This window comes from Taudactylus pleione, unplaced genomic scaffold, assembly GCF_031769625.1.
Source record: "Taudactylus pleione unplaced genomic scaffold, aTauple2 ptg000150l, whole genome shotgun sequence".
Taxonomy (NCBI): domain Eukaryota; kingdom Metazoa; phylum Chordata; class Amphibia; order Anura; family Myobatrachidae; genus Taudactylus; species Taudactylus pleione.
In genome coordinates this window covers 11,832-156,010 of record NW_028284552.1, presented here as the reverse complement: position 1 = coordinate 156,010, position 144,179 = coordinate 11,832, and the positions used below count along the sequence as shown (strand labels likewise).

The 144,179-nt window shown below is 42.9% G+C and overlaps 1 protein-coding gene across 1 annotated transcript; it reads right to left on the bottom strand.

Moving 5' to 3' along the window:
- Window positions 1-54,135: 54,135 nt before the first annotated feature.
- On the bottom strand, window positions 54,136-142,716 carry LOC148522216 (contactin-associated protein-like 2; the record flags this gene model as incomplete). The annotated part of the gene is made up of 4 exons (XM_088474264.1): window positions 54,136-56,235; window positions 63,250-63,324; window positions 88,675-88,902; window positions 142,573-142,716. Coding segments are annotated over 4 exons (647 nt in total), but the record flags the coding sequence as incomplete, so codon positions are not given.
- Window positions 142,717-144,179: the final 1,463 nt, after the last annotated feature.

The window sequence follows — 144,179 nt, the reverse complement described above, 5'->3', positions numbered from 1 at the left end:
GAAGGAATTTCTGTTTCATCTCTTCGCTTTGTGTATGGAAGGTATCGTCCTCTGTGCAATTCCTTTTAACTCTGCGGAATTGTCCTCCTGGAATGTTATTAAGTCATTGTTTGTGATGGTTGCTATTGTATGCCAGCATTGTGTTTCCATTAACTTTTTTGATAGGTGTTTTTGTTTGGATATTACTGTTTTTAAAGTATATTGCAAAGTCGAGGAAAATTACTTTTTCTGCACTGTATGTCGAGGTGAATTCCAAGTTGAGCATGTTGTTATTCATATGTCCAAAAAATTCTTCAAGTTCTGTGATTGAACCATTCCAGATGAAGAAAAGGTCGTCGATGTATCTGTTCCAACTTATGATTTTGTCTGACTGTGGGTTGTTGTGCCAAATATTTTTCTCCTACCACCAAGCTACAAATAGAGTAGCATAGCTTGGTGCAAAGGATGTTCCCGTGGCTGTTCCACGTTCTTGAAGGAAAAGTTTCCCGTCATACCAGAAGTAGTTGTGGTGGAGAATAAAGTCTATGTTATCCATTATAAAGTTGATTTGGGCATTAGATATGTCTGTTAATGTAGATAGAAAATGTCATGAAGCTTCACATCCTACTGTATGCTCGATTACAGTATAAAGTGATTTGATGTCACTTGTGCATAGTATGTAAGTATCTATTATGTTACATTCATGATCTGGAGAATGCTCATTGTATCCTTCAGGAAACTTCTTTGTTTTGATACCAGGGGTTGTAAGAAGAAGTCAATATATTTTGAGAGATTCGATGTTATGGAACCTATTCCCGAGACTACTTCCTTTATTTCTATTCTTTTTACCCTAATATTTTATGGCATCCCCCATCCCTCACTCCCCTTTCCTATAGTGCTCAAGAAAACCTCCATCTCATGTCCTGGCATGTGATCGCTTTGTGTATGTAGACGCCCACCAGCCTGTGCAAAGATGCCCACTTGCGCATGTCATCTCCAGGAAGTGTATGAAACCATTGGTACATCGGGTACCATCAGAAGCGAACGCATCGCTTAAGGTTGACTATACCCTACCACAAGCACTGTGAGCACATCAGTCTGAAACACTACCCGGTCACATGTACTAAGACGCTGCCTGTTAATTATGCATGCCTCTGAACCAGCAATAAGATGCTCAGGTATCAAGATACAGAAGAATAACCAAGCGCCGAAAAGGAGTGTGTACCAACTACTGTAGGATTAAATAGGTGAAATTAAAATTAAATAGATACAGCTGCCTACCACCTGGGAGTATGCCACCACTCCCAATGAGCACAAGGGTGCCCAAAAATGCAAAGAATAAAAGAAGGTGGGATGGCGCTGGTGTCACATATAAAACATAAAATAAATGTAATTGTATAAAATGTTTATTATAAGTAAATATACAGTACTATAAAACGGTTAGAACAAAAATATCAACATGTAAAAATAGAATGATTAATTCTATTTTTACATGTTGATATTTTTGTTCTAATTGTTTTATAGTACTGTATATTTACTTATAATAAACATTTTATACAATTACATTTATTTTATGTTTTATAAGATGCTCAGGTATGCCTGAATTCGCACCTCCACTCCCCCGTTTCTACTGGTCTGCCCATGTTACCACCCACAAACTCACTCTGTTGGGCAGTCTATGCACAGCGAGCGACCGCTTCCTGATCTCTCACAATGGTTCGCACACGCGCACTGCGATGCATACGCATGCGCAGAAAGCAAAAATTGGCCAATAAATAAGTAATAAATAGCTCAGCATGGGGTTTGGGGTATGTATTTTGTTTATTATTTTTCTTACAGGTGGACTACAGGTGCCAACAAGTTCTTGATGTACGGGCATGCTGGCACTTGTGGTTCTCCTAGTGCCATCATGCCCTGGCAGCCTTGCTGGGACCAGCAGTTCATCTGTAAAGAACAATATTATTTCTATTATTATTTTATTAATAATAATTAGCTATACACTCCACACCAGGAGTATGGAGGAGAACCCAAGGGCTGTCAGCACAAAGCTGGTTGTCCTTAGAGAGACGACACCTCATTTTTTTAGAGTTCCCTACTGATTCCAACCCTCTACTGACAGTATGACAGGAGGGCCCCACCCTATGTGTCTCCTGCTGTAGTGTCACCAGTCTTGGCTGGTACCGCCTAATGCTTGTTAGTGAAAACTAGGGTGCATCCAGTGCAGATTTCCCTCCCTACTTTTCTCTATCAGCCTAGGCTTAAAGGTCTAGGGCTAGTTATGCATTTGGGGGGATGCCATTTTTTTTTTTTAATGTTACCATTTTTTTTATTAATTATAAATATTACATATTTATTATATCTATATCTATATAAATAACAACCAGAGCAAGCAGGCAATCAATTGAAACATAGGTCCAACGTGCCTGGGTGCCTCCAAACAAAATCTTGTATGTAGAAAGCAATATAGTGGCACTCTATATAAAGTCCTGTGAGTGCCACAATATTGCTTTCTACATATGTATTTACTGTATGTATATACTGTATATGTATATTTATAGGATGTATATGTATTGTGTACAATATATATGTATATATGTATATAGTATATATGTATGTGTATATATATATATATATATATATATATACACGCACAGTCATAAAATTACATACATGTAATTGCTGCCAAAGGTGCATCAACAAAGTATTGAGCAAGGGTTGTGAATACTTAGGTACGTGTGATTTCTTAGTGTTTTTTTAAATTCTATTTGCAAAAATCTCAAAAAAACTTTTTACCCGTTGTTATTATGTGGTATTGTGTGTAGAAATTTGAGGACAAAAATAAATTTATTCCATTTTGGAATAAGGCTGTAACATAACAATATCTGGAAAAAGTGAAGCGTTGTGAATACTTTCCGGATGCACTGTATATATATATATATATATATATATATTTTGCTTGTGTTTATATGTTTTACTGAGCGCTCCAGGGAGGCAGCCGGTACGGCGTCCGTAGGTTGCCCAGCAACGCTGAGGCTATGTGGGGTAGTGACGTGACTACAGCTCTGGTTGCCATGGCAACGGCATGATGTCACTGAGAGGCGCCCCGCTGACGCCGACTGGAACACGGGTCACTGCATGCAGGAAGAAGTTTGACTTAGGTGTTTATAAGGTGGGGTAAGTCACTTTTCTCATTGTTGTAAATGTCATTGTGTTTGTGTAGCACGCTGATTATGCATGTATCATCTTGAAGATGGTGCTGAGAGCACCGAAACGTTATGGCATAGCATGAATTATTAATACAACTTTATCTGCTTTTTGGAAATCCTCTGAGTGCCGTCCTTATTTGTGAATCTATTGTTGCGGTAATACCGCATTGGAGTAGACATCGGGGTATCACGTTTATCACGTTTAATTGAGTGCCGGACAACTGAACATTAAATATATATATAATATAGCTGCAGTAAATGGTTGCACTTAGCGTCTCCAGTGAAAGAAGTTACTGTTTATTACTGACTTTTCAGGTGTCCAACCGTTATCACGGATAATGCCTGGAACGTCGGTAATTAAGAGTAACTTCTTTCACTCCCCATAGCCTAACCCTAACCCTTCCCTGGGGGTGCCTATCCCTAATCTCACCCTGGGGGTACCTAAACCTAACCCCCCATCCCGGGGAAACTAACATACTTACCCGGGTCTGGACATTCAGGAGTCCGGCTTTCAGGATGCCAACGTCGGTAATCTGATCTCCTTCAGGATATCGGCGTCGGCACTATGCCAAGCGGCGTGATTCCAGCGTCGGTATATCGACGGCCGGCATCCCGTCTGCTGGCAATATAACTACATCTGCGTATAAACACTTAGATTGCTATCTGCTAGGGGACACCAGTCAAAATTTTGCCTAGGGCACCAAATTGGCTAGGGCTGGCTCTGCATGCATTATAAGTATTTACTATTTATACAGTATATTTATAAAAGGGCCAGGAACATGCACTCTCTGTGGTGGCTGGCCACAACCCCCTCTGATGGCTGACTATACTCCTTGAACATGGGTCCCTACCACTGCATTCCCCCGGTGTGCCTTTCATGCCCCTGTCCAACACTGGTGACCAGTGCTGTGTGGGCATGGCCAGTGTTATGTGAGCCCTAATGTCTCCCTAAACACGTTTTATTTTTGTGAGGAAAATTTAAATATAATTGTAATACTTAATATTTATAGCAAACCATGTGGACAGCTGAGAGGCTGTTTTATCTTCATGCTGTTGTGATGATGTACTGACTTTTATGTAGAAGCCTTTGGCTGTAGTCCCATCCATTGATAATCTGGCCCTGCTGAAGACATGTGTAGACCATACTTGCTGACTTTCTAACTGCCCCTTCCAGAAGGGGGCAACCAAGTCGGCACAGTGGGGAGCTGGGGGCATGATGACATGATTGCAATCATCATGGCCCCACCCCTGCTATACAAATATGATATTACCAGCATTGTAAAGTGAGGCTATGATGATGTGATTCAGCAAGAATCGTATCATTGGCGATTAATGCAGGGGTAAACAGTTGCACTTGTCATGTAGCAGCCAATTAGTAGTATACCGGTCCAGGGCCTTGGTAGAAGAATCCACAGACATTTTTTATTAGCAGCACACATATATAAAAAATATAAACGTAAATTCTGGCCTGTCTGGCTCTAACTAAACCAAATGATTCCCTCTCTCAGAGTGAGGGGACTTAGTGTCCCTCTCACAAAACAGATGTCTTTAGCACAGCACTTACATTCAGTAATCAGTGTCTCCCAACAGGCCTCTGACATAATTCCCAGGCAGTGGTTGACTGACTACAGAGACTGACACACCCTTTATCAGCCTCTCACAGATGGTCTGGCAATCAAGGCTGTTAATCAACTTCTGTCTATCAGATCCCTCACTCCCGTTTTGACCTGTTGGGCAGAACACCTGTAGCCCTTAAGCAAAAAACATAGGCAAAGCATCTGCATTGGCCAGTTGGCTTCCCGGCCTATGCTCTACTGAAAACGTAAAAATTTGCAATGTCAAGAATACCTACTTAATCTCCCATTGGTGTCTTTATTCCCAGCCATCCGCTTCAATGGAGCATGATCCATAATCAATATAACTTTTCTCCCCAAAAGGTAGTACCTTAGTGTTACTAATGCCCACTTATACCCTTTTCAGACTTAAGCCTAACACGTGTGTTTTTGCCCATGAAACGACCATCAACCCTCCTCTGGCATAAGTTTGAACGGTGCGACCTGGGTTGTCAACCCGGGTCCATGATCCTATTCACTAGAAGGGTTTTCCCGGGACTTGCAACTTGGGTTGACGACCCGGCTCAAGTGTGAAAGGTGCAACACGAGTCTTGATGACCCGAGCCACGCCTAAAACAATCTGATTGGCCTGGGACAGTAGTGCTTGGAGATAAGATCATCTCCAAGCGCCTACTGAATGCTGGAAGACCCAGGTCACTGCAAGACCTGGGTCTTGTGTAAAGGGTGACGACCCGGGAATAACCTGGGTCGTCCCTCTAAGGCTGAAAGGGTTAGCCAGCACAAAATAATTTTTTAAATCATGTGTCAACAAAACTGGTTGCCTTCAACAACTGAAAAGCCTTTTCTACCTCAGGATTCCAATTAACCATATCTGACTGTTTAGCCATGATAAGGTCAGTCAAAGGGACAACAATAATGGCAAAATTGGTTATAAATCTCCTATAATACCCTGTGATTTCTAATAAAGCTCTTACCTGCTTCTAATTTAGGGGTCATGGCCAATATTGCATTTCCTAAATTTTATTATGTTGGGGCTTTATTAAACCTCTGCCTATGGTGTATACAAGATAATTCATCATCCTCTGAAAGGTTGATAGGTGCGCCATGTAACCCAAATGGCAACATCTAATATTGGAACAGACCCTTCAGTACAGAAAAATATGTCTTTTGCCTTGTCTGTCAAGCTCAGTTTCCAGTACCCTTAGGTTATGCCTAGACTGGTTAACAAGTTCACCAGGGGTAAAACACAAGGGGTGTTTTAAGAGTGGACCCCCTCCTCTCCAGCAGCACAGTAGTCCCTGGCTTTGTGCAGGAAGTACAGAAGTCAGATACATCTTTATGGACCCTTGGCCAGAAAAAAAATGCTGAAAAAATCCTTCAGAGGTTTTCACCACCCATAGATGTCCTGCATGTGACCATGAGCCAGGTCTAACACCGCATAGAGGGTGCCCCCCTCCCAACCATTCCCGATTTCAGGGGTACAGTCCTGTTTTTTGGGCACTGCCCCACTGTTGGGCACCTCCACTGCCGCAGCTGTGCAGCAGTGCCGGCTCGGAGAAGAGGAATGGATGCCGCTCGCATGCGCGGCATCCAGTGCAAGGAAGAGGGCTGACGTTAACTGGAGGCATGCCGTATGGGCAGGCCCCCAAATAACGTAATTAAAGGGGCGTGGTCTATGGTAATTAGGCCACTTCATTTAGGGGACGTGGTCTATGGTAATTAGGCCACGCCGCCATTTTAATGCTTGTCCTGCACAGGGTGTGGCTCCCCCTGGAACCGGCCCTGACATCAGCCTCTGGGAACATTCCCACTGCTACTGTATTAATAACATTATCAGACAGGTCTGGGTAATTTACTTCTGTAACCAATTGGGTTTCCCACAGCTTCCAGAAGTGGGGAAAGTCACTCACGAATATAGCATCAACATCAAATAAGGAACTAATCCCACAGTGACACAGTGAAAGCAAAGCTTTGCACAGCTTGGTGTCTGTGGGCAACATCATCTTCAGATGACATTGCCCAATAGAAGCCTATGGGCTACATTCGCAAACTGCTGCGAGAGGGATCCCATCCCTCCTAGCACGCCCCATGTTGCGTACGTCATACGATTCATGCGCAGAGGGACTCCCGGGTCATAAACACAGAAGTCCTTCTATCACAAAGGACAGCTCTTATAGAGATTTTCTTTATGCATTCTGGTGTTATTAAGGCTGGCACGCATGCGATAAGTGGTGGCATGTATCGCATGCAAAATACGATGCTTGATGCATGCTGCCCTATATAACAAGAAAGTGGCTAGAGAGAGAAACCTATGTTGCTGAATAGAAAAACGTCAAGTACGCTCCATTGGCTGAGCTGCATAAAATAATTTTACCTCAGCTTCACATGAAATTGGGCCTAATGAAGAATTTTGTGAAATCTCTGGATAAAGAAGGCCATGCTTTTAGTTATTTCAAGGAAAAGTTTCCAAAGTTAAGCAAAGCAAAGCTAGAAGAAGGCATATTTTTTAGCCCCCAAATAAGGAAACTGGTTACGTATTAAATATTTAACGCTAAATTGATGGAAATTGAGTCTGCTGCTTGGTCCTCCTTCAATAAAAGAGTATAGCTACTATATACGGAGTCAGGCGCTGATGCGAGTAGTTATACTAAGCTGCTGTAATAGGAGATGGTCAATCTCCAACATAAATCACCAGAATATTATAAAATAATTATAGCACTATAACAATCAGTGATATGGAACAAAAATGTAATAGAACTCATCATTTAATTATGCATATACATAGAGACATAAAAGTATATATTCAATAGTAATATTAAAATTAGATAAAATGTAAGTTAATTCACAGGTCAGACACGGCTGTGCAAATTTAGGAGTAAGCATTGAAACAGCTCCCATAGGTGGAAACCATGAGGGCAACTCATAAAAGACACCTTTGTAGTCTGGCTGTAAGTGGTATTTACCAACTTGGTGAAGATAGTCAATGGGTCCAATTAGCGATGGTCTGGAATCTGCTAGGGTCCAATGCACAGAAGTATGGTGTTCCAATCCCACAATACAAATAAGCCGGGAGCAACACCTTGCAACAGTCCAGCGTGTGTCATCTGACACGTTTCACTGTCAATCTGCAGCTTTACCAAAGGTGTTGATTCCATCCAAAAATCCCCTGTTTATATGCTTGATGATAGGGAAGGGAAGGAAAGAGAAGGGAAGGGAAGGAAGGAAGTCCCCCCTCTCAGTGCCCTTGTTCGACAGTGCCATAAATACTGGGATACTGTAGCATGTGATCAGTGACATTTAAAGCAATCCCCTGACTCAGAGTCTGCTAAGTGTTTTCTGTAAGGAGAAGTGTAGGTTCTGTTTAACCTGCCAAACTGAATGACCTTGAAGGAAGCCACCATGTTGCCCAATTTTGACTTCATTCGTGGGAATGCACTTGAGTAACCTTGCAGTTCACACCACTGAAGTCAATGGGGGAGCACTCATAGACTGAGAGGCGGATTCTCACCTCTATCAGCCAATGAACGTTCAGCAATGCATTTCTATGGGATATGCAGCAGCTGGAGCATCATTTGCAGTACCATCCTTAGAGGACGCCTGATTCAGACCCGCTCACGAGCGCATAACGCGGGTCTATTAGAGCAGGAAGTTCACTGGGGCTTGAGGTGGACGAGACCCTACCACAAGGGTCTTGTTGCAAGCCCGATGGTCACGATAATCGGGTGATGCTCAGTGATCTACAGACTGTCTGTGCTCCCATGGCATACCTCAAGATGCATTTATACAAAATCATTCTTATTTCAGAATCTATCTCATCATGGTAATAGGCTGTAAATTTATGATCAGCCAGTAATGGCTCAGCTCTAGACACCTCATAATAAGCATTATAGAAAATCACTTTTATAACTAAAATAAACAACAGATACAAGAATGGCAGTTAACTCTGTTATCATTATAGAATACAATTAAACTAATGGAGGCAAACAAATGCCCCAACAGAACTGCCATGGGCGGAATGTAATAGGGTGCAAATAGTAAAATAATGCGAGTTTAGCGCTACACTCACTTTTTATTTACAACTGTCACATGTAATAAGTTGCGAGAACATGCAAACTCACATGTTTCTAGAATTCCTGCAACTCGCAATGGCCAAACTCGCATCCAGATGTTTTCCCATGGAAAACATACAACTCGACCAATGTAATAGAGTGCAAGTTTTTAACTTGCACAGAATTACTTACCTAAAACTCGCAAAATAATAGACCTGCTTCAGGCTAGCGAGTTCAGCCTGAGCAGGTGCGAGTTAGACAGAATCCTTCACAGATCAGTGAAGACTTCTGTGTGTAAAAGCTATAAAAGTGCTAAAATAAAAAGAAATTACGTGGTGGTCCCCCCTTAAAGATACATCCAGCATGGGGTTGTTTGAACCGGTCTTGGTTGTGAAAATACAAGTGAAAATATATGTATTTTCAACAACCAGAACCACGCTCAGTGAACCAGTCCTGATTGTGAAAATATGGGGGACAAAGGAGTTCATTCAGACCCGCTCGCTAAGATGCAAACACTCGCTGCTGCCGATTGTATGCAGTGTGTTTGCATTGTACGCATGCTTATGGAACGCAGTGCATGTGCGCATACCTTAGCGAAAGTTCACAATGCGTTCGCTCGCTGCGCATAGACAGCCCACCAGAGTGAGAGACAGGGGAAGCCGTTTATAGGTGGTAACAGGGGCTGGCATCATAGTACATGTCACCTGGCTTGTTTTTACATTGAAGTGCTCGCAGGGTAAGGTCAACCTCAAGCGCTGCGATCGCATCCAATGTTACCAGATGTAACGATGGTTGCATACACTTCCTGGACATGACGTGCACAAGTGGGAGTCTTAAGATAGGCTGGTGGGTGTCTGCATACACTATGTGAGAAATACTGGGTGTGCTAATGCATTGCTGTGCGATTGCACTACCTACGCAATTTGCATACACATCGTGCGAGCGATAGCATCTAGCAAGCAGCTCTGAATCAGCTTTAAAATGAGTAGGGTATTTTCCACAGCCAGCACCAGCTCTTTCTAGCGAGGGTGTAATGCTGCAGCCTTGGGACCCTCTTCACAAGGTCCCTAGCCAAAGCATTCTACACCCCACGCTAGTCAACCAAGGCCAGGGATCCCTAGGGAGGTGGGGACCCCGCAATAAAGGGGTCCCCCTCTCCAGGGCACAACAGGCCTGGGATTATAGCCCGGGGATATCCCTGTAACCGCTGGGCGTTTGTGTGCCGAGTTCATAGTGTAAAAGAGAGTTCAAACAATATTGCCCTTCACAGGTGAAATAGAGGTCCAGCATGTGGGGCATTAAGGGCCCATTGGGTACCTTTAGTACACCTGCAAAAGAGATATTTAAAAAAAAGATAAGACTCACACAAGGTGGTAATATTTTATTACACATACACTCATCATTCACTCACTAACACTACATACATGTCCTCTTCTCCAGTAGAATCCAGATTGATACCTGTAAAAAAAAAAAACATAATCATGTACCCTATGGTTCCATTCCTCTTAGTTCCCTATAGGAATCCACAGTCTTCTTAAAATAAAAAAAAGTACACTGATCCACCGGACATGGGTCTTGATTCAGAGGCGCTCGCTATTTGCGAGCGCTCGCTCTGAATCAGGACGGATTTTTTTTTAGCTTGTGCGGGTGGATTTTTTTATTCTGATGCTCAGTGATCTACAACTTATACATTGGTATGAACCCAGACATCTTTAGCTTCTGGGTGAGGTCATGAAAACAGTCTCTGAAAAAAGTGGAACATTGGTAGGTATTTACAGTCACTGGTAAACGTCCAGTTTCAGTTTTCACCTTTCAAACCACAAAGACATATGGAGTTTCCAATCTCTTAAATAAAATACATTTTCTTATTTAATAGATAAGAAAAAACAGTAGACTTTGAAAAGGCAGAACATTACAGTACAAGAAGGCTGAACTGTATCACGACAGTTTAATATAATGGTAGTTTAGCGCCATCTACTGGACTTCAACGCACATTACAAACATGACTTTTATGTTTTTTTTTTAAATCTGTATGCTATGGATGTGATGGGTATAGGATGCCGGCGCTCGCAGACACCTTTTGGTCAGCATTCCAACCCTCCCCCTTTCCCTACCCTAACCCTCCCTCCCTAGTGCCTGACTCTAACCCCCTCTAGTGCCTAAAACTAACCCCTCCCCGCACCCTAAACCTAACCCTCCACCCTTAGTACCTAACCCTAACACTCCCCCTAATGCCTAACCCTAAAGCTAACCCTCCTCCCAACCATGCTACTTACCTTTGAGAATTTGGCGGTTGGGGTGCCAGCGCTGGGATTCTGGCAAGTGTCAGGATTCCGGTGCTGGCATTCTGAGCATCAGAATACCCATGGTCGGGATATTGATCGCTCCCACTATGGATACCTAACAAAAGAAGGCATGACACAGAAATAACAGGTTCTTTACAATTACATACTGTATAGCAAATAGGTGACAGGAATCAAATTACACTTATTTGCGCCTGCTCGTTCAGAAAAAGGGGCCGGCTATTTAAACTGAGCGCTCGCTCTTTGCGGCCTGTTGACACCTCTATGTCTGAGCGAGCGAACGAAACATGCGCTCGCTATTTTGTAAAGACGCCCCCTGGCCGCTCGCATCATACGTCATCTCTGCTATTTATTTGATTAATCGAGTACATCGAAAGGCATCTGAACTGCTCGCAGTGCTTGTGGTAGGTTTATCCTACCGCAATCATGCGAACAGTTCAGGCTAAGAAACAACCAAGTGACGTGGTCGATGACGCTGCTTTGTTAATTATGCACACCCGTAAAACGCCCGTTTTGACCGTTTGGCACGCCTGCGTTCGGATCACCACTCCCCGTTTTCAAGCACCTTCCCCTGTTACCACCCACAAACGCCTCATCCGGTCACTCAAATTAGCAGGCACTCGCTATTTTGCGAGCGCTCGATTTCCGACCGCAATGACTGGTTGGCGCATGCGCATTATGACCCATACGCATGCGCAGATGTGCGAACATCGCTCAGAGCGAACGAGCGGCCGCTTACGAGCGGCTCTGAATCAGGCCCTAAGACATTATCACCAATAGAAGACAAACCGAATGACTGAATAAGAATAAGGTAGTTTAAACCTTTAGGATTGGGGCTGCATGATAGCCGATCACTTTGTGGGCAGCCGGCGGAAGGAGCTGAATGGGCGGAGGGATCTGTTGTTTTTGCTGTGCACCTGGGACATTAATTACAAGGAGGTTTGTGCCTATGTTCCTATGTATATATAGTGACAAAAACACTGGAAAGGTTGTCAAGGGAAGATATATATGCCTCAGGTTTGTAGCTTCTGTCTGGTAGACAGAAGCTAATTAGCAGCCTTGCTTGCCAAACCACCTGTGAAAGACTGATAAAGGGTGTGTCAGTCTATGAAATCAGCCTCTCACTGCCTGGGAACACATCAGAGGTATGTTGAGAGACCTTCTGTCTCTCCAGCAAGCTCTGCAGTGTCTCTCCAGCATCTGCCCCCTTATCCTTTCACCTCCAGTCCACAGACACTTTGGCTATTAATTATGTGCCATTGAAGTGGATGGCTGAAAATAAAAAGACCATTGGGAGAATAACTAGTTGGTTCTTGGCATTGCAAAATTTAAAGTTTTCAGTTGGGACATTTTATATCATTTGTAAAAATGTTTGCACCTGATATACATTATGTGATCAGTAGTGGGGTATATATTGAGTACCCTGCTCATTTCTCTTCACACCTTTACAAACAAACTCTACCAAAAAGTGTTGGCTATTGACCTGTCTTGACTGCCTTGATCGTGTGTACATCTTGAGTTTCCAGCTTGCCTTTTTCTGGTTTACGGGTGTGGGAAAAGTGATGTTCTTGGGTCCTTATCCAGCCCTATTCGTGTAATTCATTTATATCAAAAGTCATTTTAGGACTATTTATGGAAAGATATGTTTTATGGAATTGTATTATGCGATATATATTGTTTTTATGTAAATATGTGGCGCAAGTCTGTGAGCATCTGAATAAATTAATGGTAATGCACTATTGCTGTGCATATCTACTTTTCTATCTTTTGAGGTTACCGCTCTGATCTCTGCTTTTGGAGTGAAGTACTTATATATTAAATCTGAAGAGCGTAGAGAATTCACTTTCTGTTTTAATGAGAACTGAACTGTGAAGCTGTATAAAATTTTTCAGGAATCCAACCTGTCCGCATGTACTGGGTGGAATTATACATTTAAATTTGCATATGTTTGGACCTACCTATTTATGTTTGTTGTATAGAACTTATAGGTTGGATGACCTTTCTTTGGTTGAACCACTCCTGCAGTAGTGGGTTAACACAGGTTACCACACATTGTTTTTTTGTTTTTATGTAATAGGCTGGGAAGTCAACTGGCCAATGCAGATGCTTTGTCCCGTGTTTTTTGCTTAGGGGCTACAGGTGTTCCGCTGTACAGGTCGAAACAGGAGGGGGAACACTTGTGACAAAAACACTAGAGAAGATTGTCAGGGGCATAAGTTCTTGCCAGGTGTCCTGAGGCACAATGGATAGTGGTGCCCCCCCTCCAGTGGTTGGGCTTCCTCCAGCCCCCCAGGATCTCTACAGCCCTCCAAAATTTCTCCATCTCCAGCCACCAACCTTCTGTCACTCCAGCCACCCAGTGTCTCTTTAGATCAAGCAAGCCCCCTTCTGTCTCTCCAGCCAGTCCCCTTTTGCCTCTCTAGTCCCCCCCAGTGTCTCTCCAGCCAGCTTTTCCTGTCTCTACAGCCCTCCCAGTGTCTCTCCAGCCAGCTCCCTTCTGTCTCTTCAGCCCCCCAGCATATCTCCAGCTCTAGCCAGCACCCTTCTGTTTTTCCAGCCTTCAGTGTCTCTCTAGTTCCAGCCAGCTACCATCTGATTCTTCACCCCCCTTGTGTCCCTCCAACCAGCCCCCTTCTGTCTAAACAGCCCTGCAGTGTCTCTCCAGCCAGCCCCTTTGTGCCTCTCCAGCCCCCCCAGTGTCTCTACAGCCAGCCCCCTTCTTTCTCTTCAGCCCCCAGTCTCTCTAGCCACCCCTTCTGTCTCTAAAGCCACCCCCTTTCTGTCTCTCCAGCCACCTTCTGTGTCTCTCCATCTCTCTAGCTCCCCATTGTATCTCCAACCCTTCTGTCTCTTCAGCCCCCAACATTCTCCATCTCCAGCAAGCCCTCTTCTGTCTCTAAAGCCACCCCTTTCTGTCTCTCCAACCCCCCAGTGTATCTCCAGTCAGCCCCCTTCTGTCTATCTAGCCGCCCCAGTGTCTCTGCAACCAATCCCTTCTGTCTCTCCAGCCTCCCCAGTGTCTCTGCAGCCAACCTACTCCTCCCTCTCCAACCCCTCAGTATCTCTTCAGTCCCCTTCTGTCTCTCTGGCACCAGCCCTCATAGTGTTTCTCCAGCCAGCCCAATTTTGTCTCTCCTGCCCCCCAGTGTCTCTCCAGACAGCACCCATCTGTCTCTCCAACCAGCCGTATCTGTCTCTCTAGCCCCCTTTCTGTCTCTCCAGCCCCCTTCTTTCTCTACAGATCCAGCCCCTTCTCTCTCCAGCCAGCCTCCTTCTGTCTCTCCAGCCCCCAGTGTCTATCCAGTCCCCTTTTGTTTTTCCAGATAGCCTGCCCCAGTGTCTCTCCAGATAGCCCACCAGTATTTCTCAGGCAAGTCTCACAGTGTCTTCCAAGCCAGCCTCCCTCTGTCTCTCCAGCCCCCCAGTGTCTCTCCAGCCACCCCCTGTGTCTCTCCATCTCTCTAGCTCCCTATTGTATCTCCAACCCTTCTGTCTCTTCAGCCAGCCCTCTTCTGTCTCTCCAGCCAGCCCCCTTCTGTCTCTCCAGCCCTCCCAGAGTCTCTCCAGCCAGCCCCCTTCTGTCTCTTCAGCCCCCAGCATTCTCCAGCTCCAGCAAGTCCCCTTCTGTCTCTCTAGCCACCTCAGTGTCTCTGAAACCAATCCCTTCTGTCTCTCCAGCCCCCCAGTGCCTCTCCAGCTAACCTTTTCCTCCCTCTGCAACTCTTCAGTATCTCTTCAGTCCCCTTCCATCTCTCTGTCACCAGCCATCCTAGTGTTTCTCCAGCCAGCCCCCCAGTGTCTTTCCAGCCAGCCCCCATCTGTCTCTCCAGCTCCCTGTGTTTCTTCAGCCCCCTTCTGTTTCTCCAGCCCCCTTCTTTCTTCCCAGCTCCAGACCCTTCTCTATCCATCCAAACCCCTTCTCTCTCCAGCCCCCAGTCTCTCAATAGCCCTCTTCTGTATCTCCAGCTCCAGCCCCATCTGTCTTTCCAGCCAGCCTGCCCCAGTTTCTCTCTGGCCAGCCCCCAGTATTTCTGAGACCATCCCCCCAGTATTTCTGAGGATAGTCCCCCAGTGTCTTTTAAGCCAGCCTCCTTCTATCTCTCTAGCCCCCAGTGTCTCTCTAGCCACCCCCTGTGTTTACCAAGCTAGTCCTCTTCTGTTTCTCTAGCTCCCCATTATCTCTCCAGCCCTTCTAGCTCTTCAGCCAGCCCTCTTCTATCTCTCCAGCCAGACCCTCAGTGTCTCCTCAACCAGCCCCCCCCAGTGTTTCTCCAGTGTCTTCCCAAGCAGCCCCCAGTGTCACTCCAGTCAGGCCCCAAAGTGTCTCTCCAGTGAGCTTCTGTCTGTCTTTCCAGTCAGCCCCTTTCTGTCTCTTTGGCCAGCCCCCATCTATGTCTCCAGCCAGCCCTTCTGTGTCTTCAGATAACCCCTTCTTGTCTCCAGCCAGCCCCATAGTGTCTCTCGAGTAACTGCCCCTGCATCCCTTCACCTCCAGTCCACAGACAAGCATTGCAAATCTTCTGGGCCAGTGGTTGGTGCAATAAAGTTTTTATTGTTTATTGTGACTTAAAATTAACAAAAAAACGTTATTGAACTTTTTCTGCCAGCAATATCTGCTGCCTGTGCCTCTGCAGTGATCAGCATGGTGCAGACAGGAGTTATAGATGGATTTAGCTGTGTGTCCCTTGTATCCCCCACCCTGTCCACAGGTCTGCTCCCTGGTGCCCTCTCACAACTGGCACTCACTGCTTCCAGGGCATCTGCCACTGTATACTGTATGCTTCAGATTTTTAGCTTCTGTCTGGTAGAAGAAAGCTGAATAGCAACTTTAATTGCCAGACCACCTGTGAGATGCTGATAAAGGGTGTGTCAACCCCTGTAGTCAGTCTCTCACTGCCTTGGGAACAAGTCAGAGGCCTGTTGAAAGACACTGTGATTACTAAATTAAAGTGCTATGCTAAAAACTTGTGAGGGGGACATTAGATCTCTCCACTCTGAGGGGTATACTTACTAAGTGCAGGTTTTTAAAAGTGGAGTTGTTGCCTATAGCAACCAATCAGATACTTATCATTTATCTAGCACCTTCCAGAAGATAATAGCTAGAATCTGATTGGTTGCTATGGGCAACAACTCCACGTTAGACATACAAGGATTTACTTTCATGTTTTGTTTATTTTTATGCTTCTAATAAAACTAGCTGCAGTCACTTGTACCAATACCCGGGACTGGTGTGCTACTACTTGGCTGCTGCATGACAAGTGCAACTGTTTACCCCAGGAGAAGGGACCCATACTACATACTACATACAAGCTTGCCACTATATATATATTAGCAATGTGCAGTTTGGCTTCCCTGGAAACCAAACTCACCCGAACTTAGGGGTTCCGAGTTGAACCTAGCTGGGGCTCGAGTCTTCCCACCAGGTTGGATCCCAAAATGAGGCAAAATGTAATCTTCCCAGCACTGGATCTTGCATGTTTTGTATTGCATATTAAAGTCCCTCCCTCATGATCGGGCACCATTTTACACTAGAGACCGGAGGGCAAAATGATTAGGAGCACCATTGTATTAAGGCAGGGGCACTGTGTACTGTGAGCTGGCTGCAGCACTCTGTGAGACACAAAAAAAACTCATAGGAGTGGACTGCAGCACTGTGTTGTTGTTACTAAAATTAGGAGCACTGTGTTAAAGGGTCACTGTAGAGGCACTGGCCCTGATTCAGAGCAGGACGCTCTGACAGAGCGCTCGCTCTGAATCAGGGCCGTCCCTCCTCCTTTTTGGAGCGGCCTCCTGGCCGCTCGCTTAGCTGTGGGTGACCACCCACAGCTATAGCGAGCGGCCAAAATGATGGTCGCGATGGTCAAGACCATCGCGGCCATCGGGCTTGCAACGAGACCCTGTGGTAGGGTCTCGCTGCCACAAGCCCTGGAGTGCTTTTGGCTCTATCAGAGCCAAAAGCACTCCCACTGATATCACTAGTGATATCAGTGGGGCCGGCCCCAGACGGTAGGCATTCCCATCCCTGTAACACCGCTATGCTAGCGGTGTTACAGGGATATAATCCCGGAGCCAATTCATGTGCATGAGGTCTACACCTGTTTTTTACTAACCCGTTCATTAATGGTGGTTATAATTACAACTTGCAGTGTCTATTGACATCAACTGATAACTTTGTTGTAGCTTACTGAAAGTGTGTGACAATCCAGTTGCCAACCAAGGCATTTTTTCATATTTGGGTTACAGGTTGATTTTATAAGTCAATTTCAGCAAGCTACTATACGATTTTATTGTATCATCAATTTGATGGTTTCAAGCCATTAGATGTTCATTACTATATTATATTACTGCAATCGATGTGTATTTAATTTTATTTGGTTTTTATTTTTATTTCTGTATGTTTATTTAATTATCTGTGGTTTTTAATATTTCTCTTCATAAAAGTTTTTTATAATTTGCTCATGGTATTGTCCATCTATTACCAGCTCATTCCTATTTATTGTGTTATCTTAAACATCGATAGTAGATATTATTACACTGTTTAAATAATATAAAACTTGTCATACTTGCCTACTTTTGAAAAAGAATTTCAGGGAGATTGTGAAAGCACCACCTATGAGCACGGTGGTAAAGTGGGCGTGTACTGCTACAGCTGAGATGCGTGTCATAAACCTGACTTACACCCAAATGTAAGCGAGCCCCAAACCATTTAGTAAGATCTACTTGTTGATGAAAACACACTGATACTTTTCAGAAAATGCATGTAGCCATAGGGATCATTGGCCCTGATTCAGAGCCGTTCGTTAGAGGCAGTACGCTCGTTGCGTTCTGATGTTGAGTAACCGCGCATGCGTCGGTGTTACACTGCGCATGTGCGTACGGCAGATTGCGAGTTTTTTTTGTCTCATTCGTCAAATAGCGTACAGGAAGTGACATGTCAAATGTGATTGACAGAACAGGCCGTTTTTGGGCGTTGACAGGGGTGGAGATGGAAAAACGCAGGCGTGGCGAGGCGTTTTTTGGGCGTACATACATTAACAAATGCGAACGTCAAATGTGTTCGTACCAACTCATACGTCACTGGATGATCCTCTTTCCCCTCAAAATGCTCGCACAGCTTAGGGGCTGGATAACTCGACCACAGTGGCGATGGCCTTCTCCTCCGTCCCAACACTCCACGATGTTGCATCGATTAATCACGGCTTGTCAGAAACTCAATTAGTGTTGGATTGAAAACCGGCTTGGTATGTGTTTAGAGAAGCAGTTTTTTTGGATAGCACAAAACCGAACGCAGGTGGAAATCATAGCTGCTAATGTCTGGATTACACAATCAATTAGCGTACATTTGTGGGGGTGTATTTTGGCCGCAATGTGTTCGTTTTTGGACTATTGTAACAATAATGTCATCATGTTTAGGTTTGGTCCCTCATTTTGTCCACCAAAAAAAAAATACACATATTGAACTCCAACATTTTTGTCATTGTTCCACAATATTTATTAATTGTGCAAACAATAATTTTTGGGTAAACGTAAATGCAAAAATTAAAAACAATTCACAAGAAAGGAGAGGGAAGTTTTGGCCAGAAAGGAATATGAGGCAAGCACAGAAGGAGTGTGGGAAAAGTAGCCAATGGTATCACCGTTTTTTCGCCCGTTTGGCTGGGGGAGGGAGGGCGCCAGACCGGGTCCGGGATGTCATCGGGCTGGCCTGTCCAGAGGCAGATGTTGTGGCCTCTGGACTAGGCACAGGGCTAGGCACATTTGGAGGATTGGCTGATGTTGTGCCAGAGGTGGAGGATCCTGATGTTCCGGCAGGAAGGGAGGTCGGCTCCACCATGTGCTGGCGAACGAGCTGCTCCAGGGCAGTGGCGATGCGGATGTTGGCCCTGGTATTTTCCGCCAGGGCCTGACCAATGGTCACGTTGGCCGCAGCATTTTGCTCCAGGGCCTCAGCCACCCGTACCAGACTGGCGTCCATCCTCTGCAGAATCTCCGTATGGAAATCCGATTTAAAATTGAGTTCTGTGAGGAGGGACACTGCCTGCGAGGGGGATTGCCCTGGACTGGCTTCTGCAGGGTCCTCAGCCGGATGTACTGGTTCCTCCCCTGCAGAGCCAGCAGAAATTCTGCGGCCAAGGCTCCCCTCTGGAGCAGACTCATCCGCCTGTGTCTCTGTTGGAAAATTGTGAAAAAACTCACATTACAATCTACATATTGGCACAATAACATTTCACAGTTGGTGACATCACAACATTTACCTGGGACAACATGAGGAGCCGCAAAGTCTGGCATGTCCGTATCCATGTTGGACACGCCAAACACCTCCACAGGCTGCACACACCCCTGTGCCAGCTCTTCTAAATCAGTAAACTCCAATGACACAGGGGTGGGACCTCCACCTGTCCCCATTGCATGCCTAGCCCTGTCTGCCATTTTTTGTTTCAGGCGATATTTGAAGTCTTGCCATCTGTGGGTTAAATTGGAACCATTACTTTTTATTTGATTTGGTTTTTGGTTTTAGGGTGGTCAAGTGTTTACTTACCGCCGTTTGACATCCCGGGCTAGACGGACATAATCACCCACCCTATTGACATCCATGGCTACCTCTTCCCACATTCTCCACTTCTGGCTTGCACTAATATTCCTGTCTGCCTGTGGCAGGATGTCCACACACTTCTGAATCAAAACCTCCATCTCCTTTCTTGTGAATTGTGGCTGCCTTTTCTTTTTGGCAGCTTTGCCCGGAATACTGGGCCCAGCAGCCTCTTCCATGTCATCCTCCTCACCTATTTGGGTAAATTTGCAGAATTCTCATCTTCACAACTTGCACAATATTATGTTTCTAATTAATCATTGAGTCAAAATGCATGAAATACTTACCGCCTGACTGTTGTCCATTGTTTCCCTGGTCTGTAGCCATGTGTGATGTTCAAACTAGAAATACACCAGAATTGTGTTTTTGACTCGTGACGTATTTATTCATGCGTCCTTATTTTGCGGCCGCATCATTGATTGTGCGTTCCTCTGATCCTTCCTTAATTTGTGCGGGAAACGAAACACTATTTATGGCTTGGGGCGTCTCGACTCGAGGTGGCGTTTATTGAATGTTGGAGGTTACGTTGGTTGGAGTTGATTGTTGGCTGGTGTCGGAGATTGCGTTTTTTGTGGTTTTATTTATTTTTTGGGTTTTTCTTTGTTTTCCGTTCCTTTTTTTTCCATTTTGAAATTTTTGGTCGTTTCCAGTTTTGGTAAGTTTGGGGAAGTCTAACTTTGGGTCAATTTGTCTCTCATTCTGGTGTCGATTTTTCTAATTAGTTTTTCCCGTCATTTCATCTCTCTTAGGTTTTATTTTGGCTCTGCCCCAAAGACATTTTGGTCCGGTTTCTTATATATTATCTCTTGGTAAGTTCATTTGTTAAACTGTTTAGGAAATGTTCTTGTTTGTCTGTACGCAACTTTGGTTGGCCTTCCACATGTAACGTTGTTTTTAGCAAATTGGAACTCTGTGTTTTTTTAACATTATTTATGCGGCGTTATTGTGCCATGTATTTGCGAACTAATTAGCGCATTTTTACTTCTTCCTATTGTGCCTTGTATTTGCGAAATAATTAGCGCATTTTTACTACTTCCTATTGTGCCTTGTATTTGCGAAATAATTAGCGCATTTTTACTTCTTCCTATTGTGCCTTGTATTTGCGAAATAATTAGCGCATTTTTACTACTTCCTATTGTGCCTTGTATTTGCGAAATTATTAGCGCATTTTTACTACTTCCTATTGTGCCTTGTATTTGCGAAATAATTAGCGCATTTTTACTTCTTCCTATTGTGCCTTGTATTTGCAAAATAATTAGCGCATTTTTACTACTTCCTATTGTGCCTTGTATTTGCGAAATTATTAGCGCATTTTTACTACTTCCTATTGTGACTTGTATTTGCGAAATAATTAGTGCATTTTTACTACTTCCTATTGTGCCTTGTATTTGCAAAATAATTAGCGCATTTTTACTTCTTCCTATTGTGCCTTGTATTTGTGAAATAATTTGCTCATTTTTACTACTTCCTATTGTGCCTTGTATTTGCGAAATAATTAGCGCATTTTTACTACTTCCTATTGTGCCTTGTATTTGCAAAATAATTAGCGCTTTGTGAAATGTGTATTCATCCCTTAAAAATGTTTTTTTTTTGCTGGAGCATTGGTTGCTTACATTTGGCCTCAATTTGACGTAGTGTGCGCAACGTCGTTTTGCTCTTTGCCCAAATGTGTGTGTGTCCCCTTTTATGTTTTGTCTTGCTTAAATTTGTGATAATGACATGGCCAGCATAAAATGATGTATATTTTTGATGTTATTATTTGCAGTTACAACATATCATGACAATACCCCGGCATGTAAGCATCAATGGATGGTATTTTCAAGCAAAGTTACATGTATTTTTAATGGGTGGGGTAAAAAGGCTGACATTCCAATGTTGTAATTTCAGGTTGATATGGGTCGGATTGTTCTGGCCCTGCTCCCGGAAGCCGACCAACCTCAATCTCGTCCCAGGCATAGGCATCGTAGGCGTGCAAGGCCCCAGATATTTTGAACACGTGTCACCCTTTTTGGAATGCCAGATGATGAGGTTTTAAGATGATACCGTCTTCCTCCAAAAATCATCATTAATAGAGAGTGATCTTGAGCGGCAAATTGACAGTCCTACAGCAATTCCACCACTTACGCAATTTATGGCGGTGTTACATTTCTGTGCCTCAGGATCGTTCCAAACAACGGTGGGAATAGTGGCGGGCATCTCACAATCCTCCTTTTCCCGGATCCTGAGGGCAGTGATGGAGGCACTTTTCAAGCACCTCCATCATTTTATTCAAATGCCTTTGGATATGGGTGCCCTTAGTGTGGCCAAGGCCAATTTTTACCAAATAGCTGGCTTCCCACACATCATAGGGGTTGTGGATGGTACTCACATACCACTTCAGCCTCCAGCACGGCTGGAGGCAATATTTAGAAACCGGAAACACTATCACTCCCTCAATGTAATGGTGGTATGTGATGCCTCCCTCCAGATCCTGTCCCTGAATGCAAAATTACCAGGAAGTGCACATGACTCCTTCGTCATCCGGCAATCAGGGATATGGCACAAATTAACCAACCTACAAGCTGGTGATGCGTGGCTTCTGGGTAAGTGGAGACCTTTAGTACATAACAATGTTAAGCTTCATACAGAGTGAGCCTGATGTTGACTTTTCGTTTTCACAGGAGACAGTGGCTACCCTTGCACGCCCTGGCTGCTCACTCCTTATTTGGCTCCCACACCAGGGCCACAAAGTGAGTATAATTCCGCACTTACAGCCACCAGGCAAGTGGTGGAGCGCTGTATCAGCCTTTTAAAAGGCCGATTCAGATGCCTCCACCGCTCTGGTGGCGAACTCATGTATTTGCCGGATATGGTTTCGAAAATTGTGGTCCTGTGTGGGATATTTCACAACATCGCCATAAGGAGTGGGGTCCCAATGCAGCCAGAGGATGCCTTACCTGAGGATGGCCCCCCCGAGGTTGGTCGGAGGTCAGTATGTGGGGGGGCCATACGCGATGATGTGGTGGCCAGATTTTTTAGGTAATTATTTGAAAAAAAACAGTGTTGATACCTAATGTGGTTGGGTTTGTATGAGAACATCTAATTTTTGGCTAATTTTTTTCTCCATCTTCTGTTTTTTTACATAATCTTTGGCACTCCAACGATGACTACTTCCTGCTACCCTTACAAAACCTGTATGTGGATATTTTGGGGATATATTCTGGAACCCTTATTGCCACACCATATATGTGGAATCATGTTGGCATGGTCCTTTGACAACCAGTTCTTGATTTTGTTTTTGTGATGTGGTTTTTTTGGTATGTGTTGTATTTGAGATTATCACTGTGTGTTTTGTTTGTGAGTGACCACTTTGATTTTTCAGTTATGTTGATAATAAATGTTTTGAGAGTGAAATGTTGTCCCTTTTTTGGAACGTTACCACCAAGTGTAACCAGGTTCACACACGTTACATTTGACTAAGGGGTAATCCAGTACTGACGCCATTTGAGCAAAAATGTTTTCTTTATTCAGGGTCCAAACCAACACCAAAAGGAAGCCTGTACAATCCTTTTGCTTCGTAATATTGCCCTAAGCTGCTTGCACACCAACTAGGAACCTGTAAAATGTAGAAATATCTAATTGTGACTACACCAAAAAAGGGAAATCAGATTTGTACTGTTAGGTGTTTCTTGTGGCTGTTTGACATAAAAATACAACACACACTCTTATTGACAAAAATTTGAAATCCTTGCAGGAACACTCTACTTATGTCAGGGTAAACATATGTGGTTTTGAAAAAATGAATGAGCCAGAACGTAACTTCAAACAAAACAATTTATTTACAGAATGGGCCAAAAATCAAAAACTACTCCCTAAGGAGGACCGACATACGGTCAAGGACCACCAGCACCCCGATGATATTGCTGTGCATCTGGGCCACACAGGCGGATAAATTGGCCCGAAGCCTCTGTTCCTCTGTGGGTGAGAAAAGTGTGGGGATTAATACAACAATAGTGAAACCACATTTAAAAAAAAAAAAAAAAAACTGCATTAAAACTAGGGGTGTGCACCGGCCACTTTTCGTGTTTTGTGTTTTGGTTTTGGATCTGGATCTTTCTTCGTGTTTTGGATCTGGATTGGTTTTGCCAAAACCACCCTTCCGTGTTTTGGGTTCTGGGTTTTGTGTTTTGGATCTGTATTTTTTTGAAAAAAAGCATAAAAACAGCTAAAATCACAGAATTTGTAGGTTTTTCTGCTCCTATGCTATTATTAACCTCAATAACCTTAATTTCCACTCATTTCCAGTCTATTCTGAATACCTCACACCTCACAATAGTGTTTTTATGTCCAAAAGGTTGCACCGAGGTAGCTGGATGACTATGCTAAGCGACACGAGTGGGCGGCACAAACACGTGACCCATCTAGGCGTGAAACTGCAGTGGCAGACAGGATGGCATTGAAAAACTAGGCCCCAAACTGTACATAATGCAAAGAAAAAAAAGAGGTGCAAGATGGAATTGTCCTTGGGCCCTCCCACCCACCCTTATGTTGTATAAACAGGACATGCACACTTTAACAAACCAATCATTTCAGCGCCAGGGTCTGCCACACAACTGTGGCTGAAATGATTGGTTCGTTTGGGCCCCCACAAAACAAGCTGGCAATTAATCTGTCCCTGCACAAACTGGCTCTACGGAGGCAAGAAGTCGTCCTCATCCTCCTCATCCACAGATTCCTCACCCTCTTCTGTGTTATGTACATCCTCATCCTCACAGAGTATTAATTCGTCCCTGCTGGAACCACAGGTCCCTCTGTACGTTCTGGAGGCTGGTCTCCCTGGAAGAGTTGATCATTCATTTTATGAACATCATCTTCTCCACATTTTGTGGAAGCAACCTCCTACGCCTTTCGCTAACAAGGTTCCCGGCTGCACTAAACACTCTTTCGGAGTACACACTGGAGGGGGGGCAACTCAGGTAAAATAGAGCCAGTTTGTACAGGGACCTCCAAATTGCTTCTTTTTCCTGCCAGTACAGGTACGGACTGTCTGACATGCCTACTTGGATGCTGTCACCGATGTAATCCTTTAACAGACAGACGCACGCTTGTCGCTGCTGCTTTGAGGATTCAAGTGCGGCTACAGCCCACACAATTCACAAAGACAGAAAAAAAAAAAGAATATTTTTATTGTTTGTGGAGCACACTTTGAGGGTTACACCACCCTCTAACAGACAGACGCACGCTTGTCGCTGCTGCTTTGAGGATGCAAGTGCGGCTACAGCCCACACAATTCACAAAGACAGAAAAAAGAAGAAGAATATTTTTATTCTTTGTGTAGCACACTTTGAGGGTGTCACCACCCTTTAACAGACAGACGCACGCTTGTCGCTGCTGCTTTAAGGATGCAGGTGCGGCTACAGCCCACACATTTCACAAAGACCGAAAAAAAAAGAACAATATTTTAATTGTTTGTGTAGCACACTTTGAGGGTGTCACCACCCTTTAACAGACAGACACACGCTTGTCGCTGCTGCTTTAAGGATGCAGGTGCGGCTACAGCCCACACAATTCACAAAGACAGAAAAAAGAAGAATATTTTTATTGTTTGTGTAGCACACTTTGAGGGTGTCACCACCCTTTAACAGACAGACGCACGCTTGTCGCTGCTGCTTTGAGGATGCAAGTGCGGCTACATCGCACACAAGTCACAAACACATAAAAAAAATAGTTTTTTATTTTTTGGAGCACTTTGAGAGTTACACCACCCTTTAACAGACAGACGCACGCTTGTCGCTGCTGCTTTAAGGATGCAGGTGCGGCTACAGCCCACACATTTCACAAAGACCGAAAAAAAAGAACAATATTTTAATTGTTTGTGTAGAACACTTTGAGGGTGTCACCACCCTTTAACAGACAGACGCACGCTTGTCGCTGCTGCTTTAAGGATGCAGGTGCGGCTACAGCCCACACAATTCACATAGACAGATAAAAGATGAAGAATATTTTTATTGTTTGTGTAGCACACTTTGAGGGTGTCACCACCCTTTAACAGACAGACGCATGCTTGTCGCTGCTGCTTTAAGGATGCAGGTGCGGCTACAGCCCACACATTTCACAAAGACCGAAAAAAAAAGAACAATATTTTAATTGTTTGTGTAGCACACTTTGAGGGTGTCACCACCCTTTAACAGACAGACACACGCTTGTCGCAGCTGCTTTAAGGATGCAGGTGCGGCTACAGCCCACACAATTCACAAAGACAGAAAAAAGAACAATATTTTAATTGTTTGTGTAGCACACTTTGAGGGTGTCACCACCCTTTAACAGACAGACGCACGCTTGTCGCTGCTGCTTTAAGGATGCAGGTGCGGCTACAGCCCACACAATTCACAAAGACAGAAAAAAGAAGAATATTTTTATTGTTTGTGTAGCACACTTTGAGGGTGTCACCACCCTTTAACAGACAGACGCACGCTTGTCGCTGCTGCTTTGAGGATGCAAGTGTGGCTACATCGCACACAAGTCACAAACACATTAAAAAAATAGTTTTTTATTTTTTGGAGCACTTTGAGAGTTACACCACCCTTTAACAGACAGACGCACGCTTGTCGCTGCTGCTTTAAGGATGCAGGTGCGGCTACAGCCCACACATTTCACAAAGACCGAAAAAAAAAGAAGAAGATTTTTATTGTTTGTGTAGCACACTTTGAGGGTGTCACCACCCTTTAACAGACAGACGCACGCTTGTCGCTGCTGCTTTAAGGATGCAGGTGCGGCTACAGCCCACACATTTCACAAAGACAGAAAAAAAAAGAACAATATTTTAATTGTTTGTGTAGCACACTTTGAGGGTGTCACCACCCTTTAACAGACAGACGCACGCTTGTCGCTGCTGCTTTGAGGATGCAGGTGGAATCTAGACGGGATTTGGAACCGAGGACACACTACCTCCATCAATTGTCTAAATCCCACTGCACTAATGTCGGATACCGGACGCACGTCTAACACCAACATAGCAGTCAAGGCCTCAGTTATACGTTTTGCTTCAGGATGACTGCTGTCGTACTTCATCCTCATCGCTAGGGACTGTTGGAGGGTCAATTGTTTAGTAAAAGTAGTGATGTTCCTACTTCCTCTCTGGGATGATGAACAACTCCCAGCAGCAGCAACAGCACTAGTAGGAAGTGGTTCTTGATCTTTCCCTATTTTATTTTTATCAGAGAAAGTTTGGTCCTCCATTTATGTTATATTGATATATATACGTGCGGCTAAAGCGCACACAAACACAGAAAATATTTTTTTATTTTTGCTGGAGAGTAGTGCACTTTGTGGGTTACACCACCCTTTAAGAAATGAGCCAGCCGGCTCTTTACTTATGGGACACAGGCGCACGCTTGGCGCTGCTCCTTTGTTGATGCACGTGCAGCCACAGTGCACACAAGTCACAAACACAGAAAATATATATTTTTTTGGTTTGGAGTGTACTTTGGGGGTTACAGAACCCTTTAACGGTCAAGCCAGCCGGCCCTTTACTTATGACACAGGCGCACGTTTGGCACTACTTTGTTGATGCACGTGCGGCTACTGCGCACACAATTCACAAACACAGAAAATAATTTTTTTTTTGGTTTGGACTGGAGTGTACTTTCGGGGGTTACAGCACCCTTTAACGGTCAAGCCAGCCGGCCCTTTACTTATGACACAGGCGCACACTTGGCACTACTTTGTTGATGCACGTGCGGCTACTGCGCACACAATTCACAAACACAGAAAATATTTTTTTTTCGGTTTGGACTGGAGTGTACCTTGGGGGTTACAGCACCCTTTAACGGTCAAGCCAGCCGGCCCTTTACTTATGACACAGGCGCACGCTTGGCACTACTTTGTTGATGCACGTGCGGCTACTGCGCACACAATTCACAAACACAGAAAATAATTTTTTTTTTGGTTTGGACTGGAGTGTACTTTCGGGGGTTACAGCACCCTTTAACAGTCAAGCCAGCCGGCCCTTTACTTATGACACAGGCGCACGCTTGGCACTACTTTGTTGATGCACGTGCGGCTACTGCGCACACAATTCACAAACACAGAAAATACATTTTTTTTTGGTTTGGACTGGAGTGTACTTTGGGGGTTACAGCACCCTTTAACGGTCAAGCCAGCTGGCCCTTTACTTATGACACAGGCGCACGCTTGGCACTACTTTGTTGATGCACATGCGGCTACTGCGCACACAATTCACAAACACAGAAAATTATTTTTTTTTTGGTTTGGACTGGAGTGTACTTTGGGGGTTACAGCACCCTTTAACGGTCAAGCCAGCCGGCCCTTTACTTATGACACAGGCGCACGCTTGGCACTACTTTGTTGATGCACGTGCGGCTACTGCGCACACAATTCACAAACACAGAAAATAATTTTTTTTTTGGTTTGGACTGGAGTGTACTTTCGGGGGTTACAGCACCCTTAACGGTCAAGCCAGCCGGCCCTTTACTTATGACACAGGCGCACGCTTGGCACTACTTTGTTGATGCACGTGCGGCTACTGCGCACACAATTCACAAACACAGAAAATAATTTTTTTTTTGGTTTGGACTGGAGTGTACTTTCGGGGGTTACAGCACCCTTAACGGTCAAGCCAGCCGGCCCTTTACTTATGACACAGGCGCACGCTTGGCACTACTTTGTTGATGCACGTGCGGCTACTGCGCACACAATTCACAAACACAGAAAATAATTTTTTTTTTGGTTTGGACTGGAGTGTACTTTCGGGGGTTACAGCACCCTTAACGGTCAAGCCAGCCGGCCCTTTACTTATGACACAGGCGCACGCTTGGCACTACTTTGTTGATGCACGTGCGGCTACTGCGCACACAATTCACAAACACAGAAAATAATTTTTTTTTGGTTTGGACTGGAGTGTACTTTCGGGGGTTACAGCACCCTTTAATGGTCAAGCCAGCCGGCCCTTTACTTATGACACAGGCGCACGCTTGGCACTACTTTGTTGATGCACGTGCGGCTACTGCGCACACAATTCACAAACACAGAAAATATATTATTTTTTTAGCACTTGGGGGGAGCACCCCTGATGGACAGAGCACCCCCTGGACAACACTACAGCACCTCTTTAGGACTGGGACACTGCACAGGACTTTGGAGTGGACACAGCCCCTATGGAGAACTGACTGCACAACACAGTCCAGCCAGCCCCTATGGACTTTGAAGTAGTGGACACAGCCCCTATTAACAACAGCAGCACAGCACAACACAGCCAGACCCTATGGACTTTGAAGTAGTGGACAACAGCAGCACTACACTACACTACACTACACAGCCCTAACTCCCACCCTCCCTCTTCACTGTCCACAGCCGAGTGAGAAAATGGCGCCGACGTGGGTACCTTATATAGGATCCAAAACCCGCGAGACTCGGAAGGCGGGATGATGACGTTTTGCCTCGATTTCAGATCCGAGTCAGGCGGGAAAAGTCGAGCCTGATTCGGATCGGACTCGGATCGGGGGGGCTCGGGGGGGTTCGGATTTCAGAAATCCGAACCCGCTCACCCCTAATTAAAACTCATCAAACTAAAATGGTGTAGGGCAAAAATACAAGGCCTATGTCCAAATTCCGACAGGTGTGCTATGTGTATGTTGAAAACAGCAGTAACAGGTTACGGCAATCGCCCAAAACCACAAAATTTTGGAAAATAAACCCCCAAGAAAAAACCATGATTACATACAAACAGTTTGTGACGATAAAAAACTGCCAAAAAAAACATACCAGAAGACCCAACGCCAGCTACAGAAGGCCCTCCATCGTCCTCCTCGGAGGTGGGTCCATTCCCCAAAGATCGGGGCGGGGTAATGACCGACTCCGGGGAGGGGGTCATTCTAAGAGGGGTGGTTGGAGGCGAGGGGGAATTGGGACGGAGGGGAAGGAGGCCAGAAAAATCTGGCTGAGGGTGTAGGAAGGCTGGGGAGGAGTGGGGAATAGGGGAAGGAGTGGAGTTGGAGTGTTGGCTGGGGGTTGGGGAGAGTGGCCGTGATCGACGTCTGGCCGGACGCTGACGGCGTAGTCTTCGCTGGGCCCCTAAAAGATGGGAAACAAATTGGGGTTAGTTCCAACACAAATCCGCGGCCAAAAACAATTTCAAATGCACCCCCAAAAACAAAACAAAAAATGATATGAGGATAATGAATAAATATGAAATACAGGGAAAACATGGCCATGCAGATATGAGGATAATGAATAAATATGAAATACAGGGAAAACAGGGCCATGCAGATATGAGGAGAATGAATAAATATGAAATACAGGGAAAACAGGGCCTTTGCAGATATGCGGAGAATGAATAAATATGAAATACAGGGAAAACAGGGCCATGCAGATATGAGGAGAATGAATAAATATGAAATACAGGGAAAACAGGGCCATGCAGATATGAGGATAATGAATAAATATGAAATACAGGGAAAACAGGGCCATGCAGATATGAGGAGAATGAATAAATATGAAATACAGGGAAAACAGGGCCATGCAGATATGAGGAGAATGAATAAATATGAAATACAGGGAAAACAGGGCCATGCAGATATGAGGAGAATGAATAAATATGAAATACAGGGAAAACAGGGCCATGCAGATATGAGGAGAATGAATAAATATGAAATACAGGGAAAACAGGGCCATGCAGATATGAGTAGAATGAATAAATATGAAATACAAGGAAAACAGGGCCATGCAGATATGAGGAGAATGAATAAATATGAAATACAGGGAAAACAGGGCCATGCAGTTAGGGCCACAAAGACAAACATGAAAACCACAATCCATTAAACTTACTTTCAGCTATCTGCATGCGAAAGCATGCCAGCAAGCGGGGCGTCCGCCGTTGCAGGTCCGACCACCTGCGCTCCAGCTGCCCGATATGCGGATCGCTTCTCGCGGTTGGTGATGGGTGGAGGCTGGCTGGTGATCCGCCTATCCATCACCTCCGTAAGCACCAGCAGCTCGCGCCTGGTGAATGCGGAGGCTCTCATGATGGCAATGGAGTTTTTCCTAAAAATCATTTTTGATAAAGTGCTCACAAATTTTATGATTGGCTAATGTATTTAGGAAATTAACAGGAGCAATTCTATTGGTTAGTGTATGAGTCATGTGTTCGACAGGGCCAGAAATCTGTGGAGACTTATGATAGGCTTGATGCAGTGACATGCGTAAGCAAATTTACATAAAGAAATGAACTCCAGGAAATATGCGGGTATAAAAAGAAATAGAACAATTATTTAATAGGGGCTAACATGTATTTTGACAAATAAAAGCGAATGTTTAAGCCGTACGTATTCTGCGGGTAAACACAAACACGGACATAAATAAAGGTTATTGCATTGTGTAAAAAAAACAAAAAAAACAATTAAGCTAATTGATACATTGATTGGCATGATACGATTGAGGGAGGTAGGCAGAATAAACGAGCAGTTAATCGAAATGTGACAGTCCAACTTCCAGGTAGTACTAGTGCGTGCGTTCCCTTCAAACCACTTCGGGGATGTACGCTCGCTATTTGGCACGCTCGTTAGTTAGAGGAGGGGTCGCCTGAGTTTGGGGAGGATGTTTTGATGCGTACGAAAATACGAGCGTGTGTCTGAATTTAAATATTTTTTTACGTTCGCCCAATGTACGAATGGCCACTTGCGTCCGGGTCTGAATGAGGGCCATTGTGCCTTATTACCAGTGCAGGGAAATGGCACTAATGATCCCATTTGAATGTAAAAGGTGCAATCAGGGAGGCTGCTAGACTCTTCAGAGAGTCAGAGAGATTGCTACTATTTCAGGGAGTCTCTCTGACAATCGGGGAGAGTTGGCAAGTATGAAACTTGTGTGTTAAAAAATATAACGTCATTAGGGTGTCATCGTTACTAGGGGCGATGTGAGACAGTTTGTTGTGTGTTCAGGCTCATTTAAAACATTTTAATATAAAACTTGTGTGTTAAAAAATATAACATCATTATTAGGGGCCACCTTGCTTATACTAGGGGCGCTGTGAGGCAGTTTGTTGTATGTTCAGGCACTGTTACAATTTTTAATAATATAAAAACTTGTGTGTTAAAAAATATAGCAACATTATTAGGGTGTCACCCGGTTTATACTAGGGATGCTGTGAGGCAGTTTGTTGTGTGTTCAGGGGGCACTGGGCCTGATTCAGACCCGCTCGCGAGCGCTATGTGCTCGGGAGTGGGTTGATGTTTGGCCACTGCACATGCGCACGCTGGAGCCGGCTCCGACGAGTGCATGCGCAAGACCTGGCTAGCGACGGGCGCTCCATCGCTCCGGGTCTCGCACCAAAAGGGGGCGGCTGTCGATTTTGATTGACAGCTCGCACCGTTTTGGATGCAGGCAGGGGGGGTGGCTGGCAAACGGAGGCGTTCCCGACGGAACGCTTGCCGTATGGGGGTGGCCCCACTGACATCACGAGTGATGTCAGTGGTGAGCTTCCGGCTCTATTAAGAGCCAGATGCTCACTGGGGCTTGCGGGAACGAGACCCTACCGCAAGGGTCTCGTCGCAAGCCCCGATGGTCGTGATGGTCTTGACCATCGTGACCATCACCTGGCCGCTCACAATAGCTGTGGGTGCCCTTTCAGAGTGTCCGGCTATGAATCAGGCCCACTGTTAAAAAGTTTTAATAATATAAAATTTGTGTTTTAAAAAATATAACGTCATTATTAGGGTGCCACCCGGATTATACTAGGGGTGGTGTGAGGCAGTTTGTTGTGTGTTTAGGGCCTTCATGGACTGTTAAAATTTTTTAATAATTGAAAACCTGTGTGTTAAAAAATATAATGTCATAAATAGGGTGACATCCAGCTTATACTGGGGGTGCTGTGAGGCAGGTTGTCATGTGTTCAGGCACTGTTTAAATAATATAAAACTTGTGTGCTAAAAATATGACGTCATTAGGGTGTCATCATTACTAGGGGCGCTGTGAGACGCTGTGTTGTGTGTTCAGGCACTGTTATCAAAAATGAAAATGATAAAACTTGTGTGCTAAAAGAGTAACATCATTAGGGTGCCTCCCTTATACTAGGAGCACTGTGAGTCGATATGAATCAGTCAATAGAAGAGCAGGAGCAGCAACCCAGTACCAGCTGCCAGCAGTCATAATAATACTTCAACATCTACAAAAGGTGGTCCAGGGGAAATAAAATTTAATTTGAAGCGTATGTATAATCCACCTGTATATCCTGAAGAGGTGTAGAGGTTATTGGTATCTCCTACCGCCTGGCCAATGGACAAGGTTATCCTCTGACGGGGAAATCTTTATTCTTTTTTAATTGATATGTTGCTTCAATGATATAAAGATATATTGTGATTATTTATCTATGTGCATTTGAGTTTTCAAGACACCAAGTGAAGAGTTGATTTTATTTTTTTGTTTCAAAATGGTTTTACATGTGTTAAGAATGACAATCAGAACATTGGCATCATGTGGAGACTGATTAAATAACATTGCATCCTATCAGGAAAAAGGAAGCTGTATATAAGGGGGGAGAATATACTTTATCCCATTTATGTTCTTTGATAAAGCTTCATGTAGTGGAAGCGAAACTAGTTAGAGGATTTTCATCAAGTGACACAGTCGTTTTGCTGACCCTGGACACCCGCTTATTTCCACGGAGAGCCATAAGCGCTATATATATTGCGGTGACGGTGCCCGCTGGCTGGATTCAGGACGGTGAGAGAAAATCAGGCGGTCATGTGTTGACCATATTACAGCCTCAGGATTTCCCCGTCAGAGTATAACCTTGTCCATTGGCCAGGCGGTAGGAGATACCAATAACCGCTACACCTCTTCAGGATATTCAAGTGGATTATACATACGCTTCAAATTAGCATGAAGTCCATGTTTCCTAAATAACTGTTTACATCTTTGGAAATCATTTCAGCGGTACCCCTTGTTTAAAACCCGGAGGTAGAATCAAGGGGATATTAGGACTCTCACATGTGGACTTTGATCGGGTGAGAACTGTCAGATCAAGATTGGTCACATTATATATGAAATATACAATTTTTATATATATATTTTTTCTGTTTTTTGCTTCCTTTAGTAAACTTGCCAGTTATGCAGGTTTTTATTAGGAACTAAGAAGTTCCATGGTAATGCATTATAGTCTTTATAGACTTTTACAATATTAAGATGATTGTTATATGTCATTTGTATACCACTATTGACATGCTTATTGTGTGTTTACTAAATATATGTTAGATTTATTTGGTGTCTTGAATTAATTTCTGCCACGTTAAGTATTTATTTGTAATTACAAGTCCAATTAGCGCAACTCCACCAGTGTAATATTTATGTTTGGGATCATCATTAGGTGATCTTTTATTGGGTTTACACACACCCATAGGAGTTTGCAGCTGTGGTCTATTCGTTAATTGTAGTTTATTAGCGCCAGGCTGTCATTTGGTGGGACATAGTGATTTCCAGGTGTTCTGTTTGGAGGAAACCAGGCACCGCTCATCACCAGTCCAATACCATCCCTACAGTGAAGCATGGTGGTGGCAGCATCATGCTGTGGGGATGTTTTTCAGCAGCAGGAACTGGGAGACTAGTCAGGATAGGGGGAAAGATGAATGCAGCAATGTACAGAGATATCCTGGATGAAAACCTGCTTCAGAGCGCTCTTGACCTCAGACTGGGGCGACGGTTAATCTTTCAGCAGGACAACGTCCCTTAGCACACAGCCAAGATATCAAAGGAGTGGCTTCAAGACAGCTATGTGAATGTCCTTGAGTGGCCCAGCCAGAGTCCCGACTTGAATCTGATTGAACATCTCTGGAGAGATCTGAAAATGGCTGTGCAACCTGATGGAGCTTGAGAGGTGTTGCAAAGAGGAATGAGCGAAACTGCCCAAAGATAGGTGTGCCAAGCTTGTGGCATCCTATTCAAAAAGACTTGAGGCTGTAATTGCTGCCAAAAGTGCATCAACAAAGTATTGCGCAAAGGCTGTGAATACTTATATACATGTGATTTCTTAGGTTTTTTTTTTAATTAAATTTGCAAAAACTTCAAAAAAACTTTTTACACGTTGTCATTATGGGGTATTGTGTGTAGAATTTTGAGGAGAAAAATTAATTTATTCCATTTTGGAATAAGGCTGTAACATAACAAAATGTGGAAAATGTGACACGCTGTGAATACTACCCATGTATTGTGGTAGTCCCTTGCTGAAGTGCTTGGTTTATTAAACTGTCCATATCATTTTTAATATACAGCATAAGGGTGGGTGAGAGGGGCCTAGGACCATTCCATCAAAGCTTTTCTTTTCATTATGGGCTGTTTGGGGCATTGGTGATAGTCTTTTTTACATAGACAAACATTTTTATTGGTTATTATTACTCTAACACAACTAATTTGCAACACATTTTAAACCAGAAATAATGTGGTGCCTTACAAAATATAAAACAAATTAACAGAATTATGGAGCATATTTAGTATTATTTTGTAATATGAACAACAAGCCTTTGGGCAATATTGTGAGCTGTAAGGTGGTCAAAATTGACTGGAAATTATTGTAATGAGAATAATAATACTGCAGGAACACAAACCAAAAGCTTGATGATGAATTGGAACCAAAACCAAAACATGGGGGACCGCTAACATCTCTAATATAAAATATATTATATATACAAGGCTATGTCTCAATTTAAATTATTTTAATTAATCAATCACTCATTCTTTTTTACCTGCCTTCCACTACATACTCCACCTCCATTTCCCTGTACTGCCCTTGGGTCTCAGAGCTAGTTCCTTTCATACTCAGACTCTCTGGTGCACCTCATAAATGTACTACAAGGGTTTATTACTCAATTAGTAAGGATAGAGGAGGTGGGGTAGTATGGCCAGCTTGTCTTGTAACCTTTGTCAGGAATCTTGTGCTATTAACACTGTATTCATTTATGACCTTTTCTATTATTAGTAGCTGCAAAACAGCTCTCACAAGGCCATGTCATAATTTTTTTAAATGATTTTCTTTATTGAAGCGTAAGAGTGATACAATAGCATTATCCAATTATGGACAAGACAATGTACTGTGTAAACAGAAATATCAGAATTCATAACAACATCAACATGTCTCAATTTTACTTGTTTTAATCAATCATTCATTATTTTCTACCTACCTTCCACTACATACTCCACCTCAATTTCCCTATACTGCCCTGAGGCCTCTGTCTGATCTGTTTGATTAATGAAAACATTATTTTCATGGGGTTGTATAGTTTATTAAATTGCAATCCTGTCTGCTACTGCTGTGCCGCAATGTTTCATAGTTGTTCTATATTATAAATAACCGTGTGTTTGTGCCTCTGCCATGTTGCTTAGTTTAGCCAGCCAGCTCGCTGCAGCCTTTGGCCAATATTGGTGAACAATATTGTGACCTGGGAGGTGTTGAGAATATACTGGAAATTAATGTAATGAGGGAAATAATACCGCAGGAACACAAACCAAAAGCTTGAGGATGAATTGGAACCAAAACCAGAATACGGGGGACCACGCACATCTCTAATATAAAATCTATTATATATATATATATATATATATACCTGTATATGCAGATTTTCTTACTACCGCTGCAACGGCATTTGCGACTATCTCTGAATCAGGCCCAGTGTGCCTTTTTCTGTCTCTAAACCATGATTACATATTCTGAGTGAAATAGCAAAATAGCAGACACTCAGAACTGTGATAATCTTTTATGTAGCGATAATTAAAAAAAATCAGTATGTCTCAAAATATTTTTTTTTTCAAATTTTAGACATGCATTTCAATGTTTTCCCTAGAAAATGTTGTATATAGGTCTCTGCAATTTGCACCTTTCCTTTTTCTTATACAGATGACTGCCTTCCCAAGCACCTGTGTTTGTGCTGTAGTATGTGAATAAAATGGAGAAGATGAGAGGTGTTCATTTAATGTAGTATATAATCTAGTCCAAATGATCATACATACTCTATGTACAACATAGGAAAGTTAAGATGTTGTCTTGTGCCCTGTGTTGATCTACAGTAAATAAGAATAAAGTCACTGAGCACAAAACGACAAGCTGTTCCCTGTAGCTGAAGAAATCCCCCAGAAAACCAACCTCTGTAAGTGGAGCCTACAGGGAGCTTCACAAAAAAACAAGGTCACAAAGTGGATCAAGTATGCAGGGGAGCTGCAGGATGGACGGCTCTGACACGGCTCAACGAAGAAATGGACATCTCAGCGGTGATTGGCTCACTGTTCAGCCATAATGCTGAAAGGTCACCTAGAAGCCTCAATATAAAAGATGCTCCATGGTCCTCATGTCAAAACCCATGAGTCGCCTGGTAACACTTCACAATGAGCATAGGAGCAGCAAACAGGTTACAGTCCCCAAAGAAGCGTGTTGCATAAATGCCTGTATAGTCCTTATATTCCTGAAGCAAACAGAAGCGACTGACATGCAGCGGCCCTGCCACTGATAAATCAGATCCACTATGCAAATCAGATCCACTATGCAGGAGGTAGACCACAACTGCAAATGTGTCGTGGCACCATAACCACAGCTGAGGATTCAATACCACCGCATAGATTACTGTAAAGAACCCTGACTTAGCCCCCTCCACACCAACAAAGGAGAAACACTCCCAAAGCAAGGTAATTAAATGATTGTCAATATATTAGTGACACAGCTGCACTGCAGCTAGTGGCCCTGTCACCCAGGAAACCCCTCAAAGTTAACTAGAGCCCCCCAATGCCCCCTCCATCCCACATCCCACCCTAAATAAAATAATAAAAATACAATAAATGGGAGCTTCATTGTTAAAAGGAGGCTCACAGATTTATTAAAATTAAAACCTATTCAAATTCAATTGACTCATATTTAAAGTCTATGAGCCTATATGGGAGCCTCTGGCAATAGGAGACTCCCATATAGGCAGGGCTATGGAAACTCTAAAAAATAATAGTATTATTGATACCAAAAACCTTAATTTCAGGATGGGCCGTTACAGTACTTATGGGTCAGTGCTCTGGATTTGCCCCCCAGGCTAAAAGTTGCTAGCCCGCCTCTGATGACAAGGCCCAACATCTTTGAAAAAGTCTTGATCCTAGGCAAAACGTGTCAGTAGTAAAGGAGAGGAGAACTGCTGATCAAAGCTGACTGCCAAATAACAATTAATGGAGCAAAAAGAAGTATTGAGTAGAAGTCTGGACCTCAGCTCTTGATTTTGCAAGTACAACCTAGCGTTTAAACATCAGACATTGGGCCTGATTCAGAACCGCTCGCTAGATGCGGCTGCTCGCTCCCAGCGTATGGAAATTTTGCTAAGTGACATCATGGCAGCCGCTCGCTCGGCAAGGCATAAGCACGCCCACTATGTCTTGGCGAGCAATCACTTTGTGTTTACAGACGCCCACCAGCCTGTCTTTAGCCGCCCACTAGCGTACGTCATCTCCAGGAAGAATATTCAACCATCGGTACATCGAGTTACATCGGATCTGACCGCAGCGCTCGCGGTTGACTGTACCCTACTGCAAGCACTGCGAGCACTTCAGTGTATTATTCAACCAGGTGACATGTACTATGATGCTGCTTGTTAATTAGGCACACCCCAGAAACGGCGTGGAAACACTCTGGCACGCCTGCGTCCACAACTCAACTCCCCCGTTACTACTGCCCTGCTCCTGTTACCACCCACAAACGGCCTCTCCTGTCACTCATTCCACTGGGCTGTCTTTGCAGGGCGAGCGAGCAAAATCCGATCGCTCGTACTAGTTTGCACACGCGCACTGCAAACTACATGCATGCGCACATTAGCGAACATCGACTGCAAAGAGCGGCTGCTTGCTAGCGAGCAGGTCTGAATCAGGTCCATTGTCTGTTTATTTATTGATAATACTTGCAATAATCTTACCCCTAGCTTTGCGAAAAATCGGTTTTGCTGTCTGAATACCGCTAAGTGGAATAAACACCACAGATTGAATTATATTTGCAATGGATGTCCAATCCGTCGTCCATGACGGCCAAACATCGCCTAGTCCCATATGCTGTCCTGCACATCAGATGGGACGATGCAATGAACGTCGCAGTGCAGTTACATGCAGCATGTAACGACATACTGTGCCGTCGTACATCGGGTGGTGCAGTGTATGGTGCACACAGTGTAACGTTACGTAGCATCACACGTCGCTGGGTCGTACATCGTATAGTGTGTTCCCAGCTAAAAAATGACATGACAGTATAATTATTCAAACAGCAGCAGTATTACTGATTTATTATACTCCCAATTTAGCTGTATATGTTTTACTTCTCTGAATGTCTGAATAATTAATAATTACATCCAATAAGTAGAATCATTTTTCATAGCCAACTTAATGAGAGTATGCTAAACAGTAGACTTTTAAACAGCACTGTCTGTTTTGGAAACATGATGCTAAATAAGGGAGGTGGAAATTGGCTGGACTGTTTTACACTTTCCACACTGCACAGTCACCTGAATATGTAATCCTGGAAATGACACTCAGAGCATATTGTCAGGGGTAGTTTCAGAAAGTAAAATGCTGACATCCAATTATGCCTGCGAAAGGCGCCTTACAGAGAAGTGCACTTATGTAAAATGAAGTGTGCTGTGTGGCCGCATTCATAGATTTCTCCATCCAGCAACAACATGTTCTGTTCAGCACTCTTAGTTTTAAACAAAAATTAAGGGGTTCCCCTATCAGAGAACGGGTTGCAGGACCTTCACCTTTCCCCATCGACAGCACAGATAGATCTCCTTAAACATCTTCAGTGTGTTAAATTAAGTTACAAAAGATACTTTAGTATAAAAAGCATATGTTACAGAGAACATATCACCTTGTTGAGGATTACTGTTTGATTTATTATCCTGTGCATTTCTCATAACTTTAGTAATCCTGATACATAATGTACAAAGTGGCCTCATGCATAAAAAGTGTCACAAAAAAGGATGTACTCACAACCCAGGGGATGTGACTAGCACTTCTGTATTGCTAGGCCACCCCTTAAACTCCCCTACACCCTGTAACACCTACAGTTCCATAATCCACACATACCAGTGAGTATAGTTGCCAATTACACTTATATCAAGAAAAATTTTACTTACTATTTTCCTATTCACATTTTTTCTGACCTGCCGCAGGTTCGTAAGTTTTGGTTTTTTAATTATTTTTGTGAATTTAAACCTGATTGGAATCGCTTTCACCTTAATGTGAGGATATTGGGTAACCTGGACAACACTGCACCACAATGAGGAGGAGGATCTCCAGGTCCAGCTTGCAGTGAGAGTTTGTGACGGGGAGCAGGCACTGGCAGCAGGATGACCCACAACAGCTACACAACCTCCAGCTGTCAGTCAAACCATGGGCCACGGGTGTCTGCCTCCATCTGCACCCACTGAACCTTCTAGAGGGAATGTCACACTCCCTGAAGTTAGCCCTGGGTAGATTTTCTGCAAAAGCTGTATAATACTGTATACTATATTGTAGCATATTATATATAATGTAGGCAGTCTGCAGAACTCACTCCATGTGACCTTTGTTTTTTTTTAATCAGGTGTCAGACCTGAAAGACAGTATTAGATGTCTATTACGCCTGACATTTTAGGTTTTGCTATAGATCAGTGGTTCTCAAACTTGGTCCACAGGACCCCACACAGATCACGTTTTCCAGGTCACCCAGCAGGTGCACAGGTGTATTCATTACTCACTGACACATTTTAAAAGATCCACAAGTGGATCTAATTATTTCACTTGCGATTCTGTGAGGAGATCTGGAAAATATGTACCGTGTGGGGTCCTGAGGACCGAGTTTGAGAAACTGTGCTATAGATAATCCTGTTCTTCATAGAGAAACTGTTGAACACATGCTTTTCAAATTATTTATATTGCAACAGTGCCACCTGGTGACAACATTTTAATAATTTCAATAAATGACTAATGGCATCCTCTGAAGTACCTGTTTTCTCTTCATTATGAACTTTTGAACACATTCCAGTGTGCTCTGAGTAGGGATACTTTTTTTACAGTCTTGTACATACATGTGTATGTATTGTGTATTCACATAAAGGTTTCCATATATTGTACGAATATTTGCTGTTTTTGAAATTATATTAATTTTAAAGCAAAAACAAAATATGGGAAAGCACTACCGTAATATATAAGGCAGACTTGCTAACTCTCCCTAATTTCAAAAATTGTTTTTGCTAGAGCAAAAAAAGAGAAAGAAAAGATTCCTTTCTGGGGCACTCTTGTTAAACTAGTGTAATATGATGTTAATTTAAAACTTGTGAACAAGCCCATCGGCGAAACGCGCGTTAACAACCTCATTACACCTCTCCCACTGTCGGCCCGGTCAGCTGACCGATGAACATGCTTTCAGCCACACATCGAGTGTAAGCTGATCTCTCACCCAGTGCTGATGTCTGGCTGCACGCTGAACTAGCAACGCGACATAGGAACTACTGGGCTGCTGCTCTGGCTTCCAGCTGCATACGGTCTGTAAGCCGCTTCTCTCATGCTTAGCACTGACTCCCAGCCATACACTGCTATACTGTGTTACATGGGCCTATGAAAGAGGGGCAGTGTTTAACTATAATATACTGGGATGAGATCTCTGTTCCAGCATAGCTGACGTGGGATATTATTATCCGGCAGAATTTGGACATAGGTATATATAGGTCACACGATCATCTACTTACTTTCTTTCATTTCAGGTGGTGGTATTGGCTGGTCTGGGTGAATTTAACCCCTGCAATACCTTTTGGCACCAGAGATTATCTAACTCCCATTTCTAAAAAAGACCTTTAACAAACCACCACTATACCTATATTTCTATAGACACAAGCTTCCCCACTCTCTCATTATCGGTTCAATGCGTAGGAATCGGAATAACAGGTAACAGCAGAAGTGGGGAACACTTTATGTGTCTTACTTATATACTATTCTGTTCTATGAATAATATGACTATATACCTGCTGTGTTACTAAGGATTAGGTGTCTGCCTTTGTGATGTGTCGTATGGTATAATTGATTAAATCATTTCATGTGTCATTGAACCATTCCATATTTAATCACAAAGTAGTATAATTACTATTTCCTATTTGTGAGTACCAAATACTATCTCACCAAAGGGATCCTTACTATGACTCAATTAATGTGACCCTTATCCAAATATGAATATGTGTTATTTTTGAAGCAATAAATTAGAATATAATAATATTGCTTATTAATTGGTATTATATGTTTTATGTATGATGTTTTCTGTTGCCTTATGGGTTTTGTGCAATATCTTTTGATTATACCTATATGAATTAGTGCTATATGGAATATAATTGTCTTCGTTGACCTTTCTGTTGCTTACAGGGAATTGTGCATATAAAATCATCCAGTGCAATTGATATATATTTGGAAACTGTACAATAATTATCTTTATTTCCAACAGGGCAGTGCAATATAAACATATTTTGCACAAACAGCATGGGATCAGTGCAATATATTATGTTTACTGAATATTTACCTTTTCACAGGCAATATGGAAATTGCTGATTAAATGCTGCTAATATATAGTTTCATTGATCTTTCTGTTATTTACAGGGAATTGTGCAATACCCAGTGCAATAAGGGATTTGTGCAATTCATGGAAACTGTGCAATAATTATCTTTATCCCCAACAGAGCAGTGCAATATAAACATACTTTGCACAATTAGCATTTGCTATTTTACAGGCAATGTGCAATTAATAGGATTTCTGTTATATCATTGACCTTTCTGTTGGTTACAGGGAATTGTGCAATATAAGATTATCCAGTGCAATTGATATATATTACTGAACCTCAGCTATAGGGGATGTGTACAATATATGGAAACTGTACAATAATTGTCTTTATCTCCAACAGGATGGTACAATATAAACATACTTTGCACAAACAGCATGGGATCAGTGCAATATATTATGTTTACTGAATATTTACTTTTTCACAGGCAATATGGAAATTGCTGATTAAGTGCTGCTAATATATAGTTTCATTGATCTTTCTGTTGTTTACAGGGAATTGTGCAATACCCAGTGCAATTTATATAATACTGAACTTCGATTATTAGGGATTTGTGCAATTCATGGAAACTGTGCAATAATTATCTTTATCTCCAACAGAGCAGTGCAATATAAACATAATTTGCACAATTAGCATTTGTTATTTTACGGGCAATGTACAATTAATAGGATTCCCGTTATATCATTGCGATTTGGCTAATTCACTGTGGGGACTAGATATTGATATCCCATATACCTTTACCCTATAGACTACCATCATATTTTTCTTATTTACTTCTTTGCATATTATTTATTTATACATGATCCCATGTTATTTGAATATATAGCACTCCTCATACATATTATCTTTTTGCGAATAGGACCGGATAATAATTACTAATATATTATATTTTCGCCATTACTGTCTATTATTACTCTACTTGTGTTTGTTATATCTATTTATTTTAATCAGTAGGTCAATTAAAAGTTAAGTTTTAAATTAATATCAAATTACACTAGTTTAATAAGAGTGCCCCAGAAAGGAATCTTTTCTTTTTCTTTTTTTGCTGTAGCAAAAACAATTTTTGAAATACGCTATTTCATTGATTCCTGGGAGCACCACCAACATAGTGCTACGAATACGGAATTATACCAAGAATCATTTACTGTTGGTTGTATTACATTATTTTCATCTTTATTCTTATTCTTGTGCGGGATCTATTTTTCCATTTCCCCTTTCCCATATGATCATAACTCTCCCTAATTGTCAGGGAGTCTCCCTGAAATAGTTGCAATCTCCCCGACTCCCTGAGAGCCTAGAAATCTTCCTAATCGCACCTTACCCCCATTATGTAGTTGTTATATATATATATATATATATATATATATATATATATATATATAAAAACAGCAATATATACATTCAAATGGGATCATTAGTATAATTTCCCTGCACTGGTTATAAGGCACAGTGATCCCTATGGCTACATGCATTTTCTGAAAAGTATCAGTGTGTTTTCATCAACAAAGAGATCTTACTAACTGCTTTGGGGCTCATTTACATTTGGATGTACAGGTACCATACATCAGCAATCAGAAAACCACAATTGCACAATTTGAAGGTTTTAGGATTTCCAAATCTAGAAATCTGCACCCATATATTACAGCTCTTTTTCAGTGATTTGCAGATCGCTTTTAGCAAATACAGATCTGCCAATCTTAAAAGGCTCATCCTTTTACTAGTAACGGTCTGCAAATCTGCTGATTGTTACCATACACTAGCAATCTACAGCCCCAATCGATCTGTGAAATCCAACATGTTGGACAATCTGATTTACCAATTCCAATCACTTTTTGGTTGAGATCTATCTGTGAACCCCATACATTGCAGACTTTTTCAAACAATCATCTGAAAAACTCAGAACTGCTACAATCGATTGCTGATGTATGGGGGCCTTAAGTAAATTTTATGGCTCGCCTCTCAGATGCAGCAGTACAGGTCCACTTTACCGCACACTCATAGGATCTGCTTTCACAATCTCCATGATTTGCTTTTTCAAAAGTAGGCAAGTATGATTTAAGGTCAATATTTATTTTATAGCATAATGTTTTCCCCTGCTGAAACTGCCGTTGTGGTCATAGAAACATGTCAGGACAAGTGGGACGTTTGATCTACTAATCAGCTTGATGGAGTTGCTGGCATAATCCATTGACACCACATTTAGCGGTGTATACTGTTTGCATAGAGACAAAGGGGTCTATTCATAAAGAACATGAAGTGGCTCACGATAAACACCACTATATATCGCATCACATCGATGCAATATATAGTGTTGTTTAGTAGCCATTCATGTACACTTACCTGTCCGGTCCCTTCGCGATCGATAGACGCAGTGAGAATACAGACATATCGCATACCTCCCAACATGACCCTCTCCAGGAGGGACACAATGCTCTGCTCCTGGGCTTCCCTGGTAATTTATGATTGGTGGCGGCACCAGAGGTGGGGCTGCAGTACAGTCCAAAATTCAAATAGGGGAGTCACACCAACTGCCAGTGAGTCCCAGCCAGTGATGTTGGGCAGTGTGTGAAATGACAGTTGGTGTGGCTCCCCTATTTGAATTTTGAACTGTGCTGCAGCCCCACCTCTTACCAGGGAAGTCCAGGACCAGAGCATTGTGTCCCTAGTGGAGAGGGTCATGTTGGGAGGTATGATATTGGGAGCCCGATATGCCTGTATTTTTACTGTGCATGCACCGGCGTCCGAGAGCAGCACGTCAGGTCAGACCTGTTGCAATGGGTGCTGGGAAAAGGGGGCGGAGCCAGAGGCTGGTGCCTGGCAGACAGCAGGGAAGTATGCTATTTCCCTGCTCTGTTCGACTTGCAGTACAGCCTACGCCATCTTCGGATGGCAAATCTGTACTACAGGAGAGGAGCGGAAAGCTGAGCTTTCCGTTCCGTTATAAATTGCACTCACCATACAAAAGTACACTGACTGCAGGGACCGCTGACAATGACGTCACAACTGGGTGGGCAAATTTAAAAGCCTGCTCAGTTGTGATGTCAGCCCAGACACATCGAGGGGCTGATTAGTAAGTGTCTATAGCTTACCGCTCTGATGGCAAATCGTTCTGCTGACCGATCTGTCGTCAAAGTCTGTAGCCAGCATAACTGTTCTACTAATTGCTTGCATGATCTGATCCTAATTACTGGTCTACGTATATACTATTACTAACTAATATATGACTGACCTGTGGCCATAGGATTGGGGGCCATATTTATCAAGCTCATTTTTCATAATCCACGCTATGTACCAATAGCCAAATGCAGGAGATTTTACAGAAATGTCCTGCAAAAGGCAAATTAGTGCTGCAGACCACAGTCCTGATTATTCTCAATGTGGACTATGGTCTGACTAGGGGTGGCGAGAGTGTGTGTGTGTGTGTGGGGGGGGGGGGGGGCTGGGCTTGTTGGAGTGGTCCTGATCAGCCAGGGTCAGCTGCTGAGGTAATTTTTACATTTTTTTGGAGTGGGCCCAGTACCCAGACCCTTGTCAGCTTTCAATGGCCCTGGGTATGACTAGATTTGAGGTATTTGGCCACTTTAAAAAAAATGCCATCCTCAGATGGCGTTAACAGTTTTATCCCTCTCCTGCAGCCTTCGTGCAGCTCCGGTAACTGACACTGTGCGCAAATGGTGCAATTATTATTACATAGGCCCCTTAATCATTTTGGAATTCCAGGTTTATACATATATCTGTAGGTAGGTAATACATTGTGCTTTTGGCAACATTGATATATTGATTTATACATACAGTACCCATTTTTCTGCAGCTGTTAGATTTAAATTGTTCTTTTTTATTTTTATGTAATTTTTGCAGTTTTTATGGTACAAAATAAATATTGACATTTAAGTTTAAGGTAATGCTTTCCCATATTTTATTTGATTTTAATTTAACATACATTGGCGGTCTTTTCCAGTTTCCCCAGGTGAAAGCAGCAAGCACCAATATTTTTTGGTCTTTGTGACAAAGCCCACTACCTTCTTTTATATTTAGATTATTTTTGGCTATGGCGTTTGACTATTTTTTTTTTTTTCTTTTTACAAACTATTTGTAAATTAATTTGTATGGAAAAATACAAAGTAGCAATCCAGGACTCTGTGAAATAGTAAGTTGTGGCTACAATTCTTAGATTTCTGTCTGTCCACTATGGGCTCAATCCAATTAGCTGGCCATGGCATCGGAACTGGCCACCCTGGTGGCTCTATCTCACCCCGGATTCGTGGATATTTGCACATGTGAACAAAAATCCTCAATCCGATGGTATGGTAAGTGCGACGTTTAGCCGCACTTGCTCACAGAGGCTAGAACATTGTGACTAATAGGATTGGAGCCTATGCAGGGGCGTTTCTAGAGAGGAGGGGGCCCTTGTGCAGTCTCCAACACGGGCCCCCTCCTCTCCGCCCGGTGGCCGGCAGCGCACTGAGCTGTGCGCGGCCAGCGCTGGAGTTATAGACTCTGGGCACTAGAGTGTGCCCATAGTCTATAGTGTATGCACAGGGCACCGGGAAAATGGCCGCGGTGGCCATTTTCCCTGTACTGCACATGCGCAAATGACAGGAAAATGTCCATCGCGGCCATTTTCCAGTCGTTTTACAGTGCCGGACCCCCACGCCGACATGGGACTCCGGAGAGGTAAGTAATATTATGGGTGCAGGTTGCGCGGTGCGGGGCCCTCCTGGACCCAGGGGCCCGTGTTCCCCGCGCATCCTGCACCCATTATAGATATGCCCCCGACCCTATGTGTTTGTGTTACTGGCTCACTAATATGGGGATGTAAGAGTATTGTATAGCTAAGCAAAATTTATTACATTAAAAATACCTACTAAATCTAAATTTTAAATATTAGAAGGATGCAACTCCCCCATTATATTTAGGCCAGTGTATGATACAGGACTCTACTGTCTTGACATATTTGGCCCTGTCCAGGTTTACCAATTAATAAATCCCTGCTGCATTTCTGCAAAGACAATCTGTATGGGTTGGCTACGGGATCCTGGCAGTCGGGATGCCAGTGGTCAGAATACTGACAGCGGCATTCCGACAGTCAGAATCCCGACAGGAGTTGATAAGTATCCTAACCCCTAACCCTCCCCCTAATCCTCACCCACCTTTCCCCGCAGCCTAACCCTCCCTTCCTGCAGCCCAACCTTAACCCTGCCTCCCTGCAGCCTAACCCTCCCCCTTGCAGCCTAACCCTAACCTTTTCCCCCTGCAGCTTAATCCTAACTCTCCCCCTAGTGTCTAACCGCTAACCCTAAACCTAACCCTACCCCTAATACCGATGTTAGCGGTTGGGATTCTGGAGCCAAGATTCTGACTGCTGTCGGGATTCTAGCACCGGTATTCTGACCGCCGGAATACCGACTACATCCCGTCAGTATAGCTGTTGGTCTCTTCCTGCTCCTTTAGTTAGAGCGGTACCTCAAACTCCTTACATGGCAATCTGCTGTGTTAGGGAACTGAACTGTGTTAGGGAACTGAAGTGTTAGGGAACTTGAAAGATATATTTAAGTAATTTATATGCAGTGCATTCTAGTTAAATTATGTATATTACTCAATTGACTAATACACACCATATGATATACAGTATGTTAGTGTAAAATAGTGACTTTATTTTCCTTTTAAACAAAACCTGAATTAATATATTAAAATCTCTAACTGGCATCAGCTAATTATGTGCCAAAGATTTGATACTGTTTGCTATGAAAAAATTATAGTTCTGCCCATATTTATAATAAACATGAATCCACAGCAATCTATTGTCAAGTAAGTCTGTAAGTGCATGTATTGTGGTCATTGTCATTTTTGTAGTCATGTTATTTTCATTGTAGTGATGTGGCTATTTTTAAGTTTCATATTTTAATGTGAAGGATGTATAAGCAGTAGCACATACTGTACATTCATGGGCGTAGCTATAGTGGGTGCAGGAGGTACAGTTGCTATGAGGCCCAGAGGCAGAGCCGGCCCTAGCCAAATTAGTGCGCTATGCAAGATTTTGGGTGGTGCTCCCCTTCCCGTAGGATCCTGAATAAGGGTGTGGCAAGCACAGCACGGTATCAGCACCCACCCTCACCCACCACCCCTATGCCAGCACAGCACCCCTCTCCCAGCAGTAAGCACCACAGCACCCCGGCCCTCTCCCAGTTCCAAATTTACTCAAGGTACAGCAAGCCTCGGGCGGCGGACCCGCTTTTCCCATCTCAGGCTGGCAGGCTGCAGCTGTGTGTGATGATTGCTGGAGGCGGAACCCAGAGCCGTGAGGTGTGACTCGCTACTCCAAGCTCCATAAGGGCCAATGGTGCAGCAGCCCTCACGTGACCACTTTCTTATAGTCCTGAATGAGCCTCTGTCCACGCGCAGAATCTCATTCTGATTGTGTGACGCCTCAGAGCCAGCCTGGCACGAACCACTAGCCACCGTCCAGGTGCTCTGCCCCCGCAAACTTCTGCCGGCTGTTCCGCCGCTGCCTGCTCACTGTTTGCTGCTGCCAGGCCCGATCAGAGCTGTCATTTGAGCTCCGATCATGGATGCTACGCAGCAGAAGTAGCAGCTGCCAGAGTTTCTGCCCAGTTGGCAGCAGGTGCCAGGCTGGCTTTGATGCCCCTAGGCATTCCAAATGCCCTACAACAAATGTTAGAAAAACTACCCAAATCCCGGTGCTATTTAGTTAATTGTTCTATAAAAGGCATTTACCAAACGAGCAGCATGTGTGAGAAGCTAAATGTCATGCTTCAAAAATACACAAGATACAAAAAAATTATACACAGCGCTTGGTTTTAGCCTAATAAAAATATGAATGCGTTAATCTAAAATATTCTTTATATAATTAAATAGAAAATTGACACAATCTAATAACACAATGTGCAAATTTAATATATTCAGTACTTCTCACATGCAAAAAAGATACATGATCAATTCATGAATAATAGCAATATTGCTCAATAAAAGATACAGTGTTTAATAGAAACTTGACAAATAATAATAAAATAAACCAGACAGCTGTCTATAAAAATAGAAATAAAAATAAAACAAGTAAGGTTGATTTAAAATGCATTTCGTAGCAGCCCCTTATATATGAATAATTGAAAAAGTCTTTTTGTGCCTGTGCTGGCGTCCCAGCACAGATACTAGTGGACTGACTTGCAGTTTATATTGCCAATGCTGGCTCTCATCCGGGTGATCCCCGTAAATATATGGACTCAAGGCCGGTTAAAATTAAAGCACCTGCGGCTGAGGGCACACGTTGCTCACCTCTCCTGGTCAGTCCCGGCAGGTCCTGTAAGCAAGCTGCAGACCGGTCCTGGTAGATCACACCTGCGGTCAGCGGCACACTCCTCTCGCTTCTCCTGAAGGTGCCACTAGATCCGGGTTGTGTCCACACCACCCCCATCTCATATAGATGTTTGTGAGCTGGTAGGTATCACAGGATCGCGGCTAAGGGAGTGAGCTGTTCCTAGCTCAGTGGCGTGGCTGATTCCCTCATGTGTATATTGCTATTATTCATGAATTGATCATGTATCTTTTTTGCATGTGAGAAGTACTGAATATATCAAATTTGCACATTGTGTTATTAGATTGTGTCAATTTTCTATTTAATTATACAAAGCATATTTTAGATTAACGCATTCTCTGTCATATTTTTATTAGGCTAAAACCAAGCGCTGTGTATAATTTTTTAGTATTCCAAATGCCCTAGGCATTTGCTTAGTTTGTCTATGCCTAGAGCCAGCTCTGCCCAGAGGCTTAGAGGGCCACATAGCCATATACTGTAGTTGTCTACCAAGATTATAGATCATAAAATTGTCTACCAAGATTATAGATCAAATAGTTGTCTACCATGATTATAGATCATATAGTTGTCTACCATGATTATAGATCATATGGTTGTTTACCAAGATTATAAATCATATAGTTATCTACCAAGATTATAAATCATATAGTTATCTACCAAGATTATAGATCATATAGTTGTCTACCAAGATTATAGATCATGTAGTTGTCTACCAAGATTATAAATTATACAGTTGTTTGCCAAGTTCCCAGAATTGCCCACCAAGCAATTGGGTCCAGACCATTGCCTGCCCTGAAAAGGGAGACTCATCAGTGCTACAGGTGATGTCTCTGTCTCTCTCTCCCTGTAAATCACCACACTGAAGTGATCCATCTCCTTTGCTCCCAATCGACAGTCACAGGCATAGCAGAGACAATTGATGAGCCAAACAATGTTGGAGAGTGGGCTTCTTCTTGAATACAGCCTTTGTGAAGAGAGCTGGGATGTGGGGATTGAGCTGCCAGAGAAGGACTGTCACAGTCATTGGTGTATATATAATGGGTGCAGGATATGAGGTGCACACAGGCCCCAGGGGGAGCTCACACTACACACCATGCACCCATGTTTAATACTTACCTCTCCAAAGACCAGCATCGGCACGGCTTCCATTTTCCGGGTGATCTGCGCATGCGCAGTAGAAATGTCACTGGTAACAAGGAGCGGGCGCCATGTTACCAGAGACCTGCACATGCACAGAAGACTCTAATACAATGCCAGAGTCTACTGCACCACAGAGGGGAGGAGTGGTCTGCACACAGGCCCCCTCCTCTCTTAAACTGCCCCTGGGAACAGTGTTCTAAAATTAATACAATCTCCATTCAAAGTGGAATTTCCTGCATTAGGTGATTCAAAAACTGTCAATAGGGATGGAGCACTTGAAGTGTTGTCATCAGCGAAAACGGTGACATAAAATAACAGGTCAATGAGATATAGGGCTCAATTTACTAAAATCCGCATTGGTAATGCAGATTGTAGTGTGATTGTAGGCAATATCACAGGGATTTACTACAAATCCCTTGCAGGGTCAGAGCTTGCAAGAAAGCTCTGTTCCTGCGAATCCCCTCCGCACACTAGTCACGGTATTTTCGCAAAAAAATACCATGAACAGTGCCCCGCGCATGCGCCGACCGGCCTCCGCTGCTACCCCCCCTGGCGCTAAGCCCCGCCCCCCATGATTGCGGACCCCCTGCTATCCCCCCTCTCTCTTGATTACACTTGCCTGCATGATCCGGCCTCCGATGATGTCTTCTATGTCTTCCGGTTAGCTGATCTCCCATCCTGCATCATGACCCGGTCAGCTGATGACTGGGCCACAGTGCAGCGTGGGAGACCAGCTGACCGGAGGGGAGTTATCACCGGAGCCCCGACCACCGGTCCATGGAGTCAGGTAAGTGAATTTTTTTTTTACTATTTTTTTTTTTGCAGTGTATCAGTGTGTGGTCTGTTTAGACCACACAGCTGATCATTGGGGCCGGCTCCTGGCTCTGCTCTGCCATTCAGAGCAGAGTAGGAGCCCGGTAACCGGGGGAGACCCTGGATAACGCCACCTCAAGGTGGCGTTATTATCTCAGGGCTTTCCCCGGTATTTTTTCACATTTTATTTTTAGTAACTTTGGTCAGATCACATTTCCCATTAAAATGATGGGAAATGCGATCTGATTACTAAAAATAAGTGATACTTAGGGGTTGTAGTAGAATTTTACGAATTCTACTCCAATTGCCCTGTAATAACTATAGGTGATCATAAAATAATGTGAAAAGGGTGTGAAAACACCCTTTTTCACTTTATTTTAGTAAAAATAATGTTAATTAAGGAATCGGTATGTAATACCGCCGGCCGCATGGCCGGCAGTTCGATTCCCGGCAGCGTCAGGCCGACAGTGGAACAGATCCCGGCAGAGGCAGCCCGACAGCGCTGGAAATCCCGATTGTCCCCAGGTAAGTATGAACTAACCTAACCTACCCCCTAACCCTCCCTTAGGGGTGCCTAACCCTAACCTCCCCCCCAGGTGCCTAACCCTAATCCCCCCTCTAAGTGCCTAAACCTAACCCCCCTTTCCCCGCTGCCTAAACCTAAGTCCCCTGGGGGGGTGCCTAACCTTAACCTCCCCCTGGGGGTGCCTAACCCTAACCCTCCCTCCCCCTAGCCTAAGCCAACCCTAACCTCCTGGGGGGGTGCCTAACCCTAAGTCCCCCCCAGGAGCCCTAAACCTAACCCTCCCCCCACCGCGGCTGTCCGCTTGCGGCACCCAGCATCCCTTCGATCGGGATGCGGGTGCCGGTCTCCCGGCGCGGGGAAATGAGCGGCGTCTACATCTAGACGACGGTCATTTTACCCTCGCCGGGATATTACAGTCGGGGAGCCGGCTGTCGGTATAATGTCAGCCGGCTTCCCAATTGCATCCCGTTATAAATAGAGCCCATAATCTCTTACCAGACTTCTATGTAGGATAATGATAAAGCTGCCTAATGGGGTGACATCCCATTTTCAGTGAGTGATGTGTGTATGGGGCCTAAACTAAACTAGGGCACTATAAGGAACAACTGATACAGGGAGAGGTGTCTCTCTAGAAGCATTCGCGTGGGGGTTACTTCAAATATTGCTATGGGGACCACAATGTTGTGGCTACGCCCAGCACACATTTATACATTTCTTTTATTTGTTGAGAGGCCATCTGAATTGGTCCAGAAATTTTACATTCTTCACATTAAAGCTATGCTATGGGGAAGTGTTTCTCAAATCCAGTCCTCATGATACCCTAAAGGTGCGTATCCACTACAAGAGAATGGAACGACTGTACGATTACAACATTGGATTCGTACAATTGTTCATCACTCTGTGCAGTGGATAATGTGCCCATGCTGAACGATGTCATTCAGTGCAGGCACCCTCCCTCATCCCCGAACATGCACAATCTGTCGTTATCAGCAGGTTGGCTGCATGTTCAGGCGATGATAAATGTCGAAAACGACCAGCCGGAGCGCGCATTGCTGGTCATTTTTGACATTTTACTGCACGATTTAAAACGATTAATGAGCGATTGAATGATAACAATGCCGTAATAATTCAATCGCTCATTTTAATCGTCTGGTGGATACGCTCCTTAACAGCGTATGTTTTCTAGACCACCTAGCTGGAGCACAGGTGTGTTAACTGACTAACACAATAGGGGTGGTGCTCATTCTTGAGGATACCTTGAAAACACACATTTTTAGGGTTCCACGAGGGCCAAGTCTGAGAAACACTGGCATAGGAGTACTCTGCAACAGAGGCGGAATATGTATACATTTGTCTATTTTCTCAAATTTAAAATCCTAATCCTGTAGAATGTTAGGATACTCTCTTTATAATAATAGGTCCTATGATATAATGTAATGGTTTGACTAGCGCTCACCTAGTGGGGTGTGCTTGCGCCAGCTGCAGAAAAATTGGAGACGGATACCTATCCCCCTTGGCTGACCTACCAGTTAAGGTGCTATTATATGCCATACAGTATGCCAAATAGTAGCTCTAATATTGTCTATTTTAGTAATGATGTCATTATACTGGCATTATTATTGTACATTTTATCGCATTAATAATAGAATTACTAGGTAAAGAAAAAAAAACAGTACTAATAGGGGAGGTACACAGAGGAATAGATAAATTCATGTACTCACTCACCAGTAATAACCATTAATAATGTTGAGAAAGATGCATCTCAAGATGTGTCCGGTTTAAACACAGGAGCATTTCTGCTAAACGGATTTCATGTATAACAATTATGTATTGATGTTCCATATTCGCAAGAGAAAATATTGATATTTATTAACAAACTAATAAATTGGACTTGTCATTCACCAGGTCAGTAGCCTGAGCCTGCCTCTCCCCCTGGAACTAACAACAGGCAGCGACTCCTGAGTATGAAAGTATGAATATCAGGCGGCACCTGCACAATGAATTTAGCCCCCGGTATCTCTTCCTCGGTACAGCAATTGTTGTCTCCATCGTAATAGTGCGTGGTGTGGACAGCCATTCACAATTATTATATAGATGTGGAAGTTTTATTTTAGCATAAAATTTAATTAAATACAAAACAAAAAATAATAATTTAAACAGTTGTTGCTTTCCCCTTTAATATCAAATAGGAACCTTCTTTCCTGCAGTAGTACAAATGAAAATGCCCATTAAGCAATGTGAATAGATGCCCAGGACTTGATGTAATATAACCACCACACTAATGATTTAAGTATCAGCTGAAGGGTCAATACGCAATCAGCCAGTCATGCTGGTTGTCATCATTATCATCATTGTATGTCACAGCCAGAGCATGCCCAGGTACTTGAGGGCTGGGCCAATGGGGGGGAGTGGCTACACCTTATTGTGGTGTACATTTCCATTGTGTGAGCTGCTGTAAAGCCTCAGTGCGCACAATGGAGGGCATGGCCGCAGCATCATAGGGAGCACTGTTATGCCATCTCTTCACTCCCAGGGCGCTCTTCGTCATGGCACCAGCCCTCCAGTATCATAGTCTGTTTTTGCACAGGTATATCTACACAAAGATAAATGTCTTCTACATTTTTTTTCAATAGCCCCTCTTTTATGTACAATTTATTTTTTATATTATTTATACCCACCTTGCATATTTCACTGGGAATAAACCTAAACTCCCTCCTGCTTTATTATCGCAAAGGTGAAAAGAATAAGCATACAACACATATTATTGCAACTGGATACAATTTGTGTATGCATAATAAGGAACACTGATAAAAGCTTGGCTATATATACACTTGTATTGTGCAGTAAAATATACAGCAATATATATTTCCAACAGTTCTAATGCTAAATTAATTTCCATTGTTTTTTTTATCATGAATATTTTTCCTTCATTTTTCAGTTTAATAAAAACAGTGATGCTTTCCAAGATGCTAAGAACACAAAATAGCTGCATGTCAACTGCAAGTCATTCCTGGGGACAAGGAAACGGCCTCATTATGTTCTGTCAGAAACTGTCCACATAGTCTAAGAAACGTGACATGGCCAATAGAATGGGCCTAGCATGTTACCTCATCAATGTAATGAGACAAAAAAATTAGCAAGCCAATGTATCAGAAAATGGTGCAATATATTAAGTATATTTTTCTTTTGCAACACTCAAATTGTTCTTGATACGTCGAGATTCCCTTTAGATTTAGGGATCGGCAACGTGTGTCACTCCAGCAGCCGTTGACTCCAGGTATGGTCAGCATGGCAAGGACATCAGTTGCCTATCCCTAAACTTGTTAACAGTATAGCAACAAAAAATGGCAGATACATTCTTTATTGGCATGATAATACTCCACCCTTAACCATTCTGAATTACTGCAGTGCTTATGCATGCAATGAAAAGTATTTCATTATATAAAGGAGAAAGGAAGTAGATGAAATTTAGGACAAGTATTTGTGTGTGTTGGATTAAATATAAACACATTTACGGGTTTATATGTAACCAGTTGTGTATGTATGTTGGATTCTTTAAGTTAATATTCTCAGGGCTTATAAAACGTTATAAAACTGGCCCCGTCTCTTGACTTCGTATTTAGATTGCCTCTAAACACACACACAAAATACAGGTATTACTGACAAATCCAAACCAATGCTGAAACTCTAAAAGCTGATATTCTGTTTTTCTTAGGGAAATACAGAAGGCGTAAACCCCAACTGTATAAACGGAAACAAAAAAAAGAACTTTCAATGCCTTTTATCAAAGTTTATGATTTGTAATTTTGTTGGTGTATTGTGTGGCCTTATGGGGCCCACTGGCTGTGCTGATCTTGCGAGGAGAAGTCAGAAGCCCAGAACTGGCGAGACACAGTCCCTCCCAACACACCGGAAACCACTCTCTTGCTTTTAAATTGATTGCTCTTAGATAAGCCATTCCTTTTTACTCTCATCAATGGTCTCAGTGAAGTTAGGGTCGTTGTTTATAATGGCAGCATCAGCATTGTCGGCAGATTCGGCTCCCTTGGCTTCATTTGTGTGGTAGGTTCCCTTGTGGCGGAACATGTAGCGTATCAAAAACACCAAAGTGCAGAGTATAGTGAAGATCACCACTGCAATGATACCTGCATGAAGATAAGCATAATACATAGCATTGGTAAAATGACAAAGCAATAATGTCTTAGAACATATTATATTACATAATTATTGTTATTAGATGATCCTCCCTTCACCTGGAAGAGGGGCAATTATGCAAAGAGGTTTTTCAAGTTTTTTTTAATTTAAAGTAAGTTATACAAATATATAGATTGAGCTAAATGTGGCTACATTTGGCAATTCTTCATGGTATAGTACATCAACCCCAGTTTTCATAGCTCATTATTAGAACTCCTACCTCACTGCAAGGGCTGAATTTCTCAAACAACACCCCAAACACTTATCCAGACCATCCCAACAAACATACATGCACACTAAGAAAATACATTGAAATAAAAATATATATATTTTAATCCAGGCATGTTTTAACGAATTGAATTACCTTGTATCTGTAACATGGTTGTGGTACTAAATGTCAAAATTCAGAATGTCGACACTAAAATGTCGGCATGGTCTGAATGCTGACGTTGGCATGGACATTATGTTGACACGTGAAATGCCATGTTGACATTGTGAAAGTCGACAGTCTGCAGGTCGACAGTGTTTTTAGGGGACTGTAGCCCTAACCCTAACATAACTCCATCCCTAACCACAGCATAACCCTAATATGGACACTCACAATGTTGATATTATGACCATGTGGACATTATGTCCATCTCGACATTTTGATTGTCGACATTTTGTCCACAATCAAAATGTTGAGATGGACATAATGTCCACATGGTCATGTGACATAAGAAATGCATACCTGTAACCTGACGTGTTACTCATTACTTGTGCTGTTTTGGCTACAGATATTTCTTTAGTCTAATTCTGGCACCTGTATAGGTTGTATATGTTGTATTACTGGCTTGTATCTCATTGGTGAATGACAGATGATTCTGACAGGTTATTAATCTATTTAGCAACTAGCAACATATTTCACAGAGGTAAAACAAACATCAGTTACAAAGCTGGAAATAGCGTTAAACAAAATGAGTAATGGTCCTGTTACTAATTTACAATCCAAAGGGGCATACACACGAGATGATATTTTTGAACAATTTGAACGATAATGATATCGCCCAACGATATATTGTTCCGTGTGTATGCAATGCACGACCAACGATGTGCGCTCCCGCTGGAAGATAACGATATCTATGATCGTCTGTACATGCAGGCCAATTTGGACGATATCATCAAGAATTGCCTGTTCAGAGATGTGGCAGGATGACTTCACTGAATGATATCTTTAAAAGATGTCTTTCAGTGTGTACACCCAATATTGTTTGTCCTGCACTACTGAAAGTTCAAGGGAAATCTTTCACCAATATCGTTCATACAGCACATCGTCCCGGGTGTCTGCACCTTAATATGCACTACGGGAATATGGGATATGGTACAAGTGTATACTTTTTAAGGTTTGGATCAGACGTCTTTGGTATAGGAATGACATATTGTATCTGTTCATAATAATATTTTAAAATCATAGGCATAAAAGGATTAATCAGAGCTGTTAATCATTTTTTTTCTTTTTAATTAATCAGACACATCTAAAGGTAATCTCCCACACATTTTTTTTAAGCTTTGTATGTCAAAAAAATGTTGCCTTTAAATGTATTGTGATATGCAAATGATGCTGCTTAAAAAGTGTATATATTATAATTAAATATTCTGATTTAAATTTTTGATCCTAATAAAAAGTACAGACTTGTATAGGGGTGTCAGTATGTTGTTGTTATTAGAAATTATTATTGTCATATATTTATATAGTATAAGAGCACGGTACAACTATTGGGAAATATATTATTTAAAAGTTACAGGAAGAGTCATACCTACATGAAGGCATAACACAGTGCACAAGGGATATTTTTGCTTACAGAGGATAATCAGGGGCGTATTAAGAGAGGAGGGGGCTCGTGTATACTGTCTCCGTCCGGGGCCCCCTTCTCTCTCTCCGGCGGCCGGCAGCACACTGAGCGCGGCGCCACAGCAGTAGGGATGGTCATCGGAAGCCAACAGTTAGCAACAATCGATGTTTCCGATTCAATGGAAGTACTTTTTCCATCGAATACCGGAAATTCGATGGTTGCCAGCCATCGGATGCAGCTTTCCAATGCCCATCCGATGGCTGGCTGTGGAGGGGGAGCTCACACCGCTGCTCTGCATAGCAGACATCGCACGACATGCACAAGACATCTATTCTCAGTGTAGGGAGAGCCTGGGGGGCAGCATCTCGAAGAGTGATGTGGGTGGGGTTGCTGTGATGCTCCTCCTCTTTCCCATAGGCTCTGCCCCTTTTTGGACAGTATTCTACAATCCAATTTTTGTGATGCGATGGCTAGTTGCCATCGCATCGCATGATTTGATGTCCATTCCTACACAGCAGTAAACTCTGGGCACTAGTATGTGCCCAGAGTCTACTGCACGGCGATTTCCCTACTGCACATGTACAAAACTCCAGGAAAATGGCCGCAGCGGCCATTTTCAAGGCGATTTTTACAACGCTGATACCGCCGACGTGGGACTCCAGAAAGTGGATTATTAAAATTATGGGTGCAGAGTGTGCCCCGCACACCCTGCACCCATTATAAATATGCCCCTGAGGATAATGTAGCAAGACAACTTTAAGTAAATCCTCAATTTTATCTGTTGTACTTCCAGATGGTCACTGTTGTTATTGTCAGCAAAATGTTTGTTACTAACCTATAGCAATAAGGCTCATTTTTATTTTTAAAATAAATTGATGGGGATAATATATTATTTCTGTTTATTTTCATACACTTGTTATCAAGCAAATAGTAAATTAGATATATTGGATCAAACCTTGGAGAGAGATAAAGTACTAAACAATCAGCTCCTAACAGCCTTTAAAACTGCAGTTAGAAGCTGATTGGTTGGTACTTTATCTCTCTTCACTTTATCCCTCTTCAAGGCATCTCCCCCAAAGTCTTTTGAATGATTAGTTCTATCCTTGAAACAAAAAAATTCAAATTTCTTAAAATAAAATTGTCACATTGGACAATGGGCCTGATTCAGAGCGCTCGCTCTGAATCAGGGCCCTCCTCCATGAAAATGGAGCGGCCTCCTGGACGCTCGTATAGCTGTGGGTAACCACCCACAGCTATAGCGAGCGTCCATGATGATGGTCGCGATGGTCTTGACCATCGCGACCATCGGGCTTGCGACGGAGACCCTGCGGTAGGGTCTTGCTGCCGCAAGCCCTGGAGTGATTCGGGCTCTATCAGAGCCAAAATCACTCCCACTGACATCACTAGTGATGTCAGTGGGGCCGGCTTGAGACGGAAGGCGTTCCCATGGGAACGCCTCCGTCTGGCAGGCACGCCCCCGGCATGCCCACCAAAGGGGGCGTGCTGTCAATCAACATCGACAGCACGCCCCCTTTGGTGCAAGACCCGGAGGGATGGAAAGCCCGTCGCTCCCCGTGTCTCGCGCATGCGCACGACGGAGCTCCCTCCGTTGTGCGCATGCGCAGTGGGGAACATCGACCCGCTTGCGAGCGTACTGCCGCTCGCGAGCGGGTCTGAATAACCCCCTTTGTTTCAAACTGTCATTAATGTAATAATGCCTTAATTAGAATATAATGTATTTGTGTTAGTGTTATCATACTTTGGCTTTTGTTCTTTAAATTTATACAAATACTTATTATTATTATGACACAATTAATTATTATAACTATACACCCAGGCTGCCGAGTCCGTGTCCAGCCTGCCAGGTGCTGGGATACAGAGCAGCAGCGTCCAGTCCTGCCTTCCTGCTGCTCTAGTGAGAGACTCCGTGGTGTGAGCCCTGATTGGTGGAGCTCAGCACATGTTCATCTGACCCCAGCAGAGGGCGGGACTACAGCAGCATGTCGACCAGGAAGAAGCTGCAGGGTCTACACCAGTAGTTCCCAAACTTTTTTGAAACTATCTCTCATATAACAAAAGTATAATCGAGAATATATCTGTTATGTATGTATATATACCTGCAACATTTATCAAAACAGTTTTTAGAAGCATTATAGTGTTTAAAGTCTAATTTATGTGTATGTTGGTTGCATATAGTGCTACTACATAAGTTAATTAATGAAGAAAGGGAGTGAATATACTAACTGCTAAACCTCCCTCTTTTACCCATTGGGGGATATATTGTTAATGATTAAATATGATCACCACAAGGTAATTATTTCAAACACAATTGCGGAATGTCTAATATATTTATGTGTGCTTATTGATGGGTGACAAATATATATTCTCATAATCAGAGTCATAATAATTCCCAATTTCTCTTAAAGAAGGATCGGATTAAAAGTTATGTTTTACTTATATTCATTTTCTGATATCAACTATATGGTATTTATGGGTGTTTATTGATGGGTGTCTCTGTCATATTTTCATACTCAGAGTCAAATAATCCCCAATCTCCTTAAAGAGGGAACCGATTAAAAGTTATATTGTAATTATGTATATTTCCTGATATCAATTATATCAATTACTTTATTACAAAAGAGTGCCCCACAAAGGAATCACTTGCTGCACATTGGCCGAGGCCAATGGAAGGTTTTTTTCTCAGTACTTGATATTCGATTCCAGGGAGCACCGGCTCCAGCTATATACAAAATTTGGTAACTAATTATTAGAATGTACTAAATTGCTGGTCTATAAATTGAATTACATTTTTGTCCTGTGCAGGATATTATTTGTGTTTCATGTCTATCACCCTCTCTTCTTGTATGTGTGTATGTATATATGTGACACTGCGTGTGTGTGTATGTATGTATGTATGTATGTATGTATCTATGTGTGACCCTGCCTGTATGTATGTATGACCCTGCCATGTATATATATATATATATATATATATACACTGTATAAATATATATATATATATATATATATATATATACTGTATAAATAAAAATAGCGGTTATATTATATAGCACACACTTTGGGGGGAAGAGGGGGGGAAGGGTCGTAGCACGCTCGTGCTCCGGGCACCCTGGCCACATGCTACACCTCTCTATACACCTATCAACAATAACATTAAAACCACCTGCTAATATTGTGTGGGCCTCCTTGTGCCACCAAAACAGCTCTGACCCATTGAGGCATGTACTCCACAAGACCTCTGAAGGTGTCATGTGTTATCTGGAACCAAGATGTTAGTGGCAGATCCTTTAAGCCCTGTAAGTTGCAAGTTGGGGCCTCCATGACTTGGACTTGTTTTTCCAGCACATCCCACAGTTGCTTGATCAGATTAAGTTATGGGGAATTCGGAGGCCAAGTCATCAGCTTGTACTCTTTGTGATGTTTCTCAAACCATTCCTGAACAATGTTTGCAGTGGGGCAGGGCGCATTATTCTGCTGAAAGAGGCCACTGCCATCAGGGAATACCGTTTCCGTGAAGGGGTGTACTTGGTCTACAAGAATGTTTAGGTAGGTGGTACATGTCAAGTACCATCCAAATTAAATCCAGGACCCAAGGTTTCCCAGCAGAACATTGCCCAGAACATCACACTACCTCTGTTATCTTGCCTTCTTCTCACAGTGCATCCTGGTACCATGTCTTCCCCAGCTAAACAACGCACTCACACACAGCTGTTCACAACAAGAAGACATTATTCATCAGACCCAGCCACCTTCCATTGCTCCATTGTTCAGGTGTGATGCTCACACATTGTAGGCACTTGCAGTGGTGGATAAGATTCAGCAGGGTCATAACTAAGTGTGTGCGGGTGGTTCCGCTGCACAGAGAGCAGAGCCCTGTGTGCGGCACCGTGCACACCCACGGTCCCTGCATCTGGCTAGCAGGGTGCATGGAACTACACCCTGCAGCCAGAATCTCTGCAGCAGTGCCACCCAGAACAGCCATAGGAAGCTTCAGACATGTACATCGCTGCCCTTACAACCCTCAGACCTGGGTGTCAGCATGGGCACTGCACTGTGTTTTCTGACACCTTGCTATCATAGCCAACATTATCTTTTCAGCAATTTGTGCTATAATAGCTCTTCTGTAGGATAGGACCAGCGGGTTAGATTTGCTCCCCATGTGCATCAATAAGCCTTTGATGCCCATGACCCTGTCACCGGTTGTCCTTCCTTGGACTACTTTTATGTACTAACCACTGCTTACCGGGGACACCCCACAAAATGCACTGACCCAGTTGTCCAGCCATCACAACTTGTCAAAGTCATTCAGATACTTAAGCTTGCTCATATTTCCTGCTTCACATCAACTTCAAGAACTGAGGGGGTCATTCAGACCCGCTCGCGAGCGCAGGACGCTCGCAAGCGTGTCGATGTTACCCCACTGCGCATGCGCACGACGGAGGGAGCTCCGTCGTGCGCATGCGCGAGACCTAGCTAGCGACGGGGTAGCCGTCACTCCGGGTCTCGCACCAAAGGGGGCGTGCTTTCGATGTTGATTGACAGCACGCCCCCTTTGGTGGGCGTGCCAGGGGCGTGGCTGCCAGACGGAGGCGTTCCCATGGGAACACCTACCGTCTGAAGCCGGCCCCACTGACATCACTAGTGATGTCAGTAGGAGTGATTTTGGCTCTGATAGAGCCAAAATCACTCCAGGGCTTGCGGCAGCGAGCCCCTACCGCAGGGTCTCCGTCGCAAGCCCGATGGTCGCGATGGTCTTGACTATCGCGACCATCATCATGGACGCTCGCATAAGCTGTGGGTGGTCACCCACAGCTATGCGAGCGTCCAGGAGGACGCTCCATTTTCATGTAGGAGGGCCCTGATTCAGAGCGAGCGCTCTGGTCAGAGCCTCCGGCTCTGAATCAGGCCCTGAGTGTTCACTTGCTGCCCATTGACAAGTGCCATTGTAATGAGATAATAAATTTATTCACTTCACCTGGGAGTGGTTTAAATGTTATGGCAGATCGGTGTGTAAGCACTGAATGTTTAGTGGTGGTGTATAAATCAACTACATACACAGAAGCAGAAATAGTTCAAATATATACTTAAATAGAAATAATAATGTTAGTTTACCTCCAATAATTGCAGAATTCCTATTCACCCCATCTTTCATGGCTTGTCCTTCATTGTTTGGGAAATTAGCAGTTTCTGTTGTGAACAAAATTAAGATAATTGTAATCACTGAAGAAAAAAACAACTGACAGCTGTATTTTAGAGTAAAATAGGGTTGTAATTATCAATGGTCAACACACACAATGACTCAATTTAAGCAAATATTACATTTATTGCGTACGCTGCATTCCATGATTCAGACCAATAGCCCTTTAGCTGTTTCTGAACATGTCAATAATTTCTGGAAAGTGATAAAGGAGAGTAATAAACTACTAACCAATCAGATCCTAACTGTCATTTTGGCAAACACAGCCTTTAAGATGAAAGTTAGGAGCTGAGTGGCTGGTAGTTTATCACTTTTCAATTTATCACTTTCCAGAGATTAGTACATCTCCCCCGTCTAACCCCTGTTTAGATGCTTTTTTTCAACAACTACTGTATTTTATGTGTTTTATAGTTTAATAGAAGATAGAAGAGAAGACGTTGACAGTTGTCTAATCTGTGTGTTGCTGCCGGGTACTAAACAGTCTGTAAGTTCTTCTCTATAAAATCATCATTAACTTTAACAAGCTTGGACAAAGTCCTGAATCATCTGCTGCTAACATCTCAAGCTAAATCTGCCAGTTGTATGAAACATATACAGTTCATCAGTTGAAAAATCCATAGAATGGTTGTTGGTGACACACGTTGTAAAAGAGGCATTCTGGTGTATAGTATGAAATAATATACTAGTATTTAAAAAAAATAATTTAAACTAAAAAAGTTTCATAGTACAACTAACAAACTGTTAACTTCTGTAGGATAATCACAAAGTTAAACAAATCACAAAACGTAGAAAGAAAAGCACCAAGGATAGTTATGCTGCCCATCCACTAAACGATTAAGTTGAGCGACTGAGTGATAACGATCATTAGATCGTTTGCAAAAATGTCTAAAACGACCAGCAATGCGCGTGCCCGCTGGTCGTTTAGACATCTATCGTCATGCAAACATGCTGTCAACCTGACGATAATGTCAGGTTCAGCATGTTGCCAGATGATTGATGAGCCTGCACTGAACGACTCCTCGTTCAGTGTAGCTTATCACAGACATAGAAACGACTGCATGATTACAATGTCGTAATCGTGCTGTCGTTTCTATGGTCTGCTAGTGGATGGGCAGCATTAGAAATGCAAAGTTACTGAGCCCTTTTACTATGAAGCCTATTAATCCTTATTCCCAGATATTCAGGAGATGTCTGTTTCTACACGAATAACACACATTTTCGTACTAGGGTATTTAACAAAAGAGATATCCATGTATCGCTGAAAACCGCTGTCCCCATAGTTCTGTATAGAAACAGCCATCTTCTTCATTTTAATATGCTCTGAAAGTTTATCTTTTGGAGCTAGTTACCAATAACTAATATAAGTAGCTCTCAGCAATGGAAGGAGCTCTTTTTTTTTCAGCATTCAATTTTTATTGTTTCAAAAGTTTTTGGGGAAAATTATAGGGTACAGAAAAGAAAGGAAAAGGGGGAGTTAGGGGTACAGTAGTTGCAGTATATAAAACATCTAAGCAATAACATGTTATACTGAATAAAATACATAGCTATAGTACAGACTTTATCAGCTGTATATATTATCTGATAAACAGCATAATTATGTTTAAAGCTTTCATTGGTAAATAAGACTAAGCCTAAACATCCTGGCTACCTATATAGTCCAGTCTAATTATTAGATCTGGATAATCAACTCCTCCCATTACACTTAATGGTAAATATACTCCCCACTGCTCGTCATTCAGCTGCAGCTCACATCTCATTCTCTATCAAATCCTCCTCAAAGTATAAAGGTGCTTTTGAAAGGATTATTTATATACTTATAATAGTAGACAGCATACCAATTACAAAGCCACAGTGAAGGGATGATTAAAATAGTCAAGGGACAATGCAACTTCTGTATCTAAGTAACTAAACGCCTAAAACATTTACACAGTGGAAACAAATACATAGGCAGATATCAGTCTGAAGTTAATGTTTACTAGTCAAAGTAAAGTCAATGCTAATAAATTGTGACATCTATTTTCACTAATACCTTGGAATTTCATTACCTCAAATATTATTTAAGAAAAGAAAAAAAATATTGTGGCAATTTTGTTTTTACTTATATAAAGTGAAAATACATTAATACTGGGAATATGGGATCATTTTTACATTAATACTGGGAATAAGCCAGAAGTGATTAAGTGAAAGAAAAACAAAATGCTATATATATATATATATATATATATATAATATATATAATATATATATATATATATAAATATACACACACGAGTGCTGTTATTATTAACATGTACACGCGAGTGTAGCACCACCCTGGTTAGACTTGTACGCATTTCCAGATAGCATAAGGCTGTTATAAAATGTACATGTTGCTGATGACAGCATCAGCATATATCTTTTCTGTTTTAAGTAAATAATAAAAGAACATGTAGTTCCACAGCAGCTGTAATAGGAAAGAAAATTAAGAGGTAAACAAATGATTAAAGACAATTTTATTTAAATAAAGATCCTCGAAACTGCACTTTCCACCCCCTTTTTAAATAGGTTAAATTTCTTACTAGTTGGACCCCAGCTGGAATTGTTTTCTCTGACACAGCCCAATTGGAAATAAAATATAAACACTAATACAAGCTACGACTTGAAATTATATTGAACTCAACAGAAGGGGAAAGTCATTATCCACTCAGATGTGCGGCTGTCAGAACTAGCCGCATCATATAATGGATTTAATGTTGAATGTATCAAAATACACCTGCAAAACCGCAAATGTTCCAATGCATTATTTGTGTTTACATTCTGTTCGCATTCCACAAAAACCATAAGTTAAGCACCTAATAAGTATTTTGAATCCTTTGAATGGCACCTACATGACTAGCAAATTATATCTGCCTTTACTTACAAATCAAAATAGTTATTTAAGCTAAATCGGAGCTATTCAGTTTTATATATTGCTAAATGACTTCACATTAATTACTTTCTACCACATAAGATGGAAAAAGTAATAAAATGTAATACAATGTATAAACAAAAAAAATGTATTTATAGGCAGTAAATGCTAATTAGTAAAGATCTTAAGAAGGGTAGATAGCTTGATCCCTACTGTAATTTTATTTGGCCTCTTCTATTGGGATTTGCTTTGGTTGGACTGTAAACGCCATATTGTAAAACTGTTTTATAAACATTTTACATTAGTTTAATGGTAAGTTACTGGTTTAATTATATTTAAAAACAAAATAACTAAAAACTTTCTGCACTGGAACCCTTTAAAGTAAACCCAGCTTAGCTAATGACTACTGCAGCGTTTCATGGCATTACTTCATAGGAGATAGGGCCATGATGAAGAAATTCATAGCAAATTGCAGAATTACGCTTCCGTCCATCATGGCTAACACCCCCCTCCCCAAACAACCTCCCAGTACCAGGAGCAGTCTCTGCTTACTCCGTGCCTGATGTGCCACTGCTCTGCTATATAGCATCAAATGTTATTGGAGAGGAGGGGGTTTGCTAGCCCTGATGGCCCACCCCTCCCTGGATCCACCCTGCTTCCACCCACTTCCCTGGAAAAGTGGATGGAATTCTGCCAGGTTGTCTACTCTCCCAGGACTCCTCCAAATGTGGGTGTCTCCAGGACATTCCAAAAGAGTGGGAAAATATTGGACACACTTAACATCCCATAGCCTTAGCTCGGCCAGACAATTTCAAAAGTAATTGACAATCATGGGTCCATGTAGAATTAGACGTATACTGCAACCAAAACACAAGCACAAAAAAGACACAATCATGGAGAACTGCAACATTTATATGCCTGGATAAATAGTAGTATACGCATCAGATTGGACCAGGAGATGTGGATCGACAATGTTTGTAATTATTGCTAAAGTTACATCCACAATTTAGTACTTTAATGAAATGTCATATACATACAACAGTCTGTCTGTGTCTGGTCAGTGTTATTAATCTTATATATAAAACTCTGTTTGTTTATTTGTCTGACCGGTTATTCATTCAGACACCCTTGCACCAATTGGGATGAAATCAACACAAGGTGGTCCAGTTGGATCCTGGCCAAGTTTAAGGGGGGTTGGATCCTGGCCAGATTTAAGGGGGGTTAGGGGTCACGGTCGGACCTCCTGCTGGTGTACGCTGGGCAGAACTTTGACCGGGGGAGCCTGTTCTCGACCTTCCACTGGATGGATTTGTATGACATTACATAATAGAATTTAATAACTTGAAGATTTAAACCACTAGTAATTCAATAAATTAAAGTATAATGAAATAAAGCTGCAAATACAAAAAAAAATCAAATAGATATCTTTTTATAATGATTGCAAATATCAAATCAGAAGCACTGTAGCTGCGGATTGTCACCATAATTAGTTTAAAGCAGGGGTCAAGCACCCACAAGTGATACACCTCCTTTTTTTGTGTGGAATGCTTAAGAATGTTTTTGTGCGCATACACAGTACAAAATAAATTAAAATTGCAGCAAAAAGAATATGCTTATGTCCAACCATACAATAGTCACTCAAAGTACAGTAGGGTGTGTATTGCAGCTGATGGTAAAGTTAAGGAGGTCACTGGTGCATGCTCAGCTTTATCGTGTTATGTTTCAAATTTGCTTCATTTAAAAATATAGATTTATTTACACTGTTCAGTTAATTCAGAGTCAAGTGGTTTTGTTTTATTGACATTTTAATTGCTTTACTCTACTTTATCTTTCTTCATTTCATCTGTACTTAGTAATTGTGAAATCGCTTTCGGCTGTAAAGCAATGAGCATAGACTTATGTGTTGGATGAGCAGCCAAGATTTAACAAGTGGAAAGAGATTGTGAAAGACGTGCTATAGAGTGACAATGAGCAGAGAGCGCTGGTGTTTATGAATTCTCTGTTGTTTAGACTCTGAGCAAAGACAATTAAACTAAGGCACGATTCAAAGCACTAAAATGCATGGAGAAGGTTTATACAATCTTATTTAATGATACAGATGTGTCCAAGTGCATCTTACCACCATACGCTACAAGTCGCTTTAGGCATAACGCTTGAGCGCCCTGCAACTCTGTAGTGCTAAGCGACTTTTCATTCGACTTTTTATCTTCAAATGTGTCTGATTCGCAAAGCAGGTGTATCTTAATGCGCAATACTATATTACATTTACACAGTATAGAAGCAGCAGCAGCACTTTCGGGGCCCTGACTCTACAATGCGGGGGAGAAAGGACTCAGAGGCGGAGTTACACTCCTTCAGCTTGGAGCCCGGGGAACCTCCAATCAACTCCACCCCCGTGGTGTGTACAATGAGTTTAGCCAGTCTTCCCCTCTTGATTCACCCGCATTGTAGCCAGCCTCCCCTCCCCGCAACATGCATTGATCTTGTCAGTCCCCCCCCTGCATCTGGTGCTGCTTTAGCTAGACCCTGCAGTCACAGTGAGTGCTGCCAGCCTCCTCCATTGCAGCCCCATCCCTCTCTCCCCTCCCCTACAGTGTAGACAGCCCTCCCCCACAGCATATGCTGATCTAGTCAGCCTAGCCAACCAAACCGCCCACAGCCTGCGCAGCTGTAGCCAGCCCCCGCAGTCCCATTGAGTGCTGCCAGCCTCCTTTATTGCACCCACTCACAGTGTAACCAGCCTCCTCCCACTCTCCCTACTGCACTGTGTGTCATTGCAGCCAGCCTCCAACTCTACCTCCCCTGTGCTGTTGGAACCGCAGGAGACTTACACTCCCCTGACTCATTCCATAACACCAAGTGAGGTCAATGAGGTTATTACAATGGTCTTCTGCCTATGAAACAGCAGTCTGGAATTAGTTTAAATGAATAACTGTTCCTACAGTGATAAATAACACTGCTCTCCCTACCTGTTTTATATATATATACAGTCAGGTGCATAAATATTGGGACATTGGGCCTGATTCAGAGCTGAACGCTCTGACCAGAGCGCTCGCTCTGAATCAGGGCCCTTCTACCTATTTTAGGAGCGTCCTCATGGACGCTCGCATAGCTGTGGGTTGCCACCCACAGCTTATGCGAGCGTCCATGATGATGGTCGCGATGGTCAAGACCATCGGGCTTGCGACGGAGACCCTGCGGTAGGGTCTCGCTGCCGCAAGCCCTGGAGTGATTTTGGCTCTATCAGAGCCAAAATCACTCCCACTGACATCACTAGTGATGTCAGTGGGGCCGGCTTGAGACGGTAGGCATTCCCATGGGAATGCCTCTGTCTGGGCAGGCACACCCCCGGCACGCCCACCAAAGGGGGCGTGCTGTCAATCAACATCGACAGCACGCCCCCTTTGGTGCGAGACCCGGAGCGATGGAGAGCCCGTCGCTCTCCGGGTCTCACGCATGCGCAGTGGGGGACATCGACCCGCTTGCAAGCGTACTGCCACTCACGAGCGGGTCTGAATGACCCCCTTTGACAGAGATGTGACTGCTGACAAAAGCAGCAGAATAAATTCTGAAGTGTTTTGGGCAATATTATAAGCTCATATTCAGTCAAATGCTTCAGGACTCATTGGACGGTGCTTCACAGTGCAGATGGACAATGACCCGAAGCATACTGCAAAAGCAACCAAAGAGTTTTTTAAGGCTAAAAAGTGGAATGTTATGCAATGACCAAGTCAATCCCCTGACCTGAATCCAATTGAGCATGCATTTCACTTGATGAAGACAAAACTGAAGGGAAAATGCCCCAAGAACAAGCAGGAACTGAAGACATTTGCAGTAGAGGCCTGGCAGAGCATCACCAGAGATGAAACCCAGCGTCTGGTGATGTCTATGCGTTCCAGACTTCAGGTTGTAATTGCCTGCAAAAGATTTGCAACAAAGTATTAAAAAGTGAAAGTTAGATTTAGGATTGTTTAGTTTGTCCCATTACTTTTGGCCCCTTAAAAAGTGGGAGGCACATATAGAAACCGTTGTAATTCCTACACCGTTCACCTGATTTGGATGTAATTACCCTCAAATTAAATCTGAAAGTCTGCAGTTAAAGCACATCTTGTTTGTTTCATTTCAAAGCCATTGTGGTGGTGAATAGAGGCCAAAATATGAAAATTCTGTCAATGTCCCAATATTTATGCACCTGACTGTATATATATATGATTATAGAGCGGCGCACTGGTTCAAGTCTCAAAGTATATTGTGCTTTAGTGCAAAATGTTATTGATGAATGTTTAAAATTCGTTTGGTGCTATCAACGTGACACTTTAATCCTCTTGGTGAAGGTGGCAGCAGTCTTCCCGCATTCCCGAGTAGCAATCAGGAGTGACGTAATCTGGAAATGAGGATTGGAAAATACATGCGCCCGATAGTGTAGTAATTTTTAAGTGAAGTGCACGTGCTCAAGATATAAAATGTGCATACCAAATGAAAAAACTTTTAGGCTTATCTGTAGTGCTTTACAGAGATTCCACGTGGTGGGGTGGACCAGGAGTTCCAAACAGCCGGAAAAGCTTAATGGGAAGGGCTCAACCAGAGCCAGATGAAAACACAAATATAATGTAGTATTCCTTCAAATAGCTATTAGCCTGATTTTAAGTATATTGCGTACCACAACAATACTTGAGTAGCTGCATATAATGCCATGAGTCCTGTTAACTCCTTCAAAATCCCTTTTTGGCCCCAGTAGTGCATGACTCCCACCAGCACTACAACTATACAGAGGGAAGAAAATGCTCCTACACTGCTGTTGCATAGAGCTGACCTGAATCTACTTGCATACATTCTACTGGGGCCAAAAAAGGATTTTGAAGGAGTGAACAGAACATATATATAATATGTAGCGGTGCAGCTTTTTTCATTGAAAGTTTCATTGTGGTTCATATACAGACTCAGGTGCACGTAGATATACAAGTGTCACATATCAAATTACTGGTGCGTTCTAGTCGCATCACATTTCGACTTAGATGCATTTTTGGCGAAAACAGATGAAAAAAAGACGCCCGGTGCTAGCAGAGTCTCACGGGACCTGGCGGCTCACTCACGCCAGCCAAGTCGCTGCATGGCGTATTGAGGTTTGATGTATGAGGACACACACTGCGACACTCTCTGCATTACATGGCGGGCACTACAACACTGCATTAAATGGGGTTCATTGCAAAACTCTGCAATACATGGCGAGCACTGCAACACTACATTATATGGTGGACACTGCGACACTCTGCATTACATGGCGGGCACTGCATGCATCAAATTAGCAGCCCAAAGTCGCATGGATCTGCATCAATGGGTGAACACGAACGGTAAAAGATTAGCAGGAAATGGGCTGCAACTGGATTAGGAGTCACACTAAACAACTAATTTTCAAAGGGATATAAAGGGCTTGTCCTTTTTTTTTTTTACGAAGTTGAAGAGTTGGAATGGGGGGCATATCTTGCCTTCAGGCAACTAGGATGAAGTTACGCCACTGTCCACATGCATAAAACATGACACCAGTTGTGAACACAAGATATTGCCTATTGACCTTGATAGAGATACCTAATCAAGAGATCAACTTCATAATGGCCAACGTGGAATATATATTAAAGCATAACTACTTTTGGAACAAGGAGGAATATTACAAACAGCTGAAAGGGCACATCCTTAGCACCATGTAATGCAAACTTGTTTGTCACTAGATGGGAAGAGAAAACCATTTGGTAAAACAACAGATTTTGAGAAATCATCATATGCTGGCATTTTTATACTAATGTGTTCCTCAAATGGAATGGCTTGAAGAAAGATCTAAAATAATTTATCAAATACATGAATACCAATAAAATAGGCCTGGAGTTCACCACCACCACAAGTCAGGGCTGTAACTAGGGGGGTGCAAACGGTACTATTGCACAGAGCGCAGGTCCCTGGGGGTGGCAACATCGCTACCCCACTGCACCTGCATGTGGGTTGCAGGGTGCCTGGTACAGCAACCTGCAACACCACTGCAGAGCCACCCAGAATGTCCAAGGGATGACCCAGGCAGGTACACTGCAGCTTGTTGAGGTGACCGGAGCATCCTTAGGATTCACTTCCTAGAGCTAGCAGCCCAACCCCTACACATGACATCATGGGTTTAGGGGCATGACCCGCACAGGACGCACTGTACCAAAAAAAAAAATCACTGTTAATAAAGAGTACTTTTAATAAATCCTTCTTATCCCATTATATAACAATGGACACCTTAACAGGAGGTGCCTGCTCTTTTTATTTCTTCTTCCTATAGAGGACTTCCATTTTTAGAAAAACAACATTAAAGTTTTTAAAGTATAAAACGCATCACTATTGGTTAACAAGCCATCCTTGAAAAAGTGGTACAAATGGTACGAAACATGTTGGCTGGCCAGGATAAGAACCGGAGGCCAGCAGCGCCAAAGCAGAAGCAGAGTGACGACCCCATTGGTCACCCACGGCCAGGCGCACTTCCCCGACCAAAGAGAACCAGTGCGAACAACAGCCTCCAGTACACCCGGATCGCCAAAGGTAAAGGTAGGGAAAGTGCAAACAAAGGGTGAGGTGCTATACCTACGTGATCAACTGCAGCTGACACCACAAGGGATTCCTGTTAATCCCCTCAAATGTAAATCAGGAAAAAAGAATGCAGTTTGCAATTATAATAACACATCAAAATAATTAATATATATCCCAAAAAGTGTTACAGTAATAACATTTATTAAACATCACAATAGATTAAAGGTATAAAAGTAGAAGTTAGATTTTGACTGCAGTCATAAACCGTAAAATAACACAAAATCATGTTTGCCAACATTGTTGTTGAACCCATCTGGGAGGGTGCGGCCAGATCGGAATAGTCGGAGAGCGTGGCGCTCCATAAGTGTGCGTGGCGGAGTCGGCATGCCTTATTACGGGCGGAGCGGTGGTCATGACCGTGGGATCGCCTCATCAGGGCCCCGCCCTTGCTACACAATGCCTAGATTATGGCATTGTGAAGCAGGGGGTGGGTCCACGAAGATGAGATTTATTGCGAATTGTGTCATCTGCCCCCTGCTGTCTGGGTGTTTGAGTTATGGTGCGGAGGGGGGTCCGATGATGGCGCGGGGGGGGCAGGCGTGGTAGGTGGTTGGCTGGGAGCGCTTGTCCACCTTTCTGGGTGGCCGGTGTGTCACCTGATTTTGTGACAATTGTTACTGATTCATATACTGTGTGTAACACATTCTGGTTATCTGATTGGCTACAGGTTGATCTATCCCCATCCATTTCATTTTCAATATGGCAACACACTGACAAGAAGGAGAAGATGGATTATAAACAGGCTGTGATATATTAGTTAAACAGAGAGCTGCTGTAGATTTGACGTTTTTCTTAAACTATATATTATTAATCACATCTGTGTTTTTATGGAGGACACAAGTGTCAGAAACAAGCAGGTAGTATGGTTTGTACTGCTACCAAATGAGGAGTTAAAGATTACCCACTTTAACTGCTATATATGAATTTAAAATGGACAAATGAGTATAAATACATTTGGCAATGATAAGATAGTAATCGTGACTGATAAAGTTATTCCAAGCAAATCTATGCAATACAATCTAATCATTCCACGAACTAATAAAGCACAGCAACAAAATATTGTTTCATGAAAGCATCAGTTGAATAGATCATATTATACAACATTTGCTATCAATGAAATCTAATCAAATTCCATCCTCATCCCTCTGTGACCTCTATTTAATTTCAAGATTAGTGCGACTGTAATCAATGTGTGCTTTGGGCTCTACTTCACCGGAGACTGGCATAGCCTCCCTACTTAGGAACGGACATCTATTAATTATATGATGATTATCTCCCAGCACTGCTAAATCTTTCAGCCAGTGCTAGACAAGCAAGAGAAAGCTTGTCTACATTCTTCCACGATCAATAAAGTTTGGTCTTTAAATGAATGTGCATGCAAATACACTCATGTGCTTTAACAAATCATTCATGAGTTATATAATGTGACCCTTAAATCTAGCTGTGTTTTCCATTCAATAGTTCTGCCAAATATTTTACAAGAAAGGGTAAGACATGTTCCTTACACATATCCAGACTAATATCCTGCAGCTATTGGGCCTGATTCAGAGCCGCTCGTAAGCGGCCGCTCGTTCGCTCCGAGCGATGTTTGCCCAACTGCGCATGCGTACGGATCGTTATACGCATGCGCGAACCAGTCAGTGCGGTCGAAATTCATGTGCTCGCAAAATAGCGAATGCCTGATAATTTGAGTGGCAGGAGTAGGCGTATGTGGGTGGTAACAGGGGAAAGTGCTCGAAAACGGGGAGTGGAGATCCGAACGCAGGCGTGCTTAAAGGTCAAAACGGGCGTTTTATGGGTGTGCATAATTAAAACAGCAGCGTCATTGACCACGTCACTGGGTTATTTTATAGCCAGAACTGCTCGCAAAATTGTGGTAGGAAAAACCAACCCCAAGAATAGCGAGCAGTTCATACCCTGGTCGATGTACTCGATTAATCTTATAAATAGAAGACATGACGTAGGATGCGAGCGGCCAGGGGGCGTATTTTTTCAAAAAACGACCGCAAGTTTTGTTCGCTCGTTCAGACCTAGAGGAGTGAACAGACCGCAAAGAGCGAACGGTTCATTTGAATAGCCACCCCTTGTTTTAGAACGAACGACCGCAAATAGCGAGTGGCTCTGAATGAGGGCCATTATACCAACAATGCAGGGTCATGTAAAAAAAATTGCAGGACTACTTCTCCTGTCTTTAGATATAGCTGCAAACAGGGCTGGCAATACTATCAGGCAAACCTAGGTAGTTGCCTAAGGGAGGAACCAATAGTTACTGTAGGTCAAATCATTTCATTCATCCAGTGACTTAAATTGCTCCATGGTGCCCTTACACAGAGAGCGCCAGTGGCTGGCACAAAGGAGAAGCAGCAGCTTCTTACAGTACATGTGAAATGGCTGGCTGTTGACCATTTCTGCCTGTGATGGGTTGGGAGTGTGTCGCATGACATTGATGTCACAGCAAAGTGCTACACTCCCATTTCAACAAGCCAATAATGCCACGCCCAAAGTAAGAAGCTCCTGAATGAAGGGTGTAGGAGGGGGCACCATTTTCAGAGGTAGAGTGTGTGCGGTGGGAGCAGCCTGGTTTTGGGCTTCAAATATCTTTGAAAAAGAGGTGACTGTTGGGGAGTATTTAGTGGGAGCTTTAGTGACTATGAGGTTTATTTGCTAAGCAGTGTTAGGAGACAGAGTGAAAAGTGATAAGAAAGTGATAAGGTGCCAGCCAATCAGCTCCCAACTGTCATTTTTCAAACAGCCTATGAGATGACAGTTGGGAGCTGATTGGCTGGCACCTTATCACTTTCTTATCACTTTTCACTCTGTCGCCTAACACTGCTTAGTAAATAGACCCCTATGTTAGATGAAGTAAAGTGATCTTAGCATGGCATCCAAAGGAGAAACAACATCAGTAAAGAGTGACAGCAGGCAGCAGTGTGTACTCCATGACCGAGATATCTGTGTCCTGATTGGTAGTATAAGATGCGAGCATCCAGCCTAATAAATGCAGTCACAGAGCAGGATATCATACAGTGCATCTTATTTTTCTCATTTTCATTTATCTATAAAGCACCACAAAAATCTACAGCACAGTACAAAAGGAAAATATGTTTAATGATCGGTGCATTTGAGAAGAATCTGTACTGCACATGTGCCAATCACTGACTGCGATGGTAGTCGCAGTCTTCTGTACTACGCAGCACGATTGACATGCTGCGGCTGTTTGGGGATGGAGACGGAGCGGTGACGGACAGCGTTCTTGAAAACGGGGACGTGTTGGTTCCGCTTTCAAGGCACGTTGAGGCCAGGGTCTACGTCTTCTGACACAGATTTCCTGGCCCCGGCAGAGTAAAAAAACTGTCCATCCTGTATACCAGAGGGTTACTCAGATGGTGATGTTTTTCTCAGATGATCTGATGCTGCATCCTCGGATCACAGAAGCTTGCAGGAGGCATCTATTTACACAAAACGCCTTCTGCAGCATTAGCATATTTACACGCAGCAGCTGCCCCAAAGACACAGCTGCTGTGTGTAATGCGTATAACTCTGCATCACGCCCATAGTACATAAGACATAGAGGTCCAATATGCAAAATACAGGAGAAACAAAACCAAGATGTTGAATATTTAAGAAGTATTTAATAAAACCTAAATATTAACCAATAAGCATAACACAGTATTGGTAAAAGGCAAAATACAGAAAAAAACTATACTGTGTAGTACAGGGCTATAACAACAATAAAAGAATGAACAGGTGGATCAGGTGGGAGTGGACAAAAAACTAGAGAAGAAAAGGAATTACTCAGGCAATTGACTACCAAGCAGAGGAGGAAGGTGATAGGGTCAGATGATTCATCCTTCATCATGTTCTCAACAAATGGAGGAGACCCCCAGCCTGAAGAACTCTCAGTCCTGAGTGCTAATTGCTACCTTCTAGTGGAAACATATGTTTGGTCGACCAATGCTTTGATAAACATGACACATGTCAGTAACCATAGCTGAACCTAGTCAAGCAATAATGAGATATTCTTGCCTGAAACAGTGTATTCCAACAACAGTCTGGCATCAGTGACTTTTCTGAACGTTGCTCCTTCACATCTGCACAATTCCAGATATTGGTAAACCGGGATTTGTTTAGGAAGCCGGCGGCCGCAATACCGACCGCCGGCTTCCCGACTCCTCAATCCCAGCTAGGGTTACATGACAGGCGTTTAAAATCTAGACGCCTGTCATTACTACGCTGGGAGACCGGCACCCGGCATCCTGATCGAAGGGATGCTGGACAGCCGCGGGGCGGAGGGAGGGTTAGGTTTAGGCTCCCGGGAAGGTGGGGACTTAGGGTTAGGCACCCCCCGGTGAGGGTTAGGCTAGGGGAAGGGGGAGTTAGGGTTAGGCACCCCCGGGGGGAGGTTAGGGCCGGCGGTATTACATACCGATTCCGGTAGACCTAATGCCAATGCTTATACATGCCGCACTATAAACACCTGGTGACTAAACACCCTATTCATTGGTTTTATCTTTCTTATTGCTTTTATGCGAGTCAGGGCCGGTGCAAGGCTTCCAGGCACCCTTCTGCCTGCGCCCCCCCTCCCTTGCACAGGTGGAGTGCCGTATACATTTTGTGTGGGTTGGGAATCAGAATCCCGACAGTGGCATCCCGACAGTGAGAATCCCGACACCCATAAGGACAAAAGAAAAGTCTAACCCATACTCCTACCCCTCCCTCCCCGGTGCCTAACCCTAACCTCATATATACATACACACACACACACACACACACACACAAACACATAAATACGTATATACAAATCAACATACACACACACATATATATATATATATATACAGTATATATACTGTATAGAGTATATACACAGTATATATATATATACATGCAGAGTATATATATATATATATATATATATATACCTATATGCTTCTAGTTACAAATGGCACCCACTTCACTTGTACAGTTTCCCCAGCACACTTATCTCTGAATTGCAGCCTGTGGTCCACGGACTGTGTTTGGAGACTGAAAAGTCCCCCCGCCCCCCCCGGGGGAGAAGCCATCAGGCTGTAGAGTCTGTGTGGCTTGGGGGTCAGCATCAGCACAGGGAAAATCAACAGGAAACATTGAAGCCGCTGCCCTCTGGAAGATTGGATGTGGAGCAGTAGAGTGGGCCGGACGGTAACACAGTGACGTCGCCGCCTGCCGCAGCCTCTCGCTGTATGCGTTTTTTTTTTTGCCTTCTCTGGGGGTGGGAGGGGGGAAGAGGGTGTAGATGGGTGCCCGCCCTTGGGGTTTCACTGGGTCTCTCAGCCAGCAGGAGTGGCTTCCTATAGAGGGAAGACTATGCCCTCTTTCCAAGGCAGCCACTGCGGGCCGCCCCTCAGGTCCGGCGCCCTTAGGCAGCTGCCTAATGGAAGCGCCGGACCTGGTGGGAGTACTGCACGGTATTGATTTATTGAAAAAAGGCAACACAAAGGATGAAAAAAACTAAGTACAGAGGAAATGTTGTGGGGCACATAGCTAATATAAACAAACAATAGAGATATGAATGCATGTTCATATTTACACCTATGTATGTTCATATAAGTAGCTGTACAAATAATATCATTATTAGTTAAATAAACTTTTCATAGCAAGTAGTAATATACATTGGAAAGGATGATAGTTACATTTAATATATTACATTGCAGCCACTAGGTGGAGTATTTCCTGTATTCTCATAGCAGTGTTGTTCTATGAAAAATAAGTATCTAAATACAGAAACAAGCACCACTTAGTGATTGCTCATCACATTATACAATATGATTACAAAAACAAGTCGGATGTATGAAATCTGCTTTGTATAAGTTTAATTGATGCTATAATATTCCTAAACTAGTTTGACATACTTGCCAACTCTCCCTCATTGTCAGCGAGACTCCCTGAAATAGTAGCAATCTCCCTGAACAGTCTGCCAATCTCCCTGATTGCACCTTACCCCCATTATATAGCTGTTATATTGAAAAAAAACCAGAGCTATATATATTCAAATGGGATCATTAGTATAATTTCCCTGCATTGGTTATAAGGCACAATGATCCCTATGGCTACATGCATTTTCTAAAAAGTATCAGTGTGTTTTCATCAACAAAGAGATCTTCCCAACTGCTTTAGGGCTCGTTTACATGTGGATGTAAGTCAGGTTTATGACACGTGTCTTAGATGTAGCCGTACACGTCCACTTTACCGCCTCGCTCATAGGTGGTGCTTTCACAATCTCCCTGAAATGCTTTTTCAAAAGTAGGCAATTATGACTTTTATCCTGAGTTCACTTTCTTACTGTGAGTGACAGTAATAATCGTCATACTATATATACATATATGTTTGTGTGTATATAAAATCATGTATAATATATATGTACCATATGTCTCTTTTGATCACTGGGAGTGAGAAAAGAAAGTATTTTTGGAGACTTTCATGTGATACAGGGTCCCTCCCGGGGTCTCTCATGTATGCTTTGTATTCAAGGAGAACACATTGTTGACAATAGATCTGTGGGATAGTATTTTCTTTAAGCAGCAGGGGGCTGCTATGAAAGCATTTGTAAAGCTATTTCTTCTTCTGTTATTTTCACACTGGTCCAGCAATTAAATGTGGTGTTTTAATTTGCAAAGTCTACAAAACAAGGAGATACTTGACCTATACATCCTATCTATTGCAGCAGGCTTTTCTAGGTCTATTACAAATCAATGATGGGTAAAATGAACCTCAGATCATACAATTTCCTGGGAAATGGAGAAGCTAATGATAATTCTATCCGTGTGTTTTCCTTGGCTCTCTTTGGCACCACTTTATAATTGACAGCAGTTAGCTATAGACCCTCACACTTCATTTCTAATTGTGTTTAGCCAAAAGTAAAACCAGAATAATGTTCTCTGCTGAATCATGTGATTGTCTGCATAATCTCATGCAGTGATTCTCAAACTCTGTCCTTAAGACAGAATAACAGTCCAGCTTTTAAGGATATCCATGCTTGAGCACAGATGGTTAAATCGAAATGACAAGTATTTATTAAGTCACCTGTACTCGAGCATGGATATCCTTAAAAGCTGGACTGTTATATCCCTTTCAGACATACGACCCGGGAAATTTCCTGCTCAGACCCGGGAATTTCTCCTGTGCAAATTCCCGGGTATTTGATCGAGACCCCCCTTCCACACTACAGCTTCTACCCGGGAAATTCCCAGGTAGACCCTTTCAGACACAAGCAGGGTTTTTTTCGTTTATAATATTACCTGCCTCTCCTCTGCCCTTCCTAGCCTATTCCCTCTCCGGCTGCTGCTGATGATGTTATCATCATGCAGCAGGCAGCTGACCAATCACTGCAGCCATTTTTATTATCATTATTAAATTGTTTAAATCTGCCCTGGTGGTCCAGCGGGACTGCGAGCGGCCCGCTGTGGCAGAGACCCGCCGGCGGGTGTCACCGGCGTCCAGCGTGGGTTCTATGTACACAGCCACTGGCGCAGGGAGTGACGAGCAGCAGCGCTGAGTGTCCTATAGGACGCTCTGCGCTGCCAACTCAAAGCAGCAGCACTGAGCGCCCTATAGGACGCTCTGCACTGCCAACTCAAAGCAGCAGCGCTGTGCGTCCTATAGGATGCTCTGCACTGCCAATTCAATGTAAAAGCTGCTTGGTGCAGCCCGGGAGTAAACTACCGGGTAGCACCATTCAGACATAAGCAAGGTAATATTCGCGGGACTTAAGTACCAGGAAATTCCCTGGTCGATTGAAGGGTCGGTTACCCAGAAATGTGTTCCCGTGTAGGTACCTTTCAGACATACGCGGCAACCCGGGAATTTGGCTGAGGAGGGGTGGATGGTGTGTCCCCCATCCACCCCTCCGCTCACATCCCTGTCCCCCACTTACCTGGCCACTGCAGCCACCTCCGGCTCTGGCTGCTGCTCTGACACTGTGTTGTCCCGGCAGAACAAAGTAAGGTTTAGGGGAAAAAAAAAAAAGATTTTTTTTCTTTTTCTAAACTTCGCTGTGTACTACCAAGAGAACACAGTCTCAGAGCAACAGCCGGACCCAGAGGAGGGACCAGAGAGCGACGGAGTGAGCCGAGGATGACCTGCCAAGCTGACAGCAGGTAAGTGTAACCCGCTGTACGCCACCTCAGAGTGGCATAAAGTAACACCATCAAATTCTGAAAATACATACTGTAATTTTTGGAATTTGATGAATAGCATAATTTCCATATGGGAGTGTGAAAATTAATACAGACGGACTTGACCAGGAGATATCAGTGATATATCCTGTATTAAGTGTCTTCATGAATACTAAAATAACGGTAATTAAGGAAAATGTCCTTAAAAATGTTATTTTAGTGTTGATGAATAAGCCCCACAATCATTTGCACTCTTTTTTTCTGCTGCCTCCTTATTGAATGTTTTTTTTTCAATTTGCCTGCAGCACTAAGGGTTAATGGTTCTGCATAGCACAGCAACGCTGTTATACCAAGGTGGTAAGAAACTAGCAGTATGAGTTGACTGTAATAATGTTGCTTTTTCTATCTATATTCATCAACCCCTGGAAAGGGATGGGTATGGGATGCCAGCGCTCAGGATCCTGGTGATCAAAATCCGATGCCGGCATCCCGACAGGATTAGGATACCAACAGCTGTCGGTAGGTATCCTAACCCTCCCCCTCTCCCTACCATAACCCTCCCTCCCCGGTGCCTGAACCAAACTTCCCCCCAAGTGCCTAAACCTAACCTCCCCCTCCCGAACCCTAAACCTAACCTTCCCCCGCTAGTGCCTAACCCTGACCCTTCCCCTAGTGCCTAACTCTAACCTTCCTCCCAACCCCGCTACTTACCTTCTGGATACAGGCGGTCAGGATGCCGGTGCCGGAATTCTGATAGGTGTCGGGATTCCAGAGCCGGTATTCTAAGCACTGGAATCCCCTTGGAAATATTGCTGACATCACAAAGTGACTTTGACCTACAGTCAGTTCTGCTCTAGTCCAGAGGTCATGTGAGTTTGGATCTAATGTTAGAAGGTATCATCTTTGCTCCTAAGAATGTGACACTATTATCAATAATTTTATTTTCTGAAAAATGAGTGAAATAATCAAACTCACCTAAATTGTAATTTTATTGCTTTCCTTATAATAAATAATTGTCCTGTACATAATTTCATTACTTTTTCCATGACCATGGCGACCATCTTCCTTTTCTTATGCCTATGGCCCTGATTCAGAACCAGACGCTCTGACCAGAGCGCTCGCTCTGAATCAGGGCCCACCTCCATAAATATGGAGCGTCCTCCTGGACGCTCGTATAGCTGTGGGTCACCACCCACAGCCTATAGGGGGCGTGCAGGATGATGGTCGCGATGGTCTTGACCATCGCGACCATCGCCAGTGCGAGCAGAAGCCTGCGGTTGAGTTTCTCAACCGCAAGGCCAGGAGTGATTTTGGATCTATCAGAGCCAAAATCACTCCCACTGACATCACTAGTGATGTCAGTGGGGCCGGCTTCTGACGGTAGGCGTTCCCTTGGGAATGCCTCCGTCTGGCAGGCACGCCCCCGGCATGCCCACCAAAGGGGCCGTGCTGTCAATCAACATTGACAGCACGCCCCCTTTGATCAGACACAACAAGCGAAGGAAAGTCCTTTGCTCATCGCGTCTCGCGCATACGCACGACGGAGCTCCCTCCGTCGTGCGCATGCGCAGTGCACACCATCGACCCACTTGCGAGCGGACAGCCGCTCGTGAGTGGGTCTGAATCAGGCCCTATATCTTCTGGTGCACGGGCTTTGCTAAAAATAATACCTTTTTGATAGAAATTATGGGTTTGTTTAGTGAGAGTAATGTAGGAACAGTTACATCAGATCCATTGTAAATCCTTCACTTATCATGATATCCTAAGATTACAACAAACCACAGTGCCAATGAATTATCATGCTTTAGAATGGTGGCATGGGTGTAATTTCAGGATCATTTCCCAAATCATTCCACTGTTTCTTCCATGTGAGCTTGGAAAGTGTTTGCATAAATCTGCTTGAAGGAGGAAGTCATTCTGAGACAGTTCTTACAACTCAGTCAACCACAGAATATGTAAATGTAATCAGTCTAAGCTAATTTACTGTGTCTAATGAACAAAGAAAAATGACTGTGTTGGCAGAATGCCAAGCAGGAAACATCACGATTGTGGTTGCCAACAGACCATAGAAAAGAAATCTTATTTTTGCTTCTTGAGGGAATAACTGCTATGGATAGCATGTCATGTGAAATGTTATGTGGTATAATTATTTAATCCATGTATTCCTGGAAGTTGTGAAATAAATTGCAGGGCAATACATTGACGACATAAAGTTTATAAACTTGAATTTTGAGCCATAGTTAGAGGTGATTTCCTCAGTACATGTGACAAATTATTTTTTTGTGTACTGTAAACTGATGCCACATAAGCAAAAGTGTAAGAACAAACAAACCCAACTTGGTTACATGCACGCTCAGACTTTAAGCAACATCTTTTTATTTTTTATTTTGCACCACTCTCCATGATTAATCACATTCTACAACTATTTTTTATTATTGCTTAATTTTAATTAGAATCAATCATATTTCAGCTAAAGTTCATCATAAAATACAGCAATCCTGTATTATCTGCAGATTGTACATAAGCTGATTTGTGTAACTGAAGCTCCATGTATTATGCCTTACCTATCATCCCTGCCTCAAATGTCCAGTTTCATCTACATAAGTGCAGGAGCATAGCAGCTACTACTGACAGTCCCCTAGTCTTCTGAAAGCAGGTGCAACATGAGATAGAGAATATATACAAGATGCTGGTGCTGAAGCTAATAGGCATAGTTAGCATGTTTGTACTGCAATTTCAAATAATAGTGACTGTTAATGTAATGGCAGAAACTGCTGGTTATAATAATGTTAGGTATTAGCAATTGTAATAAAGATTAGTACTGATGGTTGTAGTATTGCTGGGGACTTAATTTGATTATAATAGTGCCATAGGTGGTAATATTGGTTTGCAGTTATGTTTATTATTAGAGATGAGAAACCTTCTGTGCTTTGGTTCACAGCGTAATTTATGATTTTTGCCCAACAATTAGATTTCCAGTAAATAAATACATTAATCTTCTATTAATAGCTCACACAAGAACAAATAGTTGTAAGCATATAAAAAAAAGTTTATATATTTGCTGAATATGCTGATATTGTTATGGTTGCTAGGTTTACAGATATTTTTTGTTATGTTACTTGAATACTAAATGTTGAGACAATTTTGTTCAGAAACAACATTTTCTTATACAATTTTGTTTACATTTTTTTAAAATATCACTTATGTATGTGCAATCTCATTTGTCGATTCATTTCAAATGACACAATTGTACCCAAATTAATCTATAATCTCATTACTGCTCATGCATCGCTTTTAATGACAAAGGCTGCAATAGTATATAGTTTATTTTTGTATAAAATTTAAATGTGAATAATCATCACCATAATATCCAACGTAGCCCAAAAGAGTATCCTGCAGCAATGGCTCTCCCCTCATCCTCCTTCTCTTAGTATGTTCAAAGACAAACTCTTTTTATATTTAAAATGGATTGGGTAGAAGACTCTCTCCAAAAAGAGCTCCGAGTACAAAAGTTCTTTGAACATGGGAACAATTTATCTATTTACAACCTAATTAAATCAAAAACCTCATACTAACATGCTTCCAACCCACAAAATGGTTACAATCTCAATTAGCTAATGATAACCATAGATCTCAATCATGAGGTATGACATGTGCTTCTTGACTTCTCACTATCATACATCATAGTTGGTCCCGTGTCCTGGTTCCGCTGCATCAACTTGACCTATTCCCCGCTCTTCCCATCACCTCCCTCCTAACTATTTCTTTATTTCCTTACCCTATCTTAATCTCTCCCTTCTTCTTTTCCTTTTCTTCTTTTCTCATAAAACAAAACATAAACAGTTGACTCTTTAAGCTTATTCATATCTTTATTGATGAATCATTGTTTTTGTTGTGTTTATCAACAAAAATTACAAAATTGAAGACACAGTTTAAAAATCTTTCATGTTAACTGTTCTCATGAGGAGTATGTATTAAGTCATGGACTTTTTCTTCCAGTTTGTTTGATTACTATGTCAACACAAAGTATAACAAAAGACAATCAATCTTAATTCCATTTTTGTATACTGGTATCTCAAATACATTATGATTATAGCCTCTGTAACTGTAAGACTATGTTTATCCTGCCTCCATACCTTATGGAACGTTTTGTATCTTATATTCCTTCATGACTGTAAAATTTTCTTTGTCTCAATAAAAAATATTGATATAAAAAAAAAAATGTAAATGTAGTTTAGCACTGTATTACCAAAAGGGAGACCTACAGTAGGAGAAGGGTCACAGAGTGGAAATTAATTATTTATGCTATATCAAATGATGACTGACACACCCAATGCTACAAGATAGATAAGTTTCCTGATTGTTGTCATCTGATATTCCTGCGCATGATTCATGCCAGGAATAATGTCTCAATTGGCACTGACCATGGCTAAAGTATAATTCTACAATTCTAACTCTAGGCCTGCATTAGTATCGTTGCCAGGGGCAACTGAGCTGGTGCATCTAAGCATGCCATGAACAAAACTATGTCAGATTAGAAGACTACAGTCCTCATCATGTTAAGTTAACTAAATTTCATAAGATTTTGGCTATTTTAATATACTTCAATAAATATTCACTTACAAAGTCCAGAACTTACAAAGTCCAGAACATAGATGATAAAAATTGCATTTGGCTTGCATAATAAAATAAGTTTTAGCGCTCAGACAATATTAGGAGCAAACATTTCCAGAGACAAAAATATTAGGGATAGTTGATCATACCTCCCAACTGTTCCGCTTTCGATGGGACATTCCAGCTTTTCAGGGATAGTCCCATGGTCCCATCGATAGGCCGCAGTGTCCTGTCGGGATAGGCGGCCTTTGGGGGATAGCACTTTTACCGCTGTTGTTCTGCTTAGCACAGTAGCGGGTGATCAGATGCCATGTGCAGGGCATCTGTTCACACTACAGGGAGAGTCCAGGGGCAGCCTAGCATCTCCCGGAGTGCTGGGCACACACCCAGAGTGATGAACACGGGGGTGTTCCACAAGGCCATGACCCCTTCCCCAAGAGATCATGCCCCCTTTTTGGACGCGTACATCATGGTTTTACAATCAAAAATGTTGGGAGATATAAGTTGACAAAAAATTTTTTTTTTATTCTACCATGACGTCAATAATATTTGATAAGTGCTATCACTAGCAACCCTCTGTACACTAAAACGTATTTTGCTAGGTTTTTGTGTAAGCACTTTTTGTAATGCTTCACACGAAAGTGTGGCTCTCTATGGCAAATATACTATATATTAAGGAACTGGAACTGAAAATAATGATGGGGTTATCATGCTGCTGTACTGATTTAACTCACTTTCAACTAGTGCAAGTTTTACCCAAAATTATAATTTCCCTATTTAAAAATGAATTATTAATAACAATTGAATGCCTATTGAAATTGAAATTTACTATGCCCACAGTTTTTAATGCATACTATGGCCACAATACTTTGGTTGAGTCTTTAGGCTTTATTTACGAAGCAGTAGATTTGTAAGTCCCTCTTTCCTGGGTAAGTTGACGGTGAAGATGTAAAAGGGCACCCCCTGTCAGTATGAAGCCCAACGTGCTTTACACTGACTGCGGGTGCCGTTTTTAATTTTTACCTGCATCCCTGCTGGGAAGTAGTGGCTTACAAAAGCTTCTTCATAAATAGAGCCCTGTGTGTAAAAGGAAAAAACACATAATATTATCTTTTTTACATTTTGAAAACCCCAAGGCCTATTTATTGGGAGCGCAAATTTATACACTTCACAAATATAAGCCAGATCCAGAATACGATGCACAATTCACAATTAGTTTTGTATATACATTTCTAAATAGGTAAAAGAATTGAGAAGCCTGGACCAAACCACATCCCACAAATTTACGGTTAATGAAGGTAAAGAATAAAAGAATAAAAAAGGTATTACAATAAATACTATGGGCTCTGGGCCTGATTCACGCATGTGTCTGCATCACAGTGCGCATTGCGAACACTCCACCCCAATCGGGATCGCGATCACCGTAACTACGCAGACCCATCGCAGAGTGATTAACAGAAAGTACCGTTTGGAGGTGATGATAGGGGGGTGATCGGCGAAATGCAGGCGTGACAGTGCGTTTGAACGCCGTTACAGAGGCGTGCATAAATTAGCCATTGTGATGCCATATGCAGCTTGGGCTTTCACTGCGTGCGGTGAGGTTAGCAATTTCTGAGTAAGGTCAGACCTTGTGCAAGCGTGCGTGAGGCTGCGATTGCACTCGATGTTACCGATGGTTTCACAGTCTTGTAAGGTATTATGGATGTGTGTAAGGTAAAGGGGGCGTCCTTATGTTAGGCTGTGTATGGCATTGCGATTGGAAACATTAGCATATCTTTGCAGTGAGACTACGTGCATAATCGCTATTGCGATCGCAACAGCGATCCTTACTGAATCAGGCCCTCTATGTACTAAAGTGCTTCATTTTGTAGCAAAGCAGCACCATATGTAATATTATGTTATTACATACAATAGCCCTGCTAAAAAAAAAATGAATGGGCTTCGCAAATCACTGATTTGCAAACATTAATGGTGAGAGGTTGATGTCCAATGGTTTTTCCAGCAATAGTGCCTTATTACCATCAATGTTTTGTAATGGCGTGGGTTTTGTTGTGTGCTTTTTTTTTTTTTTCCAACATCAAGCAATTAATTGAAATAATTTGCTATACTTTATATCAGAACCAAATTTTTTTTTCAGCCAAAACATTGATGTTTGAAGACCATAAACATCAATTCAATAGCCGATGTGGATTTATTGGTCCTGTCAACTCCCAATATTGATTTTCGTGAGTCAGTGTAAGCAGTTGAGGTCCCATCCCTACAGCACTGAGGTCTTGGATTCAATTCCCACCATGGCCCTACTGTGTGGAGTTTGTATATTCTCTCCATGCTTGCCACGCAAACTCTGCTTTCCTTCCTCACTCCAAAAATATACTGGTAGGTCAATTGGCTTCCAACAAAAATTAACCATTGCATGTATGTGTGTGTGTAAATGTGGGGCAGGGACTGATGTGAATGCTCAAATATTCGGAATGCCTATGTGCTAAATAAATAGATGGCAATAAAGAAATAATAAATAGAAGAGAGCCACACATGTGCAGCATGGAACTATTAGCAGGGGCGTAACTAGGTATTTGAAGGCCCCATAGCAAACGTTTGTAAGGGCCCCTATGTACCACCCGATGTCAAAAATGTATTTAAAACATGTAACTTTGACAAAAAGGATGGGCCGCCCTCAGCTTTGGGCCCCATAGCAGCTGCACCCCATGCACCTATGGTAGTTACACCTTCTGGAGGATGGAAGTGTAAATCACCCAAGAGCAGGCAAATATGGAGGAAACAAAGGAAATGTGAGGTCTTTTCCTCTTTGTTTGACTTAGTACCTAGAACCCTTACTCTACTTTCACCTCATGACTATAGAATGTCCTTTAAACAACAAAACAAATAATAATAATAATTACATCCAAAATAAGAATGGAACAAGTTCCATTACAATTAAATAATACAGTGCTAGCATTGTTTAAAATGTTATAACACAATTACATTTCTAAACTCATAAGGTACTATTATTATATTGTACCTTTCAAGGCTAAAATGCCCAAGTTTATTTTTCTTTACAATCTTGTAGTTACCTGAATTAAGATGCCAGGGATTATTGTCAGATGCCATTTGAGGGATAGTGAGCGGTGATGCACCACAGTTCGATTCCACTAGTTCTCCCACTACTTGCACCTGGGAATTATTTCGGGTCCTTAAGGCGAGCTTGAGTGGGGCGATGAGGTTGAACTGTACTCTGGACAGGCAGCCACTGAAGCCTGGGGTGTTATATGACTGGATATCCTGGTCTATCGTCCCGGTCTCTGGAGACAAAGAAGAAAATACATGCTGTCAGCAAGGCATTGCATTTCTGAGGATGTATAGAAAACTGAGCTCCGTAGTGGTCAATCTTGTGTGACAGAATTAAGTGGCTGCGGCTGCATTGTCTGCATTGCAGTGCAGATCACGGAGACGGTGCTCAGTTAAAGCTAATTTGGTAAACAGCCAAATAATATTTTCCATGCATCCCATCTCAGCCATTAGCACCTCTTGTATCAGTGACGCAACTTATGAATACTGAAGACAGATAATTCAGTTTACATGGAATCCTGCTTTATTTGGATAGAATAGTTTCAATTTATACAGCATGGAGTCTTATATATAAATCCCACTATTAATAAACATCACACTGGCAGCTCAATCTATTTCTGTCCTAATATTTGATACATTTTGATGTGGGTATTATCATTATGCTGATGTCATGACAATCAAGGTTCTGAACAAGTGCAATTTGATTTGCTGTGGCTAAATGATAACCTTCTGCATGCAATTGTGGAGACTGATCTCCATAGAATTAAACAGATCAAAGGCATTTCAAAGTGAAAAGCTGCAACTGCGGTCGATAACTGGGTCTGACTCCTCTGAAGCATGACTCCTTCTGACCTTGCTGGCTTTAGCAGTGAACCGCAGACAGGAACCATAATACCAGCCCACAACGTCTCATCCCTAGTGATAGTAAGTAAATAGGAAAGCTATACCAAAGTAATTTCATTTAGTAGTCACACCAAAGTTGGAGAGCCAGGAGACACGAAACACTTTCATTAGAGTGGAGAACCTATTAATGAATATTGAGCTTTAAACAATGATATAGCTGAGCTGGCACTTATGGATGGAAAGTCTCTCCATTTAAATAGCTCATTCAATAATGAGTAAGTAAGGTGTTGCTCCATTACAGTTGTGTTCACATACATTTTACTTCCTTGAGCGTTACACAGCCCTTCTAGTCGTGCCATGCCGTGGTGTGACTTGGTAGCCCTGAGCGTATTTTCGAGCAACTTTTTACCTTCAAATGCATCTTATTCACAAAGCAGTGCTAATGGGACACACAAGGAGCTTCTGCTGATTAAAATGATGTGCAGTATGCCTTTATTTTGTGTACAACTGCGGGGTTTTGGGGTGCAACATTGTGGGAACCCCCGTGCAGCCTTCAGACAGTCCCCCAATGGTAAACTGTGTAAAAAATAAAATAAAAAACACTTAAGGGCACCCCAAAAAATCACTTTGAATTTGGGGGTGAAAAGAAAAATGCTGGGGGACAAAGTTAAAAACTAGCAAACTTGACTATGGGGGGGTCCCCAAGTGTGCCCCATGTGTTTTTTTCATTGCAGGGCCTTGCGGCAGGTGGATTTTTCAAGTTTTTTAAAATATGCTGGCCCCATTTTCAAGTACCCCAAATTTGATGGGATAAGTTATTTTCTGCAAAAAAAAAACAAAACAGAATACTATTCTGCACCACTTATACAAAAACACTATTTAGCAGCTATTGAGCCCGTTTAAAAACACAAAATATCTTCAGCAAGCCAGAACCCCCATGTCAGAGCTTCTTTTGGGGGGTGTCAGGCTGATTTCCTCAAATCTGACAGTACTTTCCGCTTGTTTAAGTTTCGCCGGGTCCCATTTTCGCCTACTTTCAAATTGAATACGGAGATAAGCGGGCACGCGCACGATACTTTTCCGCCTGCAAAACACGCGATGTAGGCGAAAAGTCCGGGAGGCGAAAAAGTATCGCGGCTCAGCTCAAATTGAATACAGGCCTTTGTCTGGGGCACATGGTGTCATAAAGTATAGTAATCTGTTAATTATCAGGGCACATGGGAAGTGCACTAATTAAATTTATATTGCTGCCTCCACACATGCTCCTCCATCTCCCAGGTGGGGTGGAGTTTCCATGGAGGAGCGTGTGGGGGAGGGAACGGTAGAATTTAAGGCAGACAAATGCTGGGAAGGTGTATATATATATATATATATAAAATATAATATAAGAAATATGGAGGCTCCCCATAAAAGACAAGACCTCTGAAGAAGTCCTTGTGAAGAAACCGGTAGGGGTGTGGCCTGGCACATTCCTGCTCCGTTGTGTAGGAGACCCTTGCTATCTCTATGTAATACATGGTATTCATGATATTTATGCTGATGAACTTGCAGTATTTTACTGCCACCTGTGGTACGCTAGCTTTTACTTGTACTGTTTGTTTGCTTATTAAAAAATTACTTTAATGCACTATGAGGTGCCCCCCGTATTACTTTTATTTATTAGCAATATCCTTACCTGGGACGTGAATTCGGGTGTAAAGGGGAAGAGACCAACTTAATTTAAGAAGTTTTTTGTGTATAAGACTGTTTTTTTCTTACAAGCAAACACTATTGGGACAATTGTTCATGGATTTCATTTTAAAAAGGACTGGTTAGCGCACACATTTTATATATATATATATATATATATATATATACACACACATACATACATCAAAGGTTCGGCACTTATAGCATAATAAAAACTTAAAAAACACAATAATCTGTCAATATATTTTTCATATTGTAATCAGGATAAAGGAGAGAAACCATAAACATACCTTATATAACAAGTCCACCACGTGTATATGGGTGGGTATGAAATGCTGACGGCCGGGAAGCTGTCTGACTAAATCCCGACGCCGCAAGCCCGAACGCTGGAGATCCTGACTGGGGCAGGTAAGTACCCTAACCCTCCCCTGTCCCCCCTAACCCTCCCCCCGGGGGTGCCTAAACCCAACCTTCCTGGGGTGGAGCCTAACCCTAAGTCCCCCCGGGGACTTCCCTTAGGGGTGCCTAAAACCTAACCCTCCTCCCCCCCATGGCTAAGCGCTAACACTGCCCGGCTTACCTTCGCTCAGGAAGCCATCTGTCTAGATACCGACGTCGGGATATAGATGGGTGTCGGGATACTGACGTCTGTCTTTAGTCCCATGCCAGTATTTAGATGCCGGGATTTAGTCAGACGGCTTCCTAGCTGTCTGCATTTTGACTGTATCCCGTATATATGGGTTGGGTACAGGATGGCAGGTGCCGGGATTCTGGCGCTGGCATTCTAAGCGCTGGCATCCCGACTTTCTGGATTTTGACTGGATCCCGTATATATGCATTTTAACAAAGCCTTGCAATAACTACTTCAGATAACCCTGGCAGTCCAATTACTGAATGAGGGGCAGAGCTAGGGAGGAGTTACAGACGCCTGCAGGGACTGATTGGACGAGACCCATCTGTCCTTGCAGTTTCTGAAATAATGATTTACCTCATATAAAGCAATTCTCAGATGGTGTTGTATAAGGTAAGGATTTAAGGATTTTTAAAAAGTTTCCTGCTACCTGATAGCAGGGCTCTTCTTTACTTCATGAATAGACCCCTAAATGCTGTAGAGAGCAATGACTTGCTATATACAAGGCCACCTCTCTGAAACAAAAAATGTTTAATTTTTATGTTGAATCTATGAGTTTATGAATTGGCAGCGCTACTAATTGTTCATGGTGACATGACATTGCACTGCTGCAGATTTCTAACTTCAGCAAAAAATAAACATTCCAGTCTTATGCTTCAAGAGGAAAGAGGTGAACGCAGAGTTGATTTTGGACGCAAGTGGGCGATGTTTTCAGTCTGCGCATGCGGGGGTTCCGATGGTTGCCTCCGGAGATCCAGAACAAATTTGGACGCAGAGAGAGACAATTTCAGACATCTGCCTGTGATAAGAAGCAGTTAGCAGGTAGGATCATCTGCGTGCTGCAGGTCCCACTCTGAGCACAGGCCCAGTACGTAAGTACTGGCTGTACACTCCCTGATGGCACCCTGGCTATAGCATATGGCTTCTCAGCAGTGCAAATCTTTCAATATACGATATTTCATTGGCTAGGTTGTGTTCCTTAAAAGAATTATAGTGGATGGTGTACCAATGTTACAGCAATGACGAACTATGCATAGTGCATAAACATAATAGATAAATACATTTAGTCAGTAATTACAAAATTGGACAATGGTATAATAATAATTTTATTCAGGAGTCACTAGAGCCCTCATAAGTGTTTCTTCCCCAAATCTTCTTGTGTGTTCTAGTTAAGGGCGGTATTCAATTAGTTTGCACCCGCGATAAAGTTTTGCATGCCGGATTTTTCGCCTACATCGCGTCTTTTAGCCGCGGAAACCTATCGTGCGCATACCCGCTGTTCGCCCTATTCAATTCCAAAAGACACGAAAATGGCAACACGCAAAGTCAGAACAGGCGGAAAGTGGTGTCAGAATTGGGAAAATCAGCCTTAACCCCCCAAAAAGATGCAGAAACATTGGGAATCAATGTAGTAGTGCCCGGATATACCTAATAAATCTGTTTGGGGTACTTAAATTGGTACAATTGCCTCTAGTTAGCATCTTTGCACAAGTGGTGAAGAATGGCATAAAGCAGTATTTTTTGGATATGATAAGTATTCCTGTCAAATTTGTGGTACCTGCAAATGTGTACTATTATATTTTAAGATCTCTCAGATGAAGTTTTAAGAAAAGTGAAATTTCTAACACATAAAAGCATCTGCAATCCCCAAAACACTTGACCCCTTCGTAGTGCACCCCCAAAACCTTATTTCGCTAGTTTGCGAAGTTGTCCCCCCACTTTGTGCTTTTTCACCCTCAAAATGAAAGTACTTTTTTGAGACTTTCTTAATTTTTTTTCTGGATTTTTTAGACGCATTTGTCCTCTTGGGGGCTGTACCAAGGGTTCTGAGAGGTTTCCCCACCTTTGCACCCGAAAATAAAAATGTTGCACTTCTTTTCTCCTGCTATTCAGAGGTGAATCTTTTTCACCCATTACATTGCATTGACTTTCCACATACGTGAAAAGCGGATGGAATTAAATACGAGATAAGTTTCCGACAGGCGAAAAGTCGCATTCAGCGATGCGGATCTCGTCTTTTCAATTCTAATTGGATACGGCCCATAGTATCTGCTTTTAAAGTCATTTGTATCTATATACTCCACTTTTATAAATGAACAAATATAAATGCATTTTTAAAGAACCATCAGGGCTTTGATTTTTATACAAGAAATACAATGAAAGGGGAAAGTAAAACCATAGAAGAACAGAGGTCATGGTATGTGAAATGTAGACATCTAAGATGTAAATTACTGAGTACCGATAATTATTGCTTAGAGCAGCAGGTATAATATCAATAAACTACTGCAAAACAATACAAAATAGTAACATGCTAAAAATAGCTGTCACTAGGAAAGATAAAGTGACTCACAGTTCCTTTGCTGTGATACTAATGGGTATAGATGAGCAGTAGAAGACAGCTGGTAAAAAAAACAGGATCAGTTTTATATACAAGGATCCAAACCACTGACAGGTGAAGTGAATAGCATTGATTATACATTAGGCAGCAAGTGAACGGCCAGTTCTTGAAGCTGATGAACAATATTTAGTAAGCAGCGGCTTTTGTAAGCAAAAATTTAAGGTGACACTCACATTCAGTGTAAACGCAGAGCTATAAACTGAATTTCAGTGTTACTTTGAATGTTCAGCTTAAAAAAGCCACCGATTTGTAAATATACTGTAGCTTGATGTGCTGGAAGCAGGATAGATGACCAAATTGTGATGGCTAGAGAACTGGGTAAGAGCATCTCCTAAATGGCAGGTCTTGTGGGGTGTTCCCGCTTGTGATGTTATTACATTAGATATGCTTAATGGGTAGTGTTTAGATTCCCAGAGAGGACCCTGACATCATCAGCTACTGTCCAGCGTCATTCCCTACCATACATGTGGGCATAGAGGGAGAATATAACCTTGTGGCGAGCCACTGTGCCCGAAGCGTGGCGAGCCCGCAAGGGGACAACTTTCTTCTTTAGATGGCCTTCATGGGCATAGAACTGCACTTCCGCCCTCACTCACGTCACTTCCAGGTCCCTAGTGTGAAGGGGAAATAGGCTCTAACATGCTTAGGGCTCTATTTACTACGGGGAGAAAAGGGGGAAAATGCTAAAGACAGAGAAAATCCCTGTACATACCGCTTCTCAGTATGTACTAAAGGGAGTTTCTCTGTCTGCAGCCTGCCAGCGCTAAGTGCAGGCTACAATATCGCACTGCACCTGGGGCACTTAGCGCTGCCATAGACACCTATGGCAGCGCTAAGTGTCCTAGGTATTACTAAGAGGAGCTGTCACTTACCGTCAAGTGACTTCTCCAGCACTGATATCGCCTCCTGTAGCTGCAGGTATCTGCTTCTCCTCACTGGAGAAGCAGGACTTGAGCTGTGTCAGGTTGGCTGTTTGTTAATAAAGTTTGTTGACAAAAAAACCCCTCTCTGCCTCCTGCTGCACGGAGACCGGGTAGAGATAGATCCCCTTCCGTAGATGTACGATTACGTCATCTGCCAGTTCCCGTCATTCCCTACCCTCCAAGTGGGCATAGAGGAGGAATATATTTTTGTGGCGGGTGAAGCGAGCCACCGTGCCCGCAGCGTGGCGAGCGAAGCGAGCCTGCAAGGGGCCAACTTTCTTATTTTTGTGGAAAGTGTGGGCAGAAATCTCCACTTCCGCCCTCATTCATGTCACTTCCAGGTACAGCTACTGAAGGGGTTTTATGCTCTTCCCACAGAGACCTGGTGATGGTGAGTCCAGGGAATGAGATAGATCCCCTTCCATTTGTGTACGATAATGTCATCAGCCAGTGTCCAACGTCATTCCCTACCATCTAAGTGGGCATAGAGGAGGATTAAATTTCTGTGGCAGTAGTTAGCGTAGTTAGCCACCGTGCCCGCAGCGCGGCGAGCGAAGTGAGCCCGCAAGGGGCCGAATTTCTTATTTTCCTGGAAAGTGTGAGCAAAAACATCCACTTCTGCCCTCACTCACGTCACTTCCAGATACAGCTACTGAGGGGTTTTTATACTCTTCCGTGAGTCCAGTGTCTCTTAGTGTGCTGCTTACACTGCCGAGGGGGTGCTTTAACGTTCACCCTTCTCGGCTATCAAGCGAAGCAGGAGCAGCAATAACTCCACATCAAGTGGACTGTTAGTAAATTGACCCCTTAATGTGTGTAGACACTTCCTTACTTGTATGTGATAGCCTGAATCTTCAGTGACAGTCTAGGACCATGGGGAATGCTGGAAAGTGTGTGTATTCTGGTGGACAGTGTCTATAATTTGCAAATGGATGAATAAAGACGCATAGTAGTTGTTACCCTTGCTTCAGTGTCCATATGAATGCATATACAAGCATGCAAACAAAACATGGTGTCAGAAGAAGTTTAAATTGACTGCTAGTGCAGGTGCTCATGCAGTGTGAGGAGATCCTGCAAAAGTCTGCAAAGCTGTGATACCCAGTGTGTGAAAACTCTTTGTGCTCTTGTCACAGCAAACTGTGAGTAATAATGGATAAGCTGTCTCCTACAACGGGCATGCAAATATCTGGTAACTTGTCTGAAAACTGGAAAAGATTTAAACAAAGGTTTAATATTTACCTTTCTGCATGTGGAGCAGATAATGATGAAGATAAAACCAAGGCATCCATTTTCCTCTATGTGATAGGAGAGGATGTGCTGGACATTTATAATACTTTTCAGTTTGCTGAAGGGCAGAATATGGCTTTATCCTCTATAATGCAAAAGTTTGAAGACTACTTTCTACCAAGTAAAAATGTGACATATGAAAGATATAAGTTTTTCACTTGTGATCAGAAGAATGGAGATGGATTTGATCAGTATGTTACAGACCTGCAATCAGTCAGCAAAACCTGTGAGTTTGGTGATTTAAAGGATTCACTTATTAAAGATCGTATTGTATGTGGAATACCTGAGAATGGACTCAGAAAGAAATTGCTGAGAGAGCAAGATTTAAGACTAGATAATGCAATGAATATGTGTAGATCTGCAGAAATTACTAGGTTTCAAGCCAAAACCCTGCACAAGGTAATGGTGCGTACACACAGTACAATTAAAATGCACGATATGAACGATATCGATCATATAATTATCGTTCATATCGTGCATTTTTTGGTGCCTCCAACCCACCAACGACCTGCGATGTGCGGGCACGTATGGACGATAAAGATATCATGCATGCAGGCCAGCCTGGTTGATGTCGACCAGGTTACTATAGGGACCCGCGATCAACGTTGGCCGTTGTTGGTGGTGTGCTGGATGATCGCTATTGATCATCCAGCAAAAATTCTTGTAAAAAGTACTTGCCTAGTGACACTGAAATACAGAGGACAAAAATTGACAACCTCTCTACTGATTGTGGATAAAGATGTGCAGCCAATTTTGAGACTAAGGAGCTGATTCAGAGCCGCTCGCTAGATGCGATCGCTCGCACGATGTGTATGCAAATTGTATAGGCAATGCAATAGCACAGCAATACATTAGCATGCCCAGTATTTCTTAGAGAGCATAGTGTATGCAGAAACCCACCAGCCTGTCTTAAGACGCCTACTTGTGCACGTCATGTCCAGGAAGTGTATGCAACCATCGTTACATCGGATGTGATCGTAGCGCTTGAGGTTGACCATACCCTGCTGCAAGCACTTCAGTGTAAAAACAAGCCAGGTGACGTGTACTATGATGCTGTCTTTTAATTATGCACACCTCTAAACGCCATTGAGATGCTCAGGCACGCCTGTGTTTGCACCTCCACTCCACAAATCGCTTCCCCTGTCACTCACTCTGCTGGGTTGTCAATACGCAGCGAGCAAACGCATTGTGAACTTTTGCTAAGGTATGCACACACGTACTGCAATGCATACGCATGCGCACAATGCATACACACTATATACCATCGGCAACAGTGAGCGTTTGCATCTTAGCGAGCAAGGTCTGAATAAAATCCTAAGTTCCTGTGAGGAACTTAACTTGATAAAGAAAGTTTTTATGGTGACATCACAAGTAGAAGATAAGTGCAGATCAGTGTTTACAGAATACAGGGATGTGTTTGAAGGCTTAGGTTGTCCGCCTTGTGAGCATAAGATAAATATAAACACGCAAGTTCCTCCAGTGAACCACCCCTGTAGAAAAGTGCCATTTGCACTGGGAGAAAAACTACAAAAAGAGTTAAACCGCATGGAAGCTTTGGGCGTGATAGAGAAAGTTGATGAGCCTACTGAATGGGTGAGCTCCTTAGTAATTGTGGAAAAGCAAAATGGACAACTCAGAATATGTCTATATCCAAGAGATTTAAACAAAGACATTAAAAGAGAACATTTCAAACTACCAACCAGAGATGAAATCATGTCGCATTTTGAAATCCTGACGCAAAATGGTTCAGTAAATGGGACGCATCTTTAGGATTCTGGCAAACGAAGCTAGATGAAGCCAGCTCAAAGCTGTGTACATTTATTACACCAGAAGGATAATACAGATTTCTTCGACTATGTATGGGATACTGGGCTCGATTCAGACTCGCTCGCTAGGCTGTGTTCGCATATAGCTAAAGTATGCAAATCCCACGATCGCACAGCTAGGCATTAGCATGCCCACTATGTCTTGGCGTGCGATCGCGGTATGTATTTAGATGCCCACCAGCCTGTCTTAAGAAGTCCACTTATATGCATCATCTCCAGGATGTGTATGCAACAATCAGTAACATCGAGTACCATCAGAAGCATACGCAGCACTTGTGGCTGACCATACCCTACCGCAAGCACTGCGAGTGCTTCAGTGTGTAAATCAACCATGTGACGTGTACTGCGATGCTGCGTATTAATTATGCACGCCTCTGAAATGGCGTTAAGATGCTCAGGCACACCTGCGTTCGCACCACCACTCCCCCAATTTCATCGACCAACCCGTCACCACCCACAAACGGCTTGTCCTGTCACTCAAGCTAACGAGGCGTTTATTCATAAGGCGCAATCGTATGGATTGGTTAGCGCACACGCACTGCGATGCGTACACATGCGCAGATTGCAAACATTGGCAGGCTACATGCGAACGCAGCCTAGCGAGCTGGTCTGAATCGGGCCCACTGTCCTCTCCAGAAGTATACCACAAAAGAATACAACATATTCCAGGTGTTGAAACAATGATGGATGATGATGACATTATTATCTGGGGTTCTACAAAGGAACAACATGATTCTAGATTGAGACAAGTGATGGAATTTACCAGGAAAGTGACAAAGGCATTTCTATTCACTATACCGCTGGTTACACTCAGTTGTTATAGGGACGGCTTTACATGAATATTTTAGTCAATGTTTATGACTGCAGCAGCCAAAGGGGATATCAGATTATTAAGATAACTTTCCTATTGATGAGAAATACGTTAATATCATCAAAGGAGCATCCACTAAAATGTGAAGTGGAAACTATACGGATCTAGCTAGCTCAGAATATATCAATAGCGCTATTGAATTATTAATGAACTGCCACTGAGCAAAGAAATTTGCTCTGTTACTAATGTAACTACCTTGAGACTAGATACATTGCGATCTAACTGTAACACTATTTGCTACAGTACAGTAGCTGCAGTTAAACACTCCTCTTTAAACAAATATCACTGATATAGGATAATGGATACAGATTGATAAGCCTATTTATACATGCGTATATATTGAACTAGTGATATTATGAGGACAATATAAATTATTATTCACTGAAAGCCAATCCCAGAGATAATATATTTAATACACTAATTTTTTTATCATGCACATTATTATTCTTTTGTTATGTTTGATTCTTAATAGCAATATTTTAATCATAAATCAATAACAATTAATATGTTTTAACTGGAATTGAGTGCTCAGTGTGGGCAGACGACATAGTGCAGTACTTTTTTCTTTGTTCTTTTTTCATTAATGCATATATAGGGCCATATTTAATTTGAGGCGAAAACCCATCATTTTCACCTGTTTTAATTATCCCCATATTCAATTTCAAAGACTTTTCGCCGGTGCGAAAAGTCTTTGTAAAAAAACAGGGATAACTTTTCTCCAGCCTTTAGCTGGCGAAGAAAATTGCAGAATTGGGGTTTAGGGGTGCAGGATTAAAAATAATAGCCTGCACCCCTGGGAATGCCCCCTAAAAACAATGTGTGTCAAAATAAAGTTTAAAACAAAATTGGGACACCCCAAAAAATTTACTTGAACTTTGGGGTTAAAAAAAAAAATTGGGAACCAAATCTTAAAGTAGCTAAAGTAGCTAAATAGATTCCAAAGGGGTTCCAAAGTATGCGGCAGGTGTTTTCTTCATTGCGGGTAGTAGCGGCAGGTGCATTTTTGAAGAATTTTTAAAAATCATTTTAGGGACTTAAAAATATGCTTGCGCCCATTTTCATGTACCCCAAATTTGATGGGCACAGTTATTCCCCCCCCCCAAATATCCTAAATGCTATTCTTCATCACTTCTTCACAGGCGCATTTATGTACCTGCCGCTATTTAAAAACCAGACTTCCCTTCAGCAGGTAAAAACAGTGGTACCCATAGTGATCCCTCATGTCTGGACATCTTTAGGGGGGGGCCAAGGATGATTTCCCAAAAATTGACAGTTTTTTTGCTGCTTCAAGTTTCGCCGGGTCCCATTTTCGCATCCATAGGAATTGAATACGGGGATAATTGGGCATGCGCGCGATACTTTTCCGCCTGGAAAACAGGCGAAGGAGGAGAAAAGTCCAGCAGGCAAAAAGTCCGGACTTTTCGCCTAAAATTGAATACGGGCCATAGAGTCTGTGGTAGCACATCAGTAATAGGATTCATTGGAACAAAATAATTCCAGTGAAATATTGTAGATATGAAAGTACTACCCCTCATAAAAATCCTTTATCAATTGTGTCAGCATCACACACAATAATGATAATTATATTACTAGTGAGGGATCATAAACTTTTTCTTGCATGAAGTCAATCTTTGCAAGGAATGGTGTTCCTATGGAAGTGTTCACTGACAATGGTCCTCAATTTTCCAGTGCTGAATTTAGACAATTCGCTGATCGTTGGGAATTTGTCCATAGTACGTCAAGTCCCCACTATTCACGGTCAAATAGATTGGTGGAAAGTTCAGTAAAAACTGTAAAGAGTCTCATGAAAGAAGCACAGGAAGGTAAAGAAGACTTCTACAAAAGTCTCTTAATCTACCGCAGTACACCTCTGCAGAATGGATTTTCTCCAGCACAAATGCTGATGGTAAGGAGATTAGAGCAAATCTTCCAATACATGAGTAACTGCTTAAAACGCATAACTCAACATTAGTCAGACTGAGTAAGGAATGACAACAGGTGAAACAAAAATTGTTCCATGATAGACGAGCAAAAAGCCTATTTGATCTTAGATCGGGTGACCAAGTCCGTCTCAGAGACCTTGAGAAAGGCATTTGGATGCAGAAAGGTAGCACCAAGATCTTATACTATATGCACAGAGGGTGGAACAGAAGTAAGAAGAAATCAGGTGGATTTAAGATCTCAACCTAACCAACATGAAGACAACATGACTGAAGAATAACCTTCATCTGACATGTATGATAATCTTGATAACTGTGAACAAACCATGATTCAAACTCAAGGTCCAACATGGTTGATGAAGCACAGACTGTATATGAAAGACCCAACAGAGAAATTCACAGACCTGAGAGACTCATCGAAACATGTTAGATAATGTTCTTAACATATTGCATTGTTGCACTGAAGGATACAGGCCTTATCTATAAAAAAAGAGGATGTGATGTTATTGCATTAGATATGCTTAATGTGTGTAGATACTTCCTTGTTTGTATGTGATAGCCTACATCTACAGTGACATCCCTAGGACCATGGGGAATGCTATGAAGTGGGTGTAGTTTGGTGGACAGTATGTCTATAGCTTGCAAATGGCTGAATAAAGAAGCATAGCAGTTGTTACTCATGCTTCAGTGTCCTTATGAATGCATATACAAGCATAGAAACAAAACACCCGTATGCACTGGTTTGCAACTATCAAAAGTGGTCCAAGGAAGGACAACCAGTGAATTGGCAACAGGGTCATGGGCCATGGTTCTATCCTACAGAAGAGCTACTATAACACAAATTGCTGAAAAAGGAAATTATGAATATGATAGAAAGATACAAGAACACACAGTGCATTGCAGCTTGCTGCATATGGGGCTTCGTAGCCGCAGACCAGTCAGTGCCCATGCTGATTTCTGTCCGCCGCCAAAAGTACCTAAAATGGACACATGAGCATTAGAACTGGACCATGGAGTAATGGAAGACATTGACCTGATCTGATGAATCATGGTTTCTTTTAAATCATGTGGATGGCCGGATCATGTGTGATCGTTGTTTACCTGGAGAAGATATGGCACCAGGATGCACTTTGGGAAGAAGGCAAGCCAACGGAGGCAGTGATGCTCTGGGCAATGTTCTGCTGGGAAACCATGGGTCCTGGCATTCATGTGGATGTTACTTTGACATATATCACCTACCTAAACATTGTTAAGTACACCCCCTCATGCAGGGCCGGCTCCAGGGGTCGGAGCACCCTGTGCCGGCCCTCTCCAGTGCGCCCTATCTTTGCGTGTTACCAAAATAGGGGCATGGCCTAATTACCATAGGCCATGCCCCTACGTGACGTTATTAGGAGGCGGGCCCGCTTCCAAATAATATCAGGCTGGGGGGAGCCTCACTAGCTGGGCTTCCCCCAGCCCTCTCCTGACACTGAATGGATGTCGCCCGAATGCGCGCAGCATCCATTCAGAGTCTACGGCGGTCGGGTTCCCCAACCTCCCGATTTCACCACCGGTGGGCCACTTTGGCCCACGGGTGGAACAGCAGGACGGTACTGTCCTGCAGAAATCGGGATGTTGGGGAGGGGTGCACCCTTTATAGGTGGTGCCCCTGTGCGACCGCACAGGTTGAACACCCCTAGAGCCGGCCCTGCCCTCATGGAAACAGTATTCCTTGATGGCAGGGTCCTCTTTCAGCAGGATAATGCATCGTGACACACTGCAAAAATTGTGCAGGAATGGTTTGCGGACATGACAAAGAGCATCTGTGGGATGTGCTGGAAAAATAAGTCCGAGCCACTGAGGTCCCACCTCACAACTTACAGGCCTTAAAGGTTCTACTGCTAATGTATTGTTGCCAGATCCAACAGGATCCATTGCGGAGTCCATTCCTACATGGGTCAGAGCTGTTCTGATGGAACAAGGGGGAACCTACACAATATTAGGTGGGTGGTTTTAGTGATATGGCTGATTAGTGTATGGTAGAGCTAAAATTACATATACAAGCATTGCTGGCAGTTCCAACAGGATAATGTTATATAAAGTTTCCTACAGATATTCCGGTTTCCTCCCACAACCCAAAAACCTCCTGATAGGTTAATTAGATTCTGACAAAAATAAATATAAATCTATTGTATATGTGTGTGTTACATGCGCTAGTGAATATAGATTGTAAACTCCATTGTGGCAGGGACTGATATGAATGACACTGCAGATTATGTGTGCGCTATATAAATAACTGTTAATAAATAAATAAGTCTTGGAAATTGAGGCAGACTAGTGTCTTTTTTTTCACAGTCGAATATGTGATTGCCTACATGGGCAGTACTGGCCCTTGTGTTACTTTCTTGTTCTTTCTAGCGATTGCTGATTCTTATTGTCTGGAAGCAGCCTTTCTCCCCAAATTCTTGCTCAGATAATATGACGCTTTGAAGAAAAACCCCAGGGGTCTTTTGAAGTCTTTCTGTTTATGTGAACAGAACTCTAAAAATATAAATGTGCAGGGTCCCCTGGGACAAATGTTTGACACTTGCACAGATAGGTAGGATCATTTATACCCTCACTAGGCTAATCCCTTCATTCTAACAGACTTCTCAGACTCAGATACTGTATATTTCTGTCTGATTGATCTAAAAACTGAGCCATTGGTTTGCACTACAGTGTGTGACAACAGTTTAAGTTAGAGATGTGCGCAGATCCACATTTTTTGGCTCTGGCAAAACAACCCTAAAGTGTTTTGATTCGGATTAGGTTTTGGTTTTCTTTAGAATTGATAAAAACACCTAAAATCATGTAATTTGTACCTGTTTACATGCTATCCAAATACTGAGATTTGTTTTTAAATCCGATATCTGAACTTACAGCAGACCCGAGCCAGGACTTGATTCGACTCAGAACCCAAAAGTATGGGTGTGAGAGGTTTTAAGGAAAACCGAACCGCACATCTTTGGTTTAAGTATGTATGATTGCATTCTAGCAACTTGAAGCTATGCTAGGCATGAAATCAAAGTTTTGTTATTGGACAGTTAAACAGTTCATGACCACCTGCAGTCTTCAATGGTGCGGTCAGCTCATGACTATGAGCCAGCATATATAAATGGTGATTGGTAATGTGTAAAGTGCTATGGTAGGGGCCAAAAATAAAACAAATAAAAAGATGCATGATAGTAGCCTGATGGTCAGCTCAAGACATATGAAATAGTGCTTGCCCCCCTTAATATTTGTCCTCTTACACAATGTCCAATCCACTTCTTCCACCATAAGTAATTGTGCATTGTTAATAGTATTTAATTGCATACACTATTGCTGAGGCAGCATAATGAGAAGTTAAAAAAACAAAATTAAAACTAAAATGCATACATATGTCCTATGGACAGTGCGAAAAATCGCAAGATCCATCCGGAAAATGGACTTGAGTGCAGAAGAAATATATAAACAAGATTGGAAAGCTTTTGATATATTACATAAAGTGATAAAAGGACAATGTAATAACCATGTAATATCTGATGATAATAGCAGCTCTAGTTAAATAAACACAAGCATTTTCCAAGGCACCATCGGTAGTTATTACAGAAACCTAGATTCTCTTCTTTTATTTCTCCAAATTTTGAATCCACCTTATACTGTAAGTGCATATTTCAGTCTATAGTCTCTTCCTCCTATATGATATACAACTCTGGTGCCAATATAGAGCCCACTGGTAAGGGGGAGTAACACTACGTACTAACAATGGAATGGTTACATTTATTTTATCTAGCAAACGGCTTCCCTCTCCAGCCAGTAACACTGGCTATAGATTTGTGACCAATGGAAATCGTTTCACTGTAACTAACATAAAAATCTTACACTTACCAATATTGCTTTCCCAGACAGAAACGTGAAGTATACAGTAAAACAATGAATTAGCTCTATTCCCTTAATCACTTTGATCCACTCCCATGGGCCACTAGACAATAAATTGGCAATGCACTTAACTTCAAAAGAGAATAATTGGTTTTCATGCTACTGACTGTAGACTCCTAACATTTAGGTGTATTTTTCCTTTTGCTGGAGAAGCATAAAATATTATTACTTAACAAACATGTTTAAATAGGTTGCTAGTTTACTGTAGAATACACATTACACACGTACACAGTGTGCATATATACACACACATACATACAGTGTACACACACACACACACACACACACACACACACACACACACACACACACACACACACACACACACACACACACACACACACACACACACACGTTACAGTTAAAAAGAGCATTATGTGATGTTTAATTGTATGTAGTATTAAAGTATTATTACTCATTATTGTGTATGTCACCTCCGTAGACTGTAATAGTGTTCAGAGATAATGCTATGGAACCCTGATTATCCAGTGCACAATTAGATCATTACTAGTAATGTCAGCAACTAATGTAGTCCTATTTATTTTATATGAATGGATAAATGCTTGGCAATAATGACATGCTGTTGCACTGTTTTTCGGTGGAAAAGGTACACATGGCATTCCTATAAGATAATTGTGACATGTACATAGAAGACCCTTGCAGGACCAATACCCTGGGAGCCTGTGACAAAGTGCTTACGGCATCAGAAGAGATTACTGATTAAAATATGTTTTATTCCTATTAATCCTGTGCCCTGCCCCTGACCTGATACAAATACAATACAACATGAGCTAGAATATTAATAAAATTGTTGCACTTTAGTACAGAATATTATTCCACTATGAAAATCCCAAGTATTATTGATATATTATTGCTAACAATAATGATTTGCTTGATTTACCAAAAAGCCAAAGTTCAGCATATAGAAATACTGAATGGGAATACTGCACAGGCAAAGGCTTCTGCTCGAAAGATGCATCTGGAACATCAAATTTACATTATTGTATCTTAATTTATCTGACACATATTCAGTATCCCCTTAATAATCTAATTGCATGACAAATTACTATATGTGCAATTATATATATATATCTGTGTATATATTTCATATACAGTACACAGACATGTTGTACTAAGATTTAAACATATATAATAATGCAAAATGTGACAGAGGCTACATGTACATCTTCTAGTCATGAAATATTTATGTTATTGCCATTGATGCTAACAAGCTATACAGTATAGAAGTAAGCAGGCTTCTCTTTCATTTACAGGTCATTTGTGCAGAAATGTGCCACTTACCACAAGGCTCCTCTCTGTTCTGTTCATATGGGTGTGTGGTGCTGTGTGTGTGTATTAGTGGGTGGATGCCTTATGTCTGCAGTATCCCTCAGTCAGTACAAAGTGCTGGCATCCTAGCGTGGAGCAGCACAGCCTAGTCATGTACTAGAGAAGCAGGTGAAAGGCTGTGTGCAAAACAAAGCATGGAGCCCAGGGACCAGATACTCCCAGGACTATCTCTTTGATGCTTTGGAGGAAAACATGGACTGGATTATGCTGTAGAATGTCACATTACAAAAAAAAAAAATCATCACATTTTAAGAAAAATGTAACATTAAATATTAAAGTGTTATATGTATTTTTAAAGTGTTATTTATACGTATTTTCATAATATTAATATATTTAATGTTTTTCACTTATTCCAGGGTGGGATAAGTCAGCTGTTTATCTCTTTGTGCCAGTATATCAATACAATCACATCATCAGGAATCACAATTCCAATAATTGCCAATAAAAGACAAATGTTAAGCCCCTTTTCAAGGAGATATGTACAAAAACACCATAGATCTAAATGTTACCCCAGCTCTACTACATATGAACCACGATGAAAAGTAAAGAGATAACGATTCAACGATAACGATTCATTCATTTGCAAATCGTTTGCAAAAGTGACTAAAACGACCAGCGATGCGCGTGCCTGCTGGTCGTTTAGACATCTATGATCTCTCCAACATGCTGGTCAACATGACGATATAGTCAGGTTCAGCATGTTTCCAGATGATTGTTGACCCTGCACTGAACGTCTGCTCGTTCAGTGCAGGCTCATCACACAACTGACAAATGACTGCACAATTACAATGTCGTAATCGTGCAGTTGTTTCCAGATCTGGTAGTGGATACCCCCTTAATGTGACATTTACAAAAACAATATTTATATCCGTGATTGATTACATTTAGAGGAAAGCTTTGTTTTAGGTGTTTAGATGATCCTATCTAAACACCTAACCTAAAGTTTTACTATTAATGTAATCAACCACAGGTATAAATATTGTTTTTGTAAATGCCAAATTACTTGTTATGTGTTAAATAAAACATGAGTGACTTTATTGTATTTAGCCACATATACATACATTTTTTTTTTCCAATTTTAAATCAGGCTAGATATTTGATTTGTACAGAGGAAATAGGCTAGATAGATGATTGATTTGATATCGCTCCTCTTTTCTCGGTGCAATAAATATCCTGTGTAAACTGAATGCCATAAAAACTTAAAGAGCTACTTCTATTTGATCCAATATACAGTACATGATAATGCTGACATGCAGAAGTGCCCTCTGCTGCGAAATGTCCTGGCGATATCACTGTAGCAGGGTCTGTGTGCGATCACGCAGGATGCATTCTGCACATGCACAGAACAGGTCCTGTGCACTAACAGATCCCCAATAAGCATGAATCTGCGTTCAGCGTTGCACCATTGCACGTACATGCAATGCTGAATCAGGCCTTATGATAGAAGGAGAAGAGTGTTCTGAAACAAATTATTAGAAAAATCTCTTTACTATTTTAAACATATACATTTTTCTTGCCCACAGACATGAATTACAGTGAACATCTTACACATTTGAAAGTATCAAAGAGTAATAATAATAATAATAATAATAATAATAATAATAATAATAATAATAATAATATTATTTCTAAAGTACTTTTCTAATTTATTAAGTACTCCTCTCCCAACAGGACTCAAAGTGCTATACATTTGAATTTGAAAAAAATAATAATCACAAAATACAAAATAAACTTAAGTATTAAAGACTACAGAAACTTCCTAAATCTCCATTCAATAATCTGTAGTCCTAATATATGTGTGGAAGAGCCACAAACCAAGATTGGCTAGAGGTACGTTATCCCTACACAAGTTAGAGGGTGGACTGGCATTTCCAGATTTAGAAAAAATATCAGTCTGCATGCTTCATGAGCCAAGCTAGGGAATGGTTCAATGAGACTTTCCCCAAACCATGGGTTGTTTTAACAAAAAAAAAGTATCTGAGCCCTTTTTTTTTGCACCTAAAGCAGTAGTGACTACTATCTAGGCCTGGCACAAGTTCGTGTCCAACTCCAAGATATCTCCTTACCATCTCTGACTCTCTCTCTGTCGGTACCAGACCTCCAGTTAGATTCCTGGGGGTAAATTTACTAAGAATCGTGTTTGGGTGAGATTGCAATCTCATGTGAGTTTAGGCATGTTTTTCAACTGGCAAATTTACTATAGACAAACTCGAATGAGTTTGGAAGACAGTTCTCTCTTTTCACTGTTAAAACTCGTGTGAGATAGCAAACTCGACAAAACTCACCATCGGCCAAACTAGGAAGTACTTTCAATGAAAAAGATGCAACTCGGGAATTTACTAATGGGGGGCATCCACTAGACGATTTTAGCAGGCGATTGAACGATAACGATATCGTTATCGTTCAATCGGTTAAAAATCGTTTACATATCGTTTGCATATCGTGCAGAAATAGTTTCTAACGATGCACGATGCGTGCTCCCGCTGATCGTGTGATCGTCTCCTCCATCGAGTGAACATGCAGGTTAATTTCACTTGATCGCTTCTATATCGCTTGTAGATCGTTTGCACATCGTTTACACATCTTTTGCAAATCGTTCAGAGTGAACGATCAAACGATGAACCACTCCCTGACACTCCCGCACCACCATTTTGTTTATTCTGCCCTGACGGAGCGTCTGACAAGAGGCAGCATTTGGAGGACCACGCGGATCAGAAATTCAAGTACGGTAAGTATTTATTTGTAAACCACTGTCCACCAATGTAGCACTCCCTGGGGACTGGCACTGGGAAGGGGTACAAGAGGGGGCACTCAAGCGGGGTGTGGCACTTGGTGGGTGCTGCATAGAGGGACTTGGGGGTGTGCTGTCCGGGCATACTTTGGGGGGGTGTGCTGCATAGAGGGCATGGGGGTGCTGCATAGGGGGGGAGGCTGCATAAAGGGCATGGGGATGCTGCATAGGGGGGGAGGCTGCATAAAGGGCATAGGGGGCGTGCTGCATAAAGGGCATAGGGGAGGCTGCATAAAGGGCATAGGGGGGGTGCTGCATAAAGGGCATGGGGGTGCTGCATAAAGGGCATGGGGGGGTGCTGCATAAAGGGCATGGGGGGAGGCTGCATACAGGGCATAGGGGGGAGGCTGCATAATGGGAATGGGGGGTGCTGCATAGGGGGGGGTGCTGCATAAAGGGCATGGGGGGAGGCTGCATACAGGGCATTGGGGAGAGGCTGCATAAAGGGAATGGGGTGCTGCATAAAGGGCATAGGGAAGAGGCTGTATAAAGGGCATGGGGGTGCTGCATAGGGGGGAGGCTGCATAAAGGGCATGGGGGTGCTGCATAGGGGGGGAGGCTGCATAAAGGGCATAGGGGAGGCTGCATAAAGGGCATAGGGGGGGTGCTGCATAAAGGGCATAGGGGAGGCTGCATAAAGGGCATAGGGGGGGTGCTGCATAAAGGGCATGGGGGTGCTGCATAAAGGGCATAGGAAAAGGCTGCATAGAGGGCATGGGGGGGAGGCTGCAGAAAGGGCATGGGGGGGTGCTGCATAAAGGGCATAGGGGGGGAGGCTGCATGGTGTAATGCATCTGTTTTTTTTAAAAAAAAATAATTCTCACTTGCAGACATGACTTGAACTCAATCCAGAGCGTTTGTGACCGGGTTCATTGAGATTTACCAAGCCAATGAGTGCCTTTGGAAGCACGCAGATCGGGACTACTCCAATCGTGACGTCAAGCTTCAGGCACTGAAGAAGTTGTTAGCATACAGTCGGGAGTGCGACAGTGATGTTGGCATAGAGTGGGTGAAGAACAAGATCCAGGGGTTGAGAACAGTGTTCCTGAAGGAGCACAAGAAGTATGAAGATTCTAAACGTTCGGGAGCAGGTGCAGATGAAGTCATAAAGCCGAAGTTATGGTATTATGACTTGCTCAAATTCATCCTTGACCAAGAGCCAAAGACACGGGCGCGGTCTTCGCTGGTTCCCGAGGAAGAAGAGACCCTCGTGGAGAATGTGGAGGGGCAGGACCAGGTATGCCATTAAACTATTGTATTTTTTAATTGGACATTGGGCCTGATTCAGAGCCGCTCGCTGCGACAGAGTGCTCGCTCTGAATCAGGACCGCTATAGCGAGCGGCCATGATGATGGTCACGATGGTCAAGACCATCGCGACCATCGGGCTTGCGATGAGACCCTTGTGGTAGGGTCTCGTGGCCGCAAGCCCCAGAGAGATTTTGGCTCTAACAGAGCCAAAACCTCTCCCACTGACATAACTCGTGATGTCAGTGGGGCCGGCCCCAAATGGTAGGCGTTCACATGGGAACGCCTCCGTCTGGGCAGCCACCCCCTTGGCCCGCCCACCAAAGGGGGCGTGCCATCACTCAACATCGACAGCACAACCCCTTTGGTGCAAGACCCGGAGCGACTGAGTGCCCGTTGCTATCCGGGTCTCGCGCATGCGCACGACGGAGCCGGTCCGTCGTGCACTTGCGCTCTGGGCCACCATTGACCCAGTTGCGAGCACTCACCACTTGCGTCCGGGTCTGAATCAGGCCTATAGTGTATTATTTTTTGCTAGGATGGACAGGATGGTGATGCTCCAAATGTTGTGCTTTTTTAATTATAAAAACAACTTGTAAGGCACTGTATGTATGTTTATTTTGTTAATATCTAATACTTTTATTATTTGTTTGTCATTTTTCCAAAGGAGGAAGTCCTGGATGTGAATCCTGTCCCTTCAACCAGCGAGACCACAGAGGTTATGGAGTCTAGAATTGAGATGCCGACAGTGGCAGCACCCGCCAAGAAGCAGAGGACGGCGTCCAGGACTCCATCCTCTGGCCCGTCAAGAAGTGACAGATTTTTGAGTCACGCAGAGGAGGTTTTACATGCACCCCCCGGTCCAAATCAAACTTTTGCTGCTCACATCGGCAACGAAATGGACAGCATGGCTCATAACCAGCTGCATCATTTCAAGCGGATTATATATAACTCTATGTTACTAGCTCACGAAGGGAAATTGGCCGAGCATAGTAACGTAGGGTCATATATGATGGCGCAGCCCACCCCATTGTCTTCTGACAATTTCCCTATCCCACCTCATAGACCCGCGTCCCAACTACAGCCAATTCCTCCTCCGTCACATCCCCTGACCTATCATTCGTCGGGCGCCCCACAGACACCAGTTCCCATTCCCACCACATCCAGCAGTGAAGTGCGCTCATCATGGATGAGTGCACATGCCACGCTGGAGGCCGATGATGAAGTGTATTTTAATTATTAGTTATTTTTTAATGTTCGGTTTTTTTAGTGATTCAAAAATTTGACACTTCTTTTTCTTTGGTTCTTTGTCAAGGCTGAATTTGAGCATGTACATAGTGCCTTAACTTTGGCAAATGTACTTCATTTGCACCTGTTTTCCGAACGTTTTGATTTCTGCATACTTCTTGTGCTCCCATGGACACTGTTTTTGAACCCTATTTCTTGTTCTTCACCCTGCTTATGTTGACATCACTGTTTAGCTCCCGACTGTATATTACACTTATTTCAGTGCCTGAAGCTTCTCATTTTTGGAGTAGTCCCTACTGAGGAGGCACTCATTGGCCTGGTAATATTCAATGAATCCGGTCAATTTTTTATTTTTTTTTGATACTTATAAAAATGTTAAACTTCAATACTCTGGTCTTGTGTTTTTCTTTCTTGATGGTGCATTCATGTAGAATAAATGTTTGGTTGTGGGTGTGATTTTCATTAACCAATGTATGTGAATTGAATATGTGTACCATTCATCCTATGTATACTGAACCTGAATAATTTGTGAATTCAGGGCCTGATTCTGACCCGGTCGCAAGCACTGAGTGCTCGCAACCGGGTCGATGGTTGACCACTGGGCATGCGCACGACGGAGCTGGCTCCGTCGTGCGCATGCGCGAGACCCGGCTAGCGACGGGTAATCCGTCGCTCCGGGTCTCGCACCAAAGGGGTCGTGCTGTCGATGTTAAGTGACAGCACGCCCCCTTTGGTGGGCGGGCCCGGGGGGGGAAAGCCCAAACGGAAGCGTTCCTACCGGAATGCCTGCCGTCTGGGGGCGGCCCCCTCTGACATCACTTGTGAACTTCCGGCTCTGCTAATGCCGAAAGATCTCTGGGGCTTGCGATGGCCGAGACCCTACCACAAGGGTCTCGTTGCAAGCCGGATGGTCGCCATGGTCTTGACCATGGCGACCATCATCCTGGCCGCTCGCAATAGTTGTGGGTGGTCACCCACAGCTATGCTAGCAGCCAGGAGGCCACTCCATTTAAAAAAAACAAAAACACTTTAAAAAAAAACACTTTATAATATTTTCCTAAAAAAACCAGAATAATTACAAATGAATTTAGCTAAAAGCATAAGCAACTTTAAATTAAGAACATTTTGGTACATAATCTAATGACATTTTAGTAAATTTTATTCAAATAAGTATCCAAAAAGTCAGTGGCCCTGATTCAGAGCCGGACGCTCTGACCAGAGCGCTCGCTCTGAATCAGGGCCCACCTCCATTAAAATGGAGCGTCCTCCTGGACGCTCATATAGCTGTGGGTCACCACCCACAGCATATACGAGTGTCCAACAAGATGGTCGCGATGGTCTTGACCATCGCGACCATCGGACTTGCGAGTGAAACCCTGTGGTCGGGTTTCTCTACCGCAAGCCCTGGAGTGATTTTGGCTCTATCAGAGCCAAAATCACTCCCACTGACATCACTAGTGATGTCAGTGGGGCCGGCTTCAGACGGTAGGCGTTCCCTTGGGAACGCCTCCGTCTGGCAGGTACGCCCCCGGCACGCCCACCAAAGGGGGCGTGCTGTCAATCAACATCGACAGCACGCCCCCTTTGGTGCGAGACCCGGAGCGATGGAAAGTCCTTCGCTCGCCGGGTCTCGCGCATTCGCACGACGGAGCTACCTCCGTCGTGGGCATGCGCAGTGGGGAACATCGACCCACTTGCGAGCGTACTTCCGCTCGCGAGTGGGTCTGAATGACCCCCAGTGTTTGTAAAAACTTTTATTGTCATTTTCAAAATATTAAGTATGGATAAAATAAACAATTAGATGTAATTATCTTGCCATTCCACGGCACCCACACCATTGAAGAAATGGAGGTATTCCTCCCTTATTGCTTTTGCACGCCCTGACGCAACCTGAGGGACTCTGGATTGGGATACTGATGGCAAGAGTTCATTGTTCACCGTTTGTTCGGGCCGCTCCAAAACAGAGGTAGGTAAGTGTGTTTGCGATGTTGCTTTACGCCGTAACAAGTTGTGTAGAGCACAGCAGGCCATTACTACCCATTCAATTTTTGTAATTTCCAGATTAATTGGTGTATAGAAAATTCTAAACCTGCTGCACATGATGCCAAACGAATTTTCCACAGTACGCCTAGCCCTTGAAAGGCGATAATTAAAGATACGCCGCTCTTTGGTTAAACCCCTTTGGGGATAGGGTTTCATTACATTCTCCTGTAAGGCAAAGGCCGCATCAGCTACGAACACAAAGTTCAATTGATGCTTGCAATGTGAAACAGGCGGTAAATTGAGGGCTCCAGAGATCATACGATGGTAAAATTCAGTGTCCTTAAATGATCCACCATCTGATGCACGGCCATTTTTACCCACATCTATAAAAATAAATTTGTAGTTGGCGTTGACAATGGCCATCAACACAAGGCTAAAATAACCTTTATAATTATAGTAGAGCGATCCACTATTAGCTGGTGGGACAATGCGCATGTGCTTCCCATCAATTGCCCCACCACAATTTGGAAAGTTCCACTTATCCTCAAATTGCTGAGCTATTGTTTGCCATTCCTCCACGGTAGATGGAAACTAAAACAAAAGAATATAAATAAAAAAAAAAAAAATGCAAAAAGAGATTTAAACACTTTGGGGTAGATGTATGATAGCGGCACTTAACGTGCCCCTATACCGCTTCATGCTTCGCCTCTTTTCCGAGGCGAAGCAGGAAGCACTACCAATGAGACGTAAGAACTTCTCATCGGATGGAAAGGGGGAGCGTTAAATCCCCCCTCCGGCACTAACCGCTGGAGAGCACAGCGCATCAGCCTAGTGCTGATGCACTGTGTCTCTGTCCCGGCCGGCTCTCGCCAGTATCACGAGATCCCCACAAGCAGCCTTAGAGCCGGCAGCAGCCCCAGAAGGGACAGCGCTGTCCCTGTTGTGGGTATAGGCTAGCGCCAGGCTGTAGCTGTCCATAACGCCAGCTACAGCCAGACGAATGGTCATGCGGTATGGCCGTTCATATATAGCCCTTATGCTCGGCGCTGCTATCTTGTAGATAGCAGCACCAATAATGACAGAGGCACATAGCGCCCCTATCATTTACCGTCCAGACCCCCCGATCATACATCGGGGGGAAGCGGTATCAGCGCACATGACGTGCGCTGATACTGGTTTTGGGCTTCATACATCAGCCCCATTATATTCCAATTTAAAACAGATTATTAAAAAAGGGTATGTGAAGTGTGTTTTAGCAAATAAAATTACTCTTGAGTCCTGCACATACACATCTCGGGGGGGGGGCAATGAGCAATGCAACAGCGTTCAGCAGGTATGAACCAAACCAAACTAGCCACAGAGCATAAATGCAATGAGTAAAATGGCCGCCACCTATTTATTCCCTCATTATAGCCACGCCCACCCCTCTAAAATATTATCTGACCACTATAGCTGAAAGCTGTCAATCAGTTTGAAACGACATCGTTTATCTTCAGATCGTTTGCAAATCGTTTGCAAATCGTTCAGAGTGAAAGATCAAATTTCAAGGGAAAATTCAAGGGAAAATCGTTTAGAGGTTGGACAGGGCTAAAATCGTTTAGTGGATGTGCCCCATAACATAGATCAGTGTGATTTGTATATGTTTCTGCCTGTATATCTAATGTAAAGGGTTTTTATATAACAAAAAAAATGATGTAGAGTCCCTCCCAAAAGCCATAACCAGCCCCGGACTTGTCATCCAGTCCTGGTTCCAAAAATGACAGAGAACAAAACGAATAGGGTTCCACCGTAATTTAGGAACCAACACCAGGCTGCAGGGCTAGTCCTGGTTTAAAATATAGGGGAAATAAAATTGCATATGGGTCCCCCTATATTTAAAACAAGCACCGTACCCAAACCGACCGGGGTGTAATGCCACAGTCAGGAGACCCTATTACCAGGTCTCCAGGGCCAAATCATTCTCACCCCAAGCCGGTCAGGCCAAGCCGGGAATCTCAGGGGAGGTGGGACCCCCACAAGAAGGGTCCCCCCTCTCTCCCGAAACCCCAGGTATGCTGGCACCTGTAGTTCCACTGTAAAATACAATAGTTTACTTTGATTTTACACTTTATTATCCCCTTACCCACAGCCCAGGGGTGCGGGGAAGACCCCCGGGCTTCAGACCAAGTCAGGGGTTTTGGCAAAGGGGGGACCCCTTTTTTGGGGGTCCCCACCTCCCCTGAGATCCCCGGTTTGGCCTGACCGGCTTGGGGTGAGAATGCTTTGGCCCTGGAGGCCCGGTAATAGGGTCTCCTGGCTGTGGCATTTCACTCTGGTCGGTTTGGGTCCGGTGCTAGTTTTAAATATAGGGGGACCCCTACACATTTCCCCCCCAATATTTAAAACCAGGACTGGCCCTGCAGCCTGGTGCTGGTTTCTAAATTACAGTGGAACCCTACTCATTTTGTTTCCCGTAATTTTAGGAACCAGGACTGGCTGACAAGTCCGAGTCTGGTTATGTCTTTGGGGGGGGACCCTACATAATTTTTTAAAAATATTTTAACCCGTTTTTTACAGGTACAACACGAGCAGCCAGCACATATCTTACTGATACTTGCAGGCTGCTTATTCGGGTAGTTTGGCAGAGAGAAAACACTGCAATCTTGGGTGAGTAGTCTCATCTAAACTCGCAACTAGGGGAAGAAATCTCAATCTACTTCACCATCAGAAAACTCACTTTCAGCTAAACTCACTTCTTAGTTAATTTGCGAGTTGAAAAACAGAAAACTCACCTGCGTTTCGGCGAAGTAAACAGTGTTTAAAAAAAAACAAAACTTGACCAAACTCGATTCTTAGTAAATTTACCCCTAGGTCTAGTAGTTGTCTTTCTACATTGGGAGCTGCTTTGTCTGACAATGGATTGCATTCATTCTCATATTTACAGATTACCTACGGACTCCCAACTCAAGACTTCTGTAAATATTTGCATGTACGACATTGGCTGCAGAGCAATCTATCTGCCCCTATTAGTAAACCTGTTATACCTATGTATGTGTTAGCATGTCTTCCAGAGAGTTGGCATCGCAAAGCTTAAAGCTCTACCCTAAATTAAGTAAGGAGAGATTCTAGGTACTGCTAATAGTCATTTATCTGCAGTTTGAAGTAAGAGAGCGGTTCAGTAAGGAATGAGAAACTGCTTCAGGTACCTTGGACCCTGATTATGTAGGGCTTTAGAAGTCAGAGATCCAATCTTTAAATAAAGTCACCATCTTACAGGCAGCCAGTGAAGGGAGTAGAAAATGGATGTCATGTAGCAGGAATGGGACTCTGGTAGAGTGTATTTCAATAGTCCAAGTGAGGATACAAATGCATGTATTAGTGCAGGATGATCTTCTAAGGGAAATATGTGTATGTTTCAGGCTGTTACTTATATGAAAGAATGAGGATGTGATCATGGCTGACACTCAGTGGCGTCATGAGGGGAGTGCGGGCCGCACCCGGGTGTCAACCACGGAGGGGATCACACCAAAATTCCGGCTCCTCTGCAGTGACAGGAGCCGAGTGATGCAGTGTGACATTCTCCTGAAGCACCCGGCTCCAGTCATAGAAGAGGAGCTGGCTGCCCAGTCTCTGGGTGCAGCCCAGCAGTTTCGGTGATGCCGGGCTGCCCCCGGAGTGATGTTATCGGGATCCTCCATGAGGCCATGCCTCCTTTATTTAGTGTGGAAGCTACTATAGATCTTGTATCAACCTGCACCAGTAGGGCTGTAACTAGGGGTGTGGCCATTGCCGTCACCCCTGGTTGCTCCTGTTTTAGGCTTCTGGGGTGCCTGGAAGGACAACACAATGCGTAGTGGAAGTGCCCAACTCTTCCCTAGATCTCTAGGACAATCCTGGTGAACAGCTCTGTGCTCCCACCCACTCATTTCCCTTTTCCTTGTGGCCTGCCTGTAAAGTAGCAGATATGGACTAATCCTACCATGTGACCTGATAATAATATCATTTGGGCACACCACTTGAGATCCAGCCAGTCATTTCTGGGCAGAGTGGAGGAATCACTATATCACCAGGACTTGGTAGTTTGGTTCACTTTGTCACTGCATTTTCCACCTTATGTGGACAGGATCACTATCAGGTCTCGCAGTTGTTTGTGGTCATGCATGTTGCAATATTGGGCCAATAGCCCTGCAACGGCCGTAATGTTTCAGCTTGTGTCCAGATTCCAGATTTAGGGCAGAATTTAAGAAGCAGCAGCTTCTGTAAGCCGCTGCTTCCCGGCGGATTGCAGGTACGTATTTAAAACGGCACCCAGAGTTAGTGTAAAGCCCGGTGTGCTTTACACTGACTACGAGTGCCGTTTAAAATATTCACCTGCAACCCAACGGGAAGCAGCGGCTTACAGAAGCTGCTGCTTCATAAATTCTGCCCTGAGATGAGGTTCAATACAAAGAAACATGCCTGTGTGTAATATACAGAGTTTGTCTATTTAATTGTATTTTCTATTACACAAATAATCACTGGACAACAGACTCTAATTGGCTGCTGCTGCACACACATCACCGCCACTTGGCGGCGATGTGTGTGTTAACCAGCAGCCAATGAGAGTCAGACAGACTCTCATTGACTGCTGCAGCGCCCACTGCAAGAGCCGGGCTGGAGTTCACTCATGAGCTCCGCCTTCCAGCTCTTGCAGTGGGTAATGGGAGAGACATCATGACGTCTCTCCCATAATGAAGAGCGCTCCAGACCGGGAGGTCTGACGTGCGCGGCAGCGGGAGCAGTGGCCGGAGCCGGAGCGTGGATTTTTTTTTTAAACTTCTGTGCCTGCACTACGGTGGGAGGGGGGCTACTACTACTGGGGGGAACCTCTACTGGGGGGGGGGAAATACTGGGGACCTCTACTGGGGATTACTACTGGGGGTGGGGAGCTACTACTGGGGGCACTATATAGTGCCCCCAGTAGTAGACCCCCTATGCAGTGCCCCTTATATAGTGTCCCCAGTAGTGGTCCCCCCTGTGCAGTGCCCCTTGTTCCCCCAGTAGTAAGCCCCTTATATAGTGCCCCCAGTAGTACTCTCCCCTATGCAGTGCCCCCAGTAGTGATATCCCCTATGCAGTGCCCCTTATATAGTGTCCCCAGTAGTAGTTCCCCCCTGCAGTGCCCCAATAGTGGTACCCGTTATGCAGTGCCCTTTAAACAGTTGCCCCAGTTGTAGTTCCCCCCCTATGCAGTACCCCCAGTATTGCCCTTTATATAGAGCCCCCAGTAGTGGTGCCCCGATGCAGTGCTCCCAGTGGTAGTCCCCCCCTTGTAGTGGTCCCCCCCTTGTAGGGCCCCTAGTAGTAGTCCCCTCTTGTAGTAGTCCCCCAGTGGAGGTTCCCCCTCATGCAGTCCCCCCAGTAGTAGCCACTACCTTGTAGTGCCGTTGGTAGTAGACCCCCTTGTTGTTCCCCCAGTGGAGGTTCCCCCCTATGCAGTGCCCCCAGTAGTAGACACCCCCTTGTAGTGACCCTAGTAGACGTCCCCCTCCCCCAAGTACACACACATGTAATAAAACAAAAAAAAAAACACTTACCTGAATCCCCACTCTGTCTCCTGCTCCCGCCGCCACCATCCGCTGCTCAGTCCGTCCTCCCGGGCCTGGTCGCTCTGCATTATGGGAGAGACGTCATGACATCTATCCCATTACCCACTACGGGAGCCGGAAGATGGAGCGGCTCCGGCAGTGGGCGCAGCAGCTAATGAGAGTCTGACAGACTCTTATTGGCTGCTAATTAAAACACACAGCTGCCGGTGCCAGGGGCTGTGTGTTTGCCACCGTGTAGTGCTGACGGAGCTCCGTCCGGTCAGCGCTACAAGCGCGGTGCAGCTGTGTCACAGAGACACAGTCTGCCTGCGGCCCACATGGTCGCAGCTGAGGCGCCCTCCACTATATGGTGCCCTACTCAGCTGCGTACCATGCGTATGGGTAGAACCGGCCCTGCTTAGTGGTTGAAACTTGCTAGTATATACACAGTAAAGCTCCTGTACAGAACAGTGGTATGGGATTGAGAATATGCTGTCTCTACTAACCATAAACCACAACTAGATAGTCAGTATTAACTTTATATAATGTTACATTAGTTTCTCTACATTAAATAATTTGGATGTTCTGCGCAAATTCATATTTACTGACCTTTCAAACCTGCAGCCCGGAGACAAGATGCTGCTGACAGCTTCAGGCATGTCATTAACCCCAGCGTGATTCACATAATTTTAGCCCCGCCCCCTCCTATGGACCCGCAAATTTCCTGTAATATCTCCCCATCCTGCCCACTTCACTAGGAAGTGGGCAATATGAGGGAGATCTGTTTACTCTCCTGTGGGTGTAGGGGGTTACCCCAAAAATCGGGACCCTCCCCCAACATACGGGAGAATAGGCAAGCATGTGCTAAATTTATAAACATAAAACAAGATCCCTGGCTGCTGATTTTGTCAGTACTCACAGTGTAGGGTTCACAGTGTTCTGGGGTTGCAACAGTCTGGAATAAGGAATTTACCCTTAGACTGTAAGCTCCCACAAGCTGGGCCCTCTTCCCTCATGTGCTTTTCCTTCCCTCACTTATATCATCATCAGGGCTGGATGAAAGGGGGGGCGACAGGGGCGGTCATCCCGGGGTCCCCACACATAAGGGGCCCCTACACTCACCAAGGGTAAAAGTGGGCTGGAACGGGAGACGGAACCAGTTCCGCCTTCTTCGGCCTACCTAACCCCAGCACCGCAGGGAGGCTCCATTAGCTGGGTGCCCGCTGAGATTTTGTTACCAGCGGGAGACTGGCTCCCCCCCCGTCATGACGTCTCTCCCATAGTTCCGAGGAGCGGCCAGCCAGACGGACGCGGGAGCGGGGCTTAAGGTAAGTATTGTGTTTTTTTTTTTCGTATAAGCAGCTTCACTACAGAGGGCATTAGTACTGGGGGCACTACTACAGGGGGCATTGCTACTGTGGGCACTGCTACAAGGGGCACTACTTCTGGGGGCACAACTACAGGGGGCACTACTACAAGGGGCATTACTACTGGGGACACTACTATTGGGGGCGCTACTACTGGGGGGACAACCACAGGGGGCATGACTACTGGGGGGCACTACTAATGGGGGAATTGCAAGGGGGGGCACTGCATAAGGGGCACCACTCCTGGGGGCATTACTACTGTGGGCACTGCTTAAAGGGCACCACTAATGTGGGCTCTGCATAAGGATCACTGCCACTACTAGCAGCACTGCATAAGGGGCACCACTACTGGGGGCACTGCATAAGGGGCACCACTACTGGGGGCACTTCCTAGGGGGCACTACCACTGCTGGGGGCACCACTACTGGGGGCATTGCATAAGGGGCACTACTGCTGTGAGCATTGTATAATAGGCACTACTACTGTGGGCATTATGTGTAATAGGGGCAATACTACTGTGGGCATTGTGTATAAGTGGCACTACTGTGGGCATTGTGTAAATAGGGCACTGCTGTGTGTCAGAACATGAATAAGGGACACTACAATGTGGTGTAATGTGAATCAAGGGCACTATGTGCGGTGTAATGTGGATAAGATTGTGCAACTGGTGAGTAATATTTCATGCAGGTGCCTATATGTGTGTTTTTTTTCCTGTGGGTGTATATTGTGTGTTTATTTTGTGTGTGTGTCTGTGTTTTTTTTTTCATGTGGAGCCCATGGGCCCCATTTCGCAATGAGACATAACCCCTTACCTCTCACTAAAGGGGTTATGTCCTCCTTTCAGTATTTAACAAACAGCGCTGAGCTTAGCTTATCGCTGTTTGTCAATGTACCGCTTATGAGCGATACGGTCCCCATTGCGCATACCCCCATTTTGTCCATATATAATAGGGTCCCCACATGTTTGTTGGCCAAGGGCCCCTACAGACCTTAATCCGGCCCTGACAATCATCTCCTGCCAGGGGCGTATTAAGAGAGGAGGGGGCCCATGTGAATTCTCTGTCCGAAGTCCCCTCCTCTCTCCCTGGAGGACGGAAGCACATTGACTGCAGCAGTAGACTGGGCATTTTTCCAGTGATTTCCCCACTGCGCATGTGCAAGACGCCGGGAAAATGGGCATGGCAGCCATTTTTCAAGTGTTTAGTGCAGCTCTGCTAAAGCTGACGCAGGACTTCGGAGAGGTAAGTATTAAAAAATATGGGTGCAGGGTGGTGGTGTGGGCCCCCAGGACACAAGGGCCGGTGTGCACCACACTCCATTCACCCATAATAGATACGCCTACTTCTCCTCCCCACTACCAACAGCACCTATCAATTAGGTTTATGGCTGCTAATGCAACAATTGTTATAAACCATATCCATGTCCTGCAGTGTTCTGTGCTGCAAGTGACTTTGGGCCTGATTCAGAGCCGGACGCTCTGACAGAGCGCTCGCTCTGAATCAGGGCCGGCCCTCTGATTTTTTAGAGCGGCCCCCTGGCCGCTCGCATAACTGTGGGTGACCACCCACAGCTATAGTGAGCGGCCAGGAAGATGGTCGCGATGGTCAAGACCATCGCTACCATCGGGCTTGTAACGAGACCCTTGTGGTAGGGTCTCGTTGCACAAGCCCTAGAGTGCTTTCGGCTCAAACAGAGCCGAAAGCTCTCCCACTGACATCGCTAGTGATGTCAGTGGGGCCGGCCCCAGACGGTAGGCGTTCCCATGGGAACGCCTCCGTCTGGGCAGCCACGCCCCCGGCCCACCCACCAAAGGGGGCGTGCTGTCACTCAACATCGACAGCACGCCCCCTTTGGTACGAGACCCGAAGCCACGGTTTGCCCGTCGCTATCCGGGTCTCGCGCATGCGCACGACGGAGCCGGCTCCGTCGTGCGCATACGCAGTGGGCCACCATCGACCCGCTTGCGAGCGTGGTCTCAATCAGGCCCTTTGTTCATACTAATTTTGTCTATGTATTTTGTAGAGTGCTTTGGAGACCTTGCAGTGCCATATAAATAAAAGATAATAATAATATTATCTCTTCCCTCTAGTGCAAGTAGCCAAAATGCATTTTTTTGCCTCTGCAAAGAAAAATGCAATTACTGTACTTCCAACTTGTATGTGGCACTACAGAATAAAATATAATCACACTGTTACGCCTGCCTGCTATCAAAACAGTACGAGGTATATTTACTAAAGTGCAGGTTTTTAGAAGTGGAGATTTTGTCCATAGCAACCAATTCGATTCTACTTAACTCTTATTGAGCGCCTTATAGAAGATAATAGCTAGAATCTGATTGGTTGCCATGGGCAACATTTCCACTTCTAAAAACCCGCACTTTAGTAAATATACCCATACTTGTTTGGTTAATATCTATACAGACAATCTAACTTAGCTTTGTTTATGTGTAGGTCTCTATGACTGTATATCACCAATTCAGCAGTCATAGTTATGGATGGTTCCACTGTCATTCTCATTAAGCATCAAGCTGTATAATTAGCACAATGGCATAAGAGCCATTCAGCCTGATGCACACGGTCAGTGTGTAAGAGGTGTGAGACAGCTGTTTGTGCTACGTGACTGAATTGCTTATGTGACTGGGAGCTATGGATTGAAAACTGCTATAGAATCTGAATTTCATGGGTTTTTAGTACATACTCCCAACTGACATTTACATAAGATTTGGTCCTTGTTGAAGTCCTCATCATTTTACCATTTAGTTACATGGCTTATAGGCTTTCTTAAAGATGACAAGGAGGATTTCATGCTGGAACAGCTGAAGCTAAGTGGTATTGCTCCAGAGGTAGACTTTACATTCTGTTGTCTATGATCCTAGTGTACTGACGGATCAGCAGCTGCTGACATTGTGATTTGTATTACAATAGTACAGATGCGTCCTCATACAATATTCCTGTGGCCCTCCAAACATCCCTGCTCGGCGTACCAGGTCCTGTGCGACTCAACTCGGATGGCGCGCAACCGCTTCAGGAGACTGCAGTGATTCATTTGATATGCAACACTTGTGTATCTGTGTGTGACTGAGGACCTGATTCACTATTGATGGCAATATAGCGTACGCATGCAGTTCAACTGCGATAGTATGCTAATCCATAGCGATCACAATGCTGGTGCAGTACTACATAAGGACGCCCACTTCACCTACACACACATCCATAATGGTTAGCAAGTGCAAAAATATTGGTACAATCCAATACCATTGGACTCATACTAACAGTTAAGGCAGGTCAGACCTCTCTTAGGAATTGCTAACTTCAGCGCACGCTATGAGGCCTCAGGCTGCATAGGGTGTTGCAGTGGGTAATTTATGCACGCCTGTGCAATGGCGTTGAAATGCACTGGCGCGCCTACGTTTGCCCCCCCCCCCCCCGCATGCCTGCCTACTTTTGAAAAAGCATTTCAGAGAGATTATGAAAACAACAACTATGAGCGCGGTGGTAAATTGGGCGTGTACTGCTACATCTGAGAGGTGTGACATAAACCTGACTTACTGTACATCCAAATGTAAATGAGCCCCAAAGCAGTTACTACGATGTACATGTTGATGAAAACACACTGATACTTTTCAGAAAATGCATGTAGCCGTAGAGATCATTGTGCCTTATACCCAATGCAGGGAAATTATACTAATGATCCCATTTGATTGTATATATCTGTGTTTTTTTTTAATATAACAGCTTCATAATGGGGGTTTGGTGCAATCAGGGAGATTTCTACACTTTTCAGGGAGACAGGGAGTCTCCCTGACAAAGAGGGAGAGTTGGCGAGTATGACCCCCGTCACCACCCACAAACGGCACTCCTGTCAATCACTCTGCGATGGGTCTGCGTAGCTGCTGCGATCGCAGTCCCAATCGTAGTGGCCGGTGCGAGCAAGCATACTGACAGGGCCGGCTCCAGGGGTCTGGCGTCCTGCAATCGTGCGTGGCGAAGCTGCGTGCAAATGAAATTGGGGGCGTGGCCTCATCACCATAGGCCACGCCCCCTAAGTGATGCTATTTGGAGGCGTGCCCGCATGGCACGCCTCCAAATAACATCAGGCTGGGGGTAAAGCCCAGCCCTCCGTCACTGGCTGGGCTTCCCCCAACCCTCTCCCGTCAGTGAATGGATGCGCGCTGCATCCATTCACACTCAGGGGGCTGGCACAGCTGCGGCGGTGGGGGTCCCCAACCTCCCGATTTGACCACCCACAGGCCACTTCAGCCCATGGGTGGAACAGCGGTACAGTACTGTCCTGCTGAAATCGGGATGTTGGGGAGGGGTGCGCCCTCTATGGGTGACGCCCCTGTGCGACCGCACTGGTCGAACACCCCAAGAGCCGGCCCTGCATATGCCTGCGCAGTACGCAAAGATCGTCCGATTGCGTGCGTATTAGAAACTGCGATCCAAGCTGAATCAGGCCCCGTGTACGAATGTGTATACGAAGTACTACGATGCAACGGCTGCAGCTTTCTTTATGCCAAGTTCCTTTTGTGTACAGATTCAGACGTAAACGCACACAGATGTACAAGTGTCACATACAGATGTGTCCTCATACATCTAGCTTCCTTCCTTAAACAGCCCTTCTAGTCGCACAGTGACGCGAATAGGACGCACAAGCATCTTCTGTTGATTAAAATGATATGCAGCATGCCTATATTCTGTGTGTGACTGCTGGTGTATCTGCATGCGAAATGCTACGTTACAGTGTCACAGCTGCTGATACTGTAACGTAGCAATATGCATGCATAGATTCACACAGAACATGCCACATATCAGTTTAATCCGCAGAAGCTGCTTGTGTGTCCTATTTGCATCGCTTGTGCGAATAAGATGCATTTGAAAAGTTGCACGGAAAGACGCTTGGCGCTACCGAATCACACGGCGCTGATGCATTATGTGTGACATGTAGTTCACGGAGGGTATATGTAGTTGGACACATCTGAATTTAATTTATGAGTGCAGGTTTAGTTGCATCCAGTGGCGGATTTTACCTAGGGGCTGCGAGGCTGCAGCCCCCCCAGTAAAATCCTCCACTTGTTCAGTGAGCCAGTGCAGTCCGTGACTGCACTGGCTACACTGTGACTGGAGGTTGCTTCCTATTGGAAGCGTCACCTGCCAGTCAAGCACAGGACAGGCAGCCCCAAAAGGAGGTGTCTCCTGCCCCAGGGACTGACAGTCCAGACTGCGATAAGCAGAGAGTGGCGTCCAGTGAATTCCGCTGCTCTGCCTTTCGGGCTGGTCTAGTGTTATGCGCATGCGCAAGTCCCAGTGCCTGACATTCATTGTGCAGGCGCCGGGACCAGAAGCAACGGCAGCCCCCTCAGGTAAGAGGATAGGAGCTGCTGCTGGTTGCGTCCAATTGCAATAAAGTCACACATTTGAGGAAAATTATGAGAAAAAGAGGCTACGGTGCAGCTCACTCACGCCACTTAGCATATTGAGGCTAGGTGGAAGAGGACACATCTGTAGGGAAACTGCACTTGTCACAATCACATCATGAGCAGGAAAAACAAACTTGATATAAAAATAACTGTAAAAGGTTATGTTGTGTTCTGATGTTCTGTGCTGGAGCTCCAGTCACTTAGGGGCCTATTTATCAAATAATATTTGTGAAACCCCCATATGTATGAAGGAGGGACAGCAGCCACAGCCCACATAAGTTTCTATGGGGGTTGCAAAGCTGTCAGATGTACCAAGCGAGTTTGGCCCCATCAGCTAACATCATCTGAAGATAGCATTAGCCACTGTGGCCTTTGAGCTATACTTCACAAAATGACAATGGCCACAGTAGAGGACCTGGGATCCCGATATAGGGCCGAATTCAATTAGCCGTGAAAAGTGGCGAAAAGACGAATGAATTTGCCTCATTTGCAGGTTTTGACGCGGTTTTCTCCATGCACCTCCCTGCTTTTTGCCCTATTCAATTGTAAAACAGGCGAAAATGCAGATAGGCGAATGTTTTACAAAGTGAAACTAGCGAAAAGGACTTTTTTGGTGGAAATCATAAAATGCTTCAATGACCCTGGGAATCAATACTAGTAATAATAGTAGTAGCCCTAATAAAAGTATTTAGTGAACTTATTTTGAGGCAAAGGGCTGTTATATGCATATTTGCATATGTGTGGTAAAATTATAGAAAGCAATGTGTTTTCAGAAAAATAAGTACCATAGTTAAATTTGGGGTACATGAAAATGGGTACTAATATATTTTGATGTCTTTAAAATGAAGATTTAAAAAAACTTAAAAATTCACCTGCTGCAGCCTCCTGCAATCTCAAAAACACCCGTCTCACCCATATAGCCCCCCAAAATACCAGGCCCCCCACTTTTTACATTTTCACCCCCAATTTTTTTTTACTATTTTTTTTTTACTTATTAGTCATTAGGGGGGGGATGTTCACACTGTTCTGGATCAAATCACCACATTTGCAACGCAAAATAGAGTCTAACAGCCGGGAGCCGAGCGCCGGCATCTCATACCAGTTCATCTGAATCAGGTCTCAAGTAAATATCACATGAAGCTAATAATATATAGGACATGAAATCAATTATTATAATTATTATTAGAATTTCTAAGATGGACGTAGCTGTGTTCGTTCTTGCATCTATTGCTAGAGTCGCGGCTGCGAGTATATGCCAATGCTAGTATCAGCCCCTCCTTTGGTGTACAAGCGTGCAACCAAATATGCAAGGACTGAGACGCCAACTTTTAACACAGGTTAAAGTAATCTACATAAAAAATAGCAACAGAATATCAGAGTGCAATGAGCATCGATACAAAATAAAGTTCACTGTCCAAATTGTTTAAATTGTTTAAATTGTTTAAATGAATATATATATATATATATATATATATATATATAAAATTTCTAAAGTTGTCATGGGAAGGAAATTTGCTCTCACTCAATAAATCACTTACCTAATATATTTACATCTCACTAAAAAAGTGATATCGAAATGGTGAAAAGAATGAGCTTAATGTGTAATTTGCCTAAATAAAAATGTTACCATACTTGTTCTCTCACTAGATAGAACATAAAAAGCATTCACATTTAAAATAATTGTTGTGTGTAGGAAGTAGGAACTGAAAATAAATATGTGGAAACTACTGGGTCAAGTTTATGAAAAATTATGTTTTCAGTAGGTACTGTACTGCCTGTGCACCAAGTATGTACTGAGAATCTAAACTTTCTCTAGGTTTCATCAGTTAAGAGGAGAGCAGAATATATTGTGCTACAATATATTGCTGTAATGTTGCTCTAGGCTCCCTCTGTTTGTTAGTGCTCTATATGAAAAAGATGAATTCTGGGCAGAGGGAGCACTGAGGAATTTATTTTTTAATACATATAGGGGTCTATTTACTAAGCAGTGTTAGGAGACAGAGTGAAAAGTGATAAGGTGCCAGCCAATCAGCTCCCAAATGCCATCTCACAGGCTGTGTTTGAAAAATGACAGTTGGGAGCTGATTGGCTGGCACCTTATTACTTTTCACTCTGTCTCCTGCTTAGTACATAGACTCCATAATCCATAGAAAAAGCAGAGCATTGCTCCAAAATGCAGTATATTGCTATAAAAAGTGATATACAGAATAACAGTGTAGACCATGCGTGTGAGAGGGAAAGCATCAGAAATATTCCTCACATTATTTATTTTAATTACTAATTAAATATAAAAATAAATATTTTATATATATATAGATTTTTCCTACTGGCTAGTGGCACTTATACATTTGTGTTACCATCATTGGTGTTTTACATTCAGGAACATTATGTTATCAGCTTTAGGGATAATAACAGATTGACAAGGGATCACTGAAAATAATGATATTCACTTAAAATGGTCTTCTTGAAACGTGTAATTGCCTGCAGAGAATTCTATGGAGAACCCGCTCTGCCTCATTAGCACCATGGGATGAATTACATGAGCACAGCATCTAGAATATATAGCACAGCGTGAGGTCAGAACAGGCGTTCTACAGGGATGCATGAGCCCCAAAACAGACCAAAACAAATAATTGACTATTCAGTGGCTTAATGATGATCACCAAAGTAATAAGCTATTCCATTTTTGGAGACTGTTAATGACAGACTGACTCTGACTTTCACCGAAGGATACTACACAGCCTGTTCATTCAATAGCTATTTCTGTGATGCTTCACTGGAAGTTCAAATCTATGATCTCCCTGCGAGTAATCTCAGGGTAAATGTTTAGTTTATCTTACAGCAGTTTTATTTGATCTTCAGTTGGGGATTATCCAGTGAAATAGGGCTTTTACATGGCAAGAAGATAAATGGCATAATGTGTTATATTACAAAGTGATAAAACAATTCTTATATTAACGTTGGTCACCAATCAGATCCCTAATGCACCTGTTATATCTCTAACACCCCCATTATATCCGATTCCCAGTGGAAGGCTGTCTCTCCACAACTGTTTGTATCCTTTATTTTACTGTAGTCATACAATAAAACCATGCCCAGGACAATTAGATAAATGTTTTATCCTTTAACTATTGCATAGTAGATACACCATGGGGTAGAGTTACTATTCAGCAGTTTGTCAAAGCCGCCGATGAGCAGTGGCTTTAACTGATGGATTTAAAGGGGCAACTATAATAAAAGCTAACGAATCCGGATTAATCATTTACCACAGTTTGCATTTTAAAACAGTCAAAGCCGTCGTTCATCAGTTGCTTTGAGAAACAGACGAAAAATAGTAAAAATGTTGTCATTGTTTGTGTTTGTACAGTATGCATACCTCCCAATATTTCTAGAAGGAAAAGAGGGACAGGGCACACGCCGAAGACGCTGAGACACTGGGCAGCCCCCAAGCTCTGCTTACACAAGTGAACAGATGCCGTGCGCATGCGCACGGCATCTGTTCTCCTGCACACCTGCTGCTCTGCTAAGCAGGGCAGCGGTTTGTGCTCCCCCCAACTTCCCCCCCACCGCGGGACACTGCGGCCTGTGGGCGGAATAGCGGGACAGTCCCAGAAAAACGGGACTGTCCCGCTGGAAGCGGGATAGTAGGGAGGTATGCAGTATGTATGAACTGTTTTTCATACAGAGGAGCGTTCCAATGACCTGGCTGGTTGCAGAGACTGGAGGGGAAGCCAAAGTTCCCATTTATTGTGAATTGTAATTAACATTAACTGAACTGTCGTTATGCGGACAAAGTTGCACTATTGTTTATACTGTATTTGAAAAAAAAAAGTAAAATCACAGGCCAGGTCAAGCGCCCGATGTTTTACCTCTGTGACCCAATGTTTTCCGCCGGAAGACGCAGGTCAAAATTGTTTGAAGATCCATGCAATTTCAATGGGCGTTTCTGGGCGGTAACTAGGGGGGGTGGCTAAGTGTTGCGGGAGTGTCAGTATCAGTGACTGCATCTAAAGATGGAGCTGCACTGACACCATTAGCCATGAACACTCGGACATTCTGCGCATGCCATAGGCAGGTGCAGTGTCTGATGGTACGGACAATGGTGTGCCGATAGTGTGTTTTTGTGCGGCTGTGAAACCACTGCAACTACGTCCACCTCAGAAACACACCCTTTGTTTGTAATCGAATGTTAAAGAAATATAAAAATCCTGAAAAGCTAATTCAGCTGCTGAATGCTGACATCTGACCCCTGTGACTTGATTTGACTGGAATGCCCTTTATTATAGCCAATCATAGGCAGCCAGAGTGAGAAAATACACCCTTTCACAGCTGCATGCGCATAGCGTATACCAGTACATATGCATTTTCATAAGTTTGCAATGCCAGTGTGTAACCGGCCTAATAAATGGACATTGAAAAACATGTTTAGTGTTTTCCTCTTTGTTAATGCCATTCTGAGCTTTTGAGATACTGAGATTCCACTGTCCCTGAATATTTTCACCACCCAAATTGTGGTAACAAATCAGATGATAGCAATTCAATTTAAGACAAGCAAAAGTATTGTTTAAGGTAAGCTGAATAGGACTTTTTGTGTTCCTCTTATAATTTCTATGTGAAAATAAAAGGGTGTGGGTAAAAGCCGGAAACATAGTAACTGCATTGAAAAAGCCGGAAATCATAGCAAATGTATGAGAAAAAGCCGGAAATCATAGCAAATGTATTAGAAAAAGCCGGAAAGCACAGTAAAGTGCATTAAAAAAGCTGGAAATTATAGTAAATGCATTGAAAAAGCCGGAAATCATACATTCAGTATGGATTTCCGGCTTATCTAATACATTTACTATGATTTCCGGCTTTTCTAATACATTTACTATGATTTCCGGCTTTTTCAATACTTGCAATATGATTTCCGGCTTTTCTAATACATTTACTCTGGATTTCCAGCTTTTCTAATACATTTACTTTGGATTTCCGGCTTTTTCAATACATGTAATATGATTTCCGGCTTTTCTAATACACTTATTATGGAGTTCCGGCTTTTTCGATGCATTTACTATGTTTCCGGCTTTTACCCTCTTCCAAAATAAAACATAAACACAAAAATGGTATGAAAAGGGGAAGCTAAATGTGTTGCCTTTTTACATCTGAATCATTTCTATATGCAAGATGGGGAATTGAATTGGGCCCTAGTCTTCTTCCAAACCAAGCTCATCCCTGCTTCTGCAACTAAAACATGGGATTTATGAAACACTGAATTGATCAGAAGTTGGTTTCCTTGGAAACTAATAAGAAGTCGTCCTTCCAATAACACACCTTTAACAAGTCTTTTTTTTAAAATCATATTCAAGTTTGTATCACTTATCTAACCATTTGGCATACATCCCCTAAACAAACACATCTACCTACCTTCCTGCTATAAACCTGCAGTAGAGAGAGAGAGTGGTTGGGAACCAAGTGGTTCATAGAATAGGGGACTGTTGCCTTTATCTTTTTTTTTTTTTTACTTTTGAGGTTACCTCTCAACAAGTATATAATACCGGATGGATTTTTAGTTCGGCATTTGATGCTTCCAGTAGAGTACTGTACAAGTTTACAACATCTAAAAAACTTTCCAATACTCAACAGAAGTGATTGCTTCTCTGCTGCCTGCCTGATACCATGATCATATATTTGTCCAGTCACAGGGCTTTTGGAGGTCAGTGGTCATACGATCCTAAGTTTCTCTGCTGGACCACTCCAATCCTGCAGTGATAGCGGTCATGACGAAATTTCTCAAGTGGCAGATACTTTAATTTACAAGCCAGTAGCAAAGAAAATTTTCTTTTTGAATGAAAAAGACAAAAAGCTTCCATAAACACAGGTACAATCTGAGATGTATAGTGGGGATTCAGTATGATTGACCGCATGGCCGGCGGTTCAAATCCCAACAGTGGCATCCCGGCAGCATTGAATATTCAGATCGTACCAAGGTAAGTATTTCCTACCCTATTCTACCCCCTAACCCTCCCTTAGGGGTGCTTAACCGTAAACCTCCCCCCCAAATGCCTAACCCCAATCCCCCCTCTAAGTGCCTAAACCTGACCCCCCCTTCCACACCACCTAAACCTAAGTCCCCTGGGGGGGTGCCTAACCCTAACCATTACCTGGGGATGCCTAACCCTAACCCTCCCTTCCCCTAGCTTAACCCTAAACCCCCAGGGGGGGTGCCTAACTCTAAGTCCCCCCCCGGGAACCTTAAACCTAACCCTCCTCCCCCCGCGGCTGTCCACGCCCGGCTTACCTTCGATCGGTAAGCCGGGTGTCGGGCTCCCAGCGTAGGTAAAATGACAGGTGTCGGGATTTCGACGGGTGTCATTTAACCCCTTGCCAGGATTAGACAGTCGGGAAGCCGACGGTCGGGATTCCATCCGTCGGCTTCCCGTACAGTGGCACCCAGTACCAATACATTTTGCACTTATATTAAACAGATAGATACACCTACAGGGTTTAATTAAGAATGGAAAATTTATGCACTATTCACAGTTTAATACATTATCTGTGGTCAGACCTTTCACTGTTCCTCTCCAGACCCAATCAATACAAAGCTTCATGTGCTCAGTCTCACCACCAATTGACATAAAGGAATTAAATGTATTAAGTCAGAAATTATAATGATTAGTTAAAACAATTTATTTTTTAAGTTGTCAGGCCTGTGTGCCCTTATACACCAGATTCCAGAATTTTAAATGCATATGAAAGAAAATTACAAAGAGCCAATGTGAACAGAGTAAAAAAAAGTTGGTACTTGAACTATGTACATACAAACACAATGAAAACCAGTGAGGTCGATAGTGAGTTAAATGTACACCTGTTCAGTTCAAGTATGTCCAATTCCAGGTGTCTTTTGCAGCTTGCATAGGACAGGTGCACTGATAATAATGACTAGTACCAAACCAAGTGTACAGATAGGGAGCGGGCAAGGGCACATCTATAATGAGTGCAGGGTGTGCTGTGCACATGGGTCGCTGGGTCCAGAGGTGCCTACACTGCACATCCTGCACCAAATAAAAAAAAAACATACTTCTCTATATGTGTTGCAGGCATTACTGGAAAACATACTGGCACAGGTGCCATGTTTCCAGAGATCTGTACATGCAACAGTTAAATCCCCTAGGAAATGCCCATGCTATTTTCTCGAGATCAAAGCATGCACAGAGTCTACTGCAGAAATCAACCAGTGAGAGAGGGCCACCCCTTTCATCATATGGCACGATGTGTTCAACTCTGCATACAAGCTAACAAACATTTTCTCCGTGCACACAATTGCTCTAGATTTCTGTCCAACTTAGTATCAGCCTAGAACATGCATATGCCATTTAGAGAATCACTGTACAGTCTAATTACCGTTATTAAATCCATTTTTAAGGCATGTGCTTGGTTTTGCAAGCCACAAAGATGGCATCTGTAAGAATGCAAAAATGCTGTTAGCACCCAGATGTTTGTTGTTCAACATGGGCTATGCTCATTAACTGAATTTAAAGAGAAAAAAATAAATAAATAGTTTTCTTGTTGGGACATGCATATTTATATAAAATTCAAATAGTAGTCTTTCCTTTTTAGAAGGACCCATATAATTAGTCTGCTCTGGATTAATTGTCCATATTTTCTAACCACTCCAAGGCAGCATATTGCACACAAGATATATGTGCTTGGTACCACCATTTATGTGTTTTATTTTGTTTTGATTTAAATAGGCTGTTTTAAATTTTTTTCTTGACAGGGATCTGTTTAGTTCAATAATCATTGTGAGTTATTGTCATAATAAATAATATTTAATAACACACTGTCTTTGCGTTCTTAAACAGCTAATGTGTCAGGCTTGGTTATTATAATTCTATGTTTATATAGTGAATTGTTTGAATACAGTATCTATGATTAGAAGGGCTAACTGAGAAAATCCTGCTCTTGAACTAAAATGGTTGTACTTTATGTTTTTGGGTGTCTTAATAATACTTAGATCAGAGGGTAAATGTAATTGTGTGCGGAGTTCTGACATCGGCGAGTCCCGCACAAGACTGCCCGATGTTTTAAAATAGCAGTCATTTAACAGGCAAAACCAGGTTGATTTTACCTGTTAAACAACTGCTACTAAAACATCAGGCAGTCTCGCACAGGACTCGCCGATGTCAGAACTCCACACCTTATTACATTTACCCCCAGGTGTTTTTTAATCAATCCTTTCATGCTCAGTGCATCTTACTGTGACATTCATGCAAATCGCTTCTAAGGGGGCAGTATCAAATTTTGTAGAAAGTGTAGGCTGTTAGTGTTTTCATTTGTTATGCACAAAGTAGACAATTAAGTGAACAAACAAGGATATACTGTATTGTTAGTGCAAAGATCAGCACTGTATCCTTCATTAAAACAGACAAGTCTACCAAAAGCAGACTACATTTCATGCAACAGGTTAATGCTTTAAGAATTAAGGGTGGAATTCAATTTTGAATTCAAAACGGCTTATTGTGCAAATTTGTACTTATCGCACTATCCTATTAGCTGCAGTTTTCGCATAAAATATAAAGTCGATAAGTTGGGGAAAATCCCTATTTCAAAGTAAAAATGTTGGGATTTGGTTCAGAACCACTAGGACACCCTCCTTAATGACTAATTTGGCAAAATAATTATTTAATTAGCTTAATTTGGCCAATAATGATGTGTTATTTATGGGGTGAAAAGTGCAAAATGGGGGTGCAATATGAATGGGACAGGTGTTTTTAACATTGCAGGTGGATGTTAGATGTGTATTTTGAAGTTTTTTTAAATGTGTCTTTAAATGACAGAAATACATACTTATAGGCATTTTTTATGCACCTCAAATATAAAAGAACATTATTTTGACAAAAAAACCTTGCTTTCTATGATTATTTGACTAATTTAGAAATATTCATATAACAGCCATTTGACACAATTTAAGAACACCACATGCTTCTATTAGGGTCATTAATATGCTTGTATATTGTTATCTTATATCACTTTGCCTTTTTTTGGAGTATAGGCAGAGTCCCCATTTTCACCTATACTTATTGCAGGTAAAACCAGGAGATTTTTTTGCGTGAATGCCACATTGCGACTTTTGGAATTGAATTGCACAAAAAATGGATGCGCGTATAGACACAACAAGCAGAATTCGCATGTGAAGGGTGCAAAAACGTAGCTAGCGAAAAGTTAATGCATTATCGCGGATAATTGAATTTCCCCCATAATCTTTATTTTAAACAAAGTCCCAATTTAAAAAAATAATCCTATTTATTACAGTGTTAAAAATAAAGAGCTTGTTATAGCACGTTAACTGACAGGGCAGCATGTTGTATTACTATCCACTTTACATCACAATTATGGTTAATAGAGAATGTCCGGAAGAAGATAAAGTGCACAACTAATAAATGTGCAAGGTTGAAAATGTCACAGGAAGGAGTATTCAAACAGCATTTAGTATAGTATTGATTAATTTAAAAAATAAACAATTTTAAAAATAAGGGCACAAGGACGATTAGATACATAAAAAAGACTCAAATTTTACCTCCATATATTGTTATAGTGAAATAATTATGTTTAAGAAATGTGTCCTTCAGAAGATTACTACGTTATGTGTATCCTTTATTATAGCTATATAAACCAAAGCAGCAGTACGTTCCCTAGTTACAGCCTGTATATAAGGGACAAGCCCGACAACACAATCGCTGACTACAATAAATTGCAGAACACTGACCTGCCTCAAGGACATCCAAGACTCGTGCAATTCCATGTGGCACTGCCATTACTCTATTATGTAGGAGAATTAATTGTGACAAGGCAGAGTGGGGGATGAAAGGTATTTAAGTAAGTGATTCATTCTGATGTGTTCTGAATAGTAATGTTGTTAAGATGGGTATGAATACATATATACTCCCACCCACCCACCCAAATATATTTATATAATGAGGGCCACTTTATTTGGTACATATGTGTACAGGCTGGGACCTTTCTTTCCCCCAAATATCCTGAATAATTTGCAGAATGTATCTAACAAGGTGCTAGAAACATTCCTTAGATATTCTGGCTCATGCTGACATGATAGCATCACGCAGTTACGGCAGATTTGTCGGTTGCGCATTTATGGCGCAAATCTCCCCTTCCATCACCTCCCATATCCCAGTCTGGTGACTGTGGAGGCCACTGGAGTACACGGAACTCATTGTCATGTTCATGGAGCCAGCTTAATATGACATGTGCTTTGTGACCAACTTTCTAGTTTATACATAGGAATGGAAGTGACTCTGCAACGCATAACAGAATCCCAATTGCCATGTCCCAGTGCTATTTAGGAGGTTGATATCAACATGTGCGTATATGCACCCCATACATGCCTATCCTCCTGGTTTTCGCGGAAGGCTACAGATTTTTTGGGTAACCCCCGCATCCCCGGAAGGGTAGGCATTTCTCCCGCATTCTGCCCACTTCCTAGTGAAGTGGGCATAATTAGGAGAATATCCGCAGCGATCGCCGGTGTCCGGCGATTTGCGTAATTTGGCTCCGCCTTAATGATGCTAATTGTCAGGCCCCGCCCCCATCACCACCCACCTGCCTCTCCTCCTAGGGCTTCACCCGGGGAAGAGACAGCAAAGGTACTCAACTATGATGCACCCATTTGTTTAAACAGCATTGCTCACTATGAGCATATGCAATAAGTCTTATACATTGATGTAGATCTGGTCTGTAATCACAACTCTGATACCAGTTATACTTTCTGGTTAGGAAGCTATGTTGTGTTCTGTGCTGGAGCACAATCACCAATTTCCAGTTCTGTTTTGTAAGCTGATTTCAACATGTGAGTATGTTTTATTCTGCTATTAATCTATATTGAATTGTTTCCAATATATTTAGATATTAATATGAACAGTTTGAAAAGCTATTATTATGTTTGCTAGATACACTCTGACAATCTATCCATGTATGCGAATTATGAACTTGTGACGTGTTTTAATCTCACTTATGAATAACGGGTATAAAGAGACCTACCCCTTGATCAATAAGAAATTCTTGCTTGCTGATGTGGATTGGGGAGGTCTTGACTGCTGTTGAACTGCTACTCTGTACATTTGACCCCCATTGTTGGTGTTGCCCATTTTATCATTTTGGAGAATGCAATAGAAAAATGATAGCTAGCATCTGATCCTCACAGATGTCAGAGATGGAGAAGGAAGTGTAAAGGTCTCATGGATTCCCAGTCAGTGACCTGCACAGAGTGATAGGCACCTGAAATAAAAGGGCTACCACCAGGGCCGGATTGATGGCCACATGGGCCTGGAGCTGAACATGACCAAAGGGCCTATTATGAGAAGCAGAGGAGGCGTGGCCAGTGCCATGTGGGCGTGTACACCCCTATACTCTCTGCTCCAATGTCTCCTTAAATATGTAAAAGGAAAAAAATCCTTCATTTTTTGAGGTAAATAGAAATACAATTTTACTACTTATGATTTATGGCTGAGCGTGTGGAGAGCAGATGGCCAGTCAGCATCATGTTGTCATGACAATGGGCCTATTTTTATGTGGAGGCCTGGAGCTGTAGCTCCATCCGCCCCATTGTTAATCTGGCTCTGGCTACCACAGAATTTGCAGTGCCATGCAATACCCTCTGGTCTATGCTTATTTGGTAAAGGGTTCATTCTACAGAAAAATTATGACAAAACATACGCCCTGGCTATGTCAAATCTACATTTGAGGACTAGATCAAAACAGTAAGTACCAAATCATGGAATGGCAAGCACAGTCTCCAGACTTAAACCCCATCAAGCTGGTTTGGGATGAACTGGATAGTTGTGTGAGTCCAAAGCAACCTCTAGTGAAGGAGCCATAGTTCTCTACTGAAGTTCATATGCTGCTTCTATTGTGTGACATAATGTGAATTGAGGGTGCTGTGATGTGGCATAATGTGAACTGGTGGCACTATACTGTATCATAATATGAACTGGGGGCACTACAATTGGCATAATGTGAAGTGGTGGCACTACTATGTGGCATAATATGAACTGGGGCACTTCAATGGGGCATAATATCAACTGGGGGCACTACAATGTATCATAATATGAACTATGGGCACTACAATGAGGTATGATATGAACTGGGGCACTGCATAGCATAATGTGAGGTAGGAGCTCTGTGTAGCATAATGTGAACTTGATACACTGTATAGCATAATGTTGACTGGTGGCACTGTGTGGCATAATATGAACTAGGTGAACAGTAGCATAATGTGAACTGGGGGTACTATAATGTGTCAAAATTAAAATTGGAGGAACTTTGTGGCATAATGTGAGCTGGGTGCAAAGTGTGGCATGAGTTGAATTTGTTGCACTACAATTTGGCATACTGTGAACTAGGGCATAACTATGGAGCATTACATTAACTAGGGCACTACTAAAGGGCAAAAAATAACTACCACTCTATTAAAGTTGTGTCTCTTTAGAAGCATTGGGAGCCCCTTCAAAATGTGCCTATGGAGCCCACAAAGTTCTAGTCATGCCCCTGCACAAACATATGTATGTGTAAATATTTTTCCTATAAAAATTAAAAATAGATTAATCCATTTAGTTTCTCTGTAAAAATAGATTAAAACCATAGTAGGACCACAACACTTTGATTTATATGACACATTTTACATATTAAGTTGCCAGTTACATCATACTTGCCGACAATCAGCTCCCTCCTTCCGGGAGGGAGCTGATGGTCGGCTAACAAGGGGGGCGTGTCCGGACAGCTGTGACACATGCTGCATCATCGTGGCCCCGTCCCCTCTTCACAATGCCGTTATTTTTGTCACTGTGAAGCAGGGAGCGGGGCCACGATGAAGCGATTCAGCGCGATTCGCATCACCGGCCCCCCCGCTGCAGGGGTTTTCTATTGTATTCTGGAGGGAGGTCGGCAGGGTTGGGGAATGTCGGGAGGCTTGCCTGCCTTTCTGGGGGGCCGGGAGCGGAACCCGATATTCGGGAGGCTCCCGGCCAAATCGGGAGGGCAGGCAAGCCTGAGTTGTGCTTTGTGTTTCCAACACAGCATACCTTATCTGTTAACGCACATTGTATGCCTTGATTACATTAAAGCATATAAACAGACATACATTTTTTGTAATTATTTTATTTTACTTAACTGAAGAAAACCATGGAGGAGAAGGAGGGAGGTGCAAGTTTGAGAACTGTGTAAAACATCCTGTACAGGAGAGTGCACATGAATACTCAGGCCAGGCACTGCCGATAAGCAGCTTAAGGCAGCTGCCAAGGACAAAAAGATCTTAAAGGTCACCAATGAATGAGGGAAAAACTGGTGAACAGGGGTTTCCAGTATGTGAGATAATCTGGTGTGTAGGGTTTGGGATGTGAGGAAAAAGCTGGTGATCATTTATACATGTGAGGGAACAACTAATGAACATTTATATATGTGAGGAAACAACTGCTGAACATTTATATATGTAAGGAAACAACTGGTCAACAGTTCTAAGTACATGTGAGGGAACAGCTGGTGAGCAGTGGCCATCTGCAAGAAGAGAAAGGGACAGTCTGGCATCTGTCCTAGTGTCACGATTTTAGGTGACTGTCATGCTCAGTCTGGATTCCATCCTCACAGTACAGAGAGTTGGGACAGTTGGGAGATGTGTCAAGTGAATGTCGAGCTGCATTCACCTATCAGTTGTACACACAGCACTGTCCACGTGTTGGGTGGGAAAGGGTCAGAAAAAGGCCTCACAAGGGATGCAGTGATATCCATGCCCCTTACATTGTGCCATAAGGAATGAGGAATTACTCCGGTAAGGTGACCAGGGCAGTTATTCGTTTTTCTTTGTGCCCCTCTGGTGGCTGAATGCAAGTGACTTGCCACACCCCTTCAGTTTTTCACAATCACCCTTCAGTGGGCCTCTACCATTGCATTCCCCCCTGTAGGCCCTTCATGCCCTAATCCCACACTGGTAAGGTATTTCAGGATATAAGGTATTTACAGTAGCTTACTGTGATGTGATGGACTCTTTATGGAGCTTCGCTGGTTGCCAGCAACTAGTTGTCATTGACCTCTCCTACTGGACAAATTAGTCACTCCCCGCCTCTGAGGATCTCCTACATAACAACATTTTGTATAAGCATATCACTGTCGCTACTAGCCCCATTTTCCAGCATGAATCTGCTTCAATTTCTTAGGTAATGTGCAGCTACTGCAGCACCTCTTTGTTGGCTGCTCTGGCTGATTGCTTCATTACCACTTACTATAGATCAGGATTGCTGTATAGCTGCAAGAGCAATGACAAAGGTTGCTGGGCTCAATGCAGGACAGCCAGGCTATAGATCAAATTGTGCGCTTTAATCTATTGCACACAGGGAACAATACAGCTCTGGAACAGGTTATTAGTAAATACTTTTATTTGCTAAGCTCCATTTCCCAAGTCCCTGCCTTCCAAATGCGACGTTCTTTCATATTTTTACGGGATTACTAGTGGAATATTTTTTGGGGAGAATACATCCTTACGTTTTTTACATTAACAAACTATATGAAATTAATAATAATTTTTTTTAATTTAGTCATTCAAACATTTCAGATTCATATCACATTTTCTTCTAAATAACAAAGGGATCTTTTGGCTTCTCCAATCAGACTAACATGTGGTATAGTGCTGCCCTCTACTGGTCTCAACTTGTGCTCTTGTCTATCTTTACTGATTGTTAATTCGCTGAAGCAGGAGATTTAAAACCAGAACCGGGATTTACCCAAAAGTGAATCTAGTTAGTATATGCTGACAGGAGCAAAAATTATATATTGCAATCCATGGATAAAACACATGATCGTGTTCATCTAATTACACAGTACACTAACGGTTTGATATTAGGATTTGAAACATTGATATCCTTAAAATAAGGACTGTAATTTCATAGTTTGGGACACTCTGCACTAACGCATAAAGCCTGAAGAGGAATATAACAATGGGCCTGTTCCACAGACTGTTAAAGCTACAATCTCACATACACATTTCTCTCTCTCTCTCTCTCTCTCTCTCTCTCTCTCTCTCTCTCTCTCTCTCTCTCTCTCCCTCTCTCTCTCTCTCTCTTTTTGTGAGTATTAAGGGTTGTACATGATTAACAAGAATTTTTTTTTTCAACACGCATGCGCACACACACATTAAAATACGCACATCACAATATACACACACATATCTCAACATTTTGCTTTTTAAGTTATTATGTTGCTGTATAATAACAGTACATACTGCCAATGTCAGATGAGACAAAAGACTATGATTTATGCTGTTTCGTGTACTTTCTATGTTGATCAAATTGTAATTGTATCTAAAATAATTTTTTTACAATCGGACATATTAATCTGGCTTCAAATGCCTGTATAGAGAGTTAGGTCATAGGATCACTGTCCAATGTGACTACACATGTGCATTGTGAAATTGGATGAGATCTGCCCCTTGGCACTTGGGATGATTGGTTGGCTCACTTCAGGAATTATTGCATTTTCATATAAAATCCCATTGACTTTGATAATATGTTTACTAGCTATGACTGCAGTTTTTGAACACTTGAGTGCAATATTGCATGCCACCCGATATTTAAAAAAAAAAAAAAATATAGGAAAAGTAATGACACTTACTTTCATGCCTCATTTGTAGTTTTTTAATCAGGATAGTGTTGTCAGCATGGGGAGTTTTGGGAGTTATGATATGGGCTAATTTCTCAATATTGGCTGTGATTATAATATAATGTGTGGCTAGAATTAAGCTGCATACCCACGGTACAATAAAACTGGACGATTTGAACGATAACAATATCGTTCATATCGTTATCGTTCAGTTTTTGGCCCATTCGTCCTTCGCCCGTGCATGCAGGTCAACTTGGTCGATATCGACCAGTTTACTATAGGGACCCGTGATCATTGATCGCGGGTCGTTATAGTCGTTGGCTTGTTGGTGGTGTGCTGGATGATCGATATCGGTCATCCAGCACACCAGGGACTGCGCAGGATGATCAGACAACGATATCGTTATCGTCTGATCGCTCCGTGTGTACGGAGGTTTATTCCTACACATCCATTCTGCCCAGGAAACTGGACTAACACAGACACTTATGGATTACTTTACCACTCTTTCCTCTGGGTCAGAAGTTCCTAGCTACTATATATTAATATGTGTTAGCATTATAATTAGCAAAGATAAGTACATTACACAACAGCAGAATCAGGCAGACTGCCAACTCCTATATTATCTCACATTTATGCTCTTTTTCTGTAAGATTCAGATTGGTAAAAGTGAAACATTTAATAAAACATACAATAATAACCATCTCCAGTCCTCTAACACGGCCATTGTAACTCCCAGCAAGTGATCCAAACGACCTCTGTTATGAAGTAATATACTGAGCATAGTCACAGGTGACAAAAGATAGATGTGTCTGCCATTGGGGAACACAGGTTCTCTATAATATTTACCTCAGTGATTATTTCTTGCTGATGTCTTTCAATGTGGGCCATAAAGTAGAGTCATTCTGAAGGTGACATTACACTGCAGCACCTGTATTTCATGACAGTGAAAACATCACTTACCTAACACTCTTCCAAGGAAAAGGGTCTTTGGCCCGTTAAACTGAGTCTCAGATGAAGATGGGAGACTGTATGTTGCTGGAGGGTAATGATCCAGCTGGGAAACAGGAATAAGAGAGAAAGATGAGAAGAACGTGAGATAGGAGCCTTTACATAAAACCCAGCAACATTATGTTTCATAGGATCAGCTCTTTCTAATATCATATTTCCTGATGTGTCTTTTTCAGCACTAACCACAAGAGCTTGTGTCCTTGACAACAAAGGTTAGTTCTGTATGAAGAAGAAACAGCTTTGTCTTAAATAATATCTCTCAGTACAATAACTCTCATATTTGTATATACACATTGCATTTATTTCATAAAGCAGCACAATATCTATACAGTATATGCATTTTTGAATCAATATATTATATCTTAATTAAAAAGTGTTACCAACCAATATGAAGGGTAAATTGAAACTTATACTAACTAAGCAGCAGTTGTGGTGCCCCTATCCAAGATTACTGTATATCTACCGTTTCACCATTATATGAGAGTATCAGCAATTATACCCTCCCACCAGTAGGGTATTAGGGATAAAGACAGGGACACAATCATCCTATAGGTGTCTGCGGGTCACAAGAACAAATTGGTTCCCCGGGGATGGATATAGATCCAGAGCGGCAAAAAAAATAGCTGCTGCAACCTTGCATGGAACATAACCTGCCCCTGCCTCGTATAGCGCTGCTATAGTGACTACATAGGTAATGGCAGATGTGCATATCACTTATACATTTTCCAGAAGGAATAAAATCTGGAGAGCTGACATCTCTGTGTCTGTCTTGGCCTCTTTGGGGACTGCTTGCCTCTTTCAGATACCCTTTTCTGTTATTCTGGCCCTGACAATCACACATATATACAGGGTTGGAGAAACATGGTAAGCACAGCAGGAGGGTCCCAACAGCGATGGTTCCCTATCAATATGGTTTTACCATCTTTGGGTGAGGTCAAAAGGCAAAATCCCATGGCTTTTCAGTACTGCGAATGCACGGCCACAGTCCCCATTCATATGTGCTTTCACAGACATGAACAATCAATGGCCTCATTGATGGTTGAAAATCATCAACAATTCATGGTTAGCCTGTTGATAGATAACCCTAGTCTGCTCTGAGCAAGTGCTGGGTTATAGAGGAGTGGGGCGTGCTCCCTAAAGCCTTTTATGTACATGTGTTGTGGGGCACTAAATGGGTAATTTAGGTGCATGTGCCGACCCGATGCAGTAGTACGTCAAACAACGATCCAAGTGTTTATTATTGTTAAACATTGTTTAGAATAAAGTGGTAATCATATGGAAAGATATTTCCCTATGCAAATCAGGCTTGCTTTCATTAATTGCATTAAAGGACACTGCACTCTTATAGATTCTGTATGCAAAAGTGACTGATAGCAGTTAAGAATAATCTGTACTCAGCTGAATAATATAAACAATCACTCATGGGGCGGGATGTATTAACCCTAAAAATGCAGTCAAATCTATGAAAACTTCCGTTTTCGGAGGTTTGCTGCAATTCCCATATACTTTAAAGTGATCTGCAGCGGATATCCACTGTGGCCCGCTGGCACTGCAATCCC